Genomic DNA, 144179 nt, shown 5'->3' on the forward strand with positions numbered 1-144179 from the left:
AGAAGAGGTTCCCCCTCCCCCCACTTCCTGCCTAGCTATTCTACAACCTTCTTTCTGGTAGATGCAGAGTGATAAGGTCTTTTCTAAGTTTCCTTTTCTCCAAATTAAAAAATCCCAGTTTTCTCAGCTGCTGCGTGTAAGACTTGTGCTACAGGCCCTTTAACAGCTCCACAGCTGTACTTTGGAGGCACTCCAGAGTGCCAGTGTCTTCATCTCAGCCTTTAATAGACTTCAGAAATACTAGATCCCAGGTAAAGACCTGGGAGAAGTATGAAGCAGAGAAGACCACAAGTTGGTGGAACAGGAGTAGGTCAGGGAAAACTTAATGAATTCAATTTATATCACTCCATGTGTCCTGATGAGATGTATTTATGAGTGATCAGTACTGTGTGTTTCATGCATTTGAGACTGAATTACGTGGGAAATCTGCTACTATACCAAGGCATAGCAGACTTCAGATACATCTTCCTTTTCAGTTTGAAAATTCCTGGAAGAATTTCTTGTAATAGAGTCTTAGTCCAAAAATAATGATGCCTTATCTGCTCTGTGTTAGAAAGTCACAGTACTATAGGCTCTTTTCAGTGGTGTCAGCTGACAGGACAAGAGGTAGTAGAAACTTAAACAGAAGATTCCATCTGAAAATCAACATTGGTTACGCTCCATTCTTGTTGTGGTAAGCACTGAAACTGTTTACAGTTCATTCTTGTAGATACTCAAGTCGTTCGAACAGTGTCTTTGGCAACAAGCTCTAGGTCTCCCTGCCTGAGCAATAGGGTAAGACTAGATGTTCTTTAGAGGTCCCTTTCAAACTCAAACATTCTGTGATTCTGTGAAAGTGACAATTTTCATTTCCATGTTCTCTTTGCCGTGCTTTCTTCCTGGATAGGAAGACCTAAAATAATTTCTATAAAGAAGACTAAACATCTCTTTCCATAATGTAGATGACTAACCTTACTTTTAATTTAAGAGTATTGACTGAAAACTTAAAATAGGTGCCTTTCAAAATTTACACTGAATAATCTACAAGCACAAAAATTACAATAAAATCTTAAACAGTGTCAATCCTTAGGATTTCTGTTTATGTTAAAGTCCTAAATAAATAATAAATACTTCACTGTCTTGCATGACTTATTTCCTTTCTGAGTAAAAGAATTATCAGGAAAATCTCTGGGGCAGAGCATCAGAAGACATGGAATAATTTCCTGAAAACAAAACTAGTCATGAAATTCAAAATTAGGCATTCTGGACTTTAACAATTGCAATTCTGCCTTGAGTAATCAAATCTAAGGACGTTGACTGAAGAGATGAAGGATAGAGTAGCACAGATGAAAGGTTTAAAGAAACAAAAATATAATTTAAAAATGATACTAGGCAAATACGTGTAATGATAAGGAAAAAAATTACAAGTATTTGTAGTGTCATATCTGTTTTTAAATTTAGGTCTCCATAAAATGCAGCTGTATGTAAGGTTAACAGTTAGTCTTCAGACTGAAATCCATTTGGAGAGTGAAAGACAGAAGAGTATATTCAAGCACTTCATTGCTGAAGTTAGACCTCTACTAAAAGAAAAAGATGCATGCAGGCTCAATTAAATATTGCAGACCTCACTTCACATATTTACTTCAATTTATTAAAAGTGGGATTTTTAATAGGTAGAAACAGGTTAGAGCCGAGTGTCAGTGGCACCTTCAGTTTTTCTCAGTGATATGGATATAGGAGAGGCTGTACATTGGGATCTAGATAGAGGAGCCCTGGGCAATCGGTAATGCATGAATTTCAACAAATGTGGAAAAGAGCTGCATCTGGGATGGAGTAACGCCAGACACAAGTACAGACTGACAGATGAGTGTCTGAGAGCAGCTCAACAGGAAGGCACATCGGGTTGCTGATGCATTCAACACAGAATATCCAGCCAGTCAAAAGAGGTGATTCTCTCACTATATTTAGCACTAGTGCAGTATCACCTTGAATACTGTGTGCAGTTTTGAGCTTCACAGTATAAAAAGCATGTTAAGATAATTGTGAGCGTTTGAAAGGAGGATAAAAATGCAAGTAATAGGGCTGGAAGGCATGTTCTGTGAGGAGAGAGTGAGGACACATGAGTTGTCCAGGCTGGAGGAAAAGTAAGCTGAGAGGTGACCTCATTGCTTTTTGCAACTCCCTGAGGAGGGGAAATGGAGAAGGAAGTGGCAGTCTCTTCTCCTTGGTAAACTACAATAGGGCACGTGGGAATGGCACAAAACTGTACCAGTGAATGTGCAGACAGGATATTAGGAAAAATTTCTTTACTGTGAGGGTGGTCAAATGCTGGAACCAGCTTCCTAGTGACGTGATTGATGCAATGTCTGTTAGTGATCAAAGAGACATTTGGAGAATATTCTTATTAATATGCTTTAATTTTCTGTGAGCCCTGAGATGGTCAGACTGTTGGATTCAATGATATTTGAAGATCTCTTAAAACTGAACGATTCTGCCACAAAACAAAAATATTATTTTTTCTGGAATGGTTTCCTATGCAAGCATTGGGTAATCACACATTCTTGTAAAAGTCTGTGGTAAATTGCTAAGGATAATAGGACTCATGTTCCCATTTACTGCATGTTTCAGCAATGATGACTGTTACAATCTTATATTTTGTATATTTGTTATCTCCTGTCTTTTAAGTTACATGAATGATATGTCTTTAGAAACTATGCATTTTCAGTGGTGACAATAGTAAATGAAAGACGTAAGGTGCTATGATGTATTTACCTTTGACTGCAGGATTCTCCGTTTGGAGAAACAAATTTGATTCTCTGAAGTTTGCTCATATGAACAGCAGCTGTTTGCCATATGGTTCTAAACTGCAAATGAAATCATTTCCTCATGCCCATCTGATTTTCATATGCAGTCATATATCTGAATGTTTAAGTTTGTGGATCTAATGAGGGTAGTTAAGCTGAGAGTTGTTTATTTTGAATTCCAGTTTTCCTCTTTTTTCTATTTATTTATTTAATTATTTATTTATTTTCTAATAGAGCCTTTCTTCAGAAAACAAAACAAAACAGAACAAAAAAACAAAAACAACCAACCAAGTTCCAAAACTACAGGTGGTGGAATAGTGAATGAGAAAAATTCTTTAATCTTAATAAATTAAACCAAACAAAATATTCCATATGAAATTCTAGCAAGAAAGCAGAAAACAGTCCTTCTTGTACATTTTTGACAACTATCAATGACATCCGTAAATTAATTAAGAAAAAATGATTATGTTTGCTTGTTATAATACTAGGGCAAGTAAAATATTGTCAGAGAAGTTCCCTGTTTACTTGGTTATTATTTAAGTCTATTAAACAGGACTATGCTAGTGTAAAGAAAAAATACGCTTTCCTTTTATGGGTTATCAGTCCATGAACATGTAAGTTTTTATAGTTGTAGGCTTCTAGTACAGCTCATGAATTGCTGTCATAGCAGATTTAATGCTTTAATGAATGAGCAAAGGCTTACAATACTTACTGGATATTATGGATAAAGGTTGTTGCAACTAGTAACTAAAGTGTATGACATTAAGAAATTTATTCATGGTCATAACGCATATCCAGATTTGCATATTATGTTCATATGTTCCCATATGGATTCCTACACTAATAAAGCAAATCACAGAACATCACAATAATAATAAATACATTAAAATTAGGTAAAGTTTTATTGTGTATTAATTTATAACTTCAGTGCATTGTGTTTATGACCATTACACTGGTATCATTGACCTCTCGAGCTTTTGGCTCATGACTTCTTAATCAGAATCATTTCTACACAGGAAATAATCTTCTCTTATCATAAGCTTGCTTTTTGTTTTGTTTTGTTTCTGTTTTGTTTTGTTTTACACTTCCAGTTTTTTCCCATCTTTAATGAAGTGTCTAAATCTGATATTTATAGGAACTGACATTAAAAATGTATTGAATTGAACTGCAGTAATTAAAATGATTCACACAATTTTTATTTTTTTTTTTCTTTTTCTTTCTGTTACACATTAATCTTGACTTTCAGTATAAATAACTGGAAAATTCTTCAAACTGGGAAATGTCATTTTAAATTCTGATATCCATCAAAAAGTTCACATTATTGTATCATTTCAGAGCTTTTTTAAAACAGAATAAAGAGACTTCTGCAATGCACTTTTCCTTCAGTTTTATTTTTTGTAGTCCTTTTGATTTTAAAATGCATGACCTGCAAATTCCCAGTAATTTTTAATTAATGTCAGGACTTGTGATAGTCGATTGATGCAATACATATGTATACTATATGAGATTTCAAGAGAAAATTTCTTTATTGGTGCTCTGAAAATTTAATGCATTCATAATAACATTTCAATCATTCATTTAACAGGACAACTCTGAGGTACATTCTTCAGGTTTGGAAGAGATAAATCTGTACTAGTGATGGGATGCGCCTAATAGCTTAAATTTAATCTCAGAAAATGAAATTGCCTGAAAAAAATTAATAAATACAGGATAGCCATGTCATTCCTATTTCTAGCTCTAGAAATACATAGGTTGCTCTTAAATTAATGCCTCCTATTTCTTTCCATGAAGACTACAACACATAGAAAAAATACAATAACTCAACTCGGTAGACCAAATTCTCAGCTACAAAACACTGCATCAAATCTTGGGGCTTCAATACAGAAAGGATGTTGGAATGGGTCCACAAGAGGGCTATGAAGATGATCAAAGGGCTGAGACATCTTTCCTATTAAGAAAATTTCAGTAAATTGGGCTTTTTAAGCTTGGAGAAGGCTCCAGGGAGACTTCATTGCAGCATTCAGGTACCTGAAGGGACTTTACTTGCAGGAGGGGTCTGGTAGAGACAGAAAAGAGGGAAAGGCCTTAAACTAAACGAGAGAAGATATAGATTAAGATTTTAGGAATAAACTTTTTCATCAGAGGGTGCTGAAGTGCTGGAACAGGTTGCCTAGAGAGACTGTGTATCCAGATGGGATCCTGGGCAGACTGATCTAGAGGGTAGCAACCCTGCCCACAGCAGGTGCGTTGGAACTAGATGATCTTTAGCATCCCCTCCAACCTAAGCCATTCTCTGATTCGATGATTTTCACTACAAGGGAACTGCAGTTCTGATGAGAAGAGATAAACATGTGAAACAAATCCCAACATACTCTAAGTAAGTTATGTATTATTTGAATATGTTTTATTACTTTTTCAAATGCTCCGCACAGAAAAAACAATTATACTATGGAGGAAGACTGAAGTCTAGGACAAAGTCCTGTTATATCTCTTCCAAAACACAGTGGAATGAAAGTCCATGTGAATTAGGATAACAAACAGATTTTATGTGTTTTTTTCTGGAGCTATGAAGTTTTTATGTAGAAGAGAATGTCCGTATGTAAAATTTAGAAAAACTGCAGATACAACATTTTCTTCTTTTTCTCCTGAAGAGTGATACAGAGTTTATATAAGGCATACTGGGGGTAATAATCCTGATGTGTCCCACATGTTCTCTGTGCAACAGAACTTTGGAAATAAAGACGTAACAGGCTGCTGTCTATCACACTAGGTGGTTATATTGATGTAAGTGGTAGAACATTTCAAGCTGTTATTATTTGCTTACCTCTTAAAAAATTTTCTTTCAGAATATATTGCGCTTTGAGGAAGTATTTTCTCTGGTTCTGTGGAAAACTCATATTTCAGTAGTCATCTGAGAATCTGCAAAGTTGAGAAAACAAGGCAATCAAGGGGATTCTAGTTAACATAGCTTGATATGCCTCCTAAAATGCCTACTAGCTGAAAGTATAGTTACTAATTTTTGTCAAGAGATTCATGATGCTTTATAAAATTTTCTTCTAACTTGTTTTATGTAAAAATAATTTATAAAACTTTGCTTGTATAACTACACTTTTAAATTCACATTACAAGAAGTATCCTGTAGTTGTTTAATAAAACTCCCAGAAGAGAGGAAGAGAATGAGACGGAGAAAGAAATAAAAAGAAAAGGAAAGTAAATGAGAAAGGCACGGAGATAAAAGGTCAAACAGTGAAAGTAACAGAGGTAGAAAAAGAGTGAGGCAGAGAGAAGAAGAAAAATAAAGAGAAAAAATAGCAAAGGATGCAAGAAAGATACAAAGCAGTAAAAGAAAAGATCGAAGGAAGGAAGGAAGGAAGGAAGGAAGGAAGGAAGGAAGGAAGGAAGGAAGGAAGGAAGGAAGGAAGGAAGGAAGGAAGGAAGGAAGGAAGGAAGGAAGGAAGGAAGGAAGGAAGGAAAATATGTTCCATATACACTGTCATTTAACAGCAATGAATCATACAAGTGGTTTACCAGAATAAGTAGTGCTCAGTGTTTTTTAAAATGTGATATTGGTCAGTTATACCAGACCTTTCAATGGGATTGTAACAGACATCGTTGATATAGTACAGGTTGATAGTATATAGTCTGTATGTTATTTTACTTTGGGAAAATAAATGCCATTTATTTATTCATTCGTTTATTTTCCCAGATAAACTATAAGAAAAGTAGTTTAAATGTTGTTCATTTCAAGCTGAGTGACATGGCCTTCTAATTCTTGTGGGTGCTCAATCACATTAACAGTAATTTATTGAAAGTGCTTCCACAACTAAAGGACATGTGCATAAAATAATCTCAAGCATATATAAAGACAGTTTAGTACCACTATGCTCTAATATGTGAAGTGAAACCACATTGTTTGATTTACTAGGAATAACTAAAGGAACACATAGGAATGGTAAAAAATAGCTAATCAGAAATGTGGCATGGAAATTTACGTATTTTCATTAGTAATGTTTCCATTTTCTTATTCAGAAGTTGTTCAACTTTTTGCGTGAAAATCAAGTAAATGACAGAGGTTTATTTGTTTACTTGCATGTTTAATTTCCTCTTAAGGAATGGTAATAAATTGCAATAGGAAGCACTTATCATTCCATAGAGCATGAAATGCCTATCATTTACCAGCTTTTTATGTAAAACATTTTTGTATCATGCTTCAAAAGCAACTCACAAAATTGTATAATTGAAAATTCTTTGTCTGAGTAATTTAGTTCTTTAAATATATATTTATACATATTTATATTTATATATGTCTGAGTAGTAGCTACACTGAAACTATTATAAGAGAGAATTAAGCCATAAATGAGTGCAAGAATCATTAATTTTGGAGCACAAAAAATTAGATGACCAGAAATGTACATAGTCTGGAAAATAGTTGAAGGAAGTATCACTGCAAACTTGTTCTTCTTTTATACTTTTCCCTAGACATCCTTCATGGATTACTGTCAGATAAAATTCTAGTCTACACAGATTTATCCTTCAACTCAATCTGAGGATTCTTAAAAAACAATGTTACTGATCTGTGGAGGTGAAAATATAGTGAGTATTAATTTGTACATAGCTATTTCAAGAAAGTTTTCAAAACAACTTGCAAAAATAATGCAAAATAAGAAATAATGTGTATCAGTTTAGGACAGACAACAACTGCTACTCAGCAGAAAGAAAAATTGGCAGTTTTCCATATTTTTTCTGTGCTATTATAAACACATTTGTTGCTTTATGTTTGTTAATGAATTTGAAATAGGTCATCAAACCACTTGCTTATCAGAATTCTAAATAAGTCTAAATAAATCTAAATAATTCTAAATAAGTCAAAGACTTATTCTGTCATTAACTGATAACTTTGGACATGAAGAATGGATCACAATGTTGGGAGAGAAGAGCAAAGTTGAAGCATGTAACCAAATGGAGAGCTTTAGAATTGTAATTTCAGATCACAGACTTCTAAATTATGTTTTAGTATTACTTTTGTTGCAGAATTTCATATCAAAATACCTGGCAGGAGACTGCAGTAAGGTAAGAATTAATGTTGTTATTTATCACTTCTATTGAATGTGTAGTTGAAGGCTAATCCATTTCACCTATAAGGAAAAAAAAAAAAAAAAAAAAAAAAAGGAATAAATTCTATGAAAAGTGAGATCAAATGCTTCATAGATATAGATACAAAAATAAAATAAATTGCATATGCTTCATTGATATAGCCAATGCAAAGGAATCATGTTATTACCAATGTCATTTCACTATGCAGGGCAATACCAGTGGCTGACGATTTAAGGGGCAAAACTGTGCTGAAAAGTATCTTTTTAATATATAAATAGATGAATGCAATCAAGAAATTTCAGTTTGCTCTAGTCTTCCTTTGAGAGTCCCTATCATGATTCTGCAGCCAAATGTCTCTTTTGATTACATGACTATTTTCCAGTAGCTGCATTACAAAGCTCGTATCCCAAACAAGGAGACTTTTTGATTCAAATAAAGTACCCAAAGCTTGTTCTTGAAAAAAATTCAAGTTGAGATTCCTCCTCTGATAACATCTTTCCTGAAGTCTTGGCAAGCTTTCTGTCACTGGGGTTACGAACCTTACCAGGAAAATCAGAGCTTTAGCCATCAATTGTAAGTTCTATTCTGTTGTTTGTGTCTTCTCCAAGTTGCTATTAATATGCTTTCATGTCTGAGAGACTGCAGGGAAACTGATGAATACCCATCATACAACAAGGTTTCTTGTTATAATCTTTAACAGCACCCTAGGTAGAAGTTCTCCTCTTTGATATGAAATTCTAGATAATTTGACCTTGACAAGCAGGATTTGGAAGGCTTCAATCTCTGGAATTAGTAGGACTAATGTCCCTGTATTTTGAATTGTTGACTTCAGTCCATAATATACAATTCAGAGTAAAATTACAAATTAAGTAATGTTTATCTAAATATATTGAAAACAAATTTTCAAAATGCTGAATGTCTACCAGCATGGGTTATTTGTATTCTTAATCAGGAATTAAAATATTAATGTTATATAACAAATTTGTTTGTTTGCATGCTTGTGTGATTTCATTTTTGGATTGTTTTAGATTTCTAAGTAAAAATGTCTTGATTTAAAATTTTTGAAAAATATTCTGATAGCAAGAAAAAATAAACAATTTTGATATTAGATTTTCCAACAGTAAGATAGAGTGAAAATAAATTATTAGCATAGTTTCCTTTGACAATAATTAATCTTTGTAATTTACATAATTACATAATTTTGGTATGTAAACCAGTGGAGCTGGACCAAACATTTCATTTTGAGATCACTCTGTCATGGAGAATGTATTTTCTAATAAGCATGAAAAAACACTCCTTTATTTGTTAAAAATGGAACATTTACGGAGAACACCCACACAAACATACTTGAAGAGTTAAATAATATGGAGAATAGCTATCCTCTGAGAAGTAACTTGGTAACTATGGTATGTAAATTAAGGGCTTCTGGGGTTGTTGCCTCATAATGAATGTATTCAGCTTCTGTTTGTTTTTCCAGCAGCCAGTACCACAACTTCATTTTAGCTGGGAATAAAAAAAAAAAAAAGGTCAAAAAGAGGTTAATTTTTAATTTTTTTTTTCTTTTACATTCTTGAACAACAACAACAAAAATCTTTGGTAAAGGTTTTGAGGAACACGTTCTGTCTTGATTAATGTAGGCTAAGTACATTAGAACTGCCAATGGCATTTACCCATTAAATAATTTTTGGCACTGCAGAAAGTGATCAATTTGAAAACAAACAAATAAAGAAATGAACAAAAAAGCAAAAAGTTTAACATTCCTAATCCATATACTCTGAGCACATACATGAAACATCTCTTAGGAGTAGAGCAAATTTTTGGTTTTTTTTAATTCTAAATTAGAAAGGTCAGATCCTAAGAATATTTAACCACAATACAAAACATCACAAAAATCTTTCATTGGATATTAAGGGGAATTTTTCTGAAAAGAATAATCTTTTCATGAAAATAGTTTGAGGGACTTAAGTCTGTGTAAATAAAGCGTGTAGGTGTTAAAACGTCTGACTTTTTTTCTGATAAATTTTGATCAGACGATTCCTACTAAAATCAACTTGGTGTGCATAATTTATATGTACATATACACAGGTATTTTTGTTTTGCTTTGCTTATCCAAAATACTGAAAGTAGTTATTTCCAAACTAATCTAGAAGGATTAGTTTGGCATCAGCTGCTGTTTGGCACTGTGCCATAAATGGCTTACATATCTTTCATACTGTAACTTCAAAGCTCTTTTGTTAGACATTTTATGTATCCCTAAACATCACATAACATACATGTAAAGAAGAGTTACAGTGTGATTTACATAGGAAAGCTATAAAATACTTATGCTACTAAATGAGTGCAGGAATGGACACTGGATTACCTGACTAGGGTTTAGGATTCAGAACTGAGTGCCTGAGAGTTTGAATATGGGCAGCTACGAATTGCATATGTTGGAATATTATGAACATATGTGAAAGGAATGGGTAGAAAGAAACACAACCAGGTAACTTTATTGCCGATGTTCCTTTTTAACCTCACCAACACCAAAACTATACATTTCATACGCCAGGAGCATATATTTGTGTATAATGTGTTAACCTAGACATTTTTAGATATATCTTGCATAATTTTTTCACGTTTTGCACCATGAAAGTGCTCAGTTGAGGTATGAAGAAAATATAAAAATTATAAAATTAAAAGCCTGCTTTTGAGTAAAGTGCATCTGCAAAGGACCAAACCCTGTGCTTATAACACCAGGTAATAATCTCTGACTAATTTTTGTTCATAAACTATGACACAAGCTGAAGGAAAAAAAAAGCTTTTTAAAGCTGGATAGTTTAGACTACTGAATCCACATGGGATTTTATCTGTGAATGTATGTAGATTACTGCCTACATCTCAGAGGGAGGTGTAGCTCTTGTCATCATCCTGGAGTCTCCCTGGTGGGTAATCATCAGCAAGAAGCCTCATCTGAGATGCCAGACTCTCCTGCTTCACTGCATGGGGGTGTAAATACTTGACTGGTGGGGTGAGTTTGCCTTCTGGGACCAGCAATTCAGATCTGCAGCATTTAATATGATGACATGCGAAATTCTTTTGGCTGAATCTAAAATGTTGGACTCAGGGGACAGCTGAGCTTCGGCATTCAACTAAACATACTAATCCCTGTGCTGGGATCTTGTTATCCTCTTCTTTTCCTTTTTCCTTTCAATTTCCATCCCTTTCCCCATTTACTTTTTTTTTCTTTTTAACCTGCCTAAATAAATCTGGAGCTGGAAGGTGCCATGAGACCAGCTGGTCTCTGCCTCAGGTGCCTTAGCAGGGCTAAATTCTGCTTAAACTCTGCCTTTCTAAGCAGCATTAAATCTCCCAATCCATACTTTTGTCTTTTCCTTTCCTAGTCTCAAGCTCAGTTGTTTTTTGGATTTTTTTTTTTTTTTTTCAGGACAGTAAAAAAAAAAAGCTTCTGCTTATAAAATGAAGCATAAATGAAGCATATATATATATATATAATATATATATATAATAACACATATATATATAACATAATGTTATATTAATAACATATATGTGTGTGTGTGTGTGTGTATGTATGTATGTATGTATATATGTTATTTATGCTTCTCAAGTAGCTTGTATCTTTTTCATCAGTCAGCTCAGTGTTGAATAATTACTATGCATGCTTGCTTACTTTGTTGGTCTTACTATCCAATGGAACTAGGCATAGAAATTGTTACAAAGTAGAAAGGTTTATTTTGAACACAGCCGGTGATTCACATGACAGATAATGGTTCATATAGAAAAGCTTTCCTTTAAAGTTTATTTAGACTTGGTACTACTCTTTGTGTGTGAAAATTCCTGCCGAAACAGTGAATATCTAGCATTTCTGGGTAGCGAGTTATATCTGAAAAAAAGATCCAACTGTGGTTATGGTCAGAAAACAAAATATAAAAATAGCGATTTCTATGTATTTGGTCATGTCTGCTTACTTTTCCAACCAAAATAAAACTTTTTTCAAACTCATTATTAATGTAGGCAATCCAGAGCCAATATATCTTTGGTAAAATATGTAACTCTTTTCTTTTTAAATATAGTTAGATACTTTTTAGATATAACTGTGACACATAACAGGATATTCTCACATAAAACCCACAACTTTGGTTACTGTATAGCTCTGTAGTTTCTCTATGTGCAATCTAAGTCCTGACATGGAATTCTTTTTAGAAAGGCTAAGAATGAAATGTGATATTTGCAGACATTCTTCATACTGAATTTCATTTCAAGGTAAAATTTCACTGAGCAAAACTTAAATATTTTGTTTCTCTTGTAAAATGCATGTGGCAAGAAGACACAGAAAAAGGATTGTTCTACATTTTGCCATATGCAAAGCAGGTCCATAAAGCATTTTGAATTCCCGGAGCCAGATGCAAACCTATGCCTTGACTGTTTATGAATGTAGCATCTGAATGTAACACCTATAGGATATTCTCCTTTCTAATCTCTCTTCATTCTCTGGCCTTGCACTCTGAATACACTAGTTTTCTCTAGTCAAGAGCATCTGTGCCCATGATTTTAACTCAGGCAGTATACAGGACAGTGTATTAATAATGGGAATCCATATAGATAAATATTTTATCCATCAGGGAACACCCTAGTCTTTATGAGACACAGCAGAAACCCTCCTCCATTTCAAGACAAATGTGACTACAAGACAAATAGTCCCCCTTAAGGAAGCCAATGGCAAAAAATATACTTGATTTTAATGGTGCATGATTCTGTGCTTTATACAATAAAAGGTCACTCATCACATGCATGGACAAGTCAAATACATTTGGTGAACAGAACATGGATATTTGGGGCTCAGCATGGTGCTATGATTTATTTATTTTTTTTCTTTTTTTCCTTATTGTTTATATTTATGACCATCTTAAAGCACAGGAAGAAGAAAACCAGAAATTGAGATACCCATATTCTATTATTCGCAGTGGACAAGGATTCCACACAAGGTCAGTGGCACTGGGAATACAACTTCTATATTCTCTCAACTCCTTGCTGTCCCCTTTCTTTTTCTTAGCAAGACAGCCGTTCTCAAATGGGAATTTTTTATTTTGCCACTAGGCATAAATAGGGTGATAGGAAAGAAGTGTGAATATAAATACATACATACATACATAGATATATGTACACATGTAAATATAAAAGAACATATATACACATACATATACTCATATATGTATTTTTGGGGAATAAAGAAAAAGAATGAATGCAAGAAAACAATTCATACTTTTTTACTTCAAAAACATCCCCACTGTTAAGAAAAGCTGCTTATCAGCAGTTTGGGTAGTAAATCTGGGCAAGGGAAACCGGTTTGGAGAAGGAGACCCATTTATGACCCATATGGCAAGGGTCCACATGCAAGGCTCTGATTTATTTGTGGAAAATTGAGAGGAACATTTTCCTGATGCCTGTGTTGCTACATGCTCATGCTATAGACAGTAGGTGGGTGCATGGGACAAAGAAATGGTTTAAATTAAGGCAAAACTTTTCCTGAAGTGTTTATTTTTGCACACCCACATGTCGGAAGGCCAGCCTCATGACTTTAAACAAACACCAGTGCCATTGCTTCCACGAAGTTAAAATGAAGTGCAAGAGAAGAATTACAGTCATTTTGTCTGCGATGGAAGGAAGAATGAGCCTTGCTACGGACTGAGGTTTGCCACCACAGAACACCAGACAGCTGATACTTGACCTTTAGATTCTCTTGAGTTGCCACAATTTTGGGGAAGTGGCACTTGACAGATGGCCAATGAGGGTGAAGGAAAGGCCAGGCCAATGGCCAAGGGGAGTCACAGGATGAAAGGTGAGTTTCCTAAGTGGTCTGGCTTTGTCCCTGGCTGTGGGGCAGGAATAGTACTGCTGGAACAGCCATCCATGAAATTGGCTGATGAAAAGCTTGATACAAGTGTGCTTGACAGCAGTGTGCGCTTGCAGCCTGGAAGGCCAACTGTATCATGGACTGCATTAAATGAAGGGTGGCCAACAGGGTGAGGAAATTGATTGACTCCCTCTGCTCTGCCCTTTTGAGGCCCCACTTGGAGTATTGTGTCCAGGCCTGGGGCCCCCAGCACTGGAAGGATGCAGAGCTGTTGGAGTGTGTCCAGAGGAGGACCTTGCAGATGATCAGAGGGCTGGAACACTTCTATGAATAAAGGTTGAGAGAGCTGGGCTTGTTCAGTATGGAGAAAGCTCAGGGGAGATCTCAGTGTGGCCTTCCAGTACTTAAATGTAGCTTATAATCGGGAGGGAAACAAACTCTTCATGTGGGCAGATAGTGATTGGACAAAGGGGAATAATTTTAAACAAAAAAGAAGGGATATTTAGATTAGATATGTGCAGAATTTATTTTATTTTATTTTATTTTTTTTACTCAGAGAGTGCTGAGGCATTAGCAGACACAGGCTCGAGAAGCCAGGGATGCCCAGTCCCTGGAGATGTTCAAGGCAAGATTGGATGGAGCCCTGGTCAGCCAGATCTGGGGAGTGGCAACACTGCCTATGGCTGGAGGTTTGTAGCTGGATGATCTTTTAAGATCCCTCTCAACCTGAGCCATTCTGTGATTCTATGATTCTATGCTACCAATGAATAGGGTCAAGGGGCAGGTGGAGAAAGGGAGAAGTCACAAGGGGAGATGTCCAGAGGAAAGGAAAGGTTTGTTCTGGCTGCAGGTGAGAGAGCAAAAGGGCTGCGAGCCAGGATGCAGCAGGGTGAAAATCTGAGGGACTCTGCAGCAGCAGGGACGAGCCCTGAGACAGCGGTGGGGGACCTGGCCCGCCCGGTACTGGCCCTGAGCCCCGGGAAGAACTGCGGGAGGGAGGCGGTGGGGGGAGGAGGGAGGAAGGAGGAAGGCGGTGGGAGCCCTCTCCTTGGGCCGTCTGCGGGGCGGGTGGGGAGGCAGCTCCCGGGGAGGGGAGGGGGAGAGGAGGCAGAGAGGATATGTTGTTGAACAGTTTCTTACCGTAAGAGGGAGTTGGGACCCAGATCTTTCCAGTTAATCACACAACAAACTTAGATCATCGCAATAAAAAGCAGCTCGGCTCGCTCTGACTCCTTTAGTGACCGGCTGTGCACAGGGTCCTTCCGAGGAGACATCTCCTCCCCGCCAGCCGCCGGGGGGGGCCGCCAGCACCATGTGGGCTACCCAGCTCCTGCCAGCCTTGCTGCTCCATCAGCTGCTGCTGCCTCCCATCACCATCCCTGCGGCAGGTTAGTTCTTCTATCACTTCTTTAGAGGCACCCTCCACCCCTCGCTAGCTCACAGCTGCATCCCTGTTCCCCTCTCTCCCTCTCTCTACCCGGCGCCCCTCAGCTCTACCTGCGCTGCACCAGCACATAGCACGGCTCGGGGTGAGGTGCTGAGTGCCAGTGCCCATCCCGGGTCGTCTCGGGACAACCTGCGCTCGGCGGGGACAAGCTGGGTGGTGTAGAAGTGTTGCTGCTTCCATCACCGCCCCACTCGGTGAGGGGCGTTCGGGAGTCTCTCAGGACAGAGAGATCAGAGAGCAGGAGGAGGACGTTTCATCGTTGCCTGTAGTCAGAGTATGAGGAAACATCTGCCTATAATTGCCAAGTGCTAGGATAAATGTTAATTTAAATAAACTGACAAGGAATACCCAAAGCATAAAATTGTATGCTGCTGAAAGGGAAAACCCTTGCTAGAGTACAGCAGCACAAACGTGCTGTTTCCAGGCTGAAGTACTTGTAATTTCATTAGACGTTCCCGATGAAATCCAGGAGCGGAGGGGGGGGGGGGGCGAGTGAGGGGGGAACAAACAAACAATAAGTAATCAAGTGCTGGAAGCTCTTTAGCTGAATTTCTTTCCTGAAGTGTCCCCCTTGGACTGGATATCTGGAGAGCTAACTCTGTATTTCTATTGGTCCTCTGGGGAGATGCTTGAGGAAGAAAGTTTGCAAAGGTTTCTACAAACCTTTCCTTCCTTCCTTCCTTCCACCAACATTGTTCGGGTCAGACCTTTGCACAGACAGAAACAAAAGGCAGCCAGAATTCAGGGAAAGGATCTGCCAGGAGTGAGTAGAGAGAGAGCAGGCGCAGGCAGTGTCTGGGTCCAGGGGTAAGGCTGGAGAACATTGGATATGGCAAGTGATGTCAGTGGCTTCCAATATATGATTCAATTTTCTAGTAAAATAATAAAAATAATTGTGTATATATATATATATATATATATATATATATATATATATATATATATGATATAAAATATATATAGTATTTTTAAGTGGAAGAGTTTGTGCTCTGAGTGTGCAAGTCTAAAAAATGAAATTAAAATAAAATAAAATAAAATAAAATAAAATAAAATAAAATGGGTAGCATCATATGCAATAGACATGTAATTTTTCCCCTATAGTAAGAGTGCAGTTCTGTCATGTGCTGAACATCTCATGAGAGCTTATATGTTCAGTCTGCTCAATGCTGATTCTATTTTCATAGGCATTAGAAGCAGGTGAAACAGAGACATAGCCACTATACTACTGCACTTTTCTGAATGCCTTTTCCACATACATTACAATTTCCATTCTATGGACATGTGACCTTTCAGTAAATGTGATGACTAGAGCTAGTTAGGAATTTTCTGAGAAAATATTGTGGTGTTTTTTTTTTTTTACTAGAAAATGCTGACCCATCAAAACTTTTCCATATAGACAGAAAACTTCTTTGGCCTAGCTCCCTGATATCAAATGAAAGAGAAATTTGCATCAAGAAACATTCACAATAGCTTGGAGTACCTGATGGTGAACAGTTCTCACCTGGGATAGAAACTCATCAACTCATGAGTTTGGAAAAAAGCACAATAGCCTTGTGTAACTTCATTTGGCCAACCAGACAGAAACTGGTGTACAGCCAAGTTCATAAGCTAGGTTGTACTTAATCCCTTGATGACTAGGATGATTTCCTTGAAAGAGTCCTTGTTCTGCCTGACTGTAGTCAGATCTGTATTTTCCCAGGCTCAGTCTAATATTCTAATGGAAGAGATTGGGAGGTTGATACTATGCGTATCAGTAGACTAATGGTTATGGTTGGTTATGGTTGTACACTAACCAATGGACTCTTCAGTTTAGTGTATGGTTCATCCTGATGTGGAGGGAAATTAGATTTCCTAAACTTCAGAATTTTTCTTAGAGTAGAACTTGTTTTCTGGCCAACTTTCATAGTGGCAGTTTCTTGGCAAAACTCCCTTCCTTAACTTTCCTCCCCCACCTAACTTAATCAATCCTATTTTTTTTTGTTTTCTGGACAAGAAAGATAACTCTTACCACATACTGCCATTGTAGTTACCTTGGTTTGTAAAAATAGATGATTCTCAACAAATTTTCCAGGATTTTACAATGTAAGGAAGAAGAAGAGTTTTGAATTATTTTTACTGAAAGGTTTTCAAGAAAGCTTAATATATGTCTAAGTATTTATTATTTTTATAAATGAAAAAGCTAAGTGATGAAAACAATCAATATATATATATAGATAAGAAGTAATGCATACCCATACTCTATTCTATTAATTAAAAAAAATAAAAATAAAAATAAATAAAAATAAAAAGGTTGAAGAAACTTTCATGCAAGCAAGCTGTCCATCCCAAAAGTTTTGAGTTTCTTTATTATATGTAGAAAAGAAGAAGCTGATTTGTGAAAGTGATAAACATACAAGATTTCTATAGACTACTTTTCTAGTCATTGTCAACATCCTGTAAGTTTCTATCACTTGCAGAAATAAATATGAAGCTCATAACTGTATGAGAACAACAACAAAAAAATCACACTGACATTCTTCAGTTTTCTTAGTATTTCTTTAGTGAAGTTAATCTAGTGAAACTGAGGCTGCGTGTATAATGAAACTAGACAGGTATATTGCAGAAGAAGGAATGCTAAAGATTAAATTAAAGACTTTTTTTCTGCAAAAGACTGGCATCAGAGTGTTTTTTTACCATTATTTCTCAGCACTTTCTGTAGTTCTGATCATTTGAAAAGTTTCTAACGAAGATGTGGAAGTTGCACTTAGTTCCTATAAATAACTTGCTTCAAAAAATCCCAAACCAATAATCGATATATGAAAGTTGTGTATCCCTGTGGTCTGCTTAGCTGCATATATTTTAAAGTTTAATGTGATTTATACTTCCCCACCCCAGCTGTAGATAGTCATTATTCTATATACTGTCAACAAAGCAAAATGCTACTCTGCCAGTTGGAAGACTGTATTCCTTCTGTTTAATGGAATCCTTTTGGTGCTCAGTGCCAGGGGCTGCTTGTTTTGCTCTCGCATGTAATACGCTCTTACCCCGCTTAACAGATTTTCTGTTTCTATTAATGCTATTTTCATAAGCAACCTAGCAGGCGAACTTAGAGTTGAAAGACATGAGATTAAAATGTTGCATAAAACTCTGGAAAATTGTGCATTGAAGTCAAGAAACGAAAGCCTCTTATTGGAGGAGTTCATCTGTCATTATTGTAATACTTCAACTGAGGCCAGGGTTGGAAGGGAAATTCACAGACTCCCTCAGAGAGCATAATATCTCCCTTTTGGATCTTTACACTGAACATTAGTTTGCCACTTAAGCATTTCAAACTTTTCTAAGGCAGAATAACCAGGCTTGTTGATGGGTAAAAGCTTTATGTAGGGGGGAAAGAGTTGCCATGAACTTTTTGCAATTGCATGTAGTAAATGAGTACTGGAATTTCACTTTCTTCCATCAGTCTTGAGGTGGGGGGTAGAAGGATAGAGGCTATAAGGCTGCATGGAGATGAGAAAAATTTCCACACTTGCTTGGAAAGCTGGAATAGTAGCATTGGCATCTTCCAGATGTGAGCAAAGTTTGTACACTGCAGTAAGAAATTAGGGCAGCTACAAAGCATTGTGAAGGAATGAGGATATCCTTAATTTTTCTTCATGTCTTTTTTATTTTTTTTTATTTTTATTTTTTGGCAGTCCCATTAGAGGATAGTAGAACTATTCCTGTATGTGATTAGTACCCACACGTAAAGCAGTGTGCAGTGAAGCAGAGCTAGGAACATACTCGAGATTAGTCAGATGTTCTGGCAAAATCTAGCTACAGGAGACGAAGCTAAATGAATTGTGGGCCTCCACCCATGTGCTGCCTGATGTGCCTGGCCATGCCTGGCAGTCCTCAGAGCTGCTGGCACAGTGTGGGACTGGCTGCTACATCCATCTCCCATCAGCTCCAACTCTTCCTATGACTCCTTGTTTGGGCCAGCAGCACATTTTTTATGTATACAAGATGTAGCAAAGCTCTTAACTCCTCATACAGGTCCATCTTTGTTTTGCCTAAACCGCTGTCCGGTCTGCTTGTGCTTTTCTTTTTATTCCCCCCTCCAAACCCTGGCACACTAAGTTGTGGCTAAGACCCCACTGCAAATGGAGCACACAATACACAGGGTTCCTTGGAAAAAAAACATCACATATTTATAAAGATTGTGGAATGCAATGCGAAATAGAAGGGATTTAATTATTTTGCAGATGCATAGGGAGAAAAATCTTACAAGGGAAAAAGTTCTCTGTAATTTAGCCAGAGGTTAGATACAGCAAGTCAGAGTACAAACTGCAGACTGTTTGTTTCTGCCAATGGGTCTCAGCATCCTGCTGTGCAGATAACCTTTTCCTGGAAGAGAAAGAGCTGTTCTTTTGCATCTACCATCCAATTATAGAACATGCTATCAGTTGTTAGCGTTATCCTTTGTTTCTTGAGATTTCATGCTGACTATAGGAGAGTTACAAAGGATGGACTTTACAAACACTTGAAGTTGGGTTCCAAAGAAAATGACAATCTTTGCAGCTGCTAATGAGGGATATGTGTTCATGGGTGTGTATGTGTGTGTGGGTGTGTGACTGAGTGGTAATATGCAACATAAAGCCAAAAAGAAATATATTCTTTGCATTTCCTGAATCTGCTCAACAGCTAGACTGAAAGCCAATATAAAAATAAGGAAAAAATTATCCCTATATTATATATTGCAAACTGCTTTCTAAAAATTGCAGACTTTTATTTATTTATTTATTTTTCTGTGATGGCTCTTTTGCCAAGAAAATAAATTTCGGAAAAATAATCACACGATCCTCCAGATACCTTTCTGAGAAACAATTTAATTGTGACAAGCAAGAGATGACTCTTTGGACAGCTGGTTTTATTTTGGTGACATTCCATCTGTAAGCTGACTTCAGTACTTATGGGTATGGTTGATAAACTTTTTCATGCCAAATTATTATTTTACATAAATAAACACATTAAACCTAATCTGGTTTCTAAATCTATTCAGTATAAAAAGTTATTTTCTTGGGCACATCTCAGTTGTTTCAGTTTTTCATTATGACTTTCCTTCTTTCTTTTCTTCTTTCATTCTTTCTTTTTCTTTCTTTTTTTTTTTCTTTCCTTCCTTTCTCTTTCTCCCTTGGTTCCTTGCTTGCTTATTTTTCTTCCTCTCTTTCTTTATTGCTTCTTTTCTTTCTCTCTTTCTGTCTCTCTTTCTATCTTTCCTTTCTATTCTTTCCTTCCTTCCAAATGACTTCTCATTTGGAAAAGATGTTCACTTTTTGCATTCTAGACAGGAAATTGGAGATTTCTGATACTGAAACATGCATAAGGAGAAGTCTATTTTGAAATGAAAGCAAGTTGAAACTAAGTTAAAAGTAAGTTAAAATTATGAGTATTAATTCACATTATCTAATTGACTCTTCTAGACTTGATTTAAGAGAGAAAACTGTCTTGAGTGAATTTGTTTAAAAAACTGCTTTCTAACTATTCTCATAGATATCAATTATTTCATGACCAGTAAATGATTTTGATATCAACATTCACCATTTATTTATTTTCAGTTTTTACAGTGACCATACTTTTATGTATTAAATTACAGTTAGCATATCATATCTGAAACCATCTTGTGACACCCATTTTCAAGTTTGTTTTCTCTTAGTGAAGTTGGTATATTTACAGTATTATACTGGGGCCTGTATCAATACACAGTTGACCCTTGATACTTTATATCATTTGAAAAGCATTACCCTGAAGATACACTGTTGAATTTAATTCAAAATATTTCACAAATCGTATTTTATAGACATGCTGAAGACCTCACCACATGCTGAGAACTACTGTTTTATACTCAATGATTTTTTACTTTTATACAGGGTTTGCCAAGAGCACATCTATGAATATAATTAAGCTTTATCTTTTACTTTTGTATTACATTTTCACTATTTACACTGAGATAAGATTTAGATTTGCTATCTCTTTCAAAAAAAAAAAAAGATACTGAGATACTACATCATTTTGCATAATTGTCTTTGTACACATTATCAAGTTATAAAATTTGCTTGTATTTTTCTTCCCCTCCTTCAGATAGTTATGAATATATTTTCTTGAGGATACTGTTGTTTTGTTTTGTTTTTTTAAGTATAGTGTTTCTTGTTAAAAATATTGGAGATATTTACAGTATTGAACTGTTCTACCTTTTATTTCAGATGAAGTTAAGCTTCTTATGCCTTTTTCCTGAAGGTCTTTTACATGATGCATGGTGATCACATATGAGAGACCTCATCAGGTCTGATGAGAGAGATGAGGTCTCTCATATGTTTGTGGCGTCCAGGGGATCAGGCCCAGCCAGCATGGGTTCATGAAAGGCAGGTCGTGCTTGAGCCAACTCATCTTCTTCTATGGCTGGGTGACCAGACTGGTAGATGAGGGAAAAGCTGTTGACTTAATCTACCTAGACTTCAGCAAAACCTATGATATTCTCTTTCACAGTATTCTCCTGAGGAAACTGGCTGCCCGTGGCCTGGACAGGTATACCCTTCTTTGGGTAAGGAACTGGCTAGAGGGCTTTGCCGAGTGGGTAGTGCTTAATGGAGTTAAGTCCATCTGGTGACCCATTACAAGTGGTGTCCCTCAGGGGTCAGTACTGGGGCCCATCTTGCTTAATATCTTCACTGATGACCTAGATGAGGGAACTGAGTGTACCCTCAGTAAGTTTGCAGATGACACCAAGGTGGGAGGTAGTGTTGATCTGCCTGAGGGTAGGGAGGCCCTTCAGAGTGATCTAGATAGGCTGGATCGCTGGGCTGATGTGAATGGGATGAGGTTAAGAAGGCCAAGTGCCAGGTCCTGCACTTTTGCCACAATAACCACATGCAGCGCTATAGGCTTGGGGCTGAGTGGCTGGATGACTGTGAAGAGGAAAGGGACCTGGAGGTGTTAGTTGATGCTCAGCTGAACATGAGTCCAGTGTGCCTGGATGACATGGAGGGCCAATGGCATCCTGACCTGTATAAGAAATAGTGTGACCAGCAGGTGGAGAAAGGTAATCATCCCCCTGAATTCAGCACTGGTGAGGCTGCATCTTGAGTATTGGGTTCAGTTTTGGGCTCCTCTCTACAAGAAAGACATCGAAGCCCTGGAATGTGTCCAGAGAATGGCAATGAAACTGGTGAGGGGTCTGGAGCACAAGTCTTATGAGGAGTGTCTGAGGGAGCTGGGATTGTTTAGTCTGGAGAAGAGGAGGCTCAGGGGAGACCTCATTGCACTCTGCAATTTCCTGAAGGGAGTTTGTGATGAGGAAGGGCTTGGCCTCTTCTCCCAGGCAACAAACAGGACCTGAGAAAATAGATGCAAGTTGTACCAGAAGAGGTTTAGATTGGACTTACTAAAGAACTTTTCCTCTCAGAGGTTGGTCAGGCACTGGAATGGCTGCCCAGGGAGGTGATGGAGTCACTGTCCTTAGCAGTGTTCAAGAGGCATCTGGGTGAGGAGCTATGAGATCTGTTTTAGTGGCTTGTGGTAACAACAGTAATGGGAGGATGTGGACTAGATGATCTTGTAGGTCCTTTCTAACCTTGTGATTCTATGATTCTACGATGGTAAATTTCTGATTTCTGCCTCTGCCCCATGTTCAACAGCATCTCCCCTTCACAAATTTCATGTAAAATTCAATACTCATATTTCTATCTTTTTTTTTCCTAGTTTGATGGAAAAAGTTCTGTTTACTTTTGCTTGCAATGATGATTGTTCTTTAAAAAAAAAAAACAAAAACAAAACAAAAAAAACAAAACAAAAAAACTAATTTAACTCAATTATCTGTTGTTAAAAATAATTGAATATCTTAATTATCTTTTAATTACGCAAGGTCATTTCATTACAAATATGATACGGAAATAATGAACATCACTTTAAAATAGCTGCTGATACTACAGAAAAAATTATATATCTTCTATATTTCTGAAACAACACTTTATAATTGTTTCACTCAAATACATTTCAAATCTTAAATCTCTCTCAGTTTTATGCACAGTATATGGAAAAATAACCTCTTTTCAATTTTTCTCCCCATTGTTGTCGTATTTTGCATTTTGTTGTACTATTTGGGAGGATTGCAATTTATTCCTTAAATTTAGACATTAAGGTATCCTCCTTTTCTTGATTCTTCTTTTCCTCAAAGATCTAGTTTGTTTCTGACATCCAACAAACATCCAACATGAATAATGACTAGTGGTACTGCTATGGGGCTGTTATTTTCTTCGTAACTAAAAATTGTAAACATCTTTTTCTATCTACCAAATGAAGATTTTCATCCAACTTACTTACATCAGTAGCTATCATAATAGAAGAAACATCTTTCATTATCCTAGTCGGTTGAAAGTTTAACACAACAAAACAAATAACCACTTGGGAAGTGGCTGAAGTTCTGAAAGATATAATCCAGCTCTACAAGTGGTCAAGAAAAATAAGGAAATAAAACTCCTTACAAAAACAAGATTTCATTAAGGATCTTGATTCAAATGTAAACCTTGAATTTAAATTTATTTATCTTCTAATTTAGAAAATTTGGTCTTGAGGCATTATGTGTTTGTTCTAGTTAGTGAAGTGGGATGCAAAAGTAGAAAGAAAGGAATGAGACGTCTCACATTATTACAAGTCTCCATGATGTGGTTCTTTAATAAAACACTAACTATTGCATACATTGGAGTGAGCCTTGGAACCCTGAAAACTGACATGTTGAATGAATCACTAGACTTGATTAATAAAAGCTTTGTGTAGTCTATGACATGTCCACAAAAATGAAGATTTTTCAAGGGAGACAGGAGAATGTTCCAGTGCTTTGTAAGACTATAACTCCTAAGCCTAAATACACAAGTACATTTTAAAAAGTTGGACTGGTGGAGGAAGGAGAAAGCAATTACCAATGAAGTGGACAATATCAGAGAATTTAACAGTAAAATTTTCCTGTAGACAATACAAGTAGTATTTTGATCTCAATATAATGTGCAAAAGTAATCTTTAGGCCTTTTGATATCCTGTATGCTCTTGATTGCTACAACATTGGTATAATTTGGGTGATATTAGTTTTTTACTATGAAATAAGTGGGAAAATAAATCCTTTTTGGTCAGACTAAAACCTGAGAGTCTGAAACTTGACTTGCTAAAGTATTTGAGCTCTAAGTGGCATGCAACTAAATTCAACCTAAACTTCCTGGCTGTCTTGTAGCTTACTATCAGACTTACTGTTTTCTACTAAGTGTAATATTTTTGACTGAAGTGTGAAACTTACTGACATAGTTTCAGGATTGGGTATGGTGGTGGTATGGCGATATTTTGAATATAAATATCTTTTTGGTGTGGGAAACAGAGCCAAGAAAAGATAAAGAATATGACTCTGCTGCAATTTCCCCACCAGACCAGTCATTATGGTTAACTAGTCCAATGCATAACGGTTAAATAGGTTGTAGAATACAGGTGTGACAACCACCTAGTGAGTCTTCCAAGTATTGCTGCAAAATGATAATTTTCTTTATCACTGTTTACCTATTTGGCATAGACCAAGACCACTCCAAGAGAAGTTGTTTTTTGAAATATTTTCCCCCAGCTGTGATTAAGTTTGAGTAAACTCACTTAATACTCCATATCTCAGAAGACTATAGAAAAGGTAGTAAGAGAACCTAAGTGTTTTTTTCTTATAGCTTACAGTAACATGTCTTTCATTGTGAGAAATATTTATTTTAAAGTGAATATTTTACAGAGTTTTGGATAGTGGTAAATGCTCCAGTGGGAAAATTGTGGAGGTCCTAAATGAGTTGACAACATACTCACACACTGAAGCATCCTACTAGAGTCACTGTGGTAGTTTCCATTTCCCTATGCACTGTCTGAGCTCTGATTTTTTTCTGTCTGAAAATTCTCCATGGTTTCTATCATGTTAAGAGGAAGGAAAAGGCATTGCCCTCAACTTTTTCAGTAATACTTTGAGTCAGTTGAGGAAATATATTCAGTTAGGGGTTGTTTCTGTTGAGTTAAAAAAAAAAAAAAAAAAAAAAGAATAAAAAAATGTTGGTTTGTATTTGAGTACATTTTTTATGTTTGAATTAACTGTTATTATTTCCAAATTTAAGTGGAATGTCAGACTTCTTTACTAATATACATACAAATACAAGAAACATCAGAAGGCATGGCCCACAAATTAATGAATAATCAAAGTTTAAGAAGCTGAAATAAATGTCCATCACTAATTAGGAGAACTATATAGAGAATATTGCACAGTAGCCTTTAATGTAGAACGTTAATGGGACATTATTCTATTTGAGATATTATGAATTAAAAGACCTGGTCTGAACCAATAAAAACCATTTTTTGTTTTTGTTGTTGCTGTTAGAGCTGTAAAGTTAATGCTTTGCATTATTCAGATGGTTCTAACAGAGTTACACCATGTATTTGGCGCTTCGCCTTTTGGATTATAGGCAAAGTCATAGAATGTTGTTTGAAAGCTAAAGTAAATCAGGCTGTTATGAATTGCTAAATGCAAGATCAAACCCATAATCCTCTTTGGACAACTGCTCAGGGAAGAAAAAAAAAAAATAAAAGCTTTACTGTGAATTGTATTTTTCAAACAGAACAGAATTTCTTGATTTTTTTCTGATTGATATTCTTATTTTTGCATGCTAGCTGGTGAGTTTGAAAAGCTGTTATCATAGGGAATAAAGATAATAACACTTACCAGTAGATGGGCAATGATAGCATCAGAAACTAAAAGAAAATACTTTAATATTTCTGTACAAATTCTTACCTTCACTTGACATAAGTAAGGTCTGATAAGGTCATATACTGGCTGAGACAGTATAACAACATCTTGTAAGAAAATAGATTGAGACATTTACCACAAAAGCTTAATGGTAGACTTGTTTTTCTGTGGTTGTCTTAAAGAACAGATGCAATTCTTATTACAGCACTTTGGCTCTTTCATAGGTACATAAAAAAAAAAAAAAATAAAATAAAAAAATAATAAAAGCAAGCAGCTTCAGTGCAGACAAAATAGTTTCCAGTAACAGTACTAATACTTAAAGTCAGAGCCCTATCATAACATTTCTCTAAGCATCATGAGTCATTTGGGATATATATGTGCTGTGCAAATTCAAGGCTGAAAATGCTTACGATAACTGACATGGATCCCAGACACAGCACCAAAATTGTTAACATTTGAACTTTTCAACAAAAACTTCCTCCTGTAAAAATAATAGGTACTGAAACAGGTTGCTCAGAGAAGTTGTGGATGCCCTGTCCCTGAAGGTCAGGTTTGGATGAAGCCCGGGGCAGTCTGATCTAACAGGAGGCAACGCAGCCCATGGCAAGAGACTTGGAACTGGATGATCTTTAAATTCCCTTTTGGCCCAAGATTTTCTATGATTCTGTTATTTGGAGGGAAATTAATAATTTGTTTTCTGAAAATACTTGTGTTTGGAATTAAAATTATGATCTATTAGGTGCAGGGGAATAGCATTGCTCACCTTCAGCAGTTTTAAAAAGAGAATGGATGAGGGATTTTTTACAGATACACTGCAACAATGAAATTATTTTACTTTGATCTTCTCTTTTCACTTTCTCACTTAATAACTGAACTTTGATTGATTCTACTTTAAATTTTTGTTCTATTTTTAGGTGTCTTAGGGCTAACTCACCACTGAGAGGTACAATTTAACTTAATCCAGTAAAAATGTGATCTCTTAACAATCTGAATGGATGTTCTGTGAAAGAAACATGCTTCTTCAACAGTATGTGCAGCTGTCAGTAACTTAGAGTCATGGGGACCTCAGCTATTGGAGCATTACACTTCATGGAGTTATTCTGAAATTCTGTGCAGAGTGTACCAATGCAAATTTGCTATCTATCTATGTGCACTTTTCACCAGTATGAGAAATAACCTGTATTTTATAAGAACACTACTATGTAGGTCATTAATTAAGGAATTCATTCACTTCTTCCCCCTCTCCCCCCCACCCTCACCCCCCTACACCCCACAGACATAAACCATCTAATCTAAAAGGATATAAGAAACTCTCTCCAAAGGTACTCATCTACCTTCACTGATAATGGAGCAGCTTATAAAGGCAGACTGCTTTCTATAAGAAAAACAAAAACATACACATACATATAAAATGTATATATTTTTTTAGAATTTTTTTAGAAAATTTGTGCTTTTTTTTTTTCCCTTGTAGAGTACAAAGACTTTTCCTCTTGCACTTTAACCATACTTCTCTAGACAATCTTTTCTATTTTAAACACCTCTCCTTGGGTCTTTCAACTGAGATATAGAAACAGATCTTTTTGTAGAAATCTTTCCAAAGTGTGAACTGTTTACACACTCTAGCTTATGTCTCCCCTCCTCTTTTCTGTAGGCTAACAGTTCATTGACTTCTAAACCCAACACAAAACATTGAATCTACGCTGGAATAACAAATGGCACAAGTAACTATTTTGTGTTACTTCTAGGCTCAAAATCTGTTATTAACTTGTGATTTAAAAGTTTTCTGTTTTAAAACAGTTTATCAGGTTCATATTGTGATTCTCTGCAATATTTATATCCTTCTCATTCTGATTTTAATTCCACTATCCATCAAAGGAAGACTATTGTTTAACTTTGTCACTTCAATTTTTCATGGAAATATTTACCATAGAGTTTTCAAGATGCAAAACAGGCATATCTCAGGAGTTCTGAAAAAAAATATATATATATACTCAGATGAAAAATTTTTCTCCCACCTTTTTTGAATATCATTAAATCCTAAATTTGAAATGAATTTTTCTGTTTTTTCTTCCACACCAGCATTTAAGAATGGAGATCACCATTCTCATGTATCTACTTGTACCTTTTTTATTTGCTTCTTTCTTAGAAGGTAAAGGAAAAAGGAGAAATCCTCTTCATGACTATAAAAAAACAGGCGAGTTGATGCTCATCAAAGTAAACAAAACACTGGAAGTTAAAACCAAGCTGTTAAATACCACTGAGCAGTGTGCGAAGAGATGCAGCAGGAACAAAGGCCTTTCATTCACTTGCAAGTAAGTAATGTAGCTCTATTGCTATTACATTTTTCCTAACAGATTCTTACATAATGCTCTTTGGCAGAGCATCTTACTGTAATTTTCACCAGCTGTGGCTTGTACTGAGGACAACTTAAAGGTTGCACTTAAAAAATAAATATATATATATATATATTGGCATTGTTCTACCTGCCCAGAGGATATCAGTCCTTTCTAAAGTTGTTCTGTCCTAGCTTGTTCAATCTATAATCCTTTCCATAATATTGCTGAAAAAATGTATGGATGTTAAGTTGTGGATGTCTTGTGCTGCACTGTAGCGCTGAGTGAACGTTTCTGGGATTTTTATATCTCTTACAAAATGGATATTGTCACACATCACAGCTGCAGTACTTCAGCACCACTTCAGACCATATTCTGTCTTCATTCTTTACACATTACTCCCACTGAAGTCAATGGGAACTTCACACATGGAGCACAGATACATGTGCTGCTAAACTTTGCTGGCAAGTACTGTGAACCTGATACAATGGAATCAAACCTTCTCAGCTACATAGTCATTATAAATACACGATAGCTATTCTGCAGCATCTGCTGTCTCTTTCAAACACATAATACAGCTGATTGCTTATCTGCCTAATACATATTCTCTATTCTCTACTATTTTTTGGAACACATCATTGTTATTTTTCAGTGTATTAGACTTGAATTGTCCCCTTGGCCTCTCTTTGTCTAGACCATTACCAATAGACGAATAACATGAACACTGGAGAATCTTGGAGAGAATGAAAGGCTCCTGTACTAGTGAGCACTGGGCTAAATGTCAGCTTTATCTTAAAATATAAGAAAATGTACTCTTGCTAAAATTGAAGCTAGATCAAACCGATAATGAAAGCTCTTTGATCCTTCTTCAAGCTTTTACTTCCAATGCTGTGAGATCTATTTTGTATTATTTCAGACTCTGCCTATTTACATATGTAAAAAACAAGCAGAGTTTACAATTTTTTGTGAAAAATATTTTCCAGACGCTAATATTTTTCACATGGTACATCTGATTCTTTTCCCTATTGGCAGACCTTCCACTGACACCATTGCCAAGTGAATCAGGTTGTACTCAGTGAACAAGAGAATACAAGAAGTATTGTAAAATTAGATTACACAGTATAAAAAATTCTGAATAATGCCATGAAAACAACAATTCTCTATTCCAACATCTGCTCAAGGAAATTGTTTCAAACTTTTTCTGGTTGTAGCTGCTCTGACTAGTACATTTATTTGTTCTGAAAATAAGTAGGTTAATATATTCAGTAATTCTACTTTATATGAATAATAATGCAAAACATCTCTGCTTTTCCATTACTTTTTCATTTTTGAAGATTTTTTTTCTATTGGGACAGTCAGTCCCTGCCACTGCCTGACAGATTCATTAAGGGGCAAACTCTGCCATAATCAGTCAATAAAAGAATAAAGAGAAACCACTAGGGACCTTGGGAACAGAGCTTGGAAGAACAGTACTCAGAGATAGCTGTATCGCAATCAGTCACATAGCTCTTTTGAACTGAAGATGAAAAATAATTATAGATCTGTCTCCTCATGCTCTGAAATACACAATTTTCTCCGCACTTGTTCAGAAGCAAAGCTAGCAGCAGAGGTGTAGTTGATTACTCTGTGCTATCACTATACAGAAAGAAAGATTCTTGGGATTTCCATTTAGCACCAGATGAATCCTGTTACAGTGTGCATGATTCTTTGATGCTACTATAAACACATGTTTGACATGTGTTCTCATTTAAAAAAACTTGTAATTACTAGCTTACTGGTATCTGTGGGAATACTAAATAAATAATACTTTTTATATATTTGATTGTATATACCTGAATTTATTGGCATTTTCCTGACTTCATTCTAGTAATAGTACTGATCCAAACAGTACTTCTCTATCACTTAAATAATTGCACTTGTGTTGTCACTTCCTTACTTACAAAGCTTTGATAGTCTTATACACTGTTATCTTTTCACATTCTGTTTTGTCTTTAAATTTCATATTTAGACAGCAAGAGATTGGATTTTAGACCACAAGACTCCAGTACCTGATCAGAAATTGTACTGATTATCTCAGTATGCATAGCAATAACAAAAAATGTGATCAATAGTATCAGTAAAAGAAAGTCCGAGAATTTGTCTAAATATGTTGACTTAAAAACTGTAAAAATCTGCATGATTTGTGTCCGAGAAAACAGCGGTAGAAACTTTGATGTGCAAAAGTAGATGAAGCCAAGCTGAAAGGAAACCAAAAGGCAACTGAAAGGCAAAAAATGAAAGAAATGTTTGTAAACAGTGCATTTTGCATTCCCACTTTAAAACGGAGGAGGGAAATGGAGTATGTAGTTGGAAAGGCAGGAAAGGTCAAGGTTATTTTTGTGAAGATGGAGTTGGAGGCACTTGGATATACTCATATTTGAGAACTAGCCAGGAGAGAACAGAAGGCTGAACAAAGGCAGAAGGATGAAGGTTAGCAGGTTGGAAACATTTGGAGTCAACAGAGTAGAGAGAGCAGTTGGATGAAAAATCTGTTTGGTGATGGAAAAGATAATGAAGAGGATGTTTGAAAGAGGGGAGATTGGATAGGATCTTGTAATATTTTAAACTAAAGCCAGCAAGATCTCACACAGAAAAACTTGTGTGGCAAGAGGAGAATTAAAAGGAAATCAAGAGCTGTATGTTGGAGATTCAGTGCACAGCCAAAGTAAGGATAAGTGTAAGTGTAAGTGTAAGAATCCACATGTCTTTTGCATACTATCAGGTAGTGTTACAATGCCTTATCTGATCAGAAGAAAATAGCTGAGAATATTTGGGATTACTGATGGCTAGTACAGATTTGTTGTGGTTTATAGACAGTAGTGTCATATGAGTGATTTGTTATTTTTTTCTACTGAAAAATTAAGGGGAAAAAAAATTCTTTAGTTCTTTTACTTTTGTTGATTGGTAATTGCAATAAATGTTGTCCTCCTCCAGACAATCCATCTTCAAAAACCTTCAAAATATTTTACCTACTGTTAAGAAAATTCCTTTCAAAATACTGTTGAGAGAAGAACTCCTTATATTGGTAATTAATAATTATAGATAGATAGATAGGTAGATATACAAAAGTGGTCTTACTGTTCTAATTTCTGCTTTCTATTTTTGTTGTTGTTGCTATTTTTTGCTCCCTTCCCCCCCCCTCCTCGCCCCCCCCAACTCCCAGTTCTGCTCAGTTCAGCACACTGTGTACTCTATCCTTGAAAAAAAGCAGTTAATAATAATAATAAAATTAAAAAAAAAAAAAAAAAAGAAAAAAAAAGAAAAAATAGAAGCAAAGCAAGGACAAAGTTTTGTGCACTATCAAAGTTTAGATTATTTGTAAAAATAAAAAATAATAATCTTGTTTTCAAATAGTTCTGTTGTTCTGGGCAAGAAACAGATCTTGTGCTTGAATTTTCCTCAAGCTGTGAATGTGCTATTACTGTGAGATAACTCTTTCACAGGCATATTTTAAAGGAAAACAGGAATGTTTTAGTCTTCCATTTTTGTTTTATTGTTTTCCTTCCCAGAAAGTAATGCAACTAGGGACACAAAAACTCAGTCACATTTATCTCACTTTTAAAACAAAGATCTTTAACAACAAGGGAACTCTTAGATTAGTGTGAACAACCAAGCTAGTATTTAATGTAATGGCCACATAAATTTAATTTCTTTGTTTCTTTGTTCTTGTCAACACAGTTGTGGGTTTAAATAGTAATTTGGGCTGTTTCTCTGACTTTCCCAGTAAAAATAAATCTGATGTCATTGCAATCATTGCATGCTCCTTGGCAAGCCATGTGTCATTATTATAAACCACACAGAGATTTTTTTCTCATCCAGATTTTCTTTGCAGGGCCTTTGCTTATGACAGAGTTACAAAACGGTGCCATTGGTTATCCTTCAACAGCTTGACAAATGGTGTGAGAAAGAAGCAAGACCATGCATTTGATCTGTTTGAAAAGAAGGGTAACTGATTTATTTATTTATTTTTCCAACTAAGGATGGGGGATAAAAGCTGAGGTCAGTCAGTGACTTTTTGGGTGTAGATATTTTCTGGAAATAAGGTGGTTATATGCATTCTGAACATCTTACATCTTTATTTGCAAATATCTTTTTTTTTTTTTTTTTTTTTTTTCCCCCATTTCTTTTTTTTTTCAGTGATAATATGGTAATATTTTATTTATTTTGGTAATATTTTCAGTAATGTCCTTTGTCAAGTTAGTGTTCACAAATTTAGAAAGAAACAAGAATGCAGGTGGACAACAAAAGTATGTTTTGAATAATGATGCCTCTTAAGTTTATTAAAAATGTAGTCTTTTTATGTGAAAGCTGATGATGAGCTTTATTTTTAGATACACTGGTAAAGTGTTTAATGAAGGTCCTAATTTCCCTTCCTTTTCTTTCAATAGATTATGTCAGAAACTGTATAATTGGAAAAGGAGCTGAGTACAAAGGAACAATATCTGTTACCAAAAGCGGTATTCAGTGTCAGGCCTGGAATTCAATGATCCCCCATGAGCACAGGTAAGAGTTCAGGAGCAGAGACAGTGGGAATAATGCTCAGACAAATTCCACAAAGCACAGCTTGACTTATTAGCAGACACAGAATTTATGAGAACTATGACCTTAAACAACAAAATCTCTTAGGAGTATTCTTGCCTTTCCCTGAGAGATGCCATTCTCCAGGTTCCAGAAAAAAACAACTCAAACTTTCTCCAAAGAGTTCTCTCCAATACCAGCTTGTTTGACTGGATCCCTTCCTCTCCTGCATTGGATTTTTCAGCTGTTCATTTCCTTTTGATCTCTTAGCTCCTGGCAGTAGCAAAACAGCTGCTTTACTTCAGCCTGGAGTCTGGAAGTTTATCAGTTTTCTAATGAACTCCTAGGAAATGGGTCATTTAAAAAAATATAGCATAGGAAATGAAGAATGGTAAGAATATCAGCCCACCTATTTGATCAGTGTATAATTATTGTTACCACATTTCATATAGTTACTATTTATTCTGTTCTATTTGTAGAATATATTAAACTCTATAAAGCACTTAGACCAGGCAATAAATACATGAAAGGACTGAACAGATTATTTAAATCCTTTCCTTCAGATTGTACGAGCAATAACTAAAGACTGATGCAGTTAAACTTTTGATTTTAAGATCCGGAATTGTGAGGAAGTGAAAACATATCTACACCCTGAGAATAGCCCCATTCCAACTACATTAGGTAAAGAAAAGGGAAGAAAACAAAAAAACCTGGTGCCAGGAAGAGTAATGATAAAAGCAGATGGAACCATGGCAAAAGTTTCTGGAAACTAGCAAAAAAAAACAAAAACAAAAACTGAGGCACTTGTATACTTTTTGTCTGTTTCTGTTTGACTCTTTCCATTTGGGTTTCAACCATTTCAATGATAAACCCTACAGAGGCAAAAAAAAAGATGTTTTCTCTCACCCGATAGTTTCCCATTCATACTGCTGACTTTTGATCTCTTCTCCCAACATCAGCACTTTGCCTAGCAATAGCCAAGCTGGAGACTGCTAATGAGGATCTGGGCTGTGTACTGCACAGTCCTGTCCTGACCAAATCTATCTAGAGTGCAAGACCAGAACTTGGAACAACTTTAAAGGGCAAAGGATACTTGGGATCTCTCCTCTTACAATGTGTCACAGAGTTGAGCCTCAGGCTTGAACTTGACTGGACTTGATTGCTTACAATATAGATGGTAATGTGTCTGATTTTCAGTGTTGGACCAGACCATGCTTAATTGTGAACATATGATAAATGCCATCAGCTCACACGACAATGACCTCTCGAGACTCAACACTATGAGGTATACAATATTCATCTTTTAGAAGTGAAACAATTCTCAGTAATCATGCAGGGATAAGCATTAATTTCATATAATATACTTGTGACTACATAATAAAAGAAAGAAATATGTCACTAAATTACATTTTAATACATAGCAAACATGGCTCTATATAGTACAGTTGGACAGCCACTCTTCTGTGATGAATTTTATGAGAATGACTTTTCTCCTCTCTTGTGCAATAAGTTTAATTTTTAAAAGGTCACTGGATAAATGAGGTGGCTGCTTGCTAATTTTGTTTTTCAACATCAGAAAATATGATTTCATCATCAGAGACATGAGGGAGATGGGAAGAAGCAGACAGTAGTGGTGTGTTTGGAACTTATTATTATGAAAGGCTTAGATTTTTAGGTCAGTTTTTCTCAACATCTTATTATCACAAACTGCCAGTTAGAAAATAAATATATTTTTTCATATTCGAGGGAGAAATATATTTTACTGATTTTTTTTTTCTTGATCTTTCCAGCAAAATTTGAAATAGCTTCAAGCTTTAAACTTGTGTTTAAATTTAACTAATGATACCTTTAATTATTTTTTCTTCTGGTATCACTCCTCATTGAAATCAGGATCAGATTATGTTAGTTCCTATCTTAACACAGATTTCAAAACTCTTTCTCAAAATTTTTGTTTCTTAAGCATTTATTACCTAAATGGCTAAATCCGTATAAAATTGGCTAAAGCCAGTATAAAAAGAGTCAAAGAGAAAAGGTCTGAGACTGGATTAGCACTTCACATCTTCCAGCTGCTTAAGCTGTGGTTAAATCTGCTTTTACTATTACTCTTGCTGGCCTCATCTTCTGGCTCTGTTTTCTTTTTCCTTGGCTAATATAGTTGAACTTAACAAGTATACAAATTTAAAAGTGGCTCTATTGGATAATTCTGGGTGAGCCATTAATATGTCTCATCTCTTCCTTCCTCAAGAATATTGCTTCCATATATGTTGAAACCAGTTATCCGTGTGACCCATCTTGACTTTTTAATGCTATCCTCTAACATTTGTTTTGATGTTTTAACGGTAGATATGACATAATTTGAGAGGCTTATATTTTCTTATGTTCATGATTTTTTAAGCTGAAAAATTTTCCAGAAGGAAAACGAAATATTTTTTTATTTTTTTTTCTAAACTGCATTGACATATCACATGAAAACATACACAGACTGTAACACCTCATCAAAAACAGTTGTCCAAGATTGTCTTTTCTTAATTTTTTTTGAGAGTTGGAAGAGGGAAAATAGAAGCAAAAGTTTAATAAGTAGTAGTCGTTCTCTTCCAGCATCAAAAATGATAAAAGCACTTTTAAGTACTGCTTCCACATTGCCTTGACTAGAACCACAGTGTGATTAACAGAGCTATTTTCCACCTCAGTTAATTCAAAGATTACATTAACTAGAATAAAACATGATTGAAATGTAGCTTTGGAATTTTTGGAATTTTCTGTTTGTCTGCTTTTATATATTTATTTATTCATTCATAACATGGCATTTGCCAAGGATAATAGAGACCATATATTTCTCATTTGCTTTTGTATATAAACTAAATCAGTGTTTGTGTATAAAGACTGTCCCCGGTGCTCCATTCAAATTCCTGAGCTCAAATATCTACATTTGTTCAAAGAAAGTTAGATTAATTTTTAAAGCATTTTTTTCTTTAAAAATATAGATATTCTTGCATTCCCTTGATGACTAAATATAATAAAAAGCCATAAAATAAAATAATAAAATAAAATAAAATAAAATAAAATAAAATAAAATAAAATAAAATAAAATAAAATAAAATAAAAATTGTTTGTTAAAAAAGTGCTGGATATTTTCAGAATAAAAAGTGTATTTTATTTGTAAACTTCCCACAATTTAAGTGTATTGAGGAAAAAATGGAACAAATGTTAGAAATCACAGAAATTAAACTAAATGTTAACTATTAAGATAAACTGCAAGCTTTTTTTTCTGGTCCAGAATGTGTTTTTTTAAACTGTAGAATTTAGCACTACACTGCAATAAATCTGACAGTGAAGGAACACTGGGTTTGACTGCAATGTGCAGGCTGAGCAGTGATGAGATCTTAGGTTGGGCTTCTTACCATGGTGTTAGCTTTTTTTGTCTCTAGAATACATAATGTTAGACAGTAAGAAGACAAAACCTTGATCCTGGAGACTTCATATTTGTTGGTCTGGGCATCAACAGGGAAGTATCATACTGAAAACAAGGCCAAAAATACAATAACAGCACACATTTTTGCTTAAAAAAAGCCAGAGTCCTTAAGATTGCCCTGAAAACCTCTAATGTAAAGGAATAAGGCTATTGTTATTTAATAGGGCTTTATACCAAAAGAAAATACAATGAAAGGGTGAGAAAATTTTTGTCAACGAGGTAGCTCCTAAATGACCCAGAGTGTGCAATAACACTGACTAATCGGGTCTTTATGTAGCAGATCCTATGGTGACATCAGTGGGACTTGTGTCAAAACATGCAGCAAGACACTGAAAGAGGGATCTGGGGCATTTTCTGTTTCTGGAACAAAATCCAGGCATGGCTTCAGTTAGTGAAAGCATCTTGGCATGGTGTGACACAGTGCTCAGCCATGCTCATGTGGTGCTCAATTCCAGCTGATGCCTGAGCAGGTATGGGACATATCTGAGGTCATTATGGTGCAATGGTGTATACACCAAGCCCAGCTGGGCTGAGCCTGCTACATGTGCACAAAGTGTACATGAACAGCAGGTCTTACATGCCAATGAATCGTTCTTCCATTCTCATAATAAATTTACCGTCCTTATCCTGGGGTCTTCTAGAGCCAAATAAATGGCTAAAAATACCTGAAGAATAGGAATAAAACTTGCTAGAGTAAGCTTTATTTATTATTAAGAGAAATTGTCCCAGGCGTAGGCCACTGGTTGAGTAATCCTGACCAAAGATGTGTATTCGTGTATGGACACATATTTGGATGTGTGCATTCGTGTAGGCAGGGTGGAGGGAAAAGGAAGCAGAAATCCAATTGTTTCTAACTGTTTATAAAAATAGTATGATTAACACTGAAATTTGCATGCTCTGATGCTGTAATGATTGTCATTTTAAAACTAGCTTTTTGCCTTCGAGCTATCGGGGTAAAGACCTGCGGGAAAACTACTGCCGAAACCCCCGAGGGGAAGAGGGAGGGCCATGGTGTTTCACCACCAGCCCAGAGATGCGCCATGAAGTCTGTGACATCCCCCTCTGCTCTGAAGGTAAGGCAGGGCTCAAGCCAAAAGGTGCCTTTTTTTGTACAGAGAGCAAGTACACAGAACTTCCATTAGCTTCTGTAATACTCATCTATGGTCTTTGCAGTAAGGAAAGATAACTCTTTAGCTAGAATGAATGCTGCTACACAAAAAGCAGTTTGAAGAAAATATCTTAAACAAGCTTCTGGGATCACTAGCTCTTGCTCAGATCACAGAGAATTTAGAACTGAGCTGACTAAATTAGAATTTAGAATTGTGCTGACTGCACAAACATGTCTCTTATTTCATTGTCTAATAAAGAGTGAATCCATTAACAATTTCACTACAACAGCTGATAAACTTATCTAGTGTAAAATCAGGTTTTTGCCTTTTTGATGAAAATGTATAAGTAGTGAATTACAAGGCAAATGCGTAAAGTAAAAACATATTTTGGTTTTCAAATGAATTACATAAATAAGGAAAACATTTAAGAAAGCCAGTCACATTCAGTCAGAAAGCCAGTCAGAATCTGAAATTGAATTGATGTGCCTCATCACATCTGACTTTTATGTTCTGTTAACTTTCAAACCAAGCTCTTACATCTTGCTAATCAGACAATTCACTTCTAATCAGTCAATTCATTTAAATTCTCAAGATAGGATGCCTTCAACTTTCCTGCTAATGTGTTATGTGCAATAGATAAACAGTGGAAGGGGAATAAAAGGGAACAGAGAGTAGAGAATGATTTATAAGTAGTTTGCAAATCCATAAAGAGCTAACATTTAATGATCAATTTAAGGTATTTTCAAATGGGTTACGACCTGGAGCTCGCTGTGAGACCCAGACTTTAACAGTGAATGTTTTGACTGAAGAATGAGATCTATAGTTGCATAAATTATTTACCAAGTGCTCCTTAATTACAATTACTCTAATTAGGGTGCACTTGAGAAATGTGTGTCCTTAGTTAATTAGGGTGAATTTGTTACATTTTAAGATTTTCATTCCAAATTATAAAGCGTATTTTGTTTAATTGCAATTTCAAATCTTTCTGTAGCTTTACCCACTCTTCCTCCACCTTCCCACTTTCTTAAACCAAGATTGAAAATATATGATTGTTTACTCTACCAGAAAGAGTTAGTATTGAAAAGAAACAGTGTTATACACAGCTGAAAGTGCTGTGAATTTAAAGACTGTACTTCCTGAAATTTGTAATTCAGGCATTATTCAGCACCTAAACTAGTGCTGCTATTCTGCAGAGCTGTATGATTGATTTAGGATTGCAAATGCTACATACATTATATAATATCACCTCCAAATAATGCTCCTTCCTTGGCTGTGTCTCTCCATCATTAATCAAAACACTTTCTACAATATATGCAGGGAATTAGAAAGTAAAATCAGAACTCAAACAAATCTCTTTAATATGTAAGATTAAAAAGCAACTAGGAACACAAATGACTCTAGCAGCTCACACCTGCCTGCTTCCAAACTGCAAGATTCCTATGAAGTGGTACCAAATTTAGGCATCTGGATTAGATCTGAGAAAGAGACGCAATTCAATTTCAAACAAAATCTTCCATTCCAAGGAGTCAGCCCTGACTTAAAAGGTATCAACTTTTGCAACTCTCTAAGTTGGTTTCAATTTATAACAGCAGGGATGTAATTCATTATTATTATTATTATTATTATTTATTCTGTAATTCAACAGCATAATAAATTACTAGAAAACTATATACATTTTTTGTTTCTAGTTGAATGCATGACCTGCAATGGAGAGAGTTACAGAGGGCCAATGGATCATACTGAGACAGGCAAGGAGTGTCAACGCTGGGACCTTCAGAGACCACACAAACACAAATTTCGTCCAGAGAGGTAACATCCTCCTCGCTACCATGCAAATCTGTGTGGTTTTCATTTCAAAATTATACACATTTCAGAACTAGCTGATCAAAGTATTAGCTGGACTGAAACTCATGGAGCTGGACAGTTTCAGTTATTTGGAGATCTGGCCCATGGTGTGTGCAGGTTTGTTGTAGTCATGATGGAGATACAGGGTGAAGACTAATGACTGTTCTGAGTAGCAGTGACTACATCCCAGTTCTGTTGAGTGCAGTGGCTTATGCACATTGCATTACTTCATAAAAATTCCCTCCTTTGCTTCATCATCAGTAAAAAAAAAATCACCCGTGAATGCTTCTGGATATATGGTTACACAGCTTCAGTCAGCTTAACATACCTTAAAAAAATTAGGAGTAAATAACAGTTAGATTTTTATTATCATTATTTATTAATGTAAGAGTTATTAACATGCTTTATGAATTTAAATTACAACATTATCCAAAGATCAAGACCTTGAAATATAGAATGGTTTTGAAGCTTTAGTTTGTCTGTTCTAATCAAGTTTAAGTATCTGCCAAAAAGGATTTGGGAATATTGGAAGATGGCAAACTGAACATGAGCGAGTAATATGCCCTCTCCATCCTGGGCTGCATCAAAAGAAGCATGGTAAACAGGGCAAAGTAAATGATCCTGCCCTTCTACTCTGTTCTGGTAATACCTCACCCAGAGTAATGCATCCATCTGTAGAGTTCTGTAGTGACAGCCAATGGCCGAAGCCGAAGCCAACGAGATGAGGTTCAACAAGACCAAATGTCGGGTTCTGCACTTTGGCCACAACAACCCCAGGCAGTGCTATAGGCTTGGGGCGGAGTGGCTAGAGGACTGTGTTGAGGAAACAGACCTGGGGGTACTGATTGATGCTCGGCTGAACATGAGCCGACAGTGTGCCCGGGTGGCCAAGAAGGCCAGTGGCATACTGGGTTGCATCAAAAACAGTGTTACTAGCAGGAACAGGGAGGTAATTGTCCCCCTGTACTCGGCATTGGTGCGGCCGCACCTTGAGTACTGTGTTCAGTTTTGGGCCCCTCACTGCAAGAAAGACGTTAATGGTTTTAAGTTGAAGGAGGGAAGATTTAGGTTGGATGTTAGGGGAAAGTTCTTTACTAGAAGAGTGGTTAGGTCCTGGAACAGGCTGCCCAGTGAGGTTGTGGATGCCCCGTCCTTGGAGGTGTTCAAGACCAGGTTGGACGGGGCCCTGGGCAACCTGATCTAGTAAAGGCATATGTTTGGTGGCCCTGCTAGGCAGGGGGGTTGGAACTACATGATCCTTGAGGTCCCTTCCAACCCGGGTCATTCTGTAATTCTGTGATTCTGTTATTGCGGCCCTGGAATGTGTTCAGAGGAGGGTTACAAAGCTGGTGAGGGGTCTGGAGCACAGGCCTTACGAGGAGCGGCTGAGGGAGCTAGGATTGTTCAGCCTGGAGAAGAGGAGGCTCGGGGGAGACCTTATAGCTCTCTATAACTTCCTGTAGGGGGGTTGTAGTGAGCTGGGAGTTGGCCTCCTCTCTCGTGTAATCAGTGATAGAACTAGAGGGAATGGTTTTAAGCTGCATCAGGGGAGAACCAGGCTGGACATTAGGAAATATTACTTTTCGGAAAGACTAGTCAGGCATTGGAATGCACTGCCCAGGGAGGTGATGGAGTCACCGACCATGGGAGTGTTCAAGAAACGCTTGGATGTGGCAATGAGGAATATGATTTAGCCTGGAAGTATTGGTAATGGTTGGACTAGATGATCTTCTAGGTCTTTTCCAACCTTGATAATTCTGTGATTCTGTGACAGGACAAGGGGAAAGGGTTTCAAATAAAAGAAGGGAGATTTACTTAGGGTATATGGAAGAAGGTTTTCACAGTAAAGGTGGTGAGGCACTGGAACAGGCTGCCCAGAGAGGTGGTAGATGCCCCATCCTTGGAGACATTCAAGATCACACCGTACAGGGCTCTGAGCAACACCATCTATCTGTAGGTGTTGAAGGGGAGGTGGACTAGATGACTTTTTGGGGTCCCCTCCAACTCACACAATTTTATGATGACTCTATGAACCATCTTATTTGACCAAAGTATTTCCCTACTGCATGTGTCCTACCTGGAGAAACAGTTCACCATTCAACATGGATTTATGTTTTCAACTTCTCTATATATAATGTTTTTATGAATACATGTGTATATATGCATATATGTATATGCACAGATATATGTATAATGCTAGATAAGTCAGTAAGAGCAAGAAAAATTCCCTTCCATTTTTAGCAGTTGTCCTAGAGTGTAGAATTCACCCAACTGCTAAATATCATCAATAACACTTGCTTATGAAAGAATTTTGTAACAAGTTTTAGGTCATGCAGAAGAACCTTTGTGTCTCTCTTAAACTGGACTGTTTAATTTTACTCTAGAGTTTGGATTAGCTACACATTTAAAATGAATTAAATAACCTCCAACTGCCAGCAAGTCTACAAAAATCAACAGACTCAGAATATTTGAGATCTTCCACTAACAGAAATCTTTATATAGAAAAAAATACATATTTTCCTATACTTTGAAGTGTTCCACTGCATTTATTCTGATTTTTATACTCAGAAATACAGTAGTGTAGATGGTTGAAAGTCTTATTTTTCAGCAAAAAAGTAAGGACCTGCAGTTCCAGAGTTTCTGAGACATAAACTCTTTTTCCTCTTGGCTAAAATGATCAGTTTTATGAATAATTAGCAGAGTCTCCTGTAGTTCTGCTACAATCAATATTTGGTATTAGCAGTCTGGGACTGAAGATAATCTGTTTCTGAGTTTTGCTCTGTACTTGCTTTATACTCTAGAATAAGTCACAAAAGGAATTTTGTTCCTTGGGCACAAAACATCTATAGAACTTCTGGGTACAAACAATAATAACTTTACTGCCTGAAGGATTTTTTTCTTGTTCTACTAATTTTGGTTTGTTCACAAAATAACTTTTCAGACTAGCTGCAGCATCAGTCATGATCACCTTTCTAATTATAATTCCTATAGTAAACACATTCTCGATTATTTTCAAACTGTAGTTTTATTATTATTATTTTAAATAAATAATTAAAAACAACAACAACAACAACAACAAAAAACAACCACAACAATAATACATATTAACTGAACCACCAATATATGCTTTCACAACTGTAACCAGCATCCAGGACATTTCTAGTACACTGATGTTAATTAATTTTAGGAAATGTTTACTAAAGGTAGTGCCAATTACACTTGGATAGTGGTAGCTTTTAAAATAAGAGAGGAGTTTTGAAGCAAATGATATATCAGTCTCCAGAGAGGCTTACAATGTATTATCTAGGAGTAATTAGAAGAAATTGGAAATCAGAAAGGACTAGTGTAGTTGGGTAGATTTTAACTTACTTGTATTTATGAAGGCATCAATTAAAATACTTAAAAAAGAGAGGTAAAACTAATGATGTTTTCAAGTGCACCATAATTAGCATGCTTTCAGCTCAGAGTGAAACACACTTTTCTGTCACCTAAGTGAATTGCTCTAGATTTTTTCCTGGCAGAGTTTAGAGAACAGAAGAGAACTGATAATATCTGTTAGAAGTGATTGAAGCTAGCAGTAGGAATACCCTGAAACAACTCAGGGATGACCCAGTTTTAACCTTTAGTGGATGCAGAATTGTCTGAGGTTCCAGGTCCCTCATGTGAGGCAGGTTTATGCCTCAGTGTGAAAGAAAGACCATTGAGGATAGAGACACTGAGGGGTACTGAGAAGCAGCATTTCTTCTTACACTCATATTTTCTGCTCAAAAACAATTATGTTGTGGCAGTAAATATTATTGTTGTAGGAAAGTAGGATTGAAGTGTAATATAAGAGTTTAAGTTTTAAAGTAGGTGTTCTCTTGTTAAAAGAGAACTCTAATTTGTATCTTTGGTATAAAAACTTCATTATAGAAAAAAATCAAATTTTTAGTCCTGTGTGTCTTAGTGACAAAAATTTAAGTGAAAAGAAATTTTGATAAAGTAAGAGTTTCAGACACTCAGTTTTACTTAAGTAACAGCAGAGCTAGACACTGTCATCTGTCTGCTGTATAGAATAAACATATCTTCACCTAACTTCCTTTTCTTTTTCTGAGAAAATGAGAAAAAGCCATGATTTTGACACCAGATGTGTATCTTCATGCTTCATTTCAATTTGAGCAGTAAAGTACAGATACTACTGTTTCAAGGGTTCTGAAAGATGTTGGAAACCTTGGACTCTGTGCCCAAACGTTTTGTAAAGTTGAAGAATCTGCAGAACAAATGGAAAAGCTCTCTGAGAATTCTTCACTGTGAAATTGCATGGAATAGTCTGAAACCTCTTTGTTTATCTTACATTTTATGTATCAGAAAGGCAGGCCTGAAAATGTGAGAAGAAACAGACTGAGAAGGTTGCTGTTCACACAGAAAAACACATAGATACATAGATTGAAAGATCTGGACGTTGCTGTCTAGCAAAAATTGTCAAAGATTTATCCTTGAAGAATTATTACATCTATACTTAAGTTCTGAATACTAAATAACATTTTTGACATACTTTACAATATTAGGAATAATATTTGTCTTCTAGAAAGTGGATGCTTTACATAGACTGTTGTTCTGAATGGCTTTAGGGAGCTATGATTGCAGGGACATTGCCAATCCTGGACTTACGTTGGTTCTGAGGACATTACAGAGAGCATACAATGTCAACATCAAAATTAATCCCTGAACATAGCAGGTGTCCAAAGGCATTGTGTTTTTATCTATACCTTTTTTTAGTTTGTTTGTTTGTGGTTTTTTTTGTTGTTTTCTTTGTCTATTTGAATCCTGTTCCCATCCCTTGCATAGATGAAGGAGCCTGTTTCAACTGAAAGAATAGGAGGTCGTGTTGCAGATATATGAGTTGATAATAGGATAATTTTTTGATAGAAAAAACATCTTAGCAAAAACATATGCTTGTAAATCATATCTTCCAATGCTTGTGTGAAACACATCTGCTTGCAGTTGTAAATGGGTTCAGGTTCCCAGGTAGTTACGTTCTTTGTTTGCTTACAGACTTTTTATGTTTTCCTCAGGGGAAAATCTACTTTTTGTTTCTTTTACAAACATGTTTCCTTAAAATGGAAAACCAAGAAAATTTGTATACACTGGGGAAAATAATAGTAATAAAATTATACATTAATCTCCTTCAGTTTATAGATGTCTGTATGGTACTTTTATTGAAAAAGAACCTCCTTATCTCGAATCCCTTCCTGACAGTTCAGTGATGGCAGTAGGAACATGGAAATAATTAAATGGCAGAATGGTTTCAAATCTTAATGAGATAAAGTGAGACGGAAGTTAATTTCTTATTTTTCTCCTTTTTCCCCCAATGCATGAAATAAGGGCATGACCTAGAACAAGCTCTGTTACAAAAATGGAGCTATCATTAGTAACAGAGCTATTCAAAATAGCTTCCAGTCTGAACCCAGGGCTGTTGCACTGAAGAACCTGCTTTCTTAATGAGTCCGGCCTGCCAGGCAGTGTTTATATAATCCACACTTAATTGGGCTGTTTCAAAAAAAAATGAGTGGCTTTAGAGTCTGGTCATCGATTGACAGACAAAGAGCAAGAGTTTAGCAATTAGCAGAGTTACCCCATCCGGTGGCCTGTGCATTAGCTCAGCAGGGAATCCCCTCTGTGGAAGCTTGATTTTGCTGCACACTTAGAAAGAGATTTTATGTTATTAACCTACTAATAGCGTTAAAGACTATTTGCATCCATCTCACAGGATCAGACCAGAGTTTAATAGGAACTGGCTCTTATTTTTCTCTGCTAGAGCCAGTCCTTTATGTACCTTGTACAAACCTGTGTACTACTGCCAGGAAGGCTTGCCTGACACATTTCGTGTTGTGGTTTGCAGATATCCTGACAAGGGCTTTGATGATAATTACTGCCGCAATCCTGATGGCAAGCTGAGACCATGGTGCTACACTCTTGACCCTAACACCCCCTGGGAGTTCTGTGCGATTAAAACCTGTGGTAAGTTAAAGCAGAATTTATTACTTCCTTTTCCCTTTCAAAATTTGGACACAGACCACAGACAGTTCAAGCAATATAGGACCATAGCTATATCATTATTTGCACTTTGGTGGCACTTTTCAAAGAGCGCTTCCTACAATGACATTATTTTTATTTTGAATGAGAAATAAAAGAGGTGTGAGTTACTTAGCACATGAATATGTATATGTGTGTATCATAGATGCAGGAAATTGTTTAAAAATGTAGAAAAAATCAAGAACTAACAAAGTCAAGCAAGTTAAGCATGATGATCTAATATACAATAATAGTTTGGCCATGTTGGGTCTCTGCATATCAGTTTGGGTGTAGATTCATACATAATGCTTTGGAGCAGACCTTCTTCCCTGCTCTATCAACATATCATTGCTTTACATATTGCGTGGTTCTAGGTCTGGGTTCCTGCATGCTATTCAACCTTGTGTTGAAGACAAAAATATTAATTTATTCATGTGTTCCTCTGTGATGTTCATCCTTTCAATATCAGTGGCCCACAGTCAATTGATATATTTCCATACTATAACAACAAGATGGTGGCTTTTGTTATTTTCACTTCACATACAGAGGATTGAAGTGATACTAAATGATATTAAGATATGCATAGATGCCTACTCTGAGATGCATTAGTTCACAATTTGTAAAGATTTTACCTCTGAGGAGCACATGCTATGTTCAAAGTCCAGATTCTGCTGATTTTTGTGGTACATCTGCCAGCTCTATTCTACTGACAATTAGATGTTTTAATTGAGAAATACAAGGACAATGAGGAAGGTAAAATTATTGGACTCCTCTTGAAAACTGTGGTGAAGTAATTTTATGGGAATGTTGGGGCAGAGGAAGCTTCTAAAATTATGTTTTGTAGTGGCTTTTTTTTTTTTAATTAGGAAATCAGGATTTGCATCCTTACTTTGTTTGCAGAGTGTAACTTGTGCAACAAATGAAATGCAGGATCTACAGGTGGTAATCTCCTCTCTTATCTCCTATAATTTTCAGTGCCAGATCTGGGATACAAATTTTGCTCTATAGAGCTACCATCCTACAAAATAATCAGCATGTAAGCATAATATTAAAGACCATTTAACAGTACTCATAACAGTTTTCTTTATTTGATTTACACAAAGTACTGTGTTGAAAACATTTTGGGAGTAGAGGCAAAGTCTGAAAACAAGACATGACATGTCAGAATCCCCACTACTTCATTATCGCTGAGCTGGGAGGAACACAGACAGGAAAGGAAAACAGTCTTGGGATTTTTTGTGGAGTGAAGGGGAAGCTTCTGAGTGAAGATCTCAGTGCCCTGTTAGCTCATGAGAAAGTCAGTTTCTCTGAGATCTGCAAAGTTTGGGAAATTACAAATTCCTTTGTAGTTCTGCTTCATTTTAACCAAAATTAAGTGTTAAAAAGAAGTCTTAAAAAACAGACTTTCTGGTTTTCATCTAGCTCATCTAGCTCTAAGTGTCACTTCAGAAGGCGTGTATCATTGTAAAATTCATTTAGCTCTCCTAGGTGGAGGACAGAAGACTAGATTCTATTAAAAACAACATTTTAAGCTCACCTAGAACTGAATTTACATGAGAATTCAAAAATGGAAAAAAAATAAAAACCATTACAGGAGTAAGTTTCATTGATTTACATTCTTCAATTCTCAAAGTTCTCTGTATTTATTTATTTATTTATTAAGAACAAGACAAACAACTACTAGTATATCTCAAATCTAGTCAAAATAGAGACAGTAATGGATATTTTAAAAAGTATGTTTTAATAATGTAACTCTGCTTTCTTTTTTGCCCTTAACGTTGGATAAATATGTATGTCACAGAATCACAGTCTGACTGAGGTTGGCAGGAACTGCTGTATACATCTAGCACAACCCATGGCTCAAGTAGGAACACCCAAGTCAGAGGGACCAACACTATGTTCATGCGGCTTTTGAAGACAGCTTATAGAAGAGTCCCTACAGGCTCTCTGCACCATTGTTTTGTCACCAGAGCAGTAATGAAGTGATTATTGATGTGTAGATAAAACATTTTTTTGTTCCAGTTTGTGCCCATTGCCTGTTTCCTAGTAGAGAGCACCATTGAAAAACGCTTGGCTCCATCCTCTTTGCACCCACCCTTCATGTGTTTATGGCTCTGGCATGAACCATTACATATGAGCAGCGTCGAACTTAAAGTGGAAGTATGGGATTCTCTGTTTTCACTGTGTAATTCTTAGCAAATCAAATGCTACCTTTTCTTGTTCATCCAGCATTCATAGTTCAGATTATTCTTTCCTTGCCAGTTCTTGGTTTTGGCCAGTGTGAAGTCTTGGGGTGTCAGTCTCTTCTTACCCAAAATGCTTACAGTCCAAAGGTTGAGATGAATACTCTGAATGTATTCCCTGGCAGGGAGTAAGTGAATTTATTCCAAACTATCATAAGTCATTATAAATCCACTATAAGGTAGTTAAAATTAGTAAAATTATTTCGCTGTGAAAAAGTGAAGATAATTTGCCACTTTGGATAATGTCTGTAATCAGGCTCTCCAGAGACAGAAGAAACTTCACAAAGCACTACTGATTGTTTTTTATTAGGCAGCCATTAAGACACACTCATGTTGAAGATCTTGCCTGTGAACTACAGTACTAAATCATGTAATCATATCTAGATTTTTTTATAATATGAACATTTAAGTTCAGCCTTTTCCTAGTATACACACAGTCTTGTTCAGCTCTGAAGCTGAATTGTCTTTCATTAAGCAATTGTTTATTTTTTAATTAAACTGAACTGAGCTTCCTTTTCTATTTATTTTTTAAATATTCAATAAAATATGAATCATACATAGCATAATAGAGCTATTCTTTTCCACTGTTAGAAGTGAGTTTATTATAAAAATAAAAATAGTTCGAAGTTACAGCTGACTGTTTCACAAATGAAACTTTTATAAACCTCTATCCTTTGGCATTTCCTGAGCTGATGTGTCAGTGTTCTGAGGATTCACATCTGGCTTTGCTGGTCACGTAAGCTTACAGTCCATGTAACTCTCAGTATAAAGTCATGTGGTGGGAGAACTTACTTCTGCAAACTACTGTAGTGTTATCTTTGTATCACTTACAGTTACACTATAATTCCGGAGAAAAAGTAATTCCCAAACCAGTATCACCAAAATAAAATAAATAAACAAACAAATAAATAAAAGTTCCAACAATATAATGATTTTAATGTGATGAAAATATTAGCCTGATTTCTAGGCAGATGCTGATAACATTAAGTGTGAATTCTTCCTTTAGTTTTTTTATATTAAGGTCAAAATATAGGAGAATTCCCTTAAGTTAATAGAAACTATATTAAGATCAGTGGAAATTTCATATGTAAAACTGCAGTTTCACAGCAGAAATCTGTAAATCTTTGGAAATAACTGAAGGAATCTATGCTAATAAGAATACAGAAGTAATGATCTTGAAAGTGCACCATGTAGCTGATATTTTCAAAGGATATTTAGCACAGGTTTATGGCCCTACCCTCTACACAAAATGCAGTGCTTTCACTGCTTTCTTTTATAAACTCAAGAGGGAATTTATTGGAGATATTACAGTTATATCATCAGCTCAGTGACTGGAATGTGAATGTAAAATGTCAGAGCCCTGTTTTGAGTTTTCTGTCATTCTTGAGGCACATAGAAAAACTGTCTTCCCACCTCCTAGCAGGGAGCCCAAAACACTAGACCATTCTGGGTTTCAGTGGCTGCTCTGTTTTCTGAAGCTCTGGCTGTGTACAATTTCGGTACACTAAAAAGAGAACATCATGTGTTATATGTCTTTATAGCTTTGTGGTTTGGATTCCCACACAGATTTTTAATTCCTATGATGAGGACTGTTTATATATTTTACAAGAAATACTAATTAGAAAAAGTGCTCTGCAAATCCAAACCCTTGGACCCCGTACAAAAACGTAGGTGTCCTCTCTTCAGGGGAGTGACCACAAGGCAGCATGCTGTTTGTGGTTTTAGCTACATGTCATGAGTGCTAGTATGCTCTATAGCCAAAATGCTGACAACAGCTCATATACAAAATTTTAAGCAAAAAAGTCACTGGAAGGAAGCATTCAGAAAATAAATATGTTTTTAAGACTGAGGAGACAGGAGGGCATTGTAACTTTATTTCCAAGCACAGAAGGCAGCATAAAACATGGTGGCTTACAGCCAAGGCTGTGAGAAAGAGATGACAGGAGCAATTAGGGATTAGAGATGGCTCAAGCTGCAAAAATTGGATCTGGATTAAGACTTCAGGGACCCCAGGATTGGTTTGAAGTTGCTCACATATGTGTCTGTGGTTTTGGCTTGAGACAATTTTTAGTTAGAAAAAAGGATAAAAGAACAACTATAAGAATGAGAATAAGAAGTGTAGGATGAAATGAAGAAATGCAAGCAATGACAGCAAATAAGCACTAAAGAAAATAGCTATTACTTTTTTATGAATGATGATATGGGCTACAGGAAGGACAGGAGTGGGAAAGTAATGCTACTTTAAAATAAAATTAAAAATTAAAAATTTATAAACAACAACATAAACAACAACAACAACTACACTACGTTTCTATGGATGAGGCCCAGAAAGGAGAAAAAAACTTACATCAGTCATTTGAGAGTTGCAGACCTGCGCACAATTAGCATGTCAAGGAAAGTGTTTGGTTGCCGCCTATGTGATTTCCAACCAGCTCAGTTGATTTTAGCATGGATCTAGCCTATGCCTTCACTGCTCGTAGGAAATAGGCAGGTGTGACTGGAGACCTCAGTGTTCTAAAATAATTCAATAACAGACTGGGTTTAATGCTAGGTTTGATGGAAGGGGTCAAGCAATAAAGTAGCAAAGTGAGAAGTCTGGATGTAAAGAAAACAACAACAACAATAAACCATTGCAGGTTTGGGAAGTCAGAGAACCACCAGAATTAGATTACTCATATTTTAAAAACAGAGATTTAAATGGACCACTTGAATGGGCCATTTGAATGTGAAATTCTTATTAAGAGTATATATATATATATATATATGGATTTAAAGCTTGGTTGTTTGTGTTGGAACAACTCAGAAAAGTCTGTTTCTTCAAGGTGTGACTTTGTGTAGGTCTGCAAGTCTTCAGTAACAATGTATTCTTCAGTACTGCCATTCTTGAGCCTGGATCTAATTTATTTCTTCACTTTCTTTTATGTTCTCAGTGAAACAGTACGAAAGTACAAAAAACCCACTTTTTTGTCAAGGCTACAAGCACAGGATTTGCTTGTTTCTTTGTTTTCCCATGTTTTGCATCCTATGAGATACTACAGTGTAGAAAGCAGGGAAAAAAGGAACTGTCACACAAGTACATTGAACTTGAGGTGGGGATGGCTGGACGCAACCTCACTAAGCGAGAGCAGCTTATTCCTTGAAAATCACTGACATGCTGAACTGTGTTGGTCAGAGGGATGTTATTGTTTTCAGTATTGTTTCTACACTGAGTTAAGCAGCTCTTTTTAAATATACCTTTTAAGTTCTTTCATTATAACTCTGGGCATATTTTGTTATGTTCGAGGAAAAATATTGCAACTAGGTAAGCTATTGTAGATATTTTTTTCCTAACAAAAGCATGCAGGACTACATTTCTTTTCCAACTAGATCTTTTCCAACTATATTTAAATAGTCTTATCATGAAAGAACAGTAATAGTCTAGCAAAATCTCTGTCTTCATTTAAGTTAGTAGGAGTTTATCCACTGAACTAACATTTGTGCAGGATTTGCTTCTGGCTGGTTGCTTCAGCTGTAGAATGACTCAAGGCCCCTGCTGATTCCCTCATGCTGGCATTAGTGTGAGAACCAGTACTGAGAAGACTGTCTGTGGCTTTACACATGAAGCTCTGGATAATGTTATGGCTCTTTCCTCAAGCTCCTATGAATATATGAGCTGTCCATTACTAATAGTTATTTAAGATACCAAAATAAGGAAGGTTTTATGGAAAAAGTGTACCTCTGATTACTGAATTTTCACTGAAGACCTCAGCCTGGACATGTCAAAGTTCAAATACGGCTGTTTGAATTGCATGTTTAATTTCAGTCTCACAGAATTTAAAAATAATTTCATCAAATTTAAAAAGTGGATAAGTGTTACTGACATTTAATAAATTATTCAGTGCATAATGTAGTTTTGTACGGGAATAAAAAGTGACAATCAATAAAGCACAGATAGCAGTCTTTCAGATGATGATTTTTATGTGATCTTCCTTTGAGAGCATTCTTCCTCACAGTTCAGAAGGTTGAACTTGAACAACAACAAAAAAAGTTTTTCTAATAGGATATAAATCTACCTGTCTGAAATTATGTATTGAAATTGTGTATTGATCACAAATTCATCTTCCAACTTCATAAATAATGATTTTCTTAATAAAACAAACAAACAAAACAAACAAACAAACAAAAAAACCACACATGGTAATCCAGGTTCTTATTTTAAAGGCATATCTAGGATGTATATGAGGTGTCTTACTGATTACTGGTGTCATTGTGTGTCTTTCTGAGAAAACTGGTGAGTGTGCTCTCAGAAGTAGGACTCATTCATCAGTGCACTCCTTGCCTTGTATCCATGCTTGGAATTACTGTATTTGGCTGTGTGTGTGACAGGAGTAATTAGCCTCAAGAGCAAGACCAGTACGAGTGAAGATGACAATTTAAGCTGTAGTCGTAGATAACTTGGACATTTCTTAAAGTTTGGCAACTGTATTATGGTCTGCAGAACACCTCTGTAATGCCTAGTAAGGCAGTCAATTTTCTACATGCTGTTGCATGTCTCTGTGTGTGTCCAGTTTACCCTTTGTTCCTGTGAACAGGGAGACAGTTCCCATAGTATCTGTGGAAATCACCAGCTGAAATTGTTGAGGCTTTTTTGATCATTTCTCAGCTTCTTCTGGGATTCAAAAGAAAGAATGGGAGAAGTTGTTTCTGAGGACCAAAGTCAAGAGAACTTCCGGTTTAAATTTCAGAATTATATTTCAGTAATATTTTTTTTTGTATCATTTTTCATATTTGAAAACTAGAAGTTTCCAGAAAATAGAGGTGGTCTCGCAAGAAACCTTGTGGAATGATAGAACTGATTTGTTAACTCAAATTAAAAATATTTTAAAGATCCTCTTCATTACTCAAATTCTCACTGAGATGTGCCACAAAATAGTGGGAGTAGATAATCCACCATGCATTATGGATCCTGAAATAATTTCTCTCATAGCCATTACAGTGACTTGGTTTTGCAAGTATTTAAGTGATAATAGGATAGACAAGGTTGTCTGGTTAGAAGGTCATTTAAAGAGAATATTTTAAAACAAATTGATGTAAAAGCTGATCTATATGAAGTTGAGATTTGTATCCTTAGATGAACAAGAAGGAAAACTCTAAAAAAAAAAAAGCTGTGACATTGCTTAAATCAGTTGGTGCATTAGCTGTTTCAATTAAGGTGTGCAATAAAAACAAACAAACAAACAAACAAATAAAAAGCTTGTTCATATAGAGCTTGTTTGGAGTAAAAAACTGCATAACATTGAATTTTCCTGCTATTAGGAAGGCTTTTTACTGGAGTTATACAGTAGTAACTTTGGAATTAGTATGCAGCCAGGATGCCATATGTATGCTGAAATACATCTTGGTGACTGACTTTCTTATTCCAAATTGTATATCTTTTTTTTTTTTTTTTTTTTTTTTTCCCTTTTTCCACTTTTTAAGAAAGAGATGCATATCTTTTTTTCAATGGAAAATAGGTATTTGAACATGGTATAGTGATATTCAATTTAATCAGTTTCAGAAGTTTTAAGAATATAATTCCAATTTTTTTTCATACCCTAGTGATAGTAGAAAACTGAAATATGCAGCTGCTTATTTCTAATAGATGTACAAATTTGTCCTTTGTTGTTTTTGCCATTGTCCAGTTGTTTATAAAATGAATACTAATGATTAAAAATCTCGCTACAAGTCCATTTGACGACTTGACTAGAAAGACTGCATTTATCAGCTTGCAGAAGTCTGCTTGTGACACCCTTTGTGATTTTATAATTGACAATCTCAATGAAACAGGTCAGCATTTGCAGACAAATCACCTTGGAAAGGAAGGACAAAAAGTTAATTTGACATTGAAACTGGATGTAAAAATATCAGACAGATGAAGAGAAAAAGGCAAAAATTCTGTATCATGTAGAAATGTATAATTCAATTCAAACAACTTGACGTTATCCTCTGACAGAGAAGTGGTCTTTAACATAGAAGATTAGACAGCAAATCAACCAAACCCATCTGTTATGACATTTGGTTTCCTGAAGAACCATATTCTCCACAAGTTCACAGAACTGGCTAAAGTTAGTAGGCATGAACTATATATGAGTAAAACACAGGAATATTTTTCTAGTTACTGGACTATTTGAAGAAAAGTAATTTGAAAAGTTTATTAACATACTTACTGCTGACAACAATACTTTAGGATAATTAATAAATTTATTCTTGTAAAAAACAGCAATTACAAAAAGATGAACAGTTACTTAAAATAAAAGTCTTATGTTGAGAGCTTTTGGGGGCACTGCAGAAGCATTATTGTAGTGTATTTAGTTTTGTATTACTTTGTATATAGCTGATGCAATATCTGTGCCATTAATTTTCAATTATGAAGATTGCATAAGAAATAGAAAGACTTTCAAGTTATGTGAATGAGTCATTTCAGAAACCACTGTTTTTCTGAATTTAGTTCAAGGCAACCCACACCAGGATGAATGCAGAGTATATCAACATCTGTAAAAGATCTTGAGTCTGATGAATTTTCTTGGTCTTTAAAACATTTGTCTCTCTTTAGAGAATAATGATCTTTGATTTCCAAAAGCAAGGCTATTTTTTTCTCCAAATATATGAGGCATACAAAGAGAAGCTTCAAGGAATATTTAGCATGTTACTTTAGAATAAGATTTATCTCTCTTTTTTTTATTTATTTTATTTTATTTTATTTTATTTTATTTATTTTATTTTATTTTATTTTATTTTATTTTATTTTATTTTATTTTATTTATTTTTTTATTTTCATCGTTTCTATGACTTGATATTCTGGGAATTCTTTGGAGAAAACCAGTTAGGTTATTCTCGTCCTGCAAACATGTTTTAATATATTTAACAGTGTGAACATGGGTCATACATGTTGTGTGTTGTATAAAGCTAAGCAAAAGAAAAAAAAAAATTGCTGAACTAATACTAACTATTAAAACTAACAATAACTAAGAATATTGCCTGACTTTCAGTGTTATAGAATGAGTGTCTAAACATTCCTAAACATTACACAGCTATTAGATTCTTGGCCTGCAAGTGGGGAAACTAGCATAAAGCCTACTACCTATTCTGATTTTACAAATGTTGTCAATGGGAAGAGGAGATCATTATTCTTTAAAAGACAGATTGACAAAGGACTTCAGTTCCACAATTTGGAATGCAGTGTAGATTTCAAACCCTACATCCTGATCCGGGATCATTTTTATGAAAACAAAACAGCATCTCTTCTCTGCATTTGCAGATGTTGGCATCCTGAACAGCACAGAGGCAGTGGCTGAGACAACAACATGCATCCAGGGGCAGGGTGAGGGCTACCGTGGCACAGTCAACACTATATGGAGTGGGATCCAGTGCCAGCGGTGGGACTCCCAATTTCCTCATCAGCACAACATCACTCCTGAGAACTTCAAGTGCAAGTGAGTAGAGACAATGAGTGTTAATGCACTTGGCTAAGAACAATTCCTGCTGTTTTTTAAAATTCACACTGCCAAAGTAGGCAGTGGGATCCCTGTCCCTCACTCTGCACATACATTTCTTTCTGGAAAATATTTGAATCTGGGAAAATAAATTACTCTTGTCTCAAAACATTAGATCTAGGTGAATTTAGGTAAAAATGTTGGTGTTTTTGTTTTTCAATAAACTTTGGCAATACTTTTAAAATATTTTTTTTCAAAAAAAATAAAAATTGACAATACTTGGTATTTACAATATTTGACAACACTTCTTTTATTTTCCATGTTTTTAATCATATTTTTTTTCACTTACTTACTAAATGTATTTACACAATTAAAACAGATTTTACCACTGGGCTTCTAAGTTTATGTAGAGTACATAAAAGGAGTGATACATTCACAGCATGTGAATCATCTACTTTTTTTTGGCAGTTAAGTTACCTTAATCATAATCTTTCAGACTTTTTTTTTTTTTTAATTTTTTTTTTTTTTTCACTGAGCATAGAAGAAACCTAGCTAATTAGCATTGAGTCAAAGTTTACACTTCAAGTCTTTATAAATACTATATATACATATATCTGTGTATATATATTTAAATAACTGTCTTTATTTCTGGCTGCCAGCAAATAGGAAATGACCCTGAAGCTCCTCTGTTAATTGTAGTGCCATCTTGAATTGACTTGTACATTTGTGCTTGAGCATGACCCCACAGCATTCCTCAAACAATCTACCATTTAAATCAGTCTGTGCTGTACCTGTGCTGCAGGTTTAGGTCCTTATGTGGTTTTAACAGTTTTCCTAACAGTATAGTGGCTAAAACATTAGGACTTTTTCTTCAGCTGATGTCTGAGTGCATTGTAGCTATTTAGGACTATAGACTGAGTAAAATTAATGGAATCAAGTATATGGATGTTCAGAACACAGAGGAAGAATTACAGCATTAGACCAATTATTTCCATAGTCTGTTATCAGTAAGTGATGCAGATGGAAAAATGCAATGAAATATGGCATTGCAGAGAACATAGCAACAAATGTCAGGAGATGAAAAATAAAACATTTAAGAGGTTTGATTATTTAATTCAAGCTGCATGATACATTTAAATATGTTCCCTTGTGGCCAACTTTAAATTTAACAGCTGTATAGGATTTCAATGTACTTTTTTTTTTTTTTTTTTTTCCCATGTTCTAAGATTCAGTTTCTTAAATGAATCACTGACAATCATAAGGACTTTGTTCCTCTAAGCTCAGCAGATCCATTGAAGCACAGGGAATTTTAAGCACTCTGGTAATGTTTGTGTTTAAAAGCACTTGTAATGGATTGCAGGTGTATCCAATGTCAGCTCGCATGCAAATTCTGATGGAGAATCCTGAATAAAAATAAGCTATATTGAAAATATTGTTAATCTTCAAATGCAATCTCATAGCTAGTCAAAACATAAGTCCACTGAAAATGAATTCCCATAATCATTTTCTCATTACAATTACTACATTTTCTGGTATATGTAATCTTACTGCTTCCTCAACTCCCTGCACTTGACACTGATCAAGTTGCACACAGACCTTTAGGAGCCTTTATTATTACTAATTCATAATAAAATCTGATAGAATGCATCAGTGGTTTTAGGTGATCCCCTCTGTGAGCTAACATATTTATTTTTATAGGGATTTGAGGGAGAACTACTGTCGAAATCCAGATGGATCTGAATCACCCTGGTGTTTTACTACTGACCCAAACATCCGGGTTGGTTATTGCTCCCAGATTCCTAAGTGCGATGTATCAAATGAACAAGGTAACAGAGGGAAAGGTGATAACATGATCTTAAGTGAATGCTGTACTGTTCCAAATGGTAGATTTGCAAGCATGAGAGCTGGAGTAGCTGATCTCAGTACATCTGCATTACACCTGTGTAGTTATGCTTTAGTGTTATTTGCATACTTGGGATTCATCATGGTGTAAATGAGATTCATTTCTCAGTTCATGTTTCAGTTCCAGCAGGGAAAGTTGCAGCAAAGATTTGCTGTTGGATCTGATTTTTAGACTAGTTTAATCTTAACTCTATTACCACTCTTAATTTGGAAGGCCTTTCCCACAGCTGAGATGATTTCTTATGATTTCTTGGTTAGCTTCTTTCTTTTTTGTGTGTATAAGGACGTGAACATTTGTTATTTTCCCCATATAGCCCCTTAACTAAAAGACTAAAAGAAATCCCACATGGGATTTCCCATATACCCTGAGAACTCATATCAACCAAGATATAACCTGAGTTTCAAACTTGTAATCTGTTACCTCGTGTGCCCCAGTGGTGCAGTGGTAGGAATGACGCTTTGCAACACCGAGGCCCGGGTTCAAATCCCCCTGTGGTGCAAGTGGTAGAAGTGCCGCTCTGCTACACAGGAGGCTCCAATCCCAGGGGTTGGACTCAATGATCTCTAAGGTCCCTTCCAACTCGCATGAGACTATGATACTATGATGATGATACCTTACTTAACCATATATTAAAGTTGGCTACTTTAGTTTTTAAATAATATATCTCTTAAGATATAAAGAACCACAACTGCAAGAATTCAGTTAGAGCAAGGGTTATGTTTTTACTTTCATTTAGTAGTGGGATTTTTTGTTTTTGTTTTTTTTTTTTTGTTTTCTTTTTTTTTAAGTATCAGTTATTAAAAAGTAAAAATACTGATGAATATGAAATGAAACGCTTAATACAGAATTCTTTAGAGTAATGCTCATTTTAAATAATCTTCTTGAAAAGTCTCAGAAAAGCTTGTGATTAAAGATTATGAATTAAACATGACTTCTACTGGAGGCAACAGGCAAGATTCTGAATTTCATTAAAATTGAAGTCGTAGATTTTTCAATTTTGCCAAAGTAGAACTTAAATCGAGAATTATGTTCTATAGCCAATATCCAGAGTTTACGTGAAGGTAGGTTGTTGAAGATAGGCAGGTGGAAAACCTGTTTTTGAGAAGGGAGGATAAAAGATAGGGTTTGCTTTGTTTTGTATAAAACGGCTCTTGACAACTTTCAGAACATTCGGTGCAACCATTATAAATTATACACAACATAACTACTTTTGAAAGAAAATGTCCCAATTTATCCATGCAAGATGACATTTAAAATGCTACTGTACTGAGAACAAAGGCCTCAAGCAAAAGATTATGTATCTAAATTTGAAAACTCTGCCATGTTCTTTCTCATTTGATTTATACTGATGCCTGATTTATATCATAAAGTGTTTGCTACATGTAAAACTTTAATTATTGGAATTAATGATGGAAAGGAAGAGTTTTCTGCTCAGTGTTGCACAGTTGCCCTCCACTTCTCTTTGTCTCAACATTTCGTATTCAGATTGTTATCGTGGCAATGGAAAGAGTTACACGGGGAATCTGTCCAAGACAAGATTTGGACTAACTTGCTCCACATGGGACAAGAATATTGAAGACTTACGTAGGTGAGTACATACAAAAGAGATTGTTCAGTGAGTCCTGAATAAATACTGACTCCAGATGGCATCTCAATTTCTTTTGCAGTGATTCTAAAATAACCCCATATGCCCCGAAACTCCTTCCTTTCCTTTCCTTCCCTTCCCTCCACTCCTCTCCCCTCCCTCCTCTTTTTTTCTTTCTTTTCATGACTTTTCATGACTTTTCATGACTTTTCCTGACTTTTCCTGTCTTTTCCTGTCTTTTCTTGTCTTTTTTTCTTGTCTTGTAGTGTCTTGTTAAAATATATTACACAACATGTCTTTTTTCAAACTAACCACTAATTGCAGGCTTTGGGATGTTTCTTAGTGTTTAGTTTACTGGTCGCATTTTCCTCTTTGGCCTTGAAAGGTTTTTTTGTTTGTTTGTTTTTGTTTTTTGTTTGGTTGGTTTTTTTTTTGTTTTTGTTTTTTCATATGAGAGAATAGCAGGAATGAAGCAGGAAATGGTCATGTTACATTTGCTCAATATTTATATTTATATTTTTCTAAGTTCTGAAAACCAGAAATTCCTGAGCAATTTGATCTCTTCTCTTAGCTCATCCTGTTTGAAGCAGGATGTTGGACTTGATACCTACTGAGTCCCCTGCAAACTGAAATTGAACTGTGAGTCTAAAATCTAATGACACTGTCATTAAGTGCCATTAAAGCAAATTACAGTTTCTACTGTTTATCACTGCTTTGGCTTCTGAATTCTAAGCAGTGGAAATAGCAAGTTTGTTTAACTTACCTGCTAAGGCAAGAATGATTCAGCAAAAATTACAAAAGACTTTCTCAATTACTCCAGGATCCTCATTGTTGTCTCTGTTCAGAAGTGTAGATTAATAAATTTCAGGAGTAATAGGATCAATGTAAGTCAGTAAGTGAACCTTCAGGAAAGCTATGTTACAAAAAACAAAAAAACAGAAAAAACCATTTTTCAGTGGCACTGTCTGGAATCACAGGCTGGACTATGTGTTATTTACCCTACCCAGGGTCAGAGACAGGATATATATTCCAGCCTACTTACTATCTAAAGGAGGAGATTTAAGACTGGGACTTCAGAGAGCTCAGATATGTTCTCAGTTACCTGTGAAGGATACAGCTTGAACCTTGTACCAACTGGATGTATGATGCAGGTGTATTCATGAATACAGATCAGCCTTTCTTCTCTTACTGCCACTAATTTTCCACCCAGGAAAGACTGGGAAATTACCTGTCTTACCTTAGCAATTACTCTGGTTTGGGAAAGTCAGAAGTAGTGCACCTGGTTGTTTATGAGCTTAGAGGGAAGCAAAGCTGTAACTTAAGTAGTCTGTATGCTACTATCTGACAAACCAAAATAAACAGCTTTCTCCACTTCAGATCATCACTCTGCACTTTCACCTTTAGTTAAATGCTTTGTGTAGGTCTGCTGCTTAGATCACTTATAACTAGAATTTGAGCCATTCCATTCATGTTTCTCCTTGCCTGTTGCTTTGTCTGCTTAACTTCCTTGCATTTTGCTTCCTTTACCTGCAGTTTAGTTTTCCTCTATACAGTATCAGTGTTCTCTTCTGCTAACCTGCAGGGAAAAGATACATAGGTTCCCAGGCAGATTTGCTGAATGCAGCATAAGCACTGTTCAAATCAGTTTAAAGATTTCTCCTGCAGGTATACATGGATTTAAGTTTGAATGAGAGGTCTAGAAATCTCCCAGCTGTCCACTGGATTCAGTGCTTAAAATACTAACCAGAGGAAAGTTGGACACAGATCCAGCAAATATTTGTCTCAGCTTCCCTTTGATTTTAACCAACTCTGAACCCTACCTGCAGGCTCAATCAGCTAATATTACAGTGCAGAGCAAAGCAATATTTAACCTCTGAAAATCTCAGTTATAGCATAAAGTTTTTCAGAACCTTGATTTATTTTTTTTTCCCCCTATAGGCATATACAAATATTCAGAGAACCAGATGTTAGTAAACTGAAGAAAAACTACTGCCGCAATCCAGATGATGATTTTCATGGTCCCTGGTGTTACACAGATGATCCTCTCATTCCCTGGGATTACTGCCCTATTTCTCGATGTGAGTACTTATGATGCCTCAGGCACTGTCAGCTGTATTCTCAGTAAAGATGTGGTATGTATATACATTTCCATTGTCGTTTGTGGCAGCAGAAATAATGTAACTCAAGAATCAAGAATCAATTGTGCATGACTGAGAAGGACTGGAGGAAGCTGCTTCTGAAATATATGAACAAGAAGTCCTTTTCCTTAACCAGCTTGGAGATTTCAAGACATATTTATAAAGTAGGAGCATAAAAGCTCTATTACAGATGGTCATTTTCCAGCAGATCTAGCTATTGAATGAGGGCTGGATGGAGACAATGAATTGTCTAGTGGTCAGAATGCTGGCTATGGCCTTAAGAAACCCAGGGACAGAAGCTATCTGTGCTGCAAAAGCTTCATAGTCTGTCTGTGTGTTCTGAATTTGTGCTTAGAGTGAGGATAGCTCACTATACATATGCTGATGTGTAAATGTCCTATATATATTAGATCCTGCTTCTGGATGCTTGTGGGATGATTTAACTCTTGGCAAAAAATTAGGAAAATCACTTCTTTAAAGTTGCATATTATAAGGCTACATAGCATAACTAAACAGAAATAAAAATCATGGGGAATTCAGTAATAAGCTGGATCTAGGTGGGGGAAAAAATATGGAATTATGCCTAAGAATGTGCAATTCACATGTAGATTCAAGATTTTTTTTCATTACTTCCTATTTCTAAATCACTTACCTATATATTATGGGAGGACATTTAAATGGTAACTTAGACTTTTGAATTGATATGTCTGTGATGTCTAGAGTTTGAGGATGATGTTAAATCTATTCTTAGCAGCAGTTTGCTGCATTTCCTCATATTCTGAACTACAGTATCTTTAAGAGATGATGTAAGAAGTTGTACGTTTCTGTGTGTGTGTGTTGTTTTGTTTTGTTTTGTAATTTAAGTGAAGAGTAAACAAATCACGTGAAAGGTTATGTGGATGAAGAACAATAACTGAAGAAATATAAATTTTATTCACTCAGTCCAAGTTTTTTATCTCAACTTATCAATTCCTAAGGAAGTGTTCACAAAAGCCACTTGTAGAGTAATGCCTGTATTGTCAGCTGTGGTATTACAATTTTTGGATTCAAATGCCAAAGCTGGAATATGTCTGTTTTAGAACTGTAAGTTGTATGGAGTAGTGTTAAACTACAAGAGCTTGCTTTCACACTAGTAACCAGTTTAACTGATACAGACAAAATGTTGGCAATTGCCAACTCTACTTGGTGACTTTAACCAGGCTGCTCAAACTTTGTCGTACGTATAGGCACAGGCATGTATAGATACATATACATGTACATCTTTATACACATGGAAAATAACTATATACATAACCATATAACTTTACATATATATACAGATGATGACGGAAATGGAGTTACATGAGGCAGCTTAACATTTGTTATTTCAAAGTTTCCGCAGCTGCACCCATACATCTAGCGCATACCACTGGGCAACAACTGTAGACTTTACTGGAGGCAAAACTTCTGAATAAAATTTAAGCAACTTTCTTGTAACTGCATTGTTACTTGGACTAGATGAAAGAACAAAGCCAGAGTTTGGGGAGCACATCTTGATAAAGATAAGTTCATGCTGAATGCAACATTAACTTTTGAAGTTTCAAAGATATTTAGGGCAATTAGAAAAATTCTTCAAAACTGATCTGGATTAAATCATACTACTTCTACAGTTTCTGAAAACTTAGAGAAAAAATCCTGATTTCTTTTCTCTGCCTTGTCATGTTTAACTGAAATGTAGAAACTGAACATGACAGATAGTCTGATGTATTCAGGATTCAGCCAAGAAGAAAAATGCTTGAAACTTCTGTTGCAGAATGTTTAATTCTTACTCCTTTCTATTGGAATGAAATCCTTCCATCTTGTTAAATCTTGTCAAATTGTAATTTTTATAGAGTATTACTGAAACTACTGCTGTTTTAAACTAAATGAAATATTAAAATTAACAATATGCCATTTGCTGTTTGTATGACTATATTCAAGTATAAGATGTGTTTTAGTTTTGTATTAAGGATATCTTATTTGTCTGTCTAGGTAATGGTGACACAACTCCTACTACAACCAGTTTGGATGGTAAGTTAGTTTGCTGATTTACTGTGCATTGCATGTATTTTGTCTTCCAAGACTAGCCATTTATTTTTTAGTGAAAATGAAAAACAAACAACAACAATAACAATAACAAAATACAAAACAAAACAAAACAAAAAACAAACAAAAAAACCAGTTGAAAAATAGAAAATATACATAATGGAAAAAAATATTTTTACAAAAGACAAATGTAGAATTGCTTTATTGCATTTTTTATTCTCATCTTTCTGTCTTGCAAAGGGTGAGATATTGTAACAACTTTCATTATTTGCTTTATGAATATGGAAATGCTTGTAATAAATTTTAAAAGGTGTTTATTTCTTTTAATATTCCTGACTGAATCTATATGGACTGAACCGAACTTCTTTGAAGTAGTTTTGATGTGTTAGTAATATACTTCATTAGCTCAGTAAAGAGTACACTATCCATGATAAATATTGACCTTCTTGTGGTCCTTATGTGTAACTGTACAGGTTTCCTACCGCTGTTTTTAGTAAAATGTGATCTCTGGACCTGCTTTCAGATACTGTCATTCCTTGTGCTTCAACAAAACATTTGAGAGTTGTAAATGGAATCCCAACACAAACTAACGAAGGATGGGTGGTTAGTTTGACATACAGGTAACTATCATGTTGATAAGGACAATGCGTCTAGTAGGATGTTGTTTTTTTCAAACTGTAGAAAGCATTGATTGGAATAAGAATGCTTCTAAAATGTAGCTAAATCCTATAAAGACATTTAAAAATTAGCAATCCTGGGACATTTGGTAATTCCATCTTGTTACATATTGCTCCACCAGTGAAAAGGTTCTATGTTCATTATTGCTGAGTTATATGTATGAGCTTCTAAAGCATCCATAGCATTCTGCTCTTTAGATTGGCAACTGCATACCTTTTCACATCATTGGCTCCCCATTGAGCCTTAAACTGCTTCTTTTATAGCTTATGGTAAGAAAACTGAGTTTCATGTCAATGTTTAATTTTTAACAGCAGTGCATTTAGGAAAGGATTCGTGATATATACCCATATGTAGTTTTGCTTTCTGTTCTTATCATTTAATGCAATTAAATGGTATTTTGTATTAAAAAATAAGTGGCAACTCTAAGACCTAGCATGCACATCTGGAATTGTGTATTGCATTATGTCACATCTTAGTTTGCTACCGTGTAAAAGCCAGAACACAGAACTGTTGCCTCTTCTGTTCATAACTCATCAGCTAGAAGTGTAAATTGGTAATGAATAACAGGAAATAGATCTCGTGCATCTTTTTTTCCTTGTCTACTTGAGGAAATACAGTGCATGTTATTACTATTAGCTTATGTGTTTTGTCACTGCTTTAAAAACTGTGTTGTAAAGTAGGTATCCACAAATACTCTGGGAAAAAAGAAAACAAACAAACAAAAAAATAAATAAAATTTAAAAATCTATTTTCTGCATTACTTTACTGCTGAAGAAATCCTGTGAGTGGTTACCAGCCCTGGCAATGTTTCTAACTCCTGGGCTGAGATCAGAACTAGAACATTCTAAAAGTTTAGCAGATAGATAGTCCAGAAATAAATTCTAGAGTAACATCATTAGACTAAATAAACAGAAGGGTGGGCTGGAATGCTGAATCTCTGTGGTAAAGCTTATGATGCCATCATTTTTAAAGCAGCCTGAATGACTGGGGAGCATTTTGCCAGGAAAGGAGAATTAAAGCTCGTGCCTAAAATTTAAATAGCTAATAAGAAATAATTTTAAGCTAATAGAAAATGGATTTTGTGTGATACTACAGAATTCCATTAAGCAGATGAGTGCATAAAATACTGAAGATTATTTTATGAAAAAGAGATTCCTGAAATACTCCAGCAGAAAAATATATTTTGAAATATTACATATAAGCATAAAAATGTACTTTTATTGTGTACTGGTACCAGTGAAGCAGGCAGCCTTTTGTATGAAACAGTATCTTGAAGATTCCAAGATTTTTTTTTGTGAAGGATTTAAGAATTCCATAAAGCATGCTGTATCCTAACTTTTAGTCTGCAAAAAACTAGCTGTACATCTCAAAATGGAACTGCAATGACAAATTCTTACTTGTGTTTACAAATTACTGTTCATACTTGGCAACTGAGGTCCACTTCTGAATGTTAAATTAATTAACAATATATTTTCCTAATTATCTGATGCAGATTCTGTTATCAGGAATATTTAAATATATTTGGAGAAATTTCATTCATTTCAGGAAATCAGTTCTGGATTTGTGTTTTGTTTAAATGTGAGGCTTAACATTCTGTACTAGTCAGTCTTGCGAAGCACTAGATGCAATCTTGTGAAGTTATACTAGTGAGTAGTGAAACTAACAGGCAGGAACACATGCTTACACTCCTTCTGTATGAAATGTGTATAATAAAACTCAGAATCATGGAATCTCAGAATCGTTTGGGTTGGAAAGGACCTTTAAGATGATTTAGTTCCAACCCCTTGCAATTGGTAGGGATACTGTCCTCTACTGGAGGTTGCTTAGAGTCATGACTTTATAAAGAATCCAGTCTTTTGGATCCAGCCCCTCCCCCCCCCCCAACCCAACAACAACAAAAACCAACTGAAACCAATCCAACAACAAACAAATGAAAAAACAACACAATAAAAGCAGTCAAGCACCTCTGTTATTCTGATTTCTTTGAACTCAGTGCAGAATCTGGGCTCCTTCCAGCATTTTTTACAAAGTATTTAATCTTTGTTGATTTGAATTTATAAATTGTGAGTTTTTTTGTGTTTTTTTTTTCCACAAATCATTGAAGATTATTATTCATTTTTTTAAAGAGCTGTAGAAAATAAATGTGACTTTGGAGGCACAATGAAGGAAACTAATTAATCTGCATTCCACAGTCATTTTTATTTCTGAAAGAACTGCCAAGCTTAATTGTTGTAATTTTACTTGATATATTATGCTTCAGATTTTCTATAATTGTGTAGGATGTCATATATTGCAGATTGTTTCCAACTGAAGTATGTGCACACAGAAATCTCATAGGATTGGTAACCAAATAGTAACTCTCCACCTTGAGGTCAATGCTTTGTACAATACCTATGTGAAAAATGTTGTTTACATGTGGCAGCTGTCTGGGAACTGTTTCAGTCCAATTGGTATTAAAAAGAGGTTCACTTTTTAAGCATAAATTAAAATATCTCTCATTATAGATCCACCTCTGAAACAACTAAATGAACAGAGTAACTGAATTTCTCTTTTCTCTTGGCTCATGCAAATTGCAGCAAATCTGCAAAGCTGTGCTGCCACATGTATTCAAACTGTGGGATAAAGGGACAGCAAAATGGTTCCACAGGCTGTCATTCAGCCACCTTTCCCTTCACCAGGGGAGTATCTAAGTGAAAGCTTGCAGCAGTGATCTGTAAAGGTTTTGTTTGGGTTGGAAAAGAAGTATCCTTATTTATGTATGTATTTTTTTATTTTACAGGAATAAGCATATCTGTGGAGGCACTCTGGTAAAGGAAGAGTGGGTTCTCACAGCAAGGCAGTGTTTCCCTTCTCGGTACAGTAGTCTGTAGTTCTGCAATATTGAAATACATGCATTTTATGTAACTTAGTAGCACAACACTTGCATTTAAATGCAGGAGTTTTCACTCCTGTTTGTCTTTAACACTGCTCTTTTGATGTCAAAATTCCTGAGAGGCCTTGGTATTTTCAGTTTTTATCATTGTTAATCTAAAAGAAGTCTGGCTGTTTTACACAGAAGTACAAACATTATCCAAGTGTAGTAGTTACGCGGTTGCCTCTTTGTGGAAATAATTTTATGCTTTTTCTGAACTGGACAGAATAAAGTAGGAGTCTTGGGCAAACTTTGAAAAGTTTGAAGGTTTACACTTTCCAAAGATTTTAATGCTTGCATTCTAGTAGAAAACAAAATCACATTTTGGTCACACTTAATGATGAAATTATGCACTGGCTTCAGACCAAAAACTTATATTTGAGGATGTTGATTTTGGAGTAGAAATTGGCAGTGTTAACTGACTTCAAGTAAAGTGTTTGTTAAGATCTTGTAGTATAATCATGTTAAGCAGAGTTCTTTTGGAGTTACTTTATTATCCATGCAGCAAAATCCTAACTTACTTTGCCTAATTTAGTTACAAAGATTTGAAAGACTACAAAGCCTGGCTTGGAGTCCATAACATCAAAGGAAAGGGAGAAGAGAAGCACAGGCAAGTTCGAAATATCTCCCAGCTGGTATATGGTCCGGCAGGATCCGATCTGGTTTTACTAAAACTTAGCAGGTTAGTAGCTACTAGTGCTAATTCCAGGTTTTTCACCTATGAATGAAACTCATCCTAAATAAGAATGACAAATTCAGTTCTGTACTGTTGCAATACTGCAGATGACATTTCTATAGGATAAAATTCCAATTATAAGAAGTTCATGTCAGTTGTTTCTTGGCACAACGCATAAAGCATGAACGTATTAAGAAAATGGATGAATTTCACTTGAAATGTCCAGCAATGGTGGCTCTTTTACTCAGAAATCAGATGTTAATTTTGAAAAATCATGGCTATCTTTTTCCCAATTACCAGGTTTAGCTTATTTCTTTATTTTAATATTCATTGAAAAGTATGTGCTTTCCATTTATAGATTAAATAGCAGATAGCAACTAAGATATCTGTTTACATATAAACTTTCAAACTTTCTCAATATTAAAAAAAGCAATACCTACATATTCAAATGAAATGCCATCATTACTTACTTTTAAGATGAAAAACCAAGTTAAATAACATAAAAGTAGTGACAGTGTTTCAAGAAATCTCTTTACAGTTCACAAATGTAAGACACACACACACTCAAAAAAAAATCATACTCTTCAAAGATGGAAAATAAAGGAAAAGAATTGGCACAATTTTTTAACTTCTGTGAATATTATTTTAAGGATAGACTCTAGAAGGTAAAATAAAAACCATCATATGTACTGTTTGTTTACTCTTTTCAGACCTGCTGTATTGACAAATTTTGTAGAAATAATCCGATTGCCCATTTCTGGATGTACCATACCAGAGAAGACCAGTTGCAGTGTTTATGGATGGGGATACACTGGATGTAAGAAATTATTTTTAAAAACTAAATGAATACGTTGACAACTTACTCCCTTCCTCTTGTCATTATAGGTGAGACTGCTGGTATTGCCTGATGCCACACTTGTCCAACACTTTTCATAATGAAATGCAGTTTCACCTTTTTATTATTATATTTTTTAATTTTGTAAATCTTTATGTATTTTATCAAAGCTAAATTAATGTGAAACATTTTTTATTAATCCATTTTATTTTTTTTTTTTTTTTTTCCCCTTGAGAGAAGACAAAATGATTCAAACATTTCAAAGAACAAACTGCCAGAACAAAATTGATTTACATATTTAAAGAAAAATAAAAAATCTGGCATAATTGTTTTGAAGAGTTCTAAATCTGTTTAGAAAAATTCTGATTCATCCACATGATTATTTCTGTATCTCAAAGCAGACCACGTGGTAGAAAACCAATACAGAATAATTAACGTTAAGATAATTAATGTACACAAAGACAGTGTTAATGATTTACAAGTAGCAGTATGTCTGGCATTTCCTAACTCTTGAGTGCTTGACTTCATAGCCTTACTAACAAGTATTAAACACAGATTCTGTGCAAAGTAAATAGAAATATTTTGTTGAAAAGACATTTATTTAGTCTGGTAAATATTATATCTGGCTCATTATATGTTGATGATAAACTTAATAGCTGTCAGTTAACAATAATTACTGCAGTAATTATTGTACTCAGATGCCGTTTTGCCACAGATCCTTAGATATCCTCTGAAGAGAATGGCTGTCTAAGGGAAGTAGGGCTGGGACATAGCGCAGCGTCACAGGAAAGCTTAGATTAAGAGAATAGATACGGGAATTTACACTGTTGCAGAGTTACATAATACCATAAATACATAACATCCATCATCCAAGGGCTCTGTACCATATTTTATATTCTACTTAATGCAATCCTCATAACATCACAGTCAGGGACAGAAGAATTACTGCATTCATTTTTCTATTCAAGTAAACAGAATAACAATTCTGTGAAAGGCAAAGCTTACACTTTTTATTGATCACTGTGCAGAGAATGGTCAGGTCCAGGCCCTCTGTTTTAATTCTCAGCTTGTACAGACTTGTCCTTTGACATGCGGACAAGAACAAGCTCCATGGGGCTCCTGCTTCCTGACCTTCACACTGATGAGAATGGAGATTGCATTAAGCAGTGTCTCTGCTCTTGCAGGTACAAAGTCATTCAGCATAGCTGAGCCAGTGCAGAATAAGAAAAAAACTGTACTGCTATGATATTTTTCAAGTTAGACATCCTTTCTTAGACCATGGCAGCCACCATTACATGTTAACCCTTGTTTAAGGCAGGCAGTGAAATCCTCGCTCTGCTAACAGGAGTGACAACATTTCACACTTTTCCTGATTTCTGTGATATGCCAAAGCAAGCTGGCAGTAGAATCTACTGCTTTCTTCCAATACTGAAAAACTCTTCAGATATTCTCAGAGAACTAGAGACATGTTCATCAAGAACATTTATTGCAAATTTTGTTTGGAACAAATATAAAAAAATCCTTAAAGGAGAAATTATTGATATCAGTGAGGATGAATAAAAATATGAGTACACTGGGACAAAGTACAGTGAATTAAGTTATGAGAGTAAATTCATCCAGATTGCATCTTCAATGTCTTCAATGTCTTTTTTTTTTTTTTTTTTTTTTCTTTTAACCTAAAATAGAATAAAGTCTGTATTCTCTTTTCAATCCTAGTAGCTAACTATGATGGCCTTCTCCGGGTAGCAAACCTGTTTATTCTGGGAAATGAGAAATGCAACCAGTATCTCAAAGGGAAGATCACTGTGAATGAGTCAGAAATCTGTGCTGTGGCTGAAACCACTGGTGCTGGGCCTTGTGAGGTAAATATTACATTTTATAAGAGTGTATTAAGAACCGTCATTACTTTTTCTTCCTGTGAAATAATTTATTTTTTATTTTATTTATTTTTTTAATAATTATTCTCTCTACATCAAACTTATATACAAAAATTGTATACGAATCTTCTGCATTAGAAAATGATCTGTGTTTCTAATTATGTATTTGCTGCTAAAGTGAGGGAAGAAGTTTCTTTCTGTAAGTTACTTTCTGCTACTACTCGTGTTTAATAGACTTCAGTACCCAAACACTTTGCTAGATTGAAATAAATTTGTTGCCTGTATAATAAGGACTAAAGTAAGTTGTGTGGTAGTAACAGCAATTTATTTTGATTGAGCAGCAACTAAGGTTTCGAGCAAATTGAACTCCTTAGCTAGATGAGGATTTCCATGCAACATCCAAAACAAGCAAACAAACAAAAACAAAACAAACAACAACAATAACAAAATGTTCACTGCTTAGTGGAGTTAATAAAGTTATGAAATATACAGAAAGATCCAAAAACGTACTGAGATACAGTATTATTCAGAGGAGTGAGTAGTTTGGTCTCCCTAAGAAAACCTGAGCCATATCTTACTGAGTAGAGGAGAAAGTGATGCTTTGGTAATAATAGAGTTTAATACAGTTGGTTTTCTTGGGACTAGCATTGATGGAGAAAAGACATCTGCGGAGAAATGGTATAAATCATTAGTTATAGGAAGACATCTTTTTTTTGTGTGTTGAAAATCTGTCTGATGAGGTGATATCTAGAAGGAAGGCAGTCCTGAGTATCATAATGCATTTAATATCTGGAGAAAAATATGATTTCCTAGCACTAATGTGAATTATTCCCTACCCATGGATACTACCAACCCATAGGAGAAACAGTTCTTCATCAAGATTAAGTCTGTTCCATTTACTATTAATATATCACAGGATCCACTTTATTACTACATTTATTTTTTCCTTAAAAATTAAATATTTCATCTTAAATGGGCTCTTAGACATGTGAAGTTTTATAAATGAAACATCTGGATGGAGGCCTGTTGGGGATCCTGCATTTTGTTTTCCCTTACAATGAGAAATCGACTGATTAGTATTAGCAATCAGTCTTAATCAATGTACGGTTTTCTGCTCCCCTTTGAAGCCATTTTCCTCACTAAAGAATAAGCAGAGAAACCAAATCAGATTGGCAGATAAAACTCCACTCTTGAAAGTGTTTTATGAGTGGCTTTGATGATACTGACAATTGTTTATTGTTTATAATCTGCTGCCAGCTAGAAAAACAAAACCGAAAAAGAAATAAAGGTCAAACATCAAATCATAGAATCATAGAATGGTTTGGGTTGGAAGGAACCTCAAAGTTCATCTAGTTCAAAACCCATACTGTAGGCAGAGTTGCCAACCACTAAATAAAGCACGTTGTTGTTTGCCTGCTAAGCCAGAGAAGAGTCCTAAACATTAGCTTTTATTTTTTGAAACAGTATCTCACTATGTGATACAAATATTTACTAGTTCTGCCTAGTTTTGCAGCTAGTTTACTTGATTCAGTATAAATTTCACCTGGATTAATACTGCAGTGTCTGTGTTCAAGTCCTGGTTCTGTGTGAATGAATCTAAATTACAATTTCATAGTAAAAGCCCCACTATATGGCTTACGCCTATGACCCCAGAAGTCCATTTAGAAGTTTCCTACTGCAGTCACAATACTACTCAATACCCTACTACTCAAATTAGGCAAGTATGGTATCATACTTACTTACATTACCTTACTAATAGGACCCCTATCAGACCACCTAAATTTTCTTTTTCTAAGCCTAGACCGAAGAGGAACACTGATGACCATCTCAGTCTGTCAATACAAAGATTGCTTATTCATCTGTATGCTATGTAGGTTTGGTCATTGCTGCAAGAATAATCCAAATCTTCTGATAAGTCTCAGGGCTATAACTGTGATAATCTCCCATGGATTTTGTATTTTGTACTATTTTGCCAAGTCAACACAAACTACAAATGCACAGAGCAAAAACCTGATCTTTACATGGCCACAACCACTACAACCACTGCTATTCCTCATGAGGTAGCTACCTCATGATTGCTATCAAATTGTTTGTTTGTTAAAACAAATAAAGGTCAAGCACTGTCATTTCTTTAGTGAAATGAATGAAAAAAAGATATTAGAGGCTGGGTTTTGTCCTGTGGCAAAGATAATTTTACTGCCTGTTCACTGAGCTTTGTCCAGCCCAAGAGAAAGCAAGCAAGCAAGCAGTAGGGGGTAGATAGGCACTGTGGGCACTGTGTCTTGAAGCATTTTAGGTGATGTTCTTTTTTTTTTTTTTTTCTTTTTCAAATTAATTTTTGTTTTCTTTCTCTTCCCTAGCGTGATTATGGTGGTCCCCTGGTTTGTGAACAAAACAGGCTAAAAATAGTAGTGGGTGTCATCGTTCCTGGCCGTGGATGTGCCATTCGCAATCGTCCTGGGATTTTTGATCGAGTCTCTTATTACTCCCGGTGGATACACAAGATTATGATGACCTACAGAAAACCCTGAAGAACTCAACAGCTTCCATTTACAGAGAGATTTTGGACAGCATAGAATTAAGGTGTAATGTAAAGATCAACCATTTTTAAACTACTTGATAGTCAAGTTTGTTGAACTTCTTTTAATATTTATGGGTGTTATTGGTGTTTTGTCTATCAGTGTTGTTTTATAAATATTGAAGTAACTTACAGTATATGCAAGTATGGTGACATATCTCCTGAAGATACTTGAATGGGTAAAAAATTTTGCAAAGATATTATTACTGGATGATTAATGGTTTTGTACAAAAAGATCACATGACCTTTTTTTTTTTTTTTTTTTTTTTTTTTTTGCTGCTCTTCAGATTATCTTAGAAGGAGTAACATATTATAGCTTTATTTAACACAACTTCTTTTTATGAGCCATACACTTCTCTTCAGATATGACAATAGTTCTACTGGGAGATGTATAAATCTATCAAAGACAGCATACATGATCCTATTTCTCATACCCCCTTAAGAGAGGTCAAAAAATGGCAATATTCCATTACAAAAATCATCCCTTTTGACATTAATCTTTTCATTGTTAACAAACTTTGACAAGACTTCAATCAGTGGAGTTCTCACAGAAGTCAGTATCACTTCCTGTTACACAGTGCTTATAGGCTCTATTTCTGTACTTGGTCCCTTTCGTGTGAAGGTGGTCCTCTAAGAGAAATCTCAAAAAACTCTCTGGATGTGCAAAGAGATGTTGAAATGAACTCGTTAGCAAACTGTTGATTAGTTGTTCAAAGTCACAGAACTAACTGTGAATTTACTGTGTAAGAACGTGTATCTGATCGGATTTGAAAAATTAGTCTTGATTTGCCACTGATGGACTTTTGCCACTAAAAGGTATTTAAAATAAATATGTCCAAATCCTTCTCAAGAGGTGTTGAAAGGATTCTACATATTTATTTAAAAGTAACTTTGATGACAGGAGGGAAAAAAAAAAAAAAAAAAAAGTTGATTCTGGCACCTGGATGAAAGACAGTAGGAGGAAAATTAGGTATATATTGAAAAACTTTTCAAGGACTTCAGATATGTAATAAGATTTTACCTAAATCTAGTCAAAAAAGTGTCCTTGGTATAGTCCCTTTCAGGGCAATAAAATTATTGCAGGGAGATGATCTTGTATAAAATAGGGAAAACATCTAGTAGTTAAGCACCTTGTGTTTCTTGCCTGCATGTAGATCTATCATTTCCCTTTATGTTGATTTGGAAAAGGGACAAATAATCAGCATCTGTGAAAAGTGCATGTTCTGTTTTAGATGTGTAACTGTATGTCTGGAATTATTATACAGTTAGCAGATGGCAATACAATAAAAATTGTGCCCTGGTGGCGCAGTGGTAGGAATACCTCTTTGCAACACCGGGGCCCAGGTTCGAATCCCCCCTGTGGCACATGTGGTAGAAGTGCCGCGCTGCTACACAGGAGGCTCGAATCCCGGCATTTGGACTCGATGATCTCTAAGGTCCCTTCCAACCCACACAAGACTATGATACTATGATACTATGAGTATGTTATAGGTGGCACCGACAACCCTGTAAATTCTAGGAAGCGGATACAACACATATCCAGTTATTTTTACTACTGTACATGCAATTGCGTAAGTAACTGCACTATTACTTCACTTGTGACAGTGTAATTGTATATGTTTCCAGCAGCAAGTTATAAGGTATATAGATCATATCTAACTGCATAGCCTCTAAGCTGACATGATGATGTAGACATATAAAAGAACATTTTATTTCACTCAAAAGACGCAGGGCTGAATTCTGCCCTGGCAGAAAGAAACCATGTAATGGGAAGCCATTCTCATATTAACTCACCAAATTATTTTCTTCATCAGTGCACTTTGGCTACAGTGAGACTCAAATATGCTTACATCTCCTAGTCAACTAGGATGAATTTCAACCCAAGCTTAAATGTCCTGGCTTGCTGAGATTTGTGTCAAGCATCCAGCAACATCTACTGGTGCATAGGAAGAAATATTTTAGGAAGTAGAGCATCTGCAATTCCTCTTGATGTAAATAGTTTCTTTGGAACAGAAGCAACTTCCCTGTACTGGAGACCTGAAGGTGTGAATGCTACATGGACAGTCTATTTATCCTGGCTGGTTCTGAACCCTTCATATTCCTTTTTGTCTCTCTTACTCACTGGCTTAAAGAGGGCAGGATTTAGCCTTTGTATTTACAATTAATTATTGCCATTTATGTAAAGACTGTATTCTTACTAAGTATATACTGAACACAGCATATTGAAACAATTAACTTTTTGAGAGAGACTTTTGAAAAACTCCAAGTGAGTTTTGTTTTCAGTCAGTAGAATGTGGATAAAATACATAATTCCATGTTCACTCTTTGTACCCTAGGAATTGTTATGTGCTCCCTGTATTACATGTGCTGGTGTTTTGTTATGTCTATCTGAAAAATTAAATCTTAAAATATTTTAGTTATAATCTTCTGCTGTGCAGAAGACTGTGATTTTTATATATATATACACACACGCATATATATATATGATTAAAAAAATACTGTTTTTTGTTAGACAATGTGTAAGGATTTTTACCTGTTTGCTCTGGGCATCACCTCAGTAAAATAAGTTGGGCAGAGTTGATGCTCCAGAACTTAACATGTTTGTATGCACTTGCTTATCAGGTGCTCTTGCTCTCCCTATCTATATGGAGAGCACACGAGACTCTGAAAAGCAAGGAAGAGAAGAATAATGATACGTGGTAATGAATTTGTACTTCATTTATTCCTGTGAATATTTCTTGTTGGTACCAATGGTACCGTGCCAGGCAACTGTTATAACAACAGGATTCTCTTAAGAAAGGACACTCTACAGATATTCATTCATTGTTCTAACATTTCTCTATATAATAACAGGTGGGCGTACTTTGGTACCCATCTAAATTTCTGAAAAGCCTCTTATTAACTTTTGTGGGATCTGGACTTTACTTTGCAGATGTGATTTTGTTCATATTATAATTAAGGGATACAGAACCTAAACTCTTATCTAGGGACGTTCTAAAATTCCTTTGAATTTCATCTTCCTTTTCCTAGCTGCAACATAGATTTATGGACTCTGAAAAGGGTAATAACTGGATACAAAATTTTCAAACCTAAGACCTGAGTTTTAGCTGCTGAAGTAAGTTTGACTCAATGACTGATTTTCTTTGGGCACTGAAACTGGCTGACACTTCTTTGTCTCCTTAATGAAAACATTTCTTCCTTTAAAATATATATATATATATATTTTATTTTTATTTTATTTTATTTTTTTCCCCTCTCTTTTCCCCTCCTAAATCTAATGATCCTCAGAGAAACTATAGCTCTCACTGGTAATATACTGGTCCAAATCTTTGCTGCTACGGCCAAAATCTTCTGTAATTTGAAAATAAAATTCTCCCAGGCATTCTGCAGACCTTTGCTGTGTGTAATGCCAGTGTACTTGACAGAGCTACTCACTTGAGTTAGGGTTTTTCAGACAAGGGCCCAAATATACTTCTGACGGTCAAAATCTACTCAGGCAAAATGTCCCTTGAAATCAATGAATGTGATTATCAAAGTAGGGGCTGAAATTTGCTCAATGCTTTTCCCTACAGCTGTGCACTGAACTACATGCTTGCTTTACAACGAAAAGCACACCGGTTCTGGACTACACAGCAACTGCAACAGCAGGTGAGGCTTTATTGCCAACTTTATGGAAGGCTGGTTGTAAACCAGTTCACTCCCACGAAACCTATATAAAACCAATAGTATTGATTGTTCAGTCTTCTTTCCTTATCAGTTATTTTCTTCCTCCTTCACATGCACTGGTATATTATTGTTTTATGAATGTTAGGTCTGCTGGCAGGAACTGACATGGCTTTTCATCCTAAAATTTTGCGGTGATCCTTTTTAGATATACTCTTGGGCATTTGTGTATGGTGTTTCCTTGTGTGGGATCAATTCAGGGAGCTGCCTGTGGAATTCAGTGTATGATAAGAGTATTTTTTCATATTTAAGTGGGAAAAATAATGCTTCCATTAATGATAACTGACCAAATGCCTAACAAAAAGGGAACACTGTGGTTATAACCTGTATAATGATCTTCTGTAATTAATGGCATCTTCACTAGTTAATAAAGTTGGTATTTTTGTAACCTTGTTTACTCTTATTATTCTTAATAAAATATTTTATAAAAAATATCAACCTAATTAGCACTATATTTCTTATTTAAAGAAGAATCTTTGGAACTGCATTATTAGGAAAAAGCCTTAGTAAAATGAATGTCTGCCACTCCTAATTTCAGTAAAGGATTTTACTGTGCCAAATAAAGAGGACTGATATTTTAAAGATCTTCATGCATAAAATGAAGGATAAAATAAATAAATAAAAAGATGTGATCCTGTTGAGCCTCTCCAAGAGATTCATACTGGACTTCTGCATAGACAATGACTAAAGCGTACTGTGGGAAGAATAATTTGGACTGAAAAGCTCGTGCTTAATCTAAACATGAACATTTGACACAAAGCTTGCAGTTTCTTACAATTCCACTGTGATAGGTTTGGCATTTAAAATATGTCTCTTAATATGATCTCTATGATCATCTCAGGAAAAAGCCTCCATTACTATGTCATTTAGTATTACCAGCAGTACATAAGTTGATCCAAAGAGAACAAATCTAGATGCTATACTAGATGTACCTAATATCAAGAAAAGTCAACAGAAATTGCTAGGGGAAAAATAAATAAATAAATAAATAAGTAAACAATTGTGAACCTTACTAGCATCATTGGGTGAGTATCTCTGTATCTCTGTCCACTTGAGTATTGTCAAGGTCCTTTAGCATCATGGCATTCTCATTCAGCAAGTTCAAGTAAGGGTCAGTAAGTTCATGGCTTGTTTTTCATTATCAAAATGAAATTTCTAAGTTCTGTGCATTTCTGGTTATGCTGAAATTTTGGTACTTTAAATACATATTTTCCACAACTCCACCTATATAAATAATAAATAATTCTTCAAATGATTTAATGTACAGAGTGTTTGAAGTTGGATTATGAATCTTCCATTGCAAATATTTCATTATTTTTATTTGTAGTCCAAAAAGGGGATTTTCTAATTGGTTCATACAATCAGTGGATGTTATGAAGAACTCCTTAAACCAATGGGAAGCTTGCCAGTAACTTCAACCATGAAGGCAAGCTTCCAAATCATAAAAATTTAGATGCAGTCTGTATGTCAAAACTTGTTTTTGCTATAGTTTTACAAAGTGTTAAGAATGTTTGTGTCACCTGTCTACTTCCTGGGAGCCACGAGAATTAACTGCTTGCACAACAAAGATCTACAAAGGGATACTGCCTTTCTATTACAGTCTCCTGTTAAGGTTTTATCTCCTGCAGTTGCAAGAACACTGTACTCTGAAGATGATAAATGATGAAAACCACACAGATGATCAGTACTTGATTTCTGCTCTTTGTTATTTAGCAAGCCTCATGTAAACAGAGCAGGCAGTTTAGGAGAGTTCAGTTGTGTATCAACTCTGCCTTCAAAAGCACCGACTTCTGGACAACTATGTGCCAATAAAAACCACTTACAATAAATAGGAAAGAAAACAGCTGGGAGGAAAAAAGCAAATCATAAAAAGGTCAAGACCAAAGTAAGCCCTAAAATGAACAGACAAATTTTTCAGTCTCAATTTTTATACCATAGGGTATGTGGTGTGAAAAGTTGCAACAGAAGAACTTAAGAGCTGGTTCAGCCTGGTTCAGGATACTTGAGAAAGTGCAGTGACACCATATGGTCACAGAAGATGTTATACATGTTGTGTTTCTATTTCTGAAGATCTAATCCTACTTGCACTGAAATTAATGTCAGCCCATTATCTAGGGCTAGTGGGCAGACCCTAAATCCTCTTCCTGAACCTTTTGGCCATCCTCACAAATGCTCAGATTCTTTTTCAAACACTCAAGACATGTTCCAAACTGATCCTGTGTGGCAGAGAAGAAAGGTATATGCTTTCATTCAAACATGGTCATTGAAGTTCCACTGAAGCTTTACTTAGAGCAACTTGCTTCCAATTAAAATATTTTTTCATTAAAATGATGACGATGACAAAAATAATAACAGCAATATTATGTATGGAGTTAGTTTTAATGCATTTTTTTTTAGAGTAAAAGCAATAAAGGAAAAACCTGTAAAACTGCAAAACCTAAGAAATGTTAGAGAAGTCTCAATATATATATATATGAGTGCTGCCTCCAGTTTGGTTAACGTGAAATATCTTACTGGAAGAGAAGTTATACAAGAGAGTGCAATTCACAACATTTTATTTAAAACAAGGCAGAAAACATGGCATTAGAAGAACAGATTGGATTAGAGGAGGCTAGCTGAACAATGAGTGGTATAGTCCTTTTCTCAGATTAAGAGAATTTTTACCTTAAGTAACATGAGTTTATGGTGTTTAATTCAGTTCAGATTATATTAACTGAAAATTTTCCAGATGGTTTTCTTTCCTTGTGTATTAATGTCATCATGATACACAATCTGAGGAAACAAGCATTTACATCAACATTACTGCTGCAAACCATGTCAACAATTGTCTCACGTCTTGGGCATAAATATACCATCTGCTGCTTAGCATTGAGTTTAAGAGTACTGGAACTCCATGTAGTAGTTACAAAACTACCATCACCACATAATTTCTTCTCTCAGTCTCTTTCTTAAATCAAAACTGAGAAAAGCAGCTGCTTCACCACAAGACAGATGAGTACCCATGTCCGCCTGATTCCATCATTTTTTGAAGTTTCTGTTGGAAAAGTCCCCACAGAACATTACTTTTTTTTTCTGCATTTCAGCATCTTCAGTATATGTCTCCAAGAATACCTATAGGATGTGAAAAACACTTGCTACCAGGACATCCACACAGATGTTCCTAAATTGTGATCAAGTGTATTAACACAAGGGAAATGTAGATGCTAGGGGCTTCTACATATTCCACATCAGTGAGGCTCAGTTATCTGTGGGGAGATGCTCTGCAGCCATCTATTCCAAACTGTTCATAATAGCCAGAAACTTGCACAAACTGATACAGACTACATGTGGGCAAATGACCATATGTGCACCATACTCATTCAAATGCATGCAGCTGCCTTTGCAATGTTATCTAGCTGATAATTCAGAAGTCCTTGGTCCACACAGACACTTTAGGAGAAAAGTTACAACCTGGGATTTCTCTGTACTCCAAAATGCCAACTGGAATGCCTTGATTTAGGAATAGGACAATCTGAGGACTGTTTATTTTTTGTCCAATGATCAAGAATAACAAGAGTAAGATTAATGGTGACACTTAGTGATATGAATTTTTCACATCCTGATTTTGTGCTCTTGTGATGGCAGAATTCTGTAGTAGAAACCAGAACTGTGAGTGAGGGACTTGTGTGCTGCACTTGCCTTCAACTGGTTTTCTTCATTTCCTGCTGAATCTTTTCAGTCCTAACACACAGAATACTTTGTCCAGTGCCATGGCTGGGAGAAGAGCAGTGTGACTACCTGGATAAAATGCACTGAAATTAGTTCCTACAAACACAATACATAACAGCTGGTTCAAGCCAATCCATTCGGTTCTGCCCTGGCAGCCTGTTTACATATGTATTTGTGCATGCATTTTTCTCTTGGTGTGCAAGCACAAGTATCTGTTTTGCCTAAAGCAGTATATAGGCCCTCTGGTGCTTATTGTCCTGGAAGCAGATGAATAGACTCGATTAGTGTTCAACCAGCTGTGTTCAAGTTTGGACTCAACAGTGCAACTGTAGGCTGCACATCAAGGCCCTAAACGAACAAGCTCAGCCCTGCTTCTGAAGGTGTCCAAACAGTCTAGTGAATCAATACTAAACATGTGCACACACGGTGTTTATTGAAATGGTGAACAGGCCCTTAGAGACCCCTCCAGATGCTTTTTCCCTTTTATTGCACTTTAATTGTGTTAGTTATCAGTAAGGGCAGGGCTTAGTGCTAAGTCTGTTTTTAAAGCAAAATGTTTTCCTGTAGAAACCTGCTTCCTTACTAGAGCACTTTCCGGGCTGCTATCCTAATCAGTTTGGTTATGAATCTCCTCTACAGTGCTGGATGAGTTTTCCAGGCTGACATCCTACTTTATCTTAGCAAAAAGACTGTAAACATGGTATTCTATATCTCTGGTTCTACTTAGTGTTATTAACTTTCTAGTCTATGCAACTCCATAACGCTAATTGTTGAGTTTAAAATTCTTCTGAAGTTTTCATTTAGCTGTACCTTTCTTTCTTGTTTACACACATGCTTAACATATATATATATATATATTTTCTTTAGATAGCCTTTGCATTAAATCTACCTCCAAATGTTCTTATCAGCAAGTTTTTCATCATGACATACTGATCTTACCAACTCTGTCTGCAGGAGTATGTCAGTTTTACTACCATGTTTGATGGAGACCAGGCTGTTTTCCAACTGAAATCTATTTGTTTTCTTTCCAGCCTGCCTCCCAGGGATCCCTTTCTGTGTAGTTTCCTCTGGAGAGGTAATTCCCTGCCTATTTGGTTATGGATTGTGCATTCCCTTTTCAAAGCAGCATCAGGGTTTTGTACTCTTCCACCCCGTAAGTGTTAGGGCAGACTTCTGAGAGGCTAGTGGCCATGGCAATTCCAGACTCCACACTGAGTACAGAAATTGTTTCCCATTTCACTGACAAATTCTTCACTTCACAAAATATTCCTTACCTGTAAAGCAGTTTCTAACTAAATACAGGAAGGAGTCTGTGAAGCTCGTGTGAGCTCAAGTAAAGAAGATTTACTGGAAGACACCTCATCTGGGTACCAAACAAAAATTCTGGATGTGCTTCTCTCTGAAACATTTAAATGCATCTTTGTCATTCTCCTATTCCTCTGAATGTTTATTTAAGACACTTAGCGCAAGACTTCCCCTCCTGGAGTGGAGGCAGATGAGCTACTGGCATTTGCATAGGCACAGTGTGGCCCAGGAGATTCCTCAACACTGCTAGCAAACAACTCAAATTCTTTTTCTTCTCAGATGGGTTTTGTTGCTCATATTTGTTTGCTTGCTGCTTTATTATTCTATTTAAATGCTGACCAGGAGAAAATAAACAGGGAAGAGTAAGACTGGTACAAGTGATGTGCTTGAACATTGAGTAAGACATGACCTGCTAAAGGCAGCATTTTGGAAAGCTTTTCTACTCTCTCCCCTCTTGGCAGTTTTATTGCCCTACTTAGTTGCCTGAAGACATTTCACTTTCTCTGTTTCAAATACGTCTTCTGCACTATATTCTTAGTAAGATCAGATGTGATTAAGTCCTTTTTTTAATTATTATTTTTTCCCCCACTCTGCATTGCTCTCTGTGACCCTCAGCACAGATTTAGCAACAGTACTTCTATGGCAGGACATTTTTATTCTCCAAACTACAGAGCAAATAATTCCTTGAGCATGATGAAGAATGAAGAGCTGTGATCACACCATGCTGCACTTGTGCATTTGCCTTCCTCTCTTCAAAGACCATGCCTGTAAACACTAAGCTCTGTGGTGTGTGTGAGAGAAGAAAAATAATACTCGCTCTAGAAAAGACAGTGACTTTTAGAAGAGGTTGCTCCTTATGCAGTTTTTTTATTTCTCTTCAAGATGGGCTGCCACTTGCACATGACTAGAGAATTAAAGTCTGACTTGAAATAGAAAAGTTCTGTAGGGACAGAGCTGAAAGAATATTTTCAGGGCTACACTCAGGGAGATTTATGAATAAGAAAGTAGGACAGTAAATTTAGTTCTCAGGGCACCAAGCTGTAAGAAAGTAGCTTAGGAATCATGCAGGTTTTGATCACAGCTTATGAAACCTGTTGCTGTTAGGTCTCTTTCTCTGGAAGATCCACATACTAAAAGCAATGCAGAAAGGAAAAATTACAGTATGGCACTGACTTCCCTGAGGCAAGCCCTTAGTACATGAGGTTTAAAAACCTTTTGATTTGGTTTGATTTGTTTTCTACCTGCAATGGGAAGATGATTGAAAAAGCAGCTTGAACCAATTTATGTCTGTGTGTGCATTTATTTAGGCTTTTGAACCCAATTTAGGAGATGAAAATCAAGGCAAGAGAACATTAAAAAGCAATGTTTTCTTTCAAGCCACATCCTTTCTTTACCACTTTCCCAGTTTCACACATTCATTAAAAGTGGAGATATACTGCAGAGATAAAACAAACCAACCCATCCAAGTTAGAACGTATTGCTATTTGACTTAGAAACACTCCTTTTAGGGCTTAGAGTCTATAAAAATCACATCAAGAGAATACTGTACTCTGTGGTTGTTTCAGTAAAGCTGACAGGAAATCAAAACTGAAAGGATTCTTCTGTAAAGCCAACTTGCAGTAATTGAAGCCAGGGGAAATATATTTATCTGTTTACTTAACTAAGAAGAAAGAAACAAAAACATATTTTCCTCCAATAGTACAGGGGGATTAGATTGTTATTAGTCACTTGTGTGCTGGATTTCCCTCCAGAATCTTTCCTAATATTTTGTCTTAAGTTCAAAACAAACACAATATCAGCTCTAAGGAAATTAAAATATTTCATAGAATATAAAGACCAGGAAGATCTTCAAGTACCTAACATTTCACTTTTGAAGCCCAAGGAATATTGCCTACTATTTCACATTATTGAGGATGGCCCTTGAGTAGATTTTTTCATAATAAAACACTGCCTGACTGCAATCGGGAACAAAACTGCAGCTGCAGAGATGGACAGTCTGTGTAGTGGTATATTAAGACATGACTAAATGGGCTAGAGTTTCCCAAAAAAATTTGAAAGTTTATTCCAGTAAAGAGATAGCATGAGGTAGAATTGATCCGATCACAGGAGATTCTGTCACCTTAGTAGTTATTGTAATAGGTGGAAGAGGGTCTGTCAGCTCTGTCACATAGGATTAATATTACTATTCATGCAGGTGATCTCTGGAGTTCTATCTCTAGAGTTCTAGAATCAGTTAAATGATGATGTGAAGTATAAAAATATTCTGAAATATGCCAAGGTCAGGCTCAGCAGCAGATTTTGTCTTTGCTATGTGTCTCTGACGATACAGAGCTGCCATAAATTTCTTCAACTGCTGTACAGTTTCAAGCTGCCACATAGCAGTCAAAAGCAGCTGGCAAATCTCATCAGAGATATTTCATTTGATTAATTCTTGTGTATGGGCAAATGTAGTGCAGTCTGTCAAACCATGAAATTATATATATATATAGGATACAGGGACTGTATCCTAGGGACTCTGCTGCTAGCTGTGTGAGGCTTTGGTAGCTGGAAGAGTACAAGAATCAACAGTGGATATTTCTCCTTACAGGATATCTTTGATGTGAATCCTAACATAACTGTTTTTGGACATACTGCATGACAGAAAGCGGTCAGTTTATCATGTACAAGATAGCTGAGCAAGATAACTAATACATTAGGTTTCATCCAATTTAAACATTTCACAGCAGGAAACATCATATGTCTAGCAAGACAAGAATCTGTACATTTTATCACCATCCTGTATGTTTCTAAGCTATTCAATTCTGTCATAATGTTCAAAGTGTTGAGAGAGAATCTCATGTAGACTTTGTGATATTCATTCTGTATACTGAATATGCCTACAGAGATTCAGTCAAAATCAGTAGATTACTCATCTCCTGACACATTTAGCACCATAATAACAACATGAATGGATAACACAGCCCCTTAATATCTGATGTGTCCCTTTATAAACAAACATACATTTAGTTTCAAGCATAAACTTAAGTTCCATTGAAAAGTGCCTCCCTTCGAAGACACAATTAAGCCAGTTACATTTATAAAGTACTGTAACTTTGGGTGAATGTGGGTAACGATTGCAGAAGGGACTTGTTTATACAGTACCTAAGTCAGAAACACCACAAACATAAGTAAGAGTTCCAAAACTTACATTAAAAATATTAATGGCTCCCACACATTCCTTATATCTTTTTAAGAATACAGCATAGTCTGACACTGAAAGTCTCAAAAAATGGAACTGTATGGATGAGGGTACACATTCAAATTTTCTTTTGGGTTAATCTCAGTTTGCATAACTCTATGTCCAGGTAGACACCAGTGAAAAGTGGTGTGCCCAAAAAGCCTGACTTGGGACCAGTACTATTTGATATCTGTATCAGTGACACAGATGATAGGACCAAGTGCACCCTCAGGAACACTACAGTGTCCAGGCCTGGGGTCCCCAACTCAAAAGAGCTTTTGGACTCCAGAGGAGAGTTGTGAAGATGATCAGAGGGCTGGAGCATCTCTCCTGCAGAGACAGACTGAGTTGGGAGTTCAGCCTAGAGAAGAGAAGGATCCAGAGAGAATTTATTATGACCTTCTAGTATTTAAAGGGAGATTATAAACAGGAGGGTAATCCAGTTTTTAGATGAGTAGATAATGATAGGATATTTTTTATGTTAAATATGTTTTAAATAAAAGAGGAGAGATTTAGATTAGATGTTGGGGAGGTTTTTTACTCACAGGTGCTGGCACAAGATGCCCAGAAAGGCTGTGGATGCCACATCCCTGGAAGTGTTCAAGACCAGGTTGGATGAGCCCTGGGCAATCTTATGCATGATTTACTGGCATAAGATTTTACATATTTACATATTTACATTAAGTCCAGTTATTTCAGAGTCTATGGGGAACACCTATAACTGGCCTCTGCTCTGGAGCAGAATTTGGAGTATATATCTTTCCAGCATCTATATTACTTGTCTAGACACATCTCTTAGGATTCAGAATTACAAATGACAGATTGTATACCAGACCTGACATTTATTTGATAGAATATAGAGATATATTTATAACATGACGATAGCTGTACCTGATACGTGCTTCATCTAAGATCAGAATATAGTCCAAAACATTCACATGTGGCAGGGTCAAAACCTTTTTATGATTACATTATAGAATACAAGTTTACATGTGCATGTGTAAAAGTCCCAAATCTTGGTATTCCTAACTTGAATTAAACTGTAGTCTGCTTAAAGTATATTAGAAATGAAGGAAAAATGTGGAACAAATGCTGAAATTAAACAAATTGCTTGATCAAGACAACCAAATAATATTACAAAAAACCAACATTCTAAGTCAAATAAAGCTTGATTCCACAGCTCTACAAACAGGGAAAAATCTTTAAGGTTAGCTTGAAGGATTTATGGACTGAAAGTAAATGTTGATGACAAGGGGAGGATTCATGGGGAAGAACCTGGAAATTATGCTACTCCATAGAGGTTGCTGAGTTGAATGGTTCTTAAATAGCCCTTTGCAATCCATCTATTTATCTTTTTTTTTTTAATGGTTAAACTTTTTCTTTTCTCTCTCTCTCTCTCTCTCTCTCTTTTTTTTTTTTTTTTTTTTTTTTTTTTTTTTTGAGACAGTACAAACCATAAAACTCTTTTTGGTTGTTGTTGTTGTTGTTGTTTGTTTTTGTGTGGTTTTTTTTGTTTGTTTTTTTGTTTGTTTTTTGTTTGTTTTTTTTTACTGTTGTTGGTTTGTTTTTGTTTTCTGAATTTCTTCCCTATGAAGATTACTCATGGGCCCTAATGTCCCTGCCCAACCACTAGGCTTTCCTGACCCCCACCCATGGCCCTGGACTCAGGAATCTCTCTCAAGTCTCCAGGACCATTGGTCCCTACTCTAGCAAGTTTACAGGATACTGTCTCCAGCTCTACCACAGATCCTCCCTGTTCTGTTCAGGCCTCAGCCCACCCTGGCCCCAGGGAGGTACCCAGTTCTCCATGTCTGGGACAGTCCCGGCTGCCTCCAGCTTACCTTGCTGCTGGCAGAGGGTGGTGGGCTTTGGTTGTCAGGCCATGCCCTTAGGCCCAGGGAGGTCCTAGAGCCCTTTGGGCTTCCATTCTTTATTTGTAAATAATGATAATGCAGTTTTCTTTTGTTTATTGGAAATATAAAATCAAAGGTTCTGATACATCTTCTGGCTGTCAACGTTTTGAGCCCATGAGAAGGAATATCCACCTGAGATTTGTTTGACGTGAAACATACTTCACAATCTGTGAAACATACTTCACAATCCTTCCAACTTCCCAATAATTTAAATCTTAAAATTCCCATTAAAAATAAATAAATAAATAAATAAATAAATAAATAAATAAATAAATAGAATCGTTAAGAGACTTTTTTTGTCTTCTTTACTAGGAAAGTGGTGAGGTCCTGGAACAGGCTTCCCAGGGAGGTTGTGGATGCCCCATCCCTGGAGGTGTTCAAGGCCAGGTTGGATGGTGGGACCGTGGGCAACCTGATCTTGTAAACGTGGAAGTTTGGTGGCCCTGCCCAGCAGGGGGGTTGGAGCTTCATGATCCTTGAGGTACCTTCCAACCTGGGCCATTCTGTGATTCTGTGATTGATTCTGTGATTGATTCTGTGATTGATTCTGTGATTCTGTGATTCTGTGATTCTGTGATTCTGTGATTCTGTGATTTGTTTCAGAATGAAAACAATACACTCACCATTAGAAACTGTAGAAATAAAATTGCTTGGAGCTTCCTAAATAATACTTTTCATCTTAGAAATCCTCCCTTTTAATAAACATCTTTCATCCTAATTCAGCTGCAATTCATCTAGTTCAAATACAAACATTTCCTTCTTTGAGTGTGAGCTTTGAGCTCACATGAGAAGTCTGCATTATATTTAACTTTACAGAGTGCTCTACATTACCTTGTTCTCACTAAACCATAGGAAGGTAATAAGCTGATATTGCCTTAGAAGATATAACTGAAATCCGAACCTCTAAGTCTTCTGAGTTTTAGCTATTAATTGCTATACACAGCAAAAATTGTGAATTGGAAATGAAAAAATTGCCAAAATCTTTGAAAATTTATAGATAAGCACCAGAAGATTGCTAAATCCCTTAGATGCATTTATAAAAAAACAGCCAACTAACAAACAGTAAATGCTGTCTTTGTGTTTATCTTGATCTCCTGCAGAATATTTTACAGACTTAGGAACTGTTAAATAGCAGTGAATTTTTTGTATTTGACTAATTAACCAAGCAGAGATATTGATGTAAATACATGAACAACAAAACAGAGGCATCCATTTGTCCAGCTTAGTGATTATTGGGCATGATACTAATTTTAAATATCTATCAGAGAAAAACAATTTCTTTTTATTTATTTATTTATTTATTTATTTATTTATTTATTTATTTATTTATTAATTCTTTTTTCTTAAAATTAATTATATTTCCACCTACTCAACACTTTTTTAAAAACACTGAAAAATATTTCAGGATACTGTCGGATTTTCTCCTCACCTCAGACTATTCTTACAGAAGACTTTTCAAAATAACTTTTATACTGACAAACAAACTAAATAAATGATGATATCCACCATATTTTGTACAGCAGCTAAGTGCAAAAGTGTAGCACATAAAATAAATTATCTGTGTTACACTGAAAGTGCTAGGGAAATTCTAAGGAGGTAGAATGTAACTAAAATTGAAAGTTGGCAAAGACATTGCACAGTTTAACACAAGCTGTTCCTCTCTAATATCATAGTGACAGTTTCATAAAAATGACATTTTCTGAGTAATAAAATGAAAAATACATCATTAAAATTAGAGACAGATTGCTAAATAGATTAGACTGCATGCATCTTGCTTTTTCCTTTTTTCCTGTACATGCATATTTCATCTTGCTGAAAAATTATATGCCAGTGTTTTTCAGATTGCCAGATTTTAAAATGAGTTTTAAAATTCTTTCAGTTCTACCACACAGCAGTTCTTTGAAGAAAGGAAATTCAGAACTAATTCTATTTTAGTATTTTTGAACAACCACTGCAGACTGTATTCTGCAAATTCTTCAATGTGAGACGGGCCAGTCACTTATAGGAGTCTGGTACAGAACCACAGAATCACATGATCATAGGAATTGAAAGGGACCTGTGAAGATTATCTGGTCCCACCCCATGCTAAATCAGTACATTGCACGGGAAAGTATTCAGGTGGGTTTTGAATATCTCCAGAGAAGGAGACTCACAGATTCTCTGGGCAGGTTCTTCCTGTTTTCTATCACCCTTTAAGTAAACAATTTTCCCCTCATGTTCACATCGAATTTCTTGTGTTCCAGTTTGTGCTTGTTATGTCTTCTCTTGTTTCTGGGCACCAATGAAAAGAGCCTGGCGCTATCCACTTGATTCTCTCCATTTAGATCACTGATATGATCCCCCATCAGCCTTCTCTTTTCCAGGCTGAGCAGCCCCAAGCTCTCAGTCTTTGCTCAAAAAGGAGATGCTCCAGGCATCTATCTTTGTGACCCTCTGATCGAAATCTCTCCAGCAATTCCCTGTATTTCTTGATCTAGTGAGCCCAGAACTGGACATGATATCCCACATATGGCCCCACTAGGGCGGAGTAGAAGGGGAAGATCTCCTCCCTCAACCTGTTGGGCACAACCTTTTTCATGCACCATGGAATACCATTGGTCTTCTTGGCCACAAGGGTGCAGTGCTGCCTCATGGCCAACCTGTTGTCCACCAAACAACTAGGTCATTCTCCTCAGAGCTCCTTTCCAGCAGGTGAGCTGCTAACCTGTACTGATTGATGCCTGTGATTATTCCTCCCCAGGTGTAGGACTCTGACTTGCTTTTTTTGATCCTCGTAGTGTTCCTCCCACCCAACTCACCAGTCTGTCCAGGTCTTGCTGAATGGAAGCAAAACCTTCCATTGTGTCAGTCATTCCTCGCAGCTTTGTATCATCAGCAGATTTGCTGAGAAACCACTCTATCCCTTCATCCCAGCCATTGATTAATATGTTAAACAAGACCAGATCCAGTCATCCTGGGCAACCTGCTCTTGGTGACTCTGGTTTGAGTAGGGCTTCCTGGATCAGACATCCCCTAGAGGTCCTTTCTAACCTCAGACATTCTACAATTCTATAAATCTGCAAGATTTCTTCCTTAGGAAACTCACCTCTAGGTGTATGTATAAAATCTCTGCAGCTATTTTTTATTCACTCACTCTCACGGAGCAAGTAATTTTGCTTACTGGAAGTTATTCACAAATTCTACAAAACCCACAATTTTTAAAATATTTAGAGACAGATTATGAATGGGGGAAAAAAAAAAAAGAAAAAAAGAAAAAAGAAAAAAGAAAGAAGAAAAAAGAAAAAAGAAAAAAATTGTCAGAAACCGTCAGATTTTTTAGCAGTATCATAAGTTTATCTGCCAGTGCTGTGCTAACCCAAATTGTCATCTGTGGCAACAAAATGTGAAATGTAAGTTATATTTTCCTAGAGAAACCAACGATCATCTTATGAGGCAACATTTTTATTTTTTTTTTTCATTTTCATTCCATTGGAAACAAATGGAGATTCATTTTAGAATTATTGACTACAGGGGAAAGGAAATGAAAAATTATATTTGAACTTGTTCTCTGTCAAAACCGTACTTCTGCTGTGGATATTATGTATTCCGTTGATAAAGGCATCCTGCATGCGTAAGATTAACTCACTTTGAATGTGTTTCTATCTTTGTTGAATTTGCAAGCTATTAAAAAGGCAGACTTCATAAAATTAACCATAAAGGAGTATGAACATCATGTACAAACTAAAGCTATTTTGTTGCTAGGTAGATTCCACCTTTTGTTAGAGGCCTCTACAGATAGGTGCATAGTTATCAATGCCTTGGCACTGTGTTTGAAATCATCTTCAGGATAGCATAAGTTTTGAACATTGTATAAAACTGTCTTTATAACAAGACACAAGAGAGAGAAACTGAAATCTTTTCTCTGAAAAGAATTGTATAACCTAAGCGTGACAAGTACCAAATCCATCTGGTGAAGAACTAAGGGCTCTTGGCTTCATCTAAAACAAAGAACTGTGCTGTATGAGGTCCTCATTTTGTAAACTAGTCTTCTAACTATGCCTGTTCTATTTTCCCTTCTTCTGAAATGTGTGAGCACATCAGCATCTGTAAATGTCAGACAAGTGATCTGCAGTATTGAACAGTCTCAGCTTAAATCTGTCTAATGCATGCCTTGTCTTAGTGAAGATACAGATGCTTTCTGTAGTCCTATAAAAATGTGCAGTTTAATGACGAATGGGAGAGTTTATAGCTCCAATTACTCTTGTCTCCTTTGAAGCAGGAAAACTGGCAACCCCTTATCTAGACTTTAACAGGTTGAGATAAACCTTGATAGCAAGAAGTATCTGGATTGTCAGAGCTTTTAGCAACAGTAAACTGCTTAAACTAAAAGCAGCTGTTGGACCAAAAAATAAATAAAATAAAATAAAATAAAAAACCACAAAAAAACACAACAACAACAACAAAAAAAAGACCACCAAAACAACAACAACAAAACCGCAACAATACAAAATCATTTGTAAGATATTCTGTACTGGCTAGCATAGTATTTAATGACTTTTTTTCTTTTAGACTCACATGCATAAACATGCACACACAGTAATTTAAAGCTTCATTTTTGAAGAAATGTTGTTTAATTAATACACAGAAGTCATCTGGAGGAAACAAACCATGGAGATCAGTGTGTTCAGAGAACTATAGTTTAGTTCCAACAGTGTAACAGTGAGATTACACTCATCGTTATGAAAATATTTTGGTTCTATCTACAGAAGTATTATTCCCATGTGGTGTCTGGAATTGCAGAAATGTCCTGAGCGAGAAGAAATATTCTGTCTGCTTCTTTTTTGTTCTTAAATATATTGAAATTACATGGACAGTTCAGACTTCTGTCATGACTTTTGAATCATCACCAGAGTATTTTATTGTATTACATAAGACAATAATTTTGATTCCCTGTGGGTTCTGTACTTGGTTCCTGCCAAGTTTTTATAAAGCTTTCTGGTGTAAATTTAAGCCTCTGTCTTAGTTAGTATGTCAAAGTGAAGAAGGAAAGGAACTAGTCCAGTTCGTAATACATCTTTGGTGTGCTCACTTTATGGATGAAACACTGTTCAGCAATTTAAAAATGCTAGATGGACCTGTTTGGTTGACTGTGAAGCCTTCTGTGTTTATGAAATATCTTCATTAGGACTCTGAAAAAAATTATATTATGCACACTGTTGCCCTAGTATCCTCTTTTCTTACTGTAAGAGATGCAGTTCTACTTGACATTAACATTGGTTTCTGTGCACTGTTCTGCACTCACAGATCATCCAGCTTTGCTTGGATTACAGCCCTGTTTCCCTTTAAAATCAATTTGGTTACTTGTGAAACTCAGTTCCTTCTCAAATAGTGCTTTGTACAACCTATCCTGACCCTCTTCTTTCTGCTGAATAATGCCAGCTCTTTCAGCCTTTTTTAATTGTTGAACTGCTCCAGCCCCTTTATCACCCTAGTGGCCTTCTGTCAGGCTTTTTCTAATATGTCTGTGTCTTTATCATATAATAGGCAGTGGAACTGGACACTGTACCCCAGTAGAACTAAAAGACATTTTCCTTTTTATCCATTTCTGTGAAAGGTGTTGATTCATTTCTGAGAAGTCTGGATCTCTCCATTAGACTCCTATTCTCAATCCTAAATAAATAATTTATTTATTTGTATGTATATTTTTTTTCTAACAGAGAGAGGAAACTGCTGTAAGTTGAGTTTTAACCTCACCCTTTTCCTCATATTTAATGATAAAAGAAGAGCACCCCAATTTTCCAGATAGATTTTTGTATTTTCTTAGGCAATTTCTTATTCTTGACACGGCAGGTTGATTCGCAGTTATGGTCTTCCATTTCAGACAGGTACTTTTATGCTTATCATGTAAACCAAAGACTAGCATTCCTTCTTTCAAAATTTAGTGCTACAATGTGTTGGAGTCCAGTATATCAAGCTTAGGCACTGGTCATTTCCAGTTTGAAGTACCAGGCCCCAGAAATGGGAAGAAGCAAAATCTGACACTATTTAATGTAACTTTCTGCATCCTATGAACAGTTTAATTAAAGAAATAAGCATTTATGAATGCTTCTGGTGTTGCTTGTGAACACTTAGACAGCTTTCTAGTGTGGTCACCTCTAAAATGTACTGTAGCAGAGCATTTGCTTGTTTTTGAAAAACTGTCATCTATCTCATCAGAAAAAGTACTTGTGATGAAGCTGAAGTGAGCTCCTTGCCTGTCAAGGAAGATTACAAAAACAGGATTAGGTTGTCCCAGAAAATAGAACTACTAATTTCAACATGGTAGCCTGTGGAGGACTAAGTCACATCAAATCTGAGATTTATGACATCCTCTTCTGTTCAGTATTTTGTATTTCCTGCACTGCATCTCATTCTGTCCACCAGATACCTACTGCTGGTCGATGCAACGCATCTTGTTAGATAGGCACTAATGAAGTGCGTAGTATCATACTCATGAACAAAATCTGAATTTTATACTCTTGATAACTTCAATTGTGCATTCCACCCATGCAACAGTTCTCCATTTTCCAGTGAAATAAGGCATATATGAAAATAGCTGCAAGAGTGAAATCTAATTTTTAAAATATGGGTTAAAAAAATAAAAAGAGAGAGAAAAGACAGACAAATGTTGCTTTTAATAGAAATGTAGATAAAAATACTGTATTATCTTCTGTGTTTTTATTACTGTGATGCCAGAGTTGCTGATCCTGCCCAAGCCAATCAGATTAGATGGAAATATTATCCTGGTTTGCAGCCAAGAATTAGGTATAAAATCAGAACTGTTTAGATCTTCCTGAAATGTATTGAAATTGTGGGTTATATTATGCAATATATAATTAGACTGCTATAGTAATTATTCCAATTTATTTCACATCAAAACTTTTGCACTGTATCCTTCCATGCTCCTTTGCTTCAAGGCAGAACAAAACAATATTTGTTATGTCCTATCCTTCTAGAGAACAATTATTTGTATCTGTCCTCTGCTAACAGCCAACTCCTGATGCCTCAAATGATGACAGCATTTCAGAAGAGCCCAGAATGTTTGTAGATGGTGTCTGAACATGGGAAAGGGAGAACCTGACTTTTCTGAAGGGTCATTTAAAACAGTCATCATCCATTCATTTCTAAATTACTTTTTTGACTGAGTACATCTTGAAGTGTCATTTAAGTATGTCTGTGAAAAAATGATTCTACAAAACTGAGTAATTAATATTATGTTTTGGAGGTTTTTTTGAGTGTATGTGTGTGTTTTTGTGGAGTTTTTGTTTGTTTGTTTGTTTTCTGACTGTAGCAGAAACCTTTTCCTATCTGCCAGCCTTGCATTCATGGCCTTCCTTCAAGACCTAGTTCTGAGAGACCTAAGTTGACTCAATGTGTCTATTTAGTTGAGCTGCACAGAACAGGACACAGAATGTACAAACAGCATCTGAGCTTGGAAGCTATTGAATAAAAATATATATATAGTAAAAATACTGTTTTCCAAATGAAATGAGATAAGCTGTGGGAAGGCATATATATGTTGATAAAGGAGATACATTATGTATGGTGTTTGTTGTGTATCTGTTTCTTCAATGAATTCTAGACAAATGCTGTTTCCTTCCAGCTGTTGTGAACCTTAGCAAATCTTGAAGGTAATTTGCCCCTAAATGTCACAATACTCTTTTCTTGTGGTCATCCAAAACACTTCACCCTGGCAGTACTGGCAGTATTTCTATATTTTGGGGCTACTAGATGTTATAACAGGCTTTAATACTTTGATTTTTGAAATAACATTCTTAAAAAGCTGATCACGATTCTGCAATGCTTGGAATATTATTTTATTGTTATAGTCCCTACATTTTATTCATTCTGGACATCCATGGTGTACTATAGCGCAAGTCGTGCCTCTGCAACTTACTGCAAGATAATTTATTTTTTCCCCTGGAAATGCTAAAATGGGATATGCATGATACCTCATCTCAGTTCATAGTAAGACTACTCTCTTGAACATGGGCTGTCTATTTTTAGTTCATATAGTACTAAAGCTGTTTGTAAAATAAAATACCATATATTTTATTGGCACTTTTCTATCATTTCGGGAGCATTGGTTATATGCTCATCTTCACATAATCGATATATAAAGTTTACCTCTAAAATACTGGAGACTATTTCAGACTGGGAGGAAGGCATGATTTTTGAGAATGTAGTGATTAGAGAAAAGAATGAAGTATAAATTCAGTAATATTTGATTTGAATTATCTATGATTATTTTGTATGGTCATTCACTGTGATTATGTGTTAATACTTGTTTGCCATTAGATAAACTGCTCAGTGCTACTGAGGCTGTAAGTGCTATAAGGATGAAAGTATACGATTTATCTATTTACGTAGTGAGATGCTGAGGTCACATCCTAGCTCTTAAAGTCTTAACTACAGAACTTTTAAACTCATAAATTAAGTTCATCTTCATGGCGTGTTATGTGATTATTCTGTTGAAATATCCCATCAAAATAACATTTGTGTTTTGGGTCATAAGTCTTGTCAAGAAATATTCTTAATAAATCACAGTTGTACTATTACTATGGAAAGGGACAGAAGATGGGATACCAAAGCTATTTTTTCACTGACGTGATTCTGAGAAGACGAATCCATGAAATTTATACACTAGAAATAAACCTTATTGCTCAGTAAAAGATTGTCTAGCACAGAAATTAGTACTCGAATGCAACTAAAACATACTTGATATTGTCAAAAAAAAAGGTGAAAAAGGAAGATTAGGCAAAAAATGAATATACAAGTAGAAAGAGGAATACACATCACTGAACGTTACAGTGATGTTGTTGTGTTGTAGTACAGACTATACTTAACAGCTAGAACATTCTGTCTCTTACCAGTAGAACAGTATACTTGTGAATATAATGATAGGCACTGTGGGGCCATGTGTGCCCTCACAGAATACTGTTTTCCTCTGTTCCCTTTTGTTCTGCCAACACAACACCAGGAGATGCTCATTTTTGCCTTATTCATTGATCTAGTTATTTTGTCTTGCATTTTTAATTAATTAATTTTTTTTTATAAGGAGACACAACCTGTCTTCAGAGCATCTCTTGTTCCTAGAAACCTAACAAATGCATCACACAGCCTCCCCCATCAACCTTTTACTGCCTAGGCAACACCTTCTCAAAGAAAGTATAAGGCAGAGAGAAGAATTTAGAGTAACAGATAAGAAAGAAGAATAACCCCAGATTTCATAAGGATGAGATCTGCAGGAATGTGAAGAAGCAGAGTAGGAGGAATCAGAAAAGCTCCATCTTCAAGGGAGAACACATCACTGGAAATGGAAATGTGCTGTGGAAATGAGGGGAAGGTATGGAAAAATAATTCTCATAATGATAACTTATAATGCTTTTTAATCTATCAAAACCCTTGAGAACAATAATATCAGTGCTTTTTGATTACAGCCCTAGTTGCCAAATCAAACAATAAGTCACAAGCATTGTCCTTATCAAGATATGCTCGCATAGCCTTTTGCTTTTGACTAAATATAGTTAGAATGGAATCTGTGCTGGCTTGAATGACTAAGCATTTCTTCAGAAACTAGAAAAAAAGACACGCAAACTTAGATTGTGAAAGTACCATTGCTGCGGTTTATCTCTTGTATAAACAAAATTCTTAGTCCCAGTGTTCTCTGATTATCAGAGGATGACACGATCTTTGTTCAGTGAAGTTCCCCAATGACTCCAGCAGGAAAGCAAATAACTGATTGAGCCATTTGTCATTATTTCTGGATACCAAAGACACAAGGTTTTATTTTGAACAAAATTCCTGATTTCAAAATCCATATTTTAATTCCACTCATTTTCATGGAAACTCTGAGAATCCAAAGAAACCTATATACTGTTTAATATTTCCTTTTACTTATCTATTGACAATGTAAGTCTACTAATAGATCTGCAAAGAGAGATAACATTTATCACAATGACAACTGAGGTAATGTGTAAACCTGCTTCCAAAAGATGCACTCAGTACCCACACTTGTGTCCAATTTGTGTTAGCAATACTAATGTACTAATGTAATGTTGTCATCTCTGTAAAAGTAACTTACTCCTGTATTAAAATCTTACTAGACTGATAATGTATTTTAATCACGATTTCAGACATTGTTTCCAAGGCTGTCAGGGCAAAACAACCTTACCTACTTCATGACATAGTTTCATTTAATTTTGTAAATTTAACACCAGCTTCAATAAATAAATAATTTTTTAAAAAAATTAAAAAAAAAAAAAAAGTGAGGAAATGTGCTCTCATCTCCATTTATGCCCTCTGTCCAAAGACTTTAATAGATAGCATATTAATTCTTAGTCCTACTCTAATGTGAAGGGCATGAGTTAAAGTTGCATCATGTGGCAGTGGAGTAAAAAGCTGAATACTCCATCATCTGAATGATCAAGTACAGAAAATAAATTGGAGCAGCTTAAAAGCTGCATGTCATCCACCTGATTTGCATGTACTCTGAACTTGCTTGTTAGCTGACATCAGAGGGTCAAATACTGCTTTTCTATGAGTCAGGAGAAAAGTGCAAATTTAAAGTGTTTTACTCAAACTGTTCACATCTAAATTCTAATAGAGTTCCAAACACTTCAAAACTGGAACAGAAAAATCTTGTGTGACTTGAAAATCTTGTGTGGCACTTGTGTGGGGATTATGGAAAGTGAATAGTTAGTCTAAAACATTGTATCTAAACTGGTTAAAGCTAACTGAGGTGAACAGAAACCACCAACAGTTTTTAGTAGAAACTGGATTTACATCTTAGACTGCTTTGTGAGTCAGGCCAAAGTGCCTGTTGCAACTAAGGAAGTTATTTGAGACCTTCTAGGGACTAGATCTATGGAGACGTACTCAAATAGCTGACTCCTCACATTCTAACTAATGTCAAAGGCACTTTGGAGAAAGGTCAAAATCTTGACCAACTCTTTTCAGTTTATCAGGTCCACGACATTTTCCTGTTATCATAGTAGCAGAGGATGAGGATTCCTCATTAGTTAAATGGGCTGTCTTAGATTAAAGGTTAGTTTTGACAGGGAGGTCCATCATCAGCTAATTTGTTTGTCTGCTTGGCAGACTGTTATTTGCTGTGGAAAAACCTAAAGCCCGCAATACACAGGCATTACTGTCTGGTATTCGTAATTCTAGCCACACAGTCCTCTTTCTCCAAAATTCATCTGCTCATTATTTGTTGAAGCCAAATTTATTTTTTCTTCAAGATGCAACAATAAGTAAACAACATATGTTGTTAATTCAAAGAATTAACAAAAGAGTGGGTTTTTTTCATACTAAAAATTCCTCTCTGTTGAGTGTGTGCAATGTACTTTCTGCATTCACTGTTTTATCCTGTTTCTAAGTATTTGCATTCAGAAGCTGAAAAGGGCTTAGATGTTAATTACATGTATGTTTTGAGTCATTAATTGTCCTTCTAAATATACTCTGTATACACTCATACAAAATTTTTTCTTAATCTTTCAGTCACTGTAGAAATAATACAAGACTTGATCTTTAAGAAACTGTTGTGTATTGTTGGGTAAACTGAAGTTCCTGTTTTCTCCATTGGAGTATGATTTCATTTCTGGATTAGTAACACCATGTTTAATGTACATGTAACTTAGTAGCCAGCAACTTGAGCCTGCTCTTTCTGACATTTTTTTCAGTAGAGCAGAATTGTACCCAAATGCCATCACATTTTCCGCTTTAAGATTCCAGGTATATTATAAATGCAGTAGTAGAAAAATAATTTTTTGTATTATACACAAAATCATACTGAAGATAATAGCATTAAAATCAGTAACATTTCACTAAAATATATAAATGGAATAACCCAAGTGATTTTTGGATGATTGTTTTCAGCAAGCAAAAGTAGAGATGTAGCTTTATTGTATGCTCAGTTCTTTCCATTAATCTTACCCACCTACACAGTTTGCAGGAAAGCATCTGATTCATATATTTATTAATATTCTCCAGTTCTTACTTTGTCCAAATTGTTCTTTGGCTTGGAAGAACATTTCTTTTAATTCCGTTTGTGTATGTGTTCATCTAAATCTCAATTCATGGAATTCTTTACATATAGAATTATAATTAAATATCAGTAAGCATCATTTTTGTATTAAATAGTGAGCTAGACATGAGATAGAACCTCATGAGAATTTCTCGGCCAATCAAAAGTTCTGAGTAATCTATAACGAATCATATGAATTTTCAGAAAGAGAAGATGGCATACTGTCTGAAAATCACATAATGAAAAGTTAAAAAGTACTCAGTATTGAAGTATTATAAATTAAGACTCATTTAGTAAAATTAACCTACACCCTGGCATAATAACTTTGTTAAAATCTTTTATTTATCTGAATGTCAAATCTGTAGTAAAACATCCAGAAGAAAAGAAAGAAACTGATGTAATGTAAGAAGTTCAAAAGCTTTTTTTTTTTTTTCTTTTTTTTTTCTTTTTTTTTTTTACTGGTACTCCATCTAAAAGAATGCGTATAACTATTTTCTTGCAAATTTTCACAAAATATTAGTACATGATGTGCACATTGAGTATTACTCAGTTACACAACCATCAGTTAGAAAGTCCATTTTTTATTTTTTTTTAAATGTGTATGTATTCTCTGTGGACGCTGTGCTCTTAAATTGTGCTTACCCATTTGTATAGAATGCTGTCAATTGTTTGTACTATGATGTAGTCTGCATTTCATTGTCTCCATCTACTCAGTTAATTCTAAATTTTCTTGACAACTTGTCCACAAAGACCTTTCTGAAATCAGGCATCTGCTTTTGATTAGAATCAGTTGTGATTTACACGTATCAACTTCTAATCTTGCATTAGACACTGGACCTTCGTGTGGTCACTTGTCCCTACTGGCTGAATGATTTCTAATTTGATTATCCTGCATTAGTCACCATCTACCAGATGTAGACATGAAAAATTTCCCAGTGGGTTTATAAAGTCATTTATGACAGGAAGCAATTTCTCAGTGCATTCATCACTTCAGTCTCTATCATGCCATTTCTTTCAACAAAGTGTTTTTGAAACATAATACAGAAAAAGGTGAAATGATACAGCTCCATCTATAATTGTAATGGTGATGTCTGCAAGTTCTTTATATAGCTAAAACTCAGCTGGACTGTTCACTGAAAAGTTAGTTTTCTATTTCCTAAACCATTAATACTAACTATTTTTATTTGTCATTTTCAGTGCTTGTTATATCTGTGAATGCATTTAATTTCAGTGATGAGGTATAATTCTTTTAAACAGGCAAGAATCACAGAGCCTCTTGAGCCTCTTGCTCGCTCCCCCTGCAGTGGAATGGGGAAGAAAATCAGAAGGGTAAAACACGAAGTGTATTGAGAAAAGGACAGTTTGCTATAACTTAAATAAATAAATGAAAGCAAAGCAATAAATAAATAAATAAATAAATAAATATCCACTTCCCAACAGCAGGCAGAGGTACAGTTACATCCAGATAAAGAGGTCTCAGAATTCTGTCTCTACAAACAGACTCCTCCATCTTCCTTTCATTCATCTTTTATCACTGAACACAATGTCATATGGTATGGAACATCCCTTTGCTCAGTTGAGGTCAGCTGTCCTGTGTTCCCTCTCAGTGTGCATGCCCAGCCTTCTTGTTGGCAAGGCAGTGTGAAAAAAACAGAGATTATGGTGGCACTATGTAGCACTAGATAAATCATCACTGTGCTCTCAAAGTCACAAAATGATCACGTGGCCCAATCTTTCCTGAAGCAGGGACACCCAGAGCAGGGTGCCAGGACCATCCAGGTGGCTTCTGAAGATCTCCAAGGAGGTAACACCACATTTTCCGGACAACTTATGCCAGTGCTCCATCACCCACACAGTGAAGTTCTTCCTGATGTTCAGATGGAACCTCCCATTTTAAAGTTTGTGCCTATTGCCTCTTTTTCTGTCACTTGGCCCCACTGAGAAGAGCCTGGCTCTGTCCTCTTTGCACTCCCTCATCTGGTGTTTATAGACCTTGATTAGAAGTTGCTGAACCTCCTTTTCTCTAGGCTGTGTTATCAACTAGATCTTTAGGGAGAAAGGATACTACCTGTGAAACAAAGAGGAGGGAAGAGGTATTTACATGGGAAGGAGCACTAAGTTATCTATACTATATGGGAGAGAAAAAGGAGGCAGATGACTTATTTCCTGTGGGACGGGGAAAAGGAAGAAATATAATGTGTCATGATATTCTTGAGAAATGTTAGTTTTCCAAGTGCTTCTTAGAGGTAAAAATAAACAAAACTGCCTCATGACTGGGTCTTGGATTGAGTGAAATGTATATTTAAAAAAAAATATATATTAATCTTGACTTTTCATCCAAGAAGAACAAGATGTACTTTGCATTTAAATATCAGGCCTGAAATCTTGTCAGCCATTCAAGACTTCTTTTTCTCACATCAGGAAAGTTAGTTCACCTGTTTTTTCTGGAAGACTTTATTCCCCCATGTCTATCTAAAAGATTACACAAAAGCAGACTGACTTGAAAACACTGTGTAGATTTTGATGAATATCTGAGGCAAGACAAAATTAGATTTTACAAAGTTGAGAATGGGGTAATGAAAGAAAGATAGAGGAGGTAGAAGCAGAGATGTAATTCCTGTTTTGAATTTTCTTCCTGGTAGATATCGTCAAAACTTACTTTGCTAATACATGCACTTTCAAAAAATCTTTCCCTTTTCATACACTAATTCAGTAATAATAATACTAATAAAAAATCCTTTTTGCTTAAATATTTTTGTGTGGTGTGGAGTTGGAGAGTCCAAAGGGAATAGCCTAAATGTTAACCACATAGCTTATCTCCCTTATCTGCCGAGTAAAAGGACGAAAAAAGGTAATCACTTGTAACAAGGAGAATTTTGTTTTTTGTTTTGTTTCCTTTCTTTCTTCCCCTCCTCCTTCATTCCTTTCTTTCTTCCTTTTATACTTTCCTCCTTTTATCCTTTCTTCCTTCCTTTCTTTCTTTTTTTTCCCAATACTTAATTCAGTGCTATAAACTATTTTCATTTTTTCCTAATTGCATGAATATAAGTCTAAGAAATGTCTTTAGCCCTGGAAAAATAAATTTATAATATTTTCCTGGACCTTGTGGGAAGCTTCAGTTCTTCATGGCTGCTATATCCAGCCACAGGAGAATACCTTGAGCAGAATGAGATCCAGCATTCATTGAATATATTTGGCCTTGAATTCTACAGTTTATTTTAATATAAGATAATTAAGTGTTGCCTAGGGCAAGGAGATATGTGCATCCTTTTGTTTCAGGGGTACACTGGTAATAGTATGAGTTGGCCTGCTCCTGGAAGGCTTTTCTGTTTATACTCATATTCAGCGCTAGCTCATATTTCTGTTTGTTTCTCCATGGGCCACTTTGAGTAAAGCAGATATGTATTTACTTTGTGATCTACAGTCTTACAGAAATAAGGCACATTTCCTTGCTTGAGATCTGGCTGAATCTGAGCTGAAATCTGACATGTGGTTTATTTTAATGGGAAATTTCTTTTGTTTCACCATGGTATTTGTCATCTCAAAGTAACTGCAAGTTTTACTTGTACATCCTCTCTCATGTGTGGGATTTCCCCTGTGATGGGAAAAATAGCAGTGTGTCATGAAATTTGAGTACTGAAAGGGAACACCTTTTCTCAATCTTCCACAATTTGAAACACAAAGTGATAGGATCTCAGCAACAAAATAGGAAGGGTAATACTGCCGCTTCTTTCTTTTCTTTTCTTTTCTTTTCTTTTCTTTTCTTTTCTTTTCTTTTCTTTTCTTTTCTTTTCTTTTCTTTTCTTTTCTTTTCTTTTCTTTTCTTTTCTTTTCTTTTCTTTTCTTTTCTTTTCTTTTCTTCTTCTTTTCTTTTCTTTTCTTTTCTTTTCTTTTCTTTTCTTTTCTTTTCTTTTCTTTTCTTTTCTTTTCTTTTCTTTTCTTTTTTCTTTTCATCTTTTCATCTCTTTCTTTCCTTTCCTTTCCTTTCCTTTCCTTTCCTTTCCTTTCCTTTCCTTTCCTTTCCTTTCCTTTCCTTTCCTTTCCTTTCCTTTCCTTTCCTTTCCTTTCCTTTCCTTTCCTTTCCTTTCCTTTCCTTTCCTTTCCTTTCCTTTCCTTTCCTTTCCTTTCCTTTCCTTTCCTTTCCTTTCCTTTCCTTTCCTTTCCTTTCCTTTCCTTTCCTTTTCTTTTCTTTTCTTTTCTTTTCTTTTCTTTTCTTTTCTTTTTTCTTTTTTTCCATTCTACATTGACATAGTACAAGCAGAATGTCTTGTACAGGTGCTGCTGTGATATAAAAATACAGTTCATAGAATCATAGAATGGCCTGGGTTGAAAAGGACCACAATGATCATCTAGTTTCAACCCCCCTGGTCACCAACCACAAGACCAGGCTGCCCAGAGACACATCAAGCTTCCCAAGCCCTCCAAAAGAAAAGATATGCTAACGTTTTCAAACATATGTAATGTTCTACTTTTATCAAGAGAATCTCAGTAAAAGGCTGTTTATGCTTTACCTATGAAAATCAGGGCACTTTTCCATAAGATAACATTGTTCCACCGAAGTTTAGAACTATAGTTAAGGACATGAAGTCATTGAAACTATTATCTGGATTATGCATGGCAGATTTTGAGAACTGGCTTTGGAGACCTAAAAGAGACAATTGTAAGTCCTTGACCTATGTAAAGTGATCAGTTGATTTGAAAATTCAAAGTCTATAATAGCAACTTAAACCCTTTCTGATTTTTTCATATGAGGATGGACTTGCCCATGAAGTAAGCTGGAGAGCAATCTGCAGAAGCATATACCCCTGTTATATCAAAACATGAGTATCAGTCTCTTAGTGAAAAATGACGTTCTGATATAAGATATAAGTTAGCATAGCATTTTGGTCACAAAAACCCCAGGCAACCCTACAGGCTTGGGAAGGTGTGGCTGGAAATCTGCCAGACAGAAAGGGACCTTGGTGTGCTGATGGACAGTCAGCTGAATATGAGCCAGCAGTGTGCCCAGGCAGCCAAGAGGGCCAATGAATCCTAGCTTGAATGGTGTGGTGAGCAGGACTAGGGAAGTCATTCTGCCCCTGTACTTGGCATTGGTGAGGCCTCACCTCGAGTACTGTGTTCAGTTTTGGACACCTCAGCACAGGAAAGATATGGAGGTACTGGAGCAGGTCCAGAAAAGGGCGATGAGGCTCATGAAGGGCTGGGAAAATCAACCCTGTGAGGAGAGGCTAAGGCTGTTTAGTCTGGGGAAAAGTAGGCTGAGGGGAGACCTTATCACTCTCTTCCAGTACCTGAAAGGTGCTTACAGTGAGAGTGGGGCAAGTCTCTTCTCACTGGTGACAAGTGAGAGGATGAGGGGAAATGGCCTCAAGTTGCGCCAGGGAAAGCTTAGGTTTCATATTAGGAAACACTTCTTTACAGAAAGTGTAGTTAAGTACTGGAATAAGCTCCACAGGGAGGTGGTTGAATCGCCATCCCTGGATGTGTTTAAGAGCCATTTGGATGTGGTGCTCAGGGTTATGATTTAGCAGAAGGTTGTTAGAGTTAAGGTTCTATGGTTAGGCTGCAGTTGGGCTTGATGATCTTCAAGGTCTTTTCCAACCTGGGTAATTCTATGATTCTATGATTCTACAGTAGTGAGGAAAAAAATAAAAAAAATTAAAAAAAAATTAAAAAAAATTAAAAATTGTTTGGCTGAATCTCTTCATCTATATGCCCCTTCCAACCCAGACCATTCTGTGATTCAGACAGATGCTTGATGCTTTACTTAGGTGACTTTTGTTCATTTTACGCTCATTATATTACCAAAACACATCTCCATCCCAAAAGCTACCTGCCTCCAAGGTACAACCACTTCTCACTGATCATACATTCTGTAATTTTTAACCTATACCTTTAATGACTGGAGTCACTCAAGTCACTCACCCAATAGATTCCTATTGTGATGCCTAGGGATCCATAATCATAATTCATGCACTGAACACTACCCAACTTAGTGTCAGATTAAGCCTCGCTCAGTGTGTTGCCTCTAACACAATACAGTCATTAATGATGATTTCAACTTCTTTTATAACTTACCACTCACAATTTCCCCAGTTGTTTCTAAATTTCTTTTCACCTTTTTCTCACCACCTCCTATTTTATTTTATTTTATTTTATTTTATTTTATTTTATTTTATTTTATTTTATTTTATTTTATTTTATTTTATTTTATTTTATTTTATTTTTATTATTATTTTTAAACAAAATCAAAGCAATCTAAACCTATTTTACTTTCCAGATCTGCCCTACTCAACTGTCAACAAGGAACCGAGAGATCTAATTTAAAAACTTCAGTGGGTCAAGGAAAAAGACAAATACCTCTAGAGGGAAAAAATATATATATAAAAAATCATGCTCAGATTGATATCATTTGAACTAAATCATCATCACTTTCATAGGCATAATTCAAAAGGATGAAGACAATGAAGAATATACATATGCAACATATAATATAAATAATAATATAATAAAATAATAAATCAAACTGAACGAAGATTATTACCAGTGACTGAATATAAGGGGAGTGATCCTCAGGATTTTTTCTTGGGGTGAAGGGAATTTGCTAGAAATTGTAACAAAATGTATTTATGAATATGACTGTATGAATACAAGAATATCTGTTTAGAGCCTCAGACTCAGCTGTGCCTACATCACAGTGTTGATGGTGGTCAGCAAATGCTTCAATAACTGTTCAGCCATGAAACTTCCAGTTATCTCTGACTGGAGATTTCTCAAACTGAAGATTGGCACCACCTCATCAGGTTTATTAGATTCTGATGGATATTCCATTCCTAAATTTGTTTAATGTGTTTTCAAGCCTATTTACAGTTTTGCAATGAAAGAAATCTGTAAGACTGAGTTCCAAAGTATAATGAGGTGTTATGTGAAAAAGTACTCCTTTTATTCCCTTTAGACCTAGCGCGTGGTAATTCCACTTGGTGGTTTCTTATCCTCATTTTATAAGATAGAGTGAATGATTATTCCCTTGTCACCTTTTCTACCCCCTTCATGATTTTTCTGCCTATCAGATCACCCTCAGTTGTCTCTTTTCATGGGAAGAGTTCTAGTCTATTTAAAATCTTTTCATACAGAAAGTATTTTTTGCCTCTTACCGTTCTTACAGTTCTATGCCTTTCCAACATTCACTGTATATTTTTGGAGAAGAGTATGAAGATTATTTTACCTAGAACAGAAGGCCTGTGTTTGCTGCAGATTTTACAGTAGTGCAAGTCTTATTCTGTCTTTACTGACATTCTACTTTTCTCTGAATGCTGATGATCTGATCTGATGGTTACAGAGAAACAACAATGAACACCCGTTCTCACTGAGAGCAGTTTATTAGACTGCATCATGATGTATATAAGTAAATACAATTTCTTTCAATCATTTTGTATTTCCAATTGAATTTTCATTTGACTTCTTAATATTCAGTCATCCCATACCCTAAAATTAGTCTTCAACTACTTTGCATTTCTTCCTTGAAATGTATATCTGTCTACAATGTTTTTGTTTTTCTCTTCACTCCAAGCCATTTCGTGTTTAGCCAGATGTGTAGATTCTCATGAACTACCACTAGATTAATTATTTGTTTTTGATACTGATTTCCCAACTTTTAACTAAGCACTGATCTCTGAGGGGACTTATCCTGCTAAGAACTTTGATTGGGAACATTTGAAAAATCTTTGAAAATTCAGGTGTAGGATATTAATTAGCTAACCTGTAATTTTTATCTTTCTTAGACAATCTGCATCTTCCATAATCTCATACTGACTGTTACTTACTTTTTAATGTTGTCCAAGGGCATCATTTAGGAAGGAGGATCTTACTGCTGTGTGCTTTCCTGTATTTCTTCTGACCTATTCCTTATAAACTCACTATCTCATTCAGTATCTTCATTCTTACAGAATCCAGGATGATTTGAAAAATTCTGACAATCTCAAACATAACCTGGTTTTGAAATTTCAAGGAAAAAAATATTTTTATGTTAACAATGATAAAAAGTTCATCAGAACTCCAAAAGTCACCTAAGTGTGCTTCAGTATGAGTTATTTACTTGAATTTGTGTGCCTTCAAGAAAGGCTCAGCATTTGTTCTTACTTGTGCGCCTCTATACTGAACACCAAGGCAAATAATTCTCTTACCATTTCTTCTATGGCTGTATCTTGTTGGAGTCATTCTATGATGTCATTTATATTATTCATCAGCCCTGAAGAGAGACTGGCAAGCATCCTAGTTTTTATATGTTTAAAGTTTTATTAGTAGCTTTTATCCCTTATGCAATTATTCAGCAAGGAGATTTTTTGCCTCTCTTATTCCAGACTTGCCAGAGTTTACAGTTTGTTTGACTTCCCTTGCTTGAAAGCGTTTTCTTCTTCTTGATGAATATTGTTCCATTTCTAAAACCTTGTGCATATTTTCTGTGATGAATTTTTTGTATCTCTTAAAGTCTCTTTGGACAGGAGGCTCATATTTACTAGAGGTCTTACGTTGTTTTAAAACAGTTTCCTTGCCACCTGTAAGCAGTTGTTTGCAGAGAGTGTGGGAGACACACATCTATTAAGAACAGATTTGAAGAAAAGAAAGATTTTGTATTACAGAAGCTCAAATGTTTCATTGTATCTGAGACTAGGATTCACAGCTTTGAAAACAATTTTATGCTACTAATTAGAAAAAAAGGAAAAAAAAAAATGCATCAGTAGAAGCATTGTTTCAGGTCATATGAAATGCTCAGTGTTCCTCCTCCTAACAAAAGATCAATGTATTTTCTTAATTTTTCAAAAGGTATCTTCATTAGTTTGTTGAATGTGAAGAAAGGATTGAAATGACTGCAAAATATATTTTGATAAGGGTTCCAATTTTTAGTTCCTTCTTCAAAGTTCCCTATATAGGGAGGAATTGTGTAAAACTTTAAGAGTTAACCCTAGATGGTAGCTAAGCATCAAACATCCATTTGCTCACTCTCCCGAAGTAGTATGGGGAAGAAATTCAGAAGGGTAAAGCTGAGAAAAAAAAAGACTTAAGTGTGGTGTAAGAGATGAAGCAAAAGTTGTACATGTGATAGTATGCATACACTGATCAGAAACAGCTGTAACAACAGTGTTTATTATTTTGTTCGCAGATCCAAAACATAGCACCACTGGAGCAACTGTAAAGAAAGTTAACTCTGTCCCAGCCAAAAAGCAATGCAAAACATCAGAAACATTAGGGGGAACAGAGGATCTTATCAGGTGCACATTTTGCTCACAGACTGGAAGAATTAAATTTCTTTTTCTCCAACTCCAGACAGAAGTTGTTTCAGAAACTTGGGATGAGCAGGCAACATCTTACACTAGTAGTTCCTCCTCTTGAAAGAGGAATATGTTTAATAGAGTTCACTTTTGAGGAACTTTGCATCCAAGTTTCTTGCTTCAGTATATTATCTGGCACTGAGGAAAACATCAAGAAAAGAACATCGTTTTTTTTTTCCCCTGGCAGCCGTTTTTCTGAATATATCATTTATGTCTTCAAGAGAAATCAGCACTTCTAAGTAGAATTAAACATTTTCTGAACTGCAGAACCAGTACCTCCAGGATAAAATCTTTTACAAGATATGTGGAATGTTTGACATGAGATATTTTATTTCAGTTGACAATCAAAGGTGTCAATCAAAACAATGTAATAAATACTCTATGTTTAGGTTGAGGAATAGCCTGCAGTTTGCAGAGATATTTCCATTTCTTAACTTGATAATGAGTAGAACATCTTATGTTGGCATCAGGCTCTGAAAATGGTGCTAAGGTTGTTAATTGGAAATGCCAAATGGTATGTTTAATTGATATCCTCGCCTCAATTTTTTTTTTTTTTTTTTTTTTTTTTTTTTGGTTATACAACTTAATGCCGAGGTTCAGAACATTTATGAAACTGCAGTTTAGTGTTTGAAGTGCTTTTCCAGTTTTAAGTGTTAGTTGTTTATTTTCTTAATATACATAGCTGCTAGTGGAATTCTTTTCTTATTTTCACTTAATTCTTCCGAGTATTTCCTAGGAAGCTGCTAACCACTTTTACTGAATCTCCATCTTGTTATGATACAAGCTTTCAGAGTTACTCTTCAGTGATATATTACTTTCTCCATTATCTGTTTTCAGTAAGTCTGGGTCAGAAAGCTGGTTGAATCTTTGAAGCACTTGATCTAATTCTTCATCACTTAAAACTGTTAGTAGAGCCCAAGCTCTCTGTGCTATCATTTCCTAAAAGAAGAGTGAAAGTGTGAATAAATAACATATTTCATACTAGCCATGGGTGATTCTGCCATCTAACAGTTCCACATCTGGAAAGTCTCTCTAGATCTCTCTCTCTCAAAATAAATAAATAAATAAATAAATAATGCTGAACAGATGTGCAGGACTTGTTTGTCATCACTGTCTAATGCCATTTCCACTGCTGTATGCATCCCACTTGCTCCACAGCTTCTGTTTCAGGAAAGCAGAGGTCCCACAGGTCCTGTGGCACTGGGTTGCTAAGACACCATCCATCATATCTGAGAAGTGATTGCAGTCTGGTGTAGTTCACAGTGACTAAAAAAGAGAAAATGTAATCCCAATTTTTAGAAAGTAATAAATAAATAAATAAATAATAACAGGGAAATTACAGGCCAGTTAATTTCACCTTTGTGCCAATCAATATCACGAAGCAGATTCTCCTGCAAATTATACTAAGGAAAATGGAGAACAGAGAAGTGATTTGTGATAACTAACATGGCTTCAGTAAGGGAAAATAATGCTTTTATCATAAGTTCACAGCATTAGTGAGTAAGGGAAGAACAACTGATGTAATCTGCCTGGACTTGTGTGAAGCATTTGACACTATCTTGTATGTCGTTCCTTTCTCCAAATTGGAGAGGCATGGATTTGACAGATGGACCACTTGATGCATGAGGAACTGGCTGTATGGTCATACCAAAGAGCTGTGGCCAATGACTTGATGATGTCTAGATGAGGACTGGTGTTGTTCTTCAGGGATTAGTATTGGGGCTGATAATATTTAACATTTTTATCAGAGACATGGAAAGTGGAACTGAGCTTATCTCCAGCAAGTTTCTGGATGATATGAAGCTGTGTGATGCAGATGACGTGCTGGAGGGAAGCAGTGTCATCCAGAGGAACCTTGAAAACTTTGAGAATTGGGGATGTGCAAACAGTGTGAAGTTTAATAAGGCAAAGCACAATAAGGTCCTGCATATGTGCGGAAGAAATCCCTAATGTGAATACAGGCTGGATGATGAATGGATTGAGGGCAGTCGTGAGAATACTGGTGGATGAAAATCTCAACATGAACGAACAGTGCATGCTTTCAGCTCAGAAAGCCAATCATAATGTGGGCTATATCAAAATAAGTGTAGCTGATATGGTGAAGAAAGGTTGAAAGAACTGGGGTTGTTCATACAAAGAGAAGGCTCCAGGGAGACTTTTTAGCAAACTTCCAGTACCTAAAAGGGACCTAGAGGGAAGATGGAGTAGGATTCTTTATCAAGGAGTGTAGTGTTAGGACAAGGGTAACTGTTTTAAAGTAAAAGAGTGTAGGTGTAGATTATATATAATGAAGAAACTATTCACTTTTAGGGTGATGAGACACTGTAACTGGTTGCCCACAGAAGTTGTGTATGTCCTGGAAGCAATTAAGTCCATCTTGAGCTGGGCTTTGGGCAGGCTGGTGTAGTAGAATGTGTCCTTGCTAATGGCCGGGCAGTTGGAACTAGACGATCTTCAAGGTCTTTTCCAACCCCAGTCATTCTAAGAACTGATGATTTTCAAGTATTGATTTCTTACCAACAATCTCAAGCAACATATCTAGAAGTAGAAATGGTTCCACTTTTGAAAAATATAGCTGGTCCTTTACTGGGGGGGGGGGGGGGGGGAAGAAAAAGAAAAAAGAAATGTCTGTGTTTGGAACTCAGACTTTTTATCAGACTTTTTATTTAATTCATTGAAGAAGGCAATTTGTAACTCTTCCCCGTTGCCTCTTTGGTACAGTAATTTTAGAAAGTACCAGCTGAAAAACACCATAAGTGACAATGCAGTGTATAAGTCAGTACAAAAATGTATTTGCTGTTCCTTGTGTGTTAGGATGTTTAGAATCCATGTTCAAACCCCAAAAAGCATCCCTTTATTTATTTATTTCTTCATAGAAACTCTTTTCACCTGTACATGTAGGAAGGAAATCACTGAAGGAACTCTTTATAAATTAAATGCATTTCTTATGTGAAACATTTAATTCACTGGGTGGTTTACTTATCCTTTGAAGTCTGTAAGCTTATGTTTTTGTATATGTTTTACTTTATTGTGCATGGTCTTAAAGTTTTATCACGCAAGAAAAAGAACACTGTTAGTAGGCAGAGCACTGATACAAATCAATTTTCCCTGAAATCTCCTGTACACAGAGGATAATTAATTTCACAGCTGTGAATAAGATCTGGCCTTATTTAGTATATACAGTCTATAAACAATGTATGTACAAATTTATATGTAATGAAACAAATAAAATAGCATAGAATTTACTTGGCTAAGAACAAATGTTGCATCAGTCTAATATCCAAAATTCTCTAGAGATAGGATGTAGTTCCCAGCTTTTCAATATGATAATTTGATGGTCTAATAGTTTTTCATATAGCTGTTATAATACTAGGCAGATGTTTAATTCCCATGTAGTCCATGGTATAGAAATCATGTGTTTTCATGTAATACAACTATCACCAGGTTGCAGTAGATGCATTTGGTTTTAATCAGGAAGTTTTGTTTCCAAACAATGTACTATTTCAAAAATAATCTGGAGGATAAGAACACAATGTTTCTTAAGTTCTCTCAGTCCATTCTCTTTGACTGAGAGAAGTGATAAAAAATGGGATTACATTTTTTACATAATTTTTATAAAAATTCAGAAAGTAAATATAGAAAAGAAAATAAAAGGACTGTGGGAAATATGTATTTTAGAATATAACAGACCATTGGATGCCAAATATGACATATCATAATAATGCATCCTGTATACACTGAAATAACATCCTTTACATTTATTTATCACATTTTTCTTTTTTCTTTCTTTATTTTTTTTTTTTTTTTTTGAGAATTGACTAAAGCATATCTCATGTGTTGTATCTTTTCCATTATTTTCCTTCTGATTCTCTTCCAAGGCAATGAGAAAGACATTAGTAACGTGACAGAATCATAGAATCATGGAATCATCAGGTTTGTGTTGGAAGAGACCTGAAAGATCATCTTGCCATGGGCCTGGAAGTGGGTGATCCATATTGTCCAATGGCAGAGACAGAATGAGCTTCTAAATGTCCAGAATCCCCAGCAATGGATGTATAAGGTATATATGTTTTATGTTCAGCATTTAATTTCATCTTGCTCTTAATTAATTATTAACTATTATTATTAATCACTTTAATTACTTTTTTTTCTTTTTTTATTTTTTTTTTTTTGCATATTCCCAGTTAATTTATTCAATATCTTGATAGATTAATATCTGGTTAGCACTGAAATATGTGGATTTAATGAATGCAATAACTATCTCATGCTTGGATCATCGGGAGAAAAAACAAACAAACAAACAAAAACTTACTGTTCTCCTTGGACTAAGTTATCAGTTAAGTTATCAGTTCAGAAGATCTCCAGTTGTTCACGAAATGTTTGAACTTTTGCTGTGAGGGAAAGACAACAGAATGATTCACTGCCTGAGTCAGATCTCCCTTTCCTTTCTCTCTCTTTCCCTTTCCCTCCCCATTACTCTCTTCATGCACTCCTGGCACTCTTAAAATATTTCTTTCCTTTTGAAAGCTGAAAAGAAATGATTGATAGCAGCAAGCTACTTGGCTACTCTGCCTCAGTCCTATGTTCTTAGTAACTGAATCAATCCTGTTTTCAGCTGTTCTGGGGAAGTCTGAGACTTGCATGTGATGGTGAGTGCTGTCTGGAGTAGTAACTCTGCATCTGTATGTAATAATCCTGGAAAAGCACAGCTAGCCTGAGGTTAGATTGTTTTTATGTGCTGAAAAACAGCAACACCAATTCAAGCCACTGAGTACCTGACTGTACAGCGTTATGTGATTTTAATGCAAGGGTTTTATTTTGATGACAATATTGTATATAAAAACATATGGGAATCTACTGACCTCATTTGAAGGTGTGCCTGATAGCTTTTCAACAAGGCCTGAAGAGAAACTTCCCACCTCTTAAGCAAGCATTTAAAGCTTTATTCACATCTGATTTCACCTGTCTCTTTGAATGGCTCCAGTGATATTATTGCTATCTACTGTGAATAAAGGAGACAGAATTTGAACCTAAGTAACTCTGTGTGTGTAAGAGAGAGAAAGAGAGGTTGAAATAATTTTTCTGAAACTAGAGTCTCAGCTGATTATGTTGAATGTTCCTGTCTGTGGTACAAATTCTTCTGCCTCAGTCAATTCAAAGTTTGTCCAAATCAATGGGTTTTGGGTCTCTGTCATCTGCAGCTATGACAGACAAACAAAACAAACTGATATCAACTGTAATATGACCTAAGAATTTGCAGACCCCTAGAAAAGAAAAAAAGAAAAAAGAGAGAAAAAATATAAAGCTGTAAAGCTTACTGAACTGTTTGTTTTGGTTGTGTTTTGTTTCTAAGCAATTTCCTATAAAGAGAGCAGGAGAAAATATAAATTCACATTCAGTTTTTCAGAGCATGTAGGAGCAGGTTTGTACACAGTTTTAAAACAATATTGTTTCCTGATCTTCTAATATTCTTAAGCAATTTTAGCAGTACTTTGAGGACAGAAAGTCACCAGATGTCCAAACAAACAAGAAGAGAAAAAGTAAAATTTGCTTGAAAATATCCAAAGGAAGTATTACGTGTTGAGTTGGCCTGAGCTATTGTTGCTTCCTTGAAACACTGGTTAGAACCCAGCTCTGTGTATTTCATTTCATCTAAGTGCTTGAGATCCATGGCAACAAGGCCCTGAGCATATCATCAGTAGTTTTTATGAAAGTGTAGATATTCTGAATATGAAATAACAAAGCTTGAGACAGAGTAAGCATCTGAAAACCTTCAGTTTGTTCTCTTTCCTCTGCAAACTATTGGGGTACCTCCTCATTTTTTAACTGAAAGTGACTATGTAGTCATTTGCTCTTTGAAAAATAATTTCTTGGTAGTCAAAAGAGAGAAAAAATAGAAGATATTACATACACTATTTAGTCTCTGGTTGGCATAATGTGACCAATGACTGTACAAGTATACTATAATGAGATACAAAACAAAAAGTGTAACACTGAAAAATATTTTATTTAAAGTGATCAAAATAAGCTACTAAACCCCACAGGACTGACAGTTCTAATTAATTTTTACCTGATTGCTTTGCTGGACAGTCTGGAAATGAGAAGCAGAAGAAACAAATATGTTTGCAACTCTGAAAGTAGAATTGATGGAGTTGCACAAAAAAAAAAAAAAATAAAAGCAGAAACATGAGGGGCTTATGCCATAAACTGACCTTAAACTGATGCAGCTGCTTGGTTTGCTGCAGGGGTGTCAGAGCTTGAATAAGAAGTTCAACTGGGAGACTAAGCATAGGACTTAAGGAAGAACTTAGTTCAAGTGCTAAGTTGCACCAGTCAACCAAACCGGCACAAAGATGTTATTGTTTTCTTCTTCCTTTAGAAGTGTTCTGACTTGCTCCAGTCTTTATTTATCATGATCCCTAATGTTACAGCTGATCTCACTATTTATCACTGGCTCAGTGAGCCTCAGAAAGATGAAGTCTATAGAACTAAGCCAAACTTCTGATCCTGTTGCTGTTGGAAGGAAAAAAAATCTTACCAAATTGTTGGCAGCATACAAGAATTCAACACTGACTGGAGTGAGTTCTGGATTTTCTTCATACTCAATCACTTAAGAACACTGGACAAAGTCAAATTTGGAGTCTGTGTTCATTCCACGAACACAGCTTCCAAAATATTTTGCTTTATAAAAGACATTCCACAGGCATGATCAAGTGGAACACACTCCTGTTCTACTACAAGCTCCTTCATTAAAGGAAACTTTATAAGTTTATGCAGAAGCTTCAGAAGAAATAGGCAGAAGTCCCTTTAATAAGCCACAGTTCTACAAGGCCGCAAGCCCCTGAGGGATTTCTACTGTTTTAAAACAGAAGGTGTAAAGGTAGGTTTAAAATCGTAGTTTATAAATGGAAGCTACCTGTGCCACTGATGCATGAACCCAAATCAAGGTGTGAGAGTATTTAACTAACAAAAGATGTAGTTTTGGAACCTTACCTCCTCCGTGTCTTCTTTGCTTGCTAAAGTCTTCTGCTTGAATTATGATTGAATTGAAATTCTCTTTATAAATGTGAGCTTTCAAATTATCTGGGAAGCATGTGAAATCCTTTTAAATACCATAATAAAAGAAAATACTTCATCTTTCAGGAAAAGTACACACATTTTCTAAATGTGCTTATTTACATCTTTTTACTCAGGTGCTAGTGTCATTACAAATAATTGCATAATTGTTCTGATATAAAAAGTTGTGAACTGACAATCTAAAACAGTTCTTTTTATATATTTTTATTTATTCCCCACTTCCCTAAACTCCCCTCCCAGTGGGAAAGAAAGCACTTCAGAATAAATATCTTTTTAGTTTCTTAGTAAACAAACACACAACTAATTGTAAATTTACTGAAAGAACATGTGAATGGCGATGTTGCTTTTTGCTATCAAAACTTTCCTTTGTACGTGGTGAAATATGAATGACAAGAGCTTTCTGAGAGGAAAGAGCCCTGCCTGCCTTATGTCAGAGACATACATCAGGGCCTTTCAAGAAATGATCCAGGAACTCTCCTAGGATAGTACCTTAGGGGGAAGTTCCTAGGCAAGCATCCTGTCTGGCCAGTTTTAAGGCAGTCACAGGACAATATCATTGTAGCTTTTAGTAGCAAGTACAGCTGTGTTTCCCCTGGAGCATGAAACGTGGCCAGGAGTGTGCTACTGAAGGTATATCAGGTATAAGTGAAAATGTGGTGATTATTTTTGACTGGCAGACAATTCTGCAGTTATGCTAACTCTCATGCAGAAGTAATACATAATGAAAGTCTTGAAATATCCCAGTTCTTTTTTGCAACATAATTCTTGGAGGCTTATTTCCCATATAGGAGAAAAATTCAGACCTCATATTTTGATTTGTCTTTGAGAATACTCAGAGAATATTGTGAATTAGGTAGAGTTCATTGCAACATTGTACTTCTTCAGGCACTGACATTAGTGGGGAACTAAGAGCTCTTAGTGAGGAATTCATTATTTTTACTGATTGCTAATTCAATTTAAATGGCTACAGATTTTTCACATTATAGACTGAGCTCATCATTACAACAAAACCACATTGATAACTCCCCTCTGGTATTATTATCATAAAAATAATTCAAGATAAAATCTGATTAATGAAAATCAGTTAAACCAAATAGAAATGTATTCACTTACTGGGGATGTGGAAAACAAATAAGAAAACTTTAGAGTTAGGCTTTAGCTGGATTTCCAACTCTGTCCAGAATAGTTTTCATGTGATTTCCAGTGCAAAAAAAAGATAAAATAAGTACCAGAACTTTTGGAAAACTCATTCCACTTGGACTGAAGTTCTGAAAAATTTTTCTAAACAGTTTTGAAACTCATGTTTTATGAAACAGTAGACATATGAAATTGTATCTCTAGTGGTTATATTTTATATTATTTAATATTTTATCTTAGTGCCTATGAATATATTTACTTCTTTAATTTAGAGAAAAATATATATTAATGAGAATTATACAATCTTAAGGATTTACTTTGCAGATGAGAAGTTTGAAAATATTGACAAATAAGGAGGGGAACAGGGTACAGAGAATGAAGTATCTCTTCATACTGTGTTGTGATTGAAAGAAAATTTTGGAAGCAGAGAGCAAATGGGAGTTTCCGGTAAGGGTGACAAAATATTTCACGTTACTCAGAGAAGCATGCACGTGTAGATATACATTAAATGTATAGTCAAATGAGAGACTAGTGTTTTATTACTTATAACAGTTATTCCTTCAGGAAAGTAATTCTTCCCAACTTGATGTCCTTTACTATGAGAAGATGATGTTGAAAACTGTGACTAAGAAAGGCAATGGATGCAGAACAAGCTTTTATTTAATATTCAAACACATTTCATTTACCTGGTAAAAATGTTGTTCACGTCAGTTTGTATGTAAAAGTCTGGCTTGGGAGTAAAAGACGCCAGAGCCTTCTCTAGATTAAATAAGCTTTTGATGTAGGTTGTTTCTTGTGCATTCTATTAATTTGATAAAAAATAGACCTGCTGGAATGAATCTAAGAAGACTGAAAGGAACTGACAGAGTTGTAAATAGTCTTATCACCTGTTCATTTTCTGTTTAACAGTGTTTGTCTTGGATCTTAGAAAGTCCAGTATTTTTTTATTTCTACATATGAATGATAAGATTTTGGTTTCTACAGAATTTTTAGATTCATAAGGTTAAAGTTAATTTAGCATTTAAGAGACAAAGGAATTCAGTATTAATATAGCAAAGGTTTTTCATTATAAAAATTTACTTACTGGCCGGTTCAGAAGTTGAAAATACCATGAAGAATGCAGGAGACACTAATCTCATTTGTGACAGTGACAACTCCCAGAGTTGTTTAGTACCAGTAAATATTCTCATGTATTTGAAATAGAACAGTATTTAATATGGATAGAGTCCAAAATACTACAGTTCTTCAAATTTAAAAGCATTTTATTGGGTTTGTTCTTCTAACTCAGATGGTAATCTTATATTTTGAGACCAAAAATAGATTGCAGGATGATTTTCGTAGATACTTGTTGTTACTGCAAGTCAGCAGAACTAGAACAATCTACCCTGAGAAGTTACAGCTGAGGAACCACCCTAAAGAGTTGTCAAAATATCTTCTCTACTGAACAAGTTTCATACTTTTCTTATTTCTGCAGCAAAGTTCTTTGAAGCCCAGATGTCTTTTCCTGTTTCTAAAGCAGCATTATAAGCTGCTCTTTATCTCTTTATTCTGCAGTGTTTCAGTGCACTTACTCATGCTTCTACATAATCTCTCACATTATTTATGTTCTGTACAACTTTTGATCTTATTTTATTTTAATATTTTCCAAATAAATGATCTTTTTTTTTCCTGCTTCTAAAATATTTCAGCTTTTGAATCAACAGAATTTTAGCCTTAATTCAATATTTTCTTGATTTCAGTTCAATTTTACAACTAATATATTTTTCAAATGTGGAATTTCTAGAGTTCCAAGCATTCTTCATGGTTTTGATAAAATGCATTTCAGCTAAGAATTTCAGTACCAAAATAAATTTGTTAGCAAAGCAAGAATTAATACCAATATTCCCACCTTTTCATCATTATTGTACTTAACCACACTCAAGTTAACACAAATTTCAATGAAAAACACATTGATAATAATAATGAGAATACTGATGGTTATATTAATACTCACAAATATATTTTAAATAATTAAATAAATAAATCCCTAACTGGAAACTTTGATGTCTGTTCAGCTTTAAGTCTGTAGATGGCATAAAGCAGCTATGCTGACTGTAGACTATCTGGAAATTTCTCTACTGTGAAAGAATTTTAGTTGGGCAGTACAGAGATCTGCTATAATGATTATCAATATTTGAAGCACCTCTTTCTATAAGCTTATAAATGATACATTTTCTTTTACCTAAACTGCTGCTAATATATATATGTACATATATTATATATATGTGAATTGATTTCTGCGTTTAACATGTCCTATTGACAAGAACTGATTTAAACTGATTTTCCCACTAAGCATGCTAAGCCATTTTAAAAATTATTAACTACTTTACTTTAAAATAAGAATTAAATGATGGGCAGTCATTCTCAGATACTAGTAACAGTTAAAGCAGCTACCATCACAGCAGTAACCGCTGGTGTGATCTTACTTATTTCCCCTCCTAAATAAGAAAATAAGTATCTGGTAAGTAGCATGGTACATCATCTGTCTGTTTGACAATAACGAGAATCCCAGTGTTCACCCAGTGCCTCTGAAGTTCGGAGATACCAGAATTTCTAAGTTCCATTCTATGCACTAATGAATAATGTGAACATAAACCATGTGTTGTTTTTTTTCTACATGAGTGGGCAAGTTAGCATTGAACATCAAAGTTTATTCAATTGTACAGTGTGATTTAAACATAAATTAGCTTACAGAGAAGGCCTTTATAAGCTACTGTCTTTCATAAATGTTATACTGCCTTTGTTGTATACAGTAAAACTGAAATGACAGCAAATATAAGGTTGTTAATATGACAAGGAGAAAACAAATCCTACAACATGCTACACAAGAACTAAAGATTAACAATACAAGACCACACCACTATACCTAATGAAGCATTTCATTATGTCTGTTCAGATAGCTCCTTGAGAAAACTTAGGTCTAGTCACCGACTTCAAGTAAATTCAGTCTATTTAGGTGGAGTGCAATGGAACTGAGGGTCTGGAAATCATCCCTGTCAAGATGACAGTAAGAATACATGCCTTTTGCATAACCCCTCACTTCAGAGCCACTTTTCAAAACATTGCCTGGTTATATCCACTTTTTGCTAGCTCTGCTAAGAGCACGTGGTACAGGATCTGTTTGAACAAGTGCCCTGGATTCTCTTTTGAGGTATTAAGCCAACCTTCTGTAGCAGCCAATGTAGATTTGGCTTGAAAAAATTTTCCAGGGTACAAAAAACAAGTATGCTGTGCAAATTCTTACTATACCCTCTGTTTTATTTGCATGATATGTATAATCTTTGCAATTTGGTAAATGCAATATTTTAGGCACATCTGATAATTCTTTTGCTGTCCTGAGGAAAAGTATCTAGGCAGACATAACGTATATTTAACAATGTGAAGCATATCAATGCCTTACACAAAGTAGCACCTTGTTCAGTGGACCAGAACCTTAGCATGACAGCTGTCCAAGGGTACAAATTAATTTCTGAGCTGTAGAATGCAGTTTGAGACAAGAAATATGCTACAGAAACATGATAAATTGGAGAGACACATTATAATGAAACTGTTCACAATTGTAGTCAGCTGGCAAATTTTCTGGAGCAGTTTTTAGCTAAAGGGAAAAATTTAAGGAACAGAATAAAGGAACATCATGAGATAGTAAAGCAAATGTTTGTGATAAGTCCTTTCTAACCAAGGCAGATAAGTAAATATCTGAACAAGATGGTTATGTGGAATAACACTCTAAATATGATGGATTAAAGAGCAAATATTCTGAGGTTAAATGAGAAATAACAGGAACAGTATGTAATAGTTGTTTAAAGTGAATATATTTTCATCTTCCCTGAAGGGGATAAGCAAAAGACTCTTCCATCATGGATCATAGAGTCACAAAGTGATTTATTTTAGAAGTGACCACAAAAATCATCTACTGCCACCCCACTGCCACAAACAGGAACACCATCCACTTGAAGATAGGCATCTGGAAAGTCCACAGTAGCTTCTAATTCTTCTGTGTTCTGAGAAGTGTTAAGGTAAAATAGTTCTAGTGAATTGTATCTGAGGCATGAATTAAAATGCATCAGTAGCTTCAGCCTTCAAATTCTGAACTGACTTTTAATTGAAAGACTGTCATCTTATGTCACATATTGCCTTTGTTGGACAAGGAGATTTAACTATACTTGGATGTTTATTCATTTTTCCTCTTTGAGTTAATTTAATCTATTTTATTATTAATTTAATTGAAATCCATTATTACTTTGCTAGCTTTTGTCTCATGACCTGAAATATTCAGTGCTGACAGTATTTCTGCAATGTATATTTAGATGTTAATAAAATCAGACCTTTCAAAAATTAGCAATTCACTGACACTTTGAAAACTTGTTTCAGTCAATGTAGTTTGTCCCAAATGCTATTTTATTGCTTAGACATTTCAGTATCAAGTTCTAAAATGTATGTCTTCAGTAGTTGTCTACAGTTGCTTCATGAGATCCATATCATAAAGAAACCATTGAGGTAGATTATAAGACACATTGAAAGAATTTCCTACATATTCTGCTGCGCACTTTTAGTCAGACTTCTCATTGGCTATGCCTGGATAGAGACCTTCCATAGCGAGACAGCTAAAATGAGGTGGTATGAGTTGGTATAAGTCAGCACATAGGAATGTCTATGCAGTGCCTCCACTTGAACCATAGGTATGCCATTTTGAACAATTTACCCTCTGAAAAGACAAAGATAAGCGTAGGTCCATCTAAATTCTCTCACACGAAAAAAAATGAGGGAAGTAGCCCTGCTAAGATGCTGAAGCCTGTTAAGTCTGTCAAACTAAGCTTGAGTGCCCTTGGTTGAAACAGCACTTGAACAGATGGATATTTGAGCATAAATGCTATTTAAGTGTAAGCATTAGGGCACTCATTTATCAGCATAGAACACATATGTTGTAAGAGAGAATCGTTGCTTAAAGAATGGATTTTTGGTTAATTTTACACATGGCTGAATGAAAATGTCAATTATTTTAATTTCTGCTTTATTAAATATTCATACTTTTTTTTTTTTTTTTTGTTCCCTCCCATAATTCATGTACATTGCAGGGAAAATTGGGCAGAATACAACTCTTTCATTTCAGCGTGAATTGTGTAGATACATGAGACTGTCTGATGGAATACATTGTAGGATCAAGGACATGTAAATCCTGCTAATATTCCTAGTTTGCATTAGTTTTTTCAATACCTTAAAATAGAACAAAATGCCTCTTTTGAGATTTTATGGTTTTAATATCATCTTTTTTTTTTTTTTTTTTTTTTTTTTTGTCTTTATAGTCAGTCCAGAGTTGAATTGTGAAGCTCATGGTGCTCTTGTGAAATTGCTGCAGCTCACAGCAATAAGGTTGTTGACCATTACTGTTTCGGAAACTGTACCCAGAGAGTGGCAGTCAGTAGCTCAATGTCTGGATGGAGATCAGTGACAAATGGTGTCCCTCTGGGGTCAGTTCTAGAATGGATACTTTTTATCTTCATCAGTGACATTGGGGGTGGGATAGAGCACACCCTCACTAAGTTTGCAGATGACACCAGGCTGTGTGGAGTGATTGATACACCCAAGATCCAGGCAGTCTGGAGAAATGTATCCTGGAGAAATGTATCCATCCTCATGAGTTTCAACAAAGTGAAGTGCAAGGTCTTTTGTCTGGGTCATAGCAACCCCCACTATCAGTACAAGCTGTGGGATGTAAGGATAGAGCACAGCCTTGTTAAAAAACCCTGAGAGTGCTAATGAATAGCAAGCTGGATGTGTGCTACCAATATTCCCTCACAGCTCAGAAAGCCAACCATATTCTGTGCTGCATCAAAAGAAGTGTGGCCAGCCAGACGAGGGAGGTGATCCTGCCCCTCTACTCCACGCAGCTGAGACCTCACCTGGAGTACTCCATCCAGATGTGGATTCCTCAGCACAGGAGAGACATGGACCTGTTGGAGGACATCCTGAGAAGGGAGATTTAAATTAAATATAAGGAAAAAGTTTGTCACAAGATTGATAAGGCACTGGAACAGGTTGCCAGAGAGTTGTTGGATGTCCCATCCCTGGAGACTTTCAGGGCTCTGAGCAACCTGATATAGCTGTAGATGTCCCTGTTCATTGTAGTGGAGTTGGGTGATGGCCTTTATGGATCGTTTTCAACTCAAACAATTCTCTGTTTGGTTCTCTGGAGTCTGTGTAAATTGCACACATTTTCTTCCAAATTATTTAAATGTTTAAATGTATTTTAAACAAAAAAAAACCTTTTATTAATTTAGTCCTATTGATAGATGGAAGTTTTTTATGCTTATGTGGGGAAAGCAGATTTATTTCGTGTTTCTATGTTGTATTTGAAACAAAGCAAGATCCTTTGCGTGCAATGATGAGTCTGAGAATTTGTTGATGGAAATGATTATTTTTATTATGATAATAGTTTGTGTTGGAAAAATAAATAAATAAATAAATAAATAAATAAATAATGAAAATAAAAATTACTCCAGTCCACAATAGAACTTTGAGCTGAACAACAGCAATAGAAAAACAATTTAACAACCAAAGAGAATTAATGACCAGACTAAGAACTAACTGTGAATAAAGTTCATACACAGTCGTGTAAAACTAGGAACACTTGATCCCCTTCCTACGAGTCTTACAGTAAATTGCATTTACAAAACAGAAACAGAATGGAGTATATGACTCAAAGAGATTATAATATCAATCCTCTTTTTTTCTGAACCAAGAACTTTATTTATTGTTCAAAGTTTGAGTAAAATAACAGACCAGATCTTCCCAATCGAGATTGACTAGTCATATCTAAGCAAGGGCAACTTCATATACTCTTTTGTTATCACATTTGTATAAGGAAAGATTTTCTTCTGCTAGCATGTAATTCCAAACAGTAGAGCATACAAATATGAAACAGATTTTCTTCTGCATTCATAAATCCTAAGACTCAAAGGTTGTAAAATAAAATGATTTATAGCTCTGAGCATTATCAAAAATAAATGTTACAGTATAAAAATGGTTTGAAAGCATGGAAATGAAAATTTAACAGGATTCACAGTCCTTCTGAAGTTTCTGAACTGGATCACTAGCCTTTTTTTTTTTATTTATTTTTTAACTAGATCTGTCTTCATATGATTAATATCAATTCACAGAATGTTATTTTCAAGAGTACTTTTTAAAAAAGACATGAGGAAAAAAAATCATGTTGTTCATTTAACCATTTTGTTTTTCATTTTTCTTTGCTTCATTCTTTAGCTAAAACAGCTACATTCTTTTTAGTGGATCCAGATAGTGAATGATTTATAAAAGCTCTGAACCAGCTCTGGATTATGAAACTGACTCTAAAGTAAGACTACAAAATGATCTATAAACAATGTTTATTCCCTCATTTTTTTTCTTTGTTAAACTATTTCTTTCTATTGATTTCAAAGAAGAATTTTGCTTTAAGATATATTTTGCAATAAAAGTCCTATGAAAAGGGTAAGAATGCTAGACAATAGGAGTGGCAAGGTTTCAGACAAAATTTACTCTGGGTGTTTCCTTTATCTCTTATTATATATGACAATTACCTTGTAGTTTACCAGTTAACATATGACTGAACTTAAAATTTATAAAACAATTTTCTCAGTTCAGAATTATATCCTAACGTACATTTTCACTACAAGCTCCTCAGATCTGAAGTTGAGGAGAGATGCTTTGGAAACCCATACCTCACAAAAACAAAGGTGAGACACAACTCCAGTGCACATACTTGGGAGACTATCTGTTGCTCTCAAACTGAATCATAACATATTTAATGCTAATTCTAAACGGATTCTGTCAAAAAACATGAGAGTATCAGAATCTCCTCACTGTGGTAAATATAAGATAATCCAGTGTAATCTGTGGAATGCACACTATTACAGCCTACAAAAAGGCAGACATTGAGAGAAAGACACATACAGGGAAATGTTTAATTGAATTTTTTAGATTATTAGATGACTAGCTTTGAATTAAATAGTACTTATTTATATTTAGTGCAATCTATTTCATTAATCACCTCCTTGGAGCACCTAATTTTTCACATTAACCACAATGAAGCTTTTTATTTTATTTTATTTTATTTTATTTTATTTTATTTTATTTTATTTTATTTTATTTTATTTTATTTTATTATTTTTAATTTTACTTGGTAATAAATATCAGTCTCCCTGAAGGTATGCTGTATCTATCACACGTGTCATGTCATGTGTCTCTGGAGGTCTGAAGGCAAAGCCGACAGTGCCATCTTTCCTTGATCTCACTGGGCACAAGAAAGAATGCAAGAACTCTACAGCTTCTCAGAGAAGATGGGAAAATTAAAATAATTTTAGAAAAGCTGTATAAATTATAATATGACTTTGCTGTTCTAGTTTATACGGCTTCTTATATTAATTTCTCTGGTGGCTTTACATATTTTAGTCCTGTTTAAACTGAATTGGCTAGAATATTCATTTCTGTATTTTCTTCTGAGGAAAGCAGGTTATACAGATGAATATTTTAAACAGCTATTCACATATATATCTAATAAGAACACAAGATGAAGGGGAATAACTATCCAGTGGGAATTTAAAGTTTGTCTTAACTGAGACCTGAAGTATGTATTTTTTCAGTGTAGCCATCTTTTTAAAGAAAACGGTAACTTTCATATTTTCACAACAGGATCAGCTTATGAGCAATTTTAATGGTGGTCAATATGCACAAACTCCTACCTGTGCAGCTCCCTCAGTAATATCACACTGTGATAACCAGAAACACTTCTTGTAGAGCCAATATTCTGGAAAGATGGCATCAAGTCTTTCTTAGAAAAATCCCAGCTGTTGAGTCCAAGTGAAAAAAAAAAAATGAAATCATTAAAAATATCAGATGAATGCATTTCCTGTTCTGTCTAGTGTCTTCTAGCAACTCTAGAAACACATTAATGTGCAATGTGTAACATATCTAGTCTGCCTCCTTATAGCGTCTCATCTTCTTCTAGCATGAATGGTTTCTTCTGCGCTTCCTACAGTGATAAAGTCCCATTCCCCACCTTTCCGTAGTGTTGGTTCAACCAGTCCAGCTTTGGGAATTTCCTATGGTGTTAGTGCTCTTCAATATCTTCATCAATGACACAGATGATGGTATCAAGTGCACCCTCAACAAGTTTGCTGATGACACCAAGTTAAATGGTGCAGTCGATATACTGGAAGGAAGGGAAGCCATCCAGAGGGACTTGGACAGGCTGGAGAAGTGGACCCATCTTGTAGGGTGATGCACTTGGGCTGAGACAATCCCAGGTATTTGTACAAACCGGGAGAAGAACCCCTTGAGAGCAGCTCTGCGGAGGACTTGGGGGTCTGGTGGACAAGAAGCTGGACATGAGCCATCAATGTGCACTGGCAGACAGGAAGGCCAAGTATATCCTGGGCTGTATTAAAAGAGGGGTGGCCAGCAGGGAGAGGGAGGAGATTGTCCCCCTCCCCCTCTATCCAGCTCTTGTGAGGCCCCATCTGAAGTACTGTGTCCAGGACTCCAGTATAAGAAGGATGTGGAGCTTTTGGAGTGGGTGCAAAGAAGAGCCACTAAGATGATCAGAGGGCTGGAGCACCTCTGCTCTGAGCAAAGGTTGAGGGAACTGCGCTTGTGTACCTTGGAGGAGGCTCAGAGGAGACCTCATCGTGGCCTCCCAGTATTTGAAAGGAGTGTGTAAACAGGAGAGAGGACAGTGATAGAAAAAGGGGGTATGGTCTTAAACTAAGGCAGGGGAGGTTTAGGTTAGATATTAGGAGGAAGTTCGTCACACAGAGGGTGGTGATGCACTGGAACAGGTTGCCCAAGGAGGTTGTGGATGCCCCACCCCTGAAAGCATTCAAGGCCAGTCTGGATGTGGCATTGAGCAGCCTGGTCTGGTGGTTGATAACTTTGTGCATAGCAGGGGGGTTGAAACTTAAGATGATCATTGTGGTCATTTTCATCCCAGGCCATTCTATAATTCTATGATTCTATTAATTATCAACCTCACCATACAACCGTAACTCTAACAACCAGATACTAAATCATGTCCCTGAGCACCACATTGGTCATCTAGTAGACTGTAAAGGCAGTAGGGACAGAATTATATACTTAATTCTTACAGAGATGAAACATTACAAAAACAAAAATCAATTGACAATTGAGAAGTGCAACTGACGTACAAAAGAACAGCCCCAAATGAAGAAAGTCTGAAGAAGAATCATACTGTTTCTGGGTATATATCATTATTCTTTTATGCATTTTAGCATTTCCAGATTGACAAAAACTATAGAAACACAAATCAACAAATAAAAGTACTAAATCATACACTGATTCACAATGAGGACCAAAGCTGTAAATGATGAGGATGTATTTTTTTGTGTAGATAATTACTTCTGTTATCATCCTTCTGGGATTACTGCTCTGAAACACATTCAACCACATAGTAAACAGACAGCTAAGAGACCTTTATGTCTTTTTCTTATTTTTCCTCTTCATTAGTATTTTAACAAACACAATTTTTTAGTGCTTTATAAAAATATATTTTTCAAATATGGTAAAAGCCACAGTTTGATTACCACTTCCTCATAATTTAATCAATAGTTTCTTGTCCTAATTACAGATGTTAAACATTTCTGAATGGCTTATGATATGAAAATCTGATAAATAAGTTAATTACACTACACTGAGTATACAGACGTCAGATTACATAAAACCAAATGGTGTTTGGCCTTAAACTATTGTGTGCATTTCGTGCACAGATTTCTATGGAAGGCATACTGAAAATGAGAAAGGTTAAAAAAAAAAATAATGGAAGGTAAAACTGAGAAATATAGTAAGATATTAAAAATGTGATAAAGCAGGAAAGAATGAGAAGCAGTACTACAAAAAGGAAGAGAACTGTAGAGAAACAGGTTGATGATAAGGCTGAGATGATGGCATGTGTTTAATATTTTTAGAAGAAGCATATTTCCAGGAAACAAACAAACAAACAAACAAAACAAAAATAACTACGTATCTGCTTGTATTGATTATTTTGGAACATAGTTCCTTTGTTCCACTGTTCAAATTTCTGGAACTTCTCGAATATATCTTTCTACAAAATTAGTTTCCAAGACGTCATTACATGTTTTTTTCTAACTTGAAGATTTTTCATATTTCTACAGCTTCCATTTAGAATCAAAATTGCAATAAGAATTTTACTTTATAGGGAAGAAAAAAATCTTGCACAAATTCTGGCCAGGACAAATGGATGTAGGAACAATCCCAAAGCATATGGGTTAAATTAGCGACTGCTGAGTTGCAGTGCCAGCATTTGTCTGCTTAATGACATGATTTTAAATAATTGGAGGGGGGTCTTGAGCATCCTCCATGTGATTTTCTGATGGATTAATTTTAAACAGAGGGCCAGGGAACATTTGGGACCACTAGTATGAATGTGTTTCTGTTGGTTAACAGCTAATAATTGGCCTAGTTTCTTGTCCCATTTCTTCTTCAGGAAAACATAATTAATTCAAATGTAAAGGCCACTGATATGCATAGCATGTGCTAATGTAAAAAACTGTAAAAAAGGGGGAACCTCTGGAGTAAAAAAAAGCAGGTCATATGGTCAGGAGTGGGATAGACAGCAAGACTGAATTAAAAAATAACAATTTGATCAAGCTCGTCTATCACTTTTTCTCAGGCCATGAATTTTTAAAAATATTAAGAGTTTGCAGTTAAATACTAATAATAAAATAAAGTAATACTAGAGGTGAAAATTTAGATACCAATCATTCTTCTGAAGTTCAAGAGTGAAAACAAAAAGAGGAATTTGTCTATTCCCAGTGGCTGAAGAGTTCTTCCTAATAGAGAAAAGAAATAACCTCAATGTTATTTTCAATTAGTGCTTCAAAACTGTTCTTTTAATTCAGCCTTAAGAAAAGAAATCTCTTCTGCTTCTTGGTGTTAAATATTATCTGTTTTTAAATTATTACAATTGATAAAATGCTGTAATTATTATTTTGCTGGCATACGGAAGCAGCTATAAATCTGAAGTTTCAGTCATGTAATTGAAGTCAGAATCTGAACAAAAAGTTGTTTTATGGAAATCTTTGAATGGATTATAAGTTTATGCATTGAACACAGACCTTTAGGAAGGAAAAATGAATAATCTAACCATACTAAGTCATAATCATACACATTAAATCACCCAAATATTTGGAAATTGTATTGGCTAGTAATAGAGATCTTAGATTAACAGTATTTGTTAGAGATGCAGGATCCAAACCTAACTATGAATTTATGAACATGTATAGAATGCTTTTTGCATACAAAGATAATGAAATAGATTCCTTCATATTTTATAAACTACTATAACACAAAAGAAAAAACGTAGATTTATTACGTTGTGCTACATCTTTATTAATTTTGTGGGCGGGGGGAGGAGGGTGGGGGAGGTATGGAAATCTGAGACCATGAAAATCAGCACATTCACTGAAAGTCCAAAATTGAACATGCAGTGTGACTTACAATGCATTGATAAGAATGATTATAGTTTGTCTTAATATTTAGCTCACTTTAAAATCCTTTGGTTTTTTGCACAGTGATGCTATGTTTCAGATAAAAATATGGATTATTAGAGTCCAGAAATAAAAACTAGAGGGGTGGAAGACTGGGTGCTTACTCATTTAAACATTTACCTCACAGGCTGAGTATATTTTTGAAGCTTGAATAATATATATATATAATTTCTATTGTGCAGAATTTTAACTTTGCCTGAATAGGATTAGATTTACTGACAGGAAATATAATTGCGGCTTATTCAGTAAAGGACTACAGCTTTTTACTTTTGAAAGTAATTACAGACTATATGAAATTTCCCATGTTCATGGTTATAAAATAATTTGCCCTGTATTTCTGTCTGATTAGTTAAACAATGTAATGCAAGAAAATAAAACAAACGGAAATTTCCCTTTTTCCAAGTGGAATCACTTTAATTTCACAAATATTTTTTTAGAAAAATTGAACTTTTAGGAGTATTGTGGTTTTGTAATTTTTGCTATTGATATTCCATATCACAACATCATGTGGAGCACAGGGAAGAAGAACTACACATCCCAGAGGACCTCACGGTCAGAGAGGAAATACATCACAGAAGTGACACTTGCTCTCTCTCTCACTGCCTGGCAGCAGGTATGGTTGTGCTTCCAAACCATGCCCCTTCAATTTCAAAGTAGGCTTCTTGGTCCTCAGAAAACTCTCTCTCTCTTATTTTACTTGATTTATTAGCCTCGGTTTCAATTATATTTTATTATAGTGTGTTATCTTGCATTCTGATATCATGGTAAAATAAGTTTTCCTCCTTAGATCGTTGCCGCTGCTGTGTTTGTTTCCTTGAGCCTGTTTTACTCCAATTTATAGGAGGGAGTCAAGGTTCTTTTGATATAAAATACCCAGCATGAGATTGAGAAATAACGGTTTGACCAGTTTATTACAAATAATAATTAAATGAGAAGATGGGGAAGGGAGAGTGGTGACTACTGAGAATTAGTGTAATGGGGAGGGGAAAGAGGGCAATAGGAAAGGTAGGAAGAAAGTAAGAATTGCGTAAAGTGGGGATAGTCACCACCTGGATGCATCAGCGTCCACAAGTCGTTCCATTGGTCGGAGGCAAAAATGCAGGGACGAGCAGCAGCAGAAGGGAGCAGCAGCGGAGTGACTGGCCACAAGCAGCAAGCTGGTGAAACGCAGAGCAGGTGGTGGAAGAAGCAGCAGGGTCTAACAGAGCAAGGTCCCACGAAGCAGGTACAGGAGAGTCCATTGGCAGCAGTAGGGCAGCAGTAGGGCAGCAGTAGAGCAGCAGCAAGGGATCTGAAGCCAGACACATTTCTTGTTCTTCAGCATGCAGGTGTCAGGTTGTGAGGAATCTGATGCCAGAAAACCTTCTTCTTCATGTTGTGAGGAATCTGATGTCAGAAAACTGAACTTAATGCTGATCCCTCTTTTTATCCTCCTATCACCTGTCTACGTGACATTCCTGGGTGCTTGGCTAAGAGTCATGTGCAGCACCCCCTGAAATGGCCATCTTCATTGAGATAAGCCCACACAAAAGACCACTTCACAGCCATTCATCTGCACTTTATCTCTCTCTTGTGGCTCCTGGCCTTGTCCATCTGCGACCCTCAGACAAAGGATTTCTAAGCTCTTGCCCAGGACTTGCTTGGACTTGTCCATCCTCAGCAAACTTTGAGGCAATAGTAAAAACTGTGGCCTCTTACAGAGCTCAGCTCCCATCTCCCTATCCCTTCCCCTTTTCCCTTCCCATTTTTTGGTGCCAGGGGGCCCAAGGGCCTACTGTCATGGACCTAGATTGATCCAGATAACTCCATGACACAGAGCAAACAAGATAATCTTCATTCACTTACAGATGTGTCAGTAAAACAAATCTAACCATTTATGGCCAGTAGTAATGGCCTCATTATGACCTCTTACATAAATATAATTTACAGAAAATTAGAGAAGGTAAATCTGACTGTTAAGATCAAAAGTTGACGTTGCCTCTTTAAATTATTATTACTGTACACTACCTACACCTGGAAAAAGTAACTGTGTTGCTGTATTTTGAAAAGAAAGGACTACAAATTGTTAGCAGTAAATAAGTTTGCAAGTATTTTCCTCATCAACTACTCTGCGTTTTTTCTTAACACAGTCCAAACAAGGATGGTAGGGAACTGATAGTAGTCTATATTCTGACCTTGACTTCTGAAATTGATAATTAAGAGTAATATATCATTATATAATTACATAATTATAATTTAATGGCTTGACCTACATTATTTTAAGATAGAATATACCATATATTTTATTTACTTATTTTGGAATACAAAACCATGAAGCTTAAGCTGAAGTTTTACACATTTCAGATAGTAGTATTCATATTACCATTCACGGTATAATGTTATAGACTTAAAAGGAAAACACTGTCCAATATCCATGGTTGACCTAAGGGGGCTGTGACAGAGTCAAAACGTGTTTTTAAAACCTTACTGAACTGTTTCACATTGCTCATCTTCCCACTCTGTGAAAGTTTGTTAGCTATATAAAATACACGCATAGAGGAAACTGAAAAAAAAAAAGAAAGAAAAAAAATCACCAAAATTTTGATGAAGATTATGATGCCTTCCATAAGATTTATTCTTCATGTTCTCTGTTCTCTCTCAGTGCTTAATGATCACAGTAAGAATGAGCTTAAAATAGCTCTGTTCTGGCCATGTGCAGAACAGTGACTCAAATCAACCATTTCCCTGTTATCCATTTTGTTTCAGCTATCACATGGGAGAGCTCCTAGAAGTGTTGGGCCATGGAAGGGTGAAGTCATGCTATTCTTAATTTTCCTGTGATGTAAAATTTCTTCCAGTGATTTATTTATTTATTTATTTATTCATTTCAAACACTGAACGCTAGTTTGCATGGATCCATTGCATTCCTAATTAGTCCCAGGATCAGATCCCAGATTAAAATCTTATTTTTTTTTTTTATTTTTTTTTTTTTCATTCTAAACATGCAGTTTGAGGAATTCAATAGCAGTAAACACAAATTCTGAAAACAAAAAGCTTTTCAGAATGAGTCCTATATTAAAGCCCAGAGCACAGACAAGATTATTCACATAGTACAGTAAACAATGGAGACCAGCTTCATTTCAGTAGGTTTTTAGATATTAACTGCAGATATAGCAGATAAAGCCACATGATTTTTGTTAAGATGTTGTAAGAGGCCTTTTCCACTTCAGTGGTTCCTTGAGTATTATGTTCTACTTCTTTATGGCTCTATACAGCATACTTCAAAAGAAATTTCAATACCCATCTGATTTATCTACACATGTAGTTATTCCTTCCTAATACTTCTCATTCAGATATTATTTGTTTATAATTTCTTCATGTTATGAAGACTTTGCTGCTTCTCATGAGAGTGCTTCAGTAAGGGCAGTGATAGCAACAGAAAACCTTTTACAGCTGCAAAAGTAACCACTATTTCAAATAAAGTAGATGATAAGCCCTTCTTTTCAGCATTTTTCTGTGTTCTGTCACCTCACAACCATCTTGAATGTCAGGCTAACATCAACAATGCATTTTGCATTAAGTATACTTGTGAAAACTGGAAAAATAACAAGAAAAACACATGGCTTCTCTGCGTAAGACACATAGACTATATTTACTTCCAACTCATTGAGAGTCAGTTGAAGCAGATGGAGTTCATAATTCACTAGGTCTGGGGCTTCCATTAACTTGGAGTGAAAGTCTCAAGCCAAATCCTAATATGTATGTCTTTAATTTTTTAGTTAACTCTTCTAGTAAAACATACTACAATGAAGACTGTCCCTTCTCAGTACTGCTGTTTGCTTCTCCAAGTCAGTGCTGATACTCAGTCAGGGTAGAACTCAGCTTATCATGGTTATTTGGAATAGAAAACTGTTTTTTGGTTTTTTTATCCCTCCAGTTCTCACAGCTCAGATGTGCCATGGATGTTCAGTGCTGTTTCAACAGAAGAAAGTGTTTATAGCCTTTTTAATGAAGCTTTATTATCTATTCTTTGCCTTGTGTTTGTTTGTTTGTTTGTTTTCTTCCCTGATGTTAACTTCTATCATTTGGCTTTTCATTTTTCATCAAGTCACAAGTTTCTTTAAGATATTCATAATATCACAAGTTCAAAAACAGTTGGGGATTCCCAGGGTTGCTTTCCTCAGCCAGGTAGGCAGTATCTGGTTAGATCAATAATCCGTTTTCATAGAAAGTGGAGATTTTGGGACAGCTGCAACTAAATACCTTTTTAATTACAACACATGGTTGGGAGATAAACTGTGATTGCATGTGTAGTCACATAATATTTATGTAAATAAAGTTTGTGGTCTCCTGAGAGCCTGCTCAAATTAAATAGCTACCTTATTTTTCTATCTCAGTTAAACTGGTGACACCATATTAATTTTAATTATTATTTCCCAGGAAGACAACATGTCAAAAGTTGTATTACCCTACTGCCTGTATGTTTATAGGAAAGACCAAACCCCTGCTCATGCTAGCTTTCTGAATGTATTCCTCAAGTATATAGTTTTGATCTTCCCAAAACAGGTTACCTTCAAGTTCTCCTAGTTACCTTCCTTAGTGAGGCTAGAGGTAGAACAGACTCCAGGAACATTCTCCCCATGGATTTAATGCTTTAGAGAGTTTTCTGATTTAAAAAGTACTCTATCTACTAATGAAATTATAATAAGTATTTCAGTCATATTGCCTGATTTATGATGACACTTTCACATAAATAAATAAAGTCTGCACTGCTTATCTTTCACTCATGAGAGCAACTTGTGACTCCTCTTGGGATGCTGTTCAATGTGATGAGAGAAGGGCTGGAAATACTCCATATAATGGAAAAGGTTTGTTTGAATGCTGGATGGGCATGCTGAGCTCCTTTAACCTTTTCAGCAATCTCATGATTTCTCAAAGGAATGAGCAAGCACTTTCCTTTCAAAGGATTCATTGGCAGAGAGCATGCATGTATTTGTCTTGTCTATCACCTCCACAGTCCACAACAATCAGTTGAGCAGCATAGCTGTGAACCTTCCTTTAAAAAAGTTTCAACAGTCTCACTCTTTGTTTTTCATTAAGCTCTAAGCTTAAATATTAACACATTTTAGACTGGTAGTAATGTGAGATTTATTTATTTATTTATTTGTGTCTTTGGAGACTGCTATAAAAATTGATTTTTTCTTATTTAGAATTAAATTCAAACCAAATTGACATCTTAAAATGATTCTACACAACGACATACCAGATAGCATGGTGAGCACATGCTGGAATGGAAACATCTTGGATCACTCTGTCTCTTTGTATTATACTAAGACTAGGTCTATACTGGCAAATAAAACAGACATCTATTTGACACCTATAAATGAATAGAAAATCATGTGGGAGTGTTCTCAGCATAGTTTATGTATGAGGTATCACTTCCCCCAAATGTCCAAGATGGCATAACTGCATGCAAACCATTCTGGGATTGTGAAATTCCTCAAGGTGCCCCTGAACACTGGGAAAGCTCCAACTGTCATGGTCCAAAACCATGCCATAGTAATGTATTAACTGGTTTGCTTGATTGTAGGACAGTGATCTAGCTCATGCCTTAGATCTGCCTAAATATTTTTGGAGCCTAATTATCTGCAAGGTACCAAACTGAAGTACAGAGCTATTTTGTACGTGTGGGAGGAATATAAAAAACAGATAATGTTCTTTAACCCCTTTGTCATGGATGAAAAACACAGGAATATAGTCTGATTCCAATTACATTTATAAGAAACAAAACTTCACTCCTGGGCAGGAAACTCACAGCCCATTTCCAGCTTTAAGCAAAATGTCATAGCCAACTTATGAACTGCTTAAAAATGGCTTTATGTAATGAAAGTGCTGACAGACCTTTAATTATATCCGTGAGTGTGACTATATAGCAGAATAATTTTGAATTCTTCTTTGATTCTTGAGGTCTGAAGCAATTTTAATTCACTGTGAAGTGACATCGACCAGAGTACCAGTGTGAGACACTTTATTTTAATATTTAGCATATGGAATTACAAGCTGATCATTTCCTAATGTCCCTAACTTCTGACCTGGCTCCAAATTTATCAATTAAATTAAATGTATTACCATTAATAACAAATGGATTCTTTTGTCTGTGGAAAAGAGGGGATAAGATATTAATAATCTTACTGAGTTTTACATAATATATTCTACATAATAATTACAACTATAGCAGCAGGAAAATTCATATAGCATTACCTATTGCTTGAAGATATATGACCTTTTATAAGCATATTGTAATTTTGCCAGAATTTGACAGTTTGTTGCAAACTTGCCTCTGCCAAGCATCTACATAAGTGTGAAGGATTTTCTCTTTTTCCTTCACATTCTGTCTCTTTTTGTAATTTGAGTATTACAAACTACTGAATTAAAGGAAGTACAACTTTATAAGGCTGTGATAAACTGGGGATTCGTGTACAGTTAAGTTTCAGCCCAGCAAAGAATTATATGTTTATCTAATGTTATGCCCTGTAAATAAACCCAATTATTCTAACTATATACACTTATGCCATGTAAAATAATGATTGTCTATATCTATGTTTATAGAAAGAAAAAAAAAAAAGGAAAAAAAAAGTATTTTACACATTAGCAATGTAACGATTTCAGCATAATTAAACATAAATGCAAATAAAAGATGTATAAGTTATGTATCTGATGGAAGGATGCTGTCACAAACAGAAGTTCAAAGAGAATGGAGATAGGTGTTTCTCAGTGGTACCCAGTGCCAGGACAAGAGGCAATGGACCCAAAAGGAGACACAGGAGGGTTTTTACTGTGAGGGTGATGAAGCACTGGCATAGGTTGCCCAGAGGGGCTGTGGAGATAATCAAAAGCCACCTGGAGGTGGTCCTGGACACCCAGCTCTAGGCATTCCTGCTTGGGCAGTGGGTGGAGCGGATGGACTCAGATGTCTCTGCCAACATCAGCCAGTCTGTGATTCTGTGTGTTGTACCAATGACAAAAACATTAAATTCATGCAGTCATTTTCTTTGACTTAGTAGTCACTGGATCAAACCACTAGCATGTCTTCTTTTAGACACTTTCCAAGACATTTGTCCACAAATAATAGACTACACTCCCATGTAGTTTAGCTTAGGTATGTAGATATATTTTTAGTGAGGGAGCAGGGGCGCAAAACTATAAGGCAATAAAACTCTAAAACAAGGCACTTCTCAGCAAATGAGGCAAGGACAGAGAATCATGATACTAAATCAATAACATTACTTCTGCCTTTTTATCATACCCCAGCTCAAATGGTCATCTAGTGAACATGTAAATGCCAGATATATTTTACAGATTATTAATACTGGGTTTATACTTCTATATATAAACAAGAACAAATCATTAGTTCAAAGCAGCATACTTCTGTGTGGGGATTGCTTTGATTTAGGCTGGCTAAATGGATCTGAGCGCAACACAATAGCTGGAGAATTTAGGGCACATTGGGGTCCTTTTTGATGAGGAGCACAGGCAGAGAGGTCATAGTGTTAAGGTCAGCTGCCAAAACTCTGGCAACTTCAGACTCATTAGAACAGCACGGTGCTCAGCCTTGGGCTGAGGCTGAGCAGGCTCAGCAGCTGTCACACAGCATCTCTCCCCAGAGAGACCCACAGGCTTTTGCTGCTCCAGGAGGTGCAGCACTGCACTGCCAGCACAGGAGTTGGGATGTATTTGGAAAAACACATAAATATACACATGGGAGAAAAACAGGAATTTTCCTTTCAGGGCTTCTTAGAAGCTACAAAGATTATTTATTTATTTACCCATCCTCTTATTTACTTTTGTCAGATTTCTTCTGTGATTTGTGTTGTCCTGTCTCCCAGTATGTTTAATCATGATGATAATCACAATTTGGCTTGTATTTATGTCACAGTTACTGTAAAAGTGATTTGTATGAATGTGCATGCTTCCACTGCCTGCGCAAAGTTGTTTAATGCTTTTGATAACAGCCGCCCAAACTCCCTGTGCAGCAGAGCTGCATTTGTCAATCAGGCCTGGCCAGCTTTAGTAAGTTCAAAGTGCTATTTCTGGAGGCAGTTTGGGAAACTCTTGAGCTTTACTTGGAACCATACATAGAGTCTACCCTTTCTTAAAAATCTGTACAGCTTAATCTAACAGAGTAAACCTATTATAAAATCTTTGCTTTTTTTCTTTAATCTTTCAATTGTATATCTACAGTAATAAATGATGGTCTAAAATGATACAAAGTTTTATATTCAAATAAAATTTAGTTAAATCATGTACCTAGATCTTTTGTGTCCTATTCCATGCTTAACGAATCACTACAGATTTGTAGTTATTTACTCTGCCAAATACAAGATTTTAGTCACACCAATAACTGAAAATAAATCTGAAAAAATCAGAATCAATATTCTGTCATAGATAAAACTTGAATATCAGGCCTGATCTCATCAGACACAAAACTGCTTTTGCCATCATTACAATGTAATTATTTGTATGTTTTCAACTCTAGTAAAATAAAGTCTCATTTTACCAAGGAGACAGAAAGCAATACTAAAACTAAGGAAGTAAAGTTAGTAATAGCACATGTAATTATACTTTCTTTTCCACTTCTTGAGCATGCAGAGAATATAACTTCATGTATGTGCCTATGGTCATATGTAGATACCTTCTGTTTTCTAAGATAGAGATGGCACATGTGTACATAGTAAAGACTGAACAGGTACACCATGAATATAAAATGAACTGAATATTCAAGTTCTAACTAAAATATAAATATTTTACTTATAGTCCATGACAACATGATATTTTTCTAACGTATGCACACATGCATACACACACACATGAATCACTGAATCATACAATGGCCTGGGTTGAAAAAAACCATAATGTTAATCTGATTTCAACCCCCCGCTATGTGCAGGATCACCAACCATTTGACAAGGCTGCCCAGAGCCACATCCAGCCTGGACTCAAATGCCTTCAGGAATGAGGCATCCACACTCTCCTTGGGTAACCTTTTCCAGTGCGTCACCATCCTCTGAGTAAAAAGCTTCCTCCTAATATCTAACCTAAACCTCCCCTGTCTTAGTTTCCCCCTTGTCCTATCACTGTCTACCCTCATAAACAGTCATTAAATGCAAAATGAGAACACGTTTTCAATATTTATTTTCTGTTTAGCAAGACATAATCATGTATCCTGTATCACCTCATATTATTTCTTTTATACATCAGCGTATGGGTTCTTATTCCAAACTATTTTGTAAAATACACTCTAAGTGCACTTTGCATTGCATGTCATGAAGCAGAGAGTTTTATTCACTGTAAGTTATGATTGGTTAAACATGAGAGAATGAATGATCTCTAGAGAAATTACAAGAAGAGAATATATACAGAGCAGAAGCAGGGAATGTACACCCAGAAGAAAAGGGTGAAGGACTGCACAAATACTTTTGGAATTAAGAGGGGTAAACCATGAGTTGGCTTGATTTGGAACTAATGAAGGGTGTTAATAGCAGTCTATTATTATTGCTTACCACCAGCTGCAGATGTACCATCACAAGACCATGTGAGTCCATGTCCATAAGATGTAGAAGGCATGCTTTTGAAGAACTGTCAAAGAAAGAAAATGTAATGGTCAACTTCAGGAAGGAAAACAGTATATTGGAAACCACTGGCTTACAAGTCTCACCTTGGTGCCTTGGAAAATTATGGTGCATGTCCTTATGAATGCCAGCATTGAGAACTTGTAGGGCAGGAAAATGACTTGTTCAGCAGGAAGCTACCTGGTGGTTCCCACAACCCACAATTGCTTTTTATGATGAAATAATTAATTAAGATGTGTTGGTTACTTTAACTTCAGTAAGGTTTTTAGTTTCATATCTCACAGTTTTCTTGTATCCAAACTGAGGAAATACAGTCTGCTGGACTATATTAGGTGTGTGAAAAACTGTCAGGACTGCTGGTCTCAAAGTGTTGGTCAATTTTTTGGCTTCTGACTGATGGCCTTTCTCAGGAGTCAGCACTAGGGACAACTCTGTTTAAAACCTTCAGAAGTGATATGAATGTGGAAGTAAAACACCATTGTGATTTAACCCTGGCAGGCAGCTCAGCACCACCCAATCACTTTCTGCAGCTTGGAAGGAGGAAAGAAATTATAGAGTAAAATTGAGAAAACTCATGGGTTGAAACAATGATTTTTCACTATCATTTACAAATCTGCACAAGCAATCAAAGCAAAACAAGGAATTAATTTGCTGCTTCCCATTGGCAGGTAGTTGTTCAACGACTTCCAGGAAAGCAAGGCTCATCACACAAAACGGTTTCCTGGAAAACAAACTCTATCATTGCAAACATCTGTCCCCCTCACCATTCTTTACCATAGTTTTATTGCTGAGCATGACCCCACATAGTATGGAAAATTGCTTTGGTCAGTATGGGTTAGCTGTCAATGCTGAATGTCCTCTTAGATCCTTGTAAATCCCCAGTCACCTTGCTGACAGGACAGCATAAGAATCAGAAAAGTGCTGGCTCTATTGATCAGCATTGATCAGTAACAACTAAAAATACATTTATATTATTACAACTGTTTTCATCAAAAATCCAAAACACAGCATCGTAAGAGCCTCTACAAAGAAAATAAACTATCCCTGTCAAAACCAAGTTTGTACTTCAGAAAAAGATTGAAGAGAGCATTAGTTATGGGAAAAGGGCAGAGCTGTTCCTCAGAGACCTAAGAGATTTGGAGGACTGGGATAATAGATAATTTAGAGCAAAGGCAAATGCAAAGCCTTGCACATTGGATGGGTCAATGCAGATTGCTATATAGCAGCCTTGCTGAAAATGACTTAAAGTGTTAGATGGTAAGTTAAGCACAACTTAGCAGAGTACCTTTGTGTCAGTAAAGGCTAATTGCATGCCTGACTTCATCAGGAAGAGCATAGCCAATGGAAGCAATATATATACATTTATATATTTCCACTAAGAACTCATGTTTTCAGCTTTAATGTGGTGCCCTGCTTTGTGTTGTCATGTGAGGGACAGATTGAAAAGCTGGAGAGAGTTCTGTGGAAGGCCACTTACTTTAAGTGACTGACACAAAAAAAGAAGCTAAGAGATCTACATTTGTTCAGTCTAAGAATGAGGACTAACAGGTGACCTATTTGAAGTCTCCAACCAAGAGGGATGCAAATCAAGAAGACAAAAAGCAGCAGTCATAGATTTCAACAACATGAATTCTGACTAGTTACAGAGAATGACAAATACGCCATACACCAAGTAAAAGCATGGACAGCAGGCTCCTTAGTGAAGCTGGAGAGCTTCCATCCTTAGAGATCTGTGCAAGCAGACCTACTCTTATCCTGGGCCTGGAATAGATTACATGGAGTCTGTTTTTTGGTGTGTTTTTTTTGGTTTTTTTTTTTGTTTGTTTGTTGTTTGTCTGTTTGTTTGTTTTTCCTGTGATTTCCAATGATTGTTCAGATAAAACAGTTTTTTGTTGTTGTTTTTTTTAGTTGTTTGTTTTTTTTTTTGTTTTGTTTTTGTTTTTTTTTAAATAAATGAAAACATCGACCCATAGGATGAGACATAAATATTATTTTATCTGATGTACCAGAAAGTAAGCTGTATTTCATGCTTAAATAGTCATGACTTTTCTTACTTTTGTTTACTGCTTGGTTTACCATTTGTTAAGTTACAGACTTTTAAATGACATTTTCTGTTGCTATGACTCACCCTTTTTAAACAATACAATACCATGTAAGTTGAGAACACTTAATATAAAATGCTCAATCACACTCTATGTTTTTCTTAAAATAAACATTTTCATTTATTTTTTCTGTCTTGGTGCAATCTATCTTGCTTAACTCCACCAAAAGCTGTGCTTGGAATGTGTTAGTAATTATTGACTATGCATGGAGGCACTGATCCTGGAAGCACTGAAATGTTGTCAGTACTAAAGACACGAGTAGTTATTAACTCAAATAAGCTTACAGAATCTTCTTCCTTTTCTGCCCTTTCTCTCCTTTGTGGTAAAGTGAGTACAGTGACATAAAGATTAAATGATTTAGCAATTTTGTAGCCTTCCAAATCCTCTTCTCACTGTCTTTTCTCTAGATCAATGTTTTAGTATGTCATCATGCTATAGTCTTATACAACATGTCTCAGCTGTCCAAGAATGCTTTGAACAAACTGCAACAAAACTTCAAAAGAGAGGTAGTTCACAGATGGAGAGAGACAAATTGCTTTAGAGGTCTCTACTGAGAAGCTTGAATTCCGCAACAATCCTGTCCCTGGACTGAAGAACTGGCAAGAATGATGCATTTCTGAAGTTCTCCAAAAAGAAAAAAGCCCTGAGCAAGCAACTGCCTGGAGGTAGGAAGCAACTTGGATACAAGGAGTTATCTAGAAGAGAGGTAAATCATCTTGGTGTGCCCTCCCTGACAAATTTTCACATCAAAAAGTAGAAGGACATTTTGAATGATAAATATTCAAATATATTTTTTCAGGTTTTGTTCTAAATTAAAATATTTAGTGTTGGGCTGGAAGCCAGTTTCCTCTTACAGATGTCACACTGCGTACCCAAGGAAATTTATATCAGTAGTAATTTTTTTCATTCAGGCTTCACATATACAGTTGGAATGTCACCACTGAATTTCAGTGACAGTCTAGAACTCTGCACTTGAGCTATTCCGCTTAGCCTGAGGGAGAAAAATAAATCAAAAGACCTTAGACAGCTTCACTATGTCAGATCTGACTACTTGCATTGCTCTTAATCAAAAATGATTATTATGGAACCTGAAGAATCAGCTCACACATAGATATCTACCATTACTCTGGTATGCAAAGTTAGCTACGGATCTGAAGATGTTGAATTCAATTATTAGGAAGAAAAAATGTCCTTTCTGAAACTATTTTTTGCCACTCTCTGACCATTTAAAGCCAGATGGATATTTCTGTACTCTATCAAAGTTTGAGACAGTGAATAACTTTTTTTTTCAAACCTTTAGAATGTCCTACCCATAATTACAGCCTCATGACACTGAAATCTATTTTGGTGTGTGTGTGTGTTTTCTTTGTTAGAGTGACACAGATTAACAGGAGGAAAAAAAAAAAAAAAAAAAGGAAAAAAGGATGGGGGCTTATTGGCCTACATGCTTCAGCATTAGATCATTCTCTAACTAGATCCAGTGGTTGTTTAGATCATCATGTTATAGAAATGATTGTGTCACCACTTTAGGAAAATAGTAGACTTGTCTGAGAAAAAAAAAAAAAAAAAGGAAATAAAAAACAATTTAAAAAAAAAGGAAAAGGCTGTGATAAAGAGAAACATGACTGATAATGTGACTCTGTAACAATGATGATATGTATTTACAAAAATCATTGAGAGTGAGATGAGTGGGACTCTGGGTTCCCTAATGGTGCTAGTAAGGTCCACAATTTAAAGATGTTTATATATTCCTAACTTTCAGATCTTGTTATAAGTCTCTGATCTTCCCATCTTAACTCTAAGTTTACTCTAAAAATAACGATGACAGTATGAAGACTCTAATTTGTTTCATATTTTTCTTTGGTTGCTGGATTATGATTCACAATCATAAATATTTGCTTTAGTTTGGGCATTCCAATTGTTTACTTCCCTCTAGTGAACACTGCAAAACAGACTGGTGAAGGGAAGATTTTGTGATACGTGAATAGGGTTGGCCACGTGCAGTTTTATAATTATATGGTTACAGTTTATTTTAAGGTTCAATTTAAGAAGGATTTATATACTTTAAATAAATACTTATAGCATGGCATTGTTCAAATTTATGGACTAACACTAACACTGGATTTTAGTTAAGTCTTTACTGAGGCACTCAGAGTGTATTTTTACATATATAGTGTCCTTTATTTTTAGGCCTAAGAGAAGTATTTTACATGAAGACTTTAAAATCCAGCATTGTAAGATTTTGGGAAGCTGTACTTTCTTGGTAGGGAGTGCCTCTTGAGATCACAGTAGTTATGTTTTAATTCTTGTATAGCCATATGACCAGATTCCATTATTCCTCTCCTGTTTATTAAACAAGTATGTTCTTAATACAGACAAATAGTTTTAATTTGTAATTTCTGATTTTATTCAACAGATACAATTTAAAAATATGAGTTTGATACTCATTTTAACTCACATCAAAAAATGAGATTTATACACCTACTAGAAATGAAGGTACTGAAAGCTTTGTTACCGGGATCAAATTATTTGAAGTTCAGTAAGTGTACATGCAAATAAAGTTAAATGGCTGAAATTTAACCAAGAGCAGGAGGCAATCGAACAGTTTTGTTACATTTAGACTTATTTTCACTTATTTTCACTTATTTATGTGTGTTTTATACATAATAGAATATGATGTGTTTTTTAAGGCTGGTTTTTATTAGATTTGAGCAAATATCGTTAAATGCGCTGTATTATTCACAACTATAAGTAAGGGTAGGAAAAATAAAACAAAACAAAATGAAACTATACAACAAAAGCAACAACAACGAAACAGAAACAACAACAACAAAAAAAACTCCTCTCCAAAAGATACTGTCTTTCCGTTAACAGGTTTAAGTGCAGTTTATTGGTTTTTATCTGGTAGACATTGTATGATCTTGTGATGGGAAAAGCATATTTACAAGCATAATTTTTCTTCCATTATTTATTTAATCAATTTGCCACCCAGAAAAATCAAAAGCTATCATGATGATGGAAACATCTTTAGTGCAGACTAAGTAGGATTCAGATATGAAAATACAATTGCTATAAAGGAAAATTACACAATATGCCCACCCACTATTGAGGAATCTTTTAACCTCAAAGTGTTTAAAGTCTCATCCCAATCATGCAAACAGAAGTTGTAGCCAAGTCATGTGTTAAACACAAAACTGACACCGAAGCAGTCTGCCAAGAGTCCTTTGAGACAAGTGAAATATTGTAGACTTCCAGGAAGGCAAGTACATGTATATTTTAAAAATGGGGAAAGCCAAATTAAAACTTTCCATTTAGCAATGAAGTGCTCTCTGGAAGGCTGGATCTGAACGAAACAAAAGAGGTGAAATTGTGGAGGTCTGTACAGACTATTCTACGGCACGCGGGAAAGACTAGTCTTGAAACATATGTGAAGACAAACAAAAGTAATGCTCCAGCCAACACAACATGCTGACACCAGTTTAACCTGGAGTGGAGGGTTATTTATGTTTCAGATGACTAATGATCACTGAAGGAGGAGTACTTAAGTTGTACAGAGGTAGCCAAGTTTAAAAAATGACACATTAAACTAAGAAAGTGATCTGCAAAAACTTGAAAGTAATAAATCTATGAACAGAAGTACCAGGGAATACTTTGATGAGAAATACCAAAGCACAAAGACAGTTACAGCTACCTCTGACATAAGTACCAAGCAGTGATATTGATGAGCTCATAATCACTTTTAGAAGACAAAGCGTGAAGAAGGTAAATTTTTTTGTTAATTTACTTGTCTGTAAGACTCTACAGAAAATAGACTGATGACACAAAAGAAAAAACTGAAGTAGTTAGAAGAATTTCAGGAAAATACAGCTAAAAATCATAGAATTATAGAATCACTCAGGTTGGAAAAGATCTTATAGATCACTAAGGCCAACCACAACCTAAGTACCCTAACATCCCTCCAATAAATCATGTCTCTGAGCACCACATCCAAACGGTTTTTAAACACACCCGGGGTGATGACTCAACCACCTCCCTGGGTAGCCTATTGCAGTGCTTAACAACCCTTTCTGTAAAGGAGTTATTCCTCATATCCAACCTAAACTTCCCCTGGAACAACTTGAGGCCATTTGCCCTTGTTCCTGTCACCT

General features: G+C 35.6%; 1 protein-coding gene across 6 annotated transcripts; it reads left to right on the plus strand.

Moving 5' to 3' along the window:
* The first annotated feature begins 14843 nt into the window (after positions 1 to 14843).
* HGF (hepatocyte growth factor) lies at positions 14844 to 75458 on the plus strand. 6 transcript variants are annotated; one of them, XR_014948549.1, is made up of 19 exons: positions 14844 to 15122; positions 28090 to 28255; positions 32148 to 32260; positions 32704 to 32818; positions 37236 to 37378; positions 39103 to 39223; positions 45141 to 45259; positions 54833 to 55007; positions 56706 to 56833; positions 58396 to 58498; positions 60434 to 60573; positions 62644 to 62682; positions 63221 to 63317; positions 66155 to 66229; positions 66822 to 66968; positions 67673 to 67779; positions 69514 to 69659; positions 72035 to 72257; positions 74067 to 75458. XR_014948549.1 is itself a non-coding variant. In XM_085554248.1 (19 exons), the coding sequence occupies exons 3-19, from the start codon at positions 28146 to 28148 to the stop codon at positions 72203 to 72205; spliced, it is 2049 nt and encodes a 682-aa protein (XP_085410374.1). In that variant the 5' UTR covers positions 14911 to 15122; positions 20484 to 20568; positions 28090 to 28145; the 3' UTR covers positions 72206 to 73648. The 6 variants fall into 6 exon arrangements, 4 of the variants coding, with proteins under 4 accessions (XP_015733869.2, XP_015733953.2, XP_015734027.2 ...); XM_085554248.1 differs by lacking the exon at positions 74067 to 75458 and adding an exon at positions 20484 to 20568 and having other exon boundaries at positions 14911 to 15122; positions 72035 to 73648; XM_015878383.3 differs by lacking the exon at positions 74067 to 75458 and having other exon boundaries at positions 72035 to 73648.
* The last annotated feature ends 68721 nt before the right edge of the window (positions 75459 to 144179 follow it).

Source organism: Coturnix japonica, chromosome 1 (genome assembly GCF_054131305.1).
Source record: "Coturnix japonica strain WE chromosome 1, WE-NBRP24, whole genome shotgun sequence".
NCBI classification, from domain to species: Eukaryota; Metazoa; Chordata; class Aves; order Galliformes; family Phasianidae; genus Coturnix; species Coturnix japonica.

Excerpts from the sequence above, each read along its gene's own strand:
- HGF (XM_015878383.3), top strand. The coding sequence starts at position 15,047 with ATGTGGGCTACCCAGCTCCTGCCAGCCTTGCTGCTCCATCAGCTGCTG. Across the intron at positions 15,123-28,089 it reads CATCACCATCCCTGCGGCAG|AAGGTAAAGGAAAAAGGAGA; the intron begins GTTAGTTCTTCT and ends CTTCTTTCTTAG. Across the intron at positions 63,318-66,154 it reads GTGGTTAGTTTGACATACAG|GAATAAGCATATCTGTGGAG; the intron begins GTAACTATCATG and ends TTTATTTTACAG.